The sequence below is a fragment of the Passer domesticus genome, chromosome 16 (genome assembly GCF_036417665.1).
Source record: "Passer domesticus isolate bPasDom1 chromosome 16, bPasDom1.hap1, whole genome shotgun sequence".
Lineage (NCBI taxonomy): Eukaryota > Metazoa > Chordata > Aves > Passeriformes > Passeridae > Passer > Passer domesticus.
In genome coordinates this window covers 6,354,521-6,492,503 of record NC_087489.1, presented here as the reverse complement: position 1 = coordinate 6,492,503, position 137,983 = coordinate 6,354,521, and the positions used below count along the sequence as shown (strand labels likewise).

At 47.9% G+C, this 137,983-nt stretch overlaps 6 protein-coding genes and 1 long non-coding RNA gene across 18 annotated transcripts; 4 read left to right on the top strand and 3 right to left on the bottom strand.

Moving 5' to 3' along the window:
- Window positions 1-29,632: 29,632 nt before the first annotated feature.
- LOC135282331 (uncharacterized) lies at window positions 29,633-31,545 on the bottom strand. Its single transcript, XR_010348557.1, has 2 exons — window positions 31,329-31,545; window positions 29,633-30,094 (listed from the first exon to the last, which is right to left on the bottom strand). It is a non-coding gene; the product is annotated as an uncharacterized LOC135282331 (long non-coding RNA).
- On the top strand, window positions 30,126-45,491 carry YWHAB (tyrosine 3-monooxygenase/tryptophan 5-monooxygenase activation protein beta). Of its 2 annotated transcripts, none has more exons than XM_064391976.1 (6): window positions 30,126-30,273; window positions 39,164-39,464; window positions 40,472-40,595; window positions 41,544-41,707; window positions 43,043-43,138; window positions 43,600-45,491. In XM_064391976.1, the coding sequence occupies exons 2-6, from the start codon at window positions 39,171-39,173 to the stop codon at window positions 43,654-43,656; spliced, it is 735 nt and encodes a 244-aa protein (XP_064248046.1). In that variant the 5' UTR covers window positions 30,126-30,273; window positions 39,164-39,170; the 3' UTR covers window positions 43,657-45,491. The 2 variants fall into 2 exon arrangements, with proteins under 2 accessions (XP_064248046.1, XP_064248045.1); XM_064391975.1 differs by lacking the exon at window positions 30,126-30,273 and adding an exon at window positions 31,676-31,832.
- A 1,269-nt stretch (window positions 45,492-46,760) lies between these two features.
- PABPC1L (poly(A) binding protein cytoplasmic 1 like) lies at window positions 46,761-59,990 on the top strand. 5 transcript variants are annotated; one of them, XM_064391973.1, is made up of 17 exons: window positions 46,761-47,063; window positions 47,732-47,769; window positions 48,449-48,678; window positions 49,358-49,551; window positions 50,023-50,138; window positions 50,882-51,021; window positions 51,804-51,898; window positions 52,144-52,281; window positions 52,744-52,839; window positions 53,658-53,924; window positions 54,410-54,500; window positions 54,789-54,917; window positions 55,900-56,039; window positions 56,332-56,425; window positions 57,196-57,326; window positions 58,141-58,230; window positions 58,793-59,990. In XM_064391973.1, the coding sequence occupies exons 3-16, from the start codon at window positions 48,486-48,488 to the stop codon at window positions 58,222-58,224; spliced, it is 1,908 nt and encodes a 635-aa protein (XP_064248043.1). In that variant the 5' UTR covers window positions 46,761-47,063; window positions 47,732-47,769; window positions 48,449-48,485; the 3' UTR covers window positions 58,225-58,230; window positions 58,793-59,990. The 5 variants fall into 5 exon arrangements, with proteins under 5 accessions (XP_064248043.1, XP_064248041.1, XP_064248040.1 ...); XM_064391971.1 differs by having other exon boundaries at window positions 46,762-47,063; window positions 48,467-48,678; XM_064391970.1 differs by lacking the exon at window positions 46,761-47,063 and adding an exon at window positions 47,379-47,418 and having other exon boundaries at window positions 48,467-48,678.
- Window positions 59,991-61,769: 1,779 nt separating this feature from the next.
- TOMM34 (translocase of outer mitochondrial membrane 34) lies at window positions 61,770-66,062 on the bottom strand. Its single transcript, XM_064391165.1, has 7 exons — window positions 65,931-66,062; window positions 65,759-65,858; window positions 65,493-65,645; window positions 64,766-64,926; window positions 64,355-64,499; window positions 63,601-63,727; window positions 61,770-62,824 (listed from the first exon to the last, which is right to left on the bottom strand). Exons 1-7 carry the CDS (start codon window positions 66,043-66,045, stop codon window positions 62,726-62,728), a joined length of 900 nt encoding a protein of 299 aa, XP_064247235.1. The 5' UTR covers window positions 66,046-66,062; the 3' UTR covers window positions 61,770-62,725.
- Window positions 66,056-112,955, top strand: STK4 (serine/threonine kinase 4). Of its 2 annotated transcripts, XM_064391162.1 has the most exons (12): window positions 66,056-66,205; window positions 68,671-68,751; window positions 69,595-69,723; window positions 71,772-71,886; window positions 72,405-72,569; window positions 72,955-73,122; window positions 73,687-73,824; window positions 74,500-74,628; window positions 75,055-75,108; window positions 76,885-77,071; window positions 89,571-89,728; window positions 109,883-112,955. In XM_064391162.1, exons 1-12 carry the CDS (start codon window positions 66,174-66,176, stop codon window positions 110,039-110,041), a joined length of 1,515 nt encoding a protein of 504 aa, XP_064247232.1. In that variant the 5' UTR covers window positions 66,056-66,173; the 3' UTR covers window positions 110,042-112,955. The 2 variants fall into 2 exon arrangements, with proteins under 2 accessions (XP_064247232.1, XP_064247234.1); XM_064391164.1 differs by lacking the exon at window positions 75,055-75,108.
- Window positions 112,956-116,519: 3,564 nt separating this feature from the next.
- On the bottom strand, window positions 116,520-130,354 carry KCNS1 (potassium voltage-gated channel modifier subfamily S member 1). Of its 6 annotated transcripts, none has more exons than XM_064391401.1 (3): window positions 129,482-130,354; window positions 123,619-124,611; window positions 116,520-118,829 (listed from the first exon to the last, which is right to left on the bottom strand). In XM_064391401.1, exons 2-3 carry the CDS (start codon window positions 124,582-124,584, stop codon window positions 118,374-118,376), a joined length of 1,422 nt encoding a protein of 473 aa, XP_064247471.1. In that variant the 5' UTR covers window positions 124,585-124,611; window positions 129,482-130,354; the 3' UTR covers window positions 116,520-118,373. The 6 variants fall into 6 exon arrangements, with proteins under 6 accessions (XP_064247471.1, XP_064247470.1, XP_064247469.1 ...); XM_064391400.1 differs by lacking the exon at window positions 129,482-130,354 and adding an exon at window positions 129,032-129,451; XM_064391399.1 differs by lacking the exon at window positions 129,482-130,354 and adding an exon at window positions 129,032-129,147 and having other exon boundaries at window positions 123,619-124,690.
- Window positions 128,642-129,473, top strand: LOC135282309 (skin secretory protein xP2-like). The gene is made up of 2 exons (XM_064391943.1): window positions 128,642-128,763; window positions 128,819-129,473. The coding sequence occupies exons 1-2, from the start codon at window positions 128,642-128,644 to the stop codon at window positions 129,471-129,473; spliced, it is 777 nt and encodes a 258-aa protein (XP_064248013.1).
- Window positions 130,355-137,983: the final 7,629 nt, after the last annotated feature.

The following is a 137,983-nucleotide window of genomic DNA, read 5'->3' as shown; positions in this document are numbered from 1 at the left end:
ACACCAGAGAAGGGCCCGTGGTGCCATGGCATGGCATCAGTGCAGGGTGATGCTCAGAGGTGCCCAACACACCAAATACCACAGCTTCACTGGGCTTGGTTGCTGTACACGTACATAACAATACACATTTTAACTTATTTAGTCTTTCTTGCTATGTTTGTAGAGGGAATACTGCAGGCTGATGCCTTGAAGAACCAGGCACAGTATAAATATAGAGGGAAAGCCTTTCTCTTCCCCAAGTGCTCACTGTCCAAGTAGCCAAGACAAAGAACAGAAGGAAGTATAATTTTTTTAATACAAGTTCAAGGTACAAAGCATGTGAGTTTTGGTTGGCTTGCCCAACACTGCATAAGGAAAGTCTCTGTTGGAGCTAAGAACTGACTAGATTTCCTGCCATAATCTCAAAACTACCTTCTGCTTTTCACTAATAGAAGCAATGTTCTAACCTTAGCAAAATTAAATTATAAACCAGACAGGTTTTTACAACATCCTTTGTTGGCTGGGATCCAGGCAAGCCAGGAGTGCTCTGGTTTGTGCACAGCTGAAGCACATAATGCCCTAAAGAGCGAGCCAGGCTGCTACCTGTGTGGAGCCTTTCACAATGCTCTGCACTTAGTTCAACCTGACACCCCATCTAAAAGCAGAGATCCTGTTGTTTTAGTCACATCTCTCTCATGCCCTCTCTAGCTATCAAAAACAAGCCCACAAAGGTGCTAAATGACTAGTGAGACAGAGCCCAGAGGATGAGTAATGAGAGGCTGAGCCGTCAGCCTTGGGTCCCTGCTGCTTCTCACATTTGTCTAGCCAGGGTTTTCCTGAGTCAAGAGAACTCAAGGCTTCACAGCACATGCTGTGCTCTGTTTTTACTGTTGGTGTCTTCTAAAACTGCATGGGTTCAGCCCATTCAGTGACTTCCAGCCCCTGACAGCAGGAGTGTGGATGGGCTGGACACTCCCATGGGGTATAACTCAGCTGACCATCTTCTGCTTCACTGCGTCCTTCTCAGTGCTGGGGTTTGGGTCGGGCTTTTTTTGGTTCAGCCAGCCGAGATGAGTAAAAGCATGTTAAATCAGGCTGATTCTCTTCTGATGACTAAAATGCAGACCCAGACTGATGAAGTGCAGGGTAGTGGTGATGTGCAGACACATTGTCTGTTGCAATATTCACTCACATGCGAAAGGCAAGAGGAAGCACCTGCATAAAGAAAGTGCTGTTAAGAGCAAGTATTGCTTATCCACTTCCCTGATTTATAATAAACAAACCATCTCCCCAGGGGCTGTGCTATTCCCCAGCTCTCCAGGCTGGGAAATGGCTAGGCACAGTGAGGAAGAGCTTGAGATCTGGGAAAAAGAGAATGGAAGATCAAAAGCAAGAAGGAGGCTGAAAATGCACAAGTGTGGGAGGCACAAGAGGAGAAGGAAAGGACTGGGGAGTTTAGCCAGTCCAAAATAGTTTTGCAGCCAGAGGCAAGTTCAAGAGATCTGAAGAAATGGACTTGGGCACTTCCCGTGGCTGGGAGAAAAAGAGACACTAAGTAGGAGCTCACATACACCAACAGCCCATCTAGCTCCTCCAAAAAGAGAGAAGCCCATGTGGAAACTCCATCAACAGTCATGAGCTTCAGTGTTTTAAAGCACCTGGCTGACTGACCACACATGAGAGAGGGGTGCAGCTCAGGCAGGAGGGTGTCTGTCCTGTATGGCTGTAAAAACACAGAGGCTGCTTTGGAAACCTGAACCATTCTATGAAGAATTCAACAGAGCAGATATTTTGTGGCAAATTTCCCAAGGGTTTGGGAGAGCAGTTTGGCAGATTGTGGCAGAATGAAAGGATGGGATTCTGCAGACTAACCATTTCCTTCAGTCCTTTCATTCATATCAGCTCGTGGTGTTGGCATTGCCACAGCAGAGGCAATGCTGGGAATGACAGGTGGAATTTAGTGCACTTGGATTTTAATCAGCAATTATTGTAAAACACAATGATGCCTCAACTGGTGGGTAATTTAGCTCCAATTCCAAAAATATAGACTCATCCACTCTAAGTGTCCAATCTCTTCCCTCCAAGCAAACCAGCACATAGAAATGTATGAATGATAACCAAGCAAAGTAATGATGGCTGGAGAATTGAGATGGCTCAGAACTAGCCAGCCAAATTACATATTAATAGAATGGCAGCCATCCCAGGCCAGGCTTAGAGAGACTCAGGCTTGCTTCTCTCACTGACTTTTGAAGGGCTGTGTCTCTATCTGATTCCCCTGTGCACTCACACAGGCACAGAGGAAAGGAGAGGAAATATTTAAATACTGTTGTAACAACAATATTCAGTGCCAAGACTGGGAAGTTCTGCTACCTGTGTAGCTACAGCATTTCTTGGAAGGAATACAGAAAATAGAATCACAACATCACAGACATTTCATCTTTCTGGTATTCTGAGTTTGTGAATTTAGCTTTTTAGCTAAGAATGCATTTGTGAGCTACTGCCACACCTGGCATTCAGAAACCCTCAGAGCTGAACACCTCCCAACCACTCTGGGAAGATTCCATAGCAGGGATCTGCCCCTGCCCCGGACAGTCCCTCCAGCACTAAACCAGCTCAGACCACCACTGGGAGAAACCCAGGAATGAGGGCACATGAGCTCTGTGCCCAATGTGCTGCTGGGGCTCGGGCAGTCTGGGAGCTGGTTTGTTTGGGTTTTATGAAATTACAGAATAGTTTGGGTTGGGAGGCAGCCTGGAGACCACCTAGTTCTAACCCCTGCTATGCACAAGAACACCTTCCAGTTGACCCGGCTTCTCAGGGCCCCATCCAACCTGGCCTTGGACATTTCCAGGGGTGGGGCAGCCACAGCTTCTTTGGGGAACTTGTGCCAAGGCCTCACCACTCTCACAGGTAAGACTTTCTTCCTAATATCTAGTCTGATCCTGCCCTCTGGCTGTTTGAAGCCATCTTGCCTTGTCCTGTCAATCCATGCAAATCCTTGTCCAAAGCCCCTCTCCTGCTCTGTAGCCCCTTTAGGCACTGGAAGGGGCTTAAGGGCTCCCAGAGCCTTCTCCCCTCCAGGCTGTCTCCAGAGCAAAGGGGCTCCAGCCCTTGGAGCATCTCTGGGACCTTCTCTGGTGTCACTCCAGCAGCTCCATGTCCTTGTGTTGTGGTCCCAGAGCTGGATGCTGTGGCAGCAGCTCTCTGGCCACAGGGAGAAACACAATTTTCCCAGGAATTGTGCTGGGAAAGGCTGTGAGAAGATCAGAGAAAAGAATGAGACACAATTCTTATCTTCACTCGCTGCACCTGGTATTGTGAACATGTAGAATGTGTTATGGAGATTGGTTTACCAAAGGGTGGCTTCTTAATTAGCCAGTGGTGATGATGTTTGGATTCAGGACCAATTAGGTCAACCTGTATTGTAATTGTCTATAAAAGAGCAATGGGTTTCTTAATAAAGATTATTATTGATCAGCCTTCTGTGAACCTGGATTTTATGCTAATTATTACCCGTTTGGGAATGCCTTGACATGATAGGGTGCAGCCCTGCAGGTGTGGTCTCAGCAGAGCAGAGGGAGAGAACCACCCCCAACCTGCTGATCTTGCTGCAATCCCTGCCATAAATGTCCCTTAGAGCAGAGACCTCTCAGCAGCCCAATGAATGGTAATTTAATTTAGTTTTAATGTTAGGATTTGGGTCCTTCAGTTGCCAGAACATATCATCATGTGGACAAAGTGTTCCTCACTGCCACCTGCCTCACCTCAGCATCTCTGCTCCCCTGCAGGAGAGGCCCACCAGGGCACGGATGCTGCTGGAGTCAGTGGCTTTTGGACTGCAGCCCCTTTGCACACAGCTCTCAGCCTGGGAGGAAACCAGTTTGTGAAACAGCCCTTTGAAATGAGTCTGCTGAGTCTCTAATACGAAGAGGACAGAAATAATCCTCTGTGAGGCTTCCTACAGATGGGCTTTAGTACCTGTAAAAGTTGTAACAAATGGATTTGCTCCAGGATTGAATGGACATTGGCAGATTTATGGAATGAGGTGATGCAGGTGCAGCACAGCTGGAACTTGTGGGGACAAATCCCTGCAAGCACTTGAGGGTATTTCAGATGTGTTTCCATCTTGTGCCTGCACCTGGGCTGGGAGTGGTCTCAGCCTAAAGGGTTTTTGTGCCCCACAGTGCTGGGCAAGGCACTAGGAGCCAATGGAGAAGGGAGAAAATGCCTTTTCTTCATCTGGAATGCTAACAACAGCTTGGTGAAATGTGTTTCCATGTTTATGGCTCTGCCACAGAAGCTGCTTTAACCCTTTCTCTTGTTTCCTTGCCTTTTTCCTCCCTCCTTCCTCCAGGCTGTGATAGCTGTGTCCCCAAAAGAAAGGAAGATTCACTTGTCTGCAGTTAGCAGAGGGGCTAAATTTGTTATACATTATGCACATTCTTCACGATGCAGCATTTTTTGCTGAACTTGAGAGCAATAATGTTACATAAGAAGCCCCTAACAGATTGTCTATAGAACACTACACAAGACAAATAGTTCAAAGCTGTGACTCAAACTGTGGAACTACAAACTGAAAGCAAGGCCAGTGCTGATCAACCAAGTGACAACACATGTTTGATCATAATACCCTAAAACATTGCATCTGCTTGAAAATAAACAGAGATCTTAATGACCTGTTGTAGTTATCACCAGCAAGCTTGCATTTAGCTTTACAACTCAGTTCTGTCTTCTGACAGTCCCCAAAATAAATTTTAAAAAAGTGAAAAAAGTACTCTACCTTTCAAAATGCCTTATCCATATATGCCATCAACAGACTGCTCCTTCAAGTGTTGTAACTCCTCTCTTAAATCTCTAAGTATAGAAAACTATAGAAGGAAATATAGAAGGAAATGTAGGGAATTCTGTACTGGGCAGAATGTGTATCTTCTGAAAGCTTAAAATTAAAGCAGCACACCATGAAATTCACTACAAGCATGTCTTGGAAATATATTTTTACATTGATTGTTTTAGTACTCTCAGAGTTATTATATTTCTTATCATCTGCCTATAAAGATACACTGGTAGTACCAGTGAAAATCCAGATAATGTTTTCATGTTTTTACAGACACTATATTTCACCCCAAGTACTGGAATATATCACTCCATTTCTTATCTCACCCGTCTTGTTTTTATTCCCCTCTTCACATTTAATTTCAACTCTTTTTTACATTTGCAGTCTTATCAAATCATTCACCTTTTTTTTTCCAGCCTGTTTGAGAGCATGGTTGCCAGCATTCCTAATGCAATTCAGGCTGCGTTTCTCACTTTTCACAAGGAAAAATTTTCAAGTTCATTCAGATTGCTTTCAATCTTCAAAATATTAGTCCTACTCATTCAAGCACTTAGTAAAAGTACTGTAAAACAGTTTACCATATTTTGCTTTTGCTGCCAAAAAGACTCCCTCACTTTAGAGTTCAGCTATTGAAGTGTTTATCATCATTGCCTGAAAAATCTGCCCTTTTTTACTTCAATTCTTATCATTAATGGTTTGATGTCCCCCATTTCACACAGATATTGTGCTGAGTTGCCTTGACTCTAGTGGAAAACATCTTCAGTTTGCCTCTGACAAAATGGAGTTGCAGCAGTGATTCAGAACTGCTGAAAAGCTGCTTCAATAAAACAGGACACTTGTCGTATGAAAGCAAATATGGTTTGAATGCATCCTAGAGGTCAATAAATCTGCTGCTGGCTGGCTGTAGAGATAACTACCTTGTCTTACAAGGTCTGAGATTGCTTTTAGTTTATATCAGTAAAACTGTGGGGGATGTAGAAATATGGGCAGGGGGGATTCACTGCTCATAATGCATCAGCACAGACTGTTCCAGCTCCTCGTTGGATCCCCAGTGGACTGGGGGGACAGCACAATCCATTCCCTGGAGGTCCAGGTTTAGTTTTGTTTTGTTTTCTTAATTTTGTAAACACCTTGTAAACACCTTGACAGTTTCTTTCCCTCCTATCTCTCTAAAATTCATATCATCAGAGGAGATGGGGATTTTGTTTATCCAGCAGCACCTGCCCAAACTCCTAATGGGCTGATGACACACTCCTCAGCATCAGTGCCAGCTCACTGGGGGGGTCCAGGGGCTTGAATCCACTTCAATTTTCCTTGAACAAAGGGCCAAATTCAACCTGTGTGTGCCAGCCCTTGCAGAGCTGTACCCTGGGTGTGTAACCCCAGGAGATGCCCTGTTCCCAGCACCCCAGCTCCACTGACTGCTCCACTTTTACCTTGAGCACAGATGTGCTCTTGCTCCAGCAGATGCATTGCTGCCCTGGGCAAATCACTTATTGGAGCAGATACTGATTTTTGTTTTTCAAGGCAAAATGCACGCAATGTGGAGCCCTGGGCAGACAGCAGGGAGTGCTCCCCCCCCTGTACACACTTTCCCATCTCCAGCTGATGGCTCTGCAGGCATCTGCCCAACTTCCCTGTGCCAGGGCTCTGCTTCCTAACAAGGCTGCTTTCCATAGTGCCAGCGAGTGTTAGAGGGGCCTACACATCCAAATATTTGAAGGGAATGTGAAATACTGACACAGGAATAGATGAGGTGTTTGGATAATTGAAAACCAGGGTTAAGCCAGAGCCCTGAATTCCATGCAAGCTCTCCCATAATGGATTTTTCAGCAGCAGCCTGAGCTGCACCCCAGCTCTGAAGGGTCTGCTCCCATCCCCTGGCTGCTGGGGGCTGCAGGGGGCTGCAGCACCAGCTCTGTTGTCCCCACCTGGCTGGCACAGGACTCAAACAGTGTGGGAACACTCCTGTCCCCACCTGTATTCTGTGGGTGTTTTGTGCATTGGTGCAATGGAAAATCCACTCAGTTCCTCCTCAGACAGAGGCAGGAGCAGGCTGAACACCTCTAGGACATCTGCTCACGTCACATCTTGAGTCCTCTTTGTCTCTCATCAGTGCACGACTTTATTCTGGTGGTTTGTCCTTGATGAGAGGAGGACAAGCTCCTCACCAATAGTATGGTTTCCCTGATTTTGCCTGGTTTTCCCAGGTTTTAGCCCTGGGTCACATCCCTGCTCTTCCCTGTCCCTTCCATGAACACCCAGAGAGCCAGAGGAGAGCAGGGCTGTACCAGCACCTGTGGGATGCCCAAGGGGCACTGCTCCTCTTGGCTGCCAGTTAGGGAAAAATCTGGAAATTGGATCCATCTCCAAGAGACTTTGATTTTCTAATTTGCTTTCTGCTTGATTTAGCTATTTTCTGAAACAATCTCAGCAGTGAAAAGCCTTTTCAGAATAGAACAGGAAGGTTTTCTTTCTCCTGAAAACACTGAAACAAGATGTTTTGATTCTGCCAGATTTTTTGTTTGTTTGTTTTGTTTCACAACAAAATTCCAGTGAATCGCAGTAAATTTTGTGAAGTACTTTGATTTTGATGGTTCTGTGTGTGCTGGCTTAAATATTTTTCTGGCTATCCCCACTCGGGAGAAGCAGGAGGGAAGGCAGAGCAGATGTCAGACCGCGTGCTGCAGAGCTGGAGATCTGGCACCCATCTGGCAAACAGCCTCAGGAAGAGTGGGAGCATGGTGTGGGTGCAGCTGGGGCACAGGAAGGGACAGCAGAGGAAGAGGGAGAGTCATGGAAACCTGGCTGATAACGGGGCCAGCAACCACGGATGGCCCAGCTCTGGCAGCAGCCTCTGCTACTGATTCCCAAGCAACCTTGAGCAAATGTCTGTGGCCCTGTGAGGAGGCAATAACCTCTTGGACCACTGTGTCCATTAAAGATTGAGGCTTTTTAGAGCTGTGGCATCTTTTAATTGAATCACAGAATCAGTCAGGTGGCAAGAGACCTGTAAAATCATTGAGCCCAGTTTAACCCAGCACTGCCCAGACCACCACTAACCCCAAGACACACCACATCTACATGTCTTTCAAATCCCCTCAGAGCTGGTCACTCAACGCAGCTTTTGTGTTGTTATTTTGAACACAGCCCTCCTCTAGACTGGACTAGCAAAGCAAGCAAGAGCAGGAATTGCCTGGACCTGTGAGTTTTTGTTAAGAAAGGCAGTGTCAGAAGAATTTAAATGCAGATCCCAGCATCCTGCCGACACAAAAAGAAATCCAGGCTTTGCAAAGTCAAAGAGAAGCAGTTTTGTCCTCATGGGAGCTACAAAATAGGTTGGGATGCCAAAAATAACCTGTTACTAGTTATAGATGCTCCAGCTCTTTTACCAAGACATGAAAACTTGAGCTGGGTTTAATACAAGACACTTGTTTAGTGTCACTGTGACCTTCTGCAGATTTGCCACCCCAACTTTAACCAAATTAAAGACTAATCCATCCTGTCATTCATTTCTTTATTCTTGCACGAAACTTCCTCAGTGAGATTCAATCCTTTTTGTAATGGCTCCGTTTCCTCTCTGAATTTATTTGCATGAAAACCTGGTTCCTGAGTAGTTGGTCCAAGTTGTCAGGAAATAGAGAGGAATTCAGGCTGCAGCTCTCGGAGCACACAAATGAAATGGGAGCTCTCCCAGGTGGTTTTGGGACTTGGGGTTGCTGGTCCCTTCAGTTTAGGGCCAGAGACCCAGCTGGCTTTGGATGTTTAACAGTTTCACACCTGCACTGACAGAGCAGCAAGCTGTGCCAGATTCCAGAGAGAAAACATTTGGCCCTTCTAAGAGAGTTATGGCCCAAGGATTTTTCTAAGTGAATTAATCTGAAATGCAAATCAAGCTGACAAATTCCTGCTCTAGAGACAATTCTGTGAGAACACAGGAAATCATCTGAGCTGGGCCACGAGGTGCCCTTGCTGCTGGCCCTTGGGGTGCTGCAGTGACACAGGCAGTGCCCACACAGGGTCCTTCTCCTCCCCACCTCTCTCCTCCCAGCTATTCCACATTTCAGGCACTCCTTTCCAGTCTCAGGAGTGCCAGGCCCTGCTGTGTGCTCTGGAGAAACCACGAACTGGACAAGAGGCAGAATTTTATCTGGAAATGGAGGTGGCTTAGAGGAAAGATCAGCAGCCTGGTACTCAGGGCTGGGAATGATCACATCTCCTGCTCCTTCTGCCCTCGCTGCTGCAACGCCCAAGCAGAGGGGAGGAGAGGCAGCAAAGGGGTCACTGGAACAGAGATAAACACAGGATAATCTTTCAGGCAACAATTCATCATTTAAAGCTAAAGCAGAGAAACAGTTTTGCAGCTAGCACAGCATTAAACAGATGGGCTAAACCACTTCAGCAGCAAGCAGGTGCCTCAGGGCTCTGAAAACCACCCATCCAAGGCCACAGGGTGATTATCCTGGGTGGCTCAGGTGTCTCCAAGACAAGAAGGCCAAATCCCTTCCTGTAGCCGCTGCTTTTATTGATTTATTTATCTGCACAACGTGCCAGTGGTGTCTCTGGAGGATCCTGCAATGGTACAGCCCCTGCCTGAGGAACAGATGCTCCTGGAGAATCATTTCCATTTCAAGACCTCACATCAAGAGAGCAAACATGAGCCATCCGCGCTGCCTTCGCCCCAGCCTCCCCCTCTGTCCCAGCTCTGCCCTGCTCTTGCCATGGCCAGAGATACTGCGTTTTTTTCAGTGCCAAAGCATGCAGAAACAGGTTTGGTCTCCATCTGGTGTGCCCGGTTTGATCAGGCAGAGCCCTGGTTTTGTCCAGGTCGTGTGGGAGGTGGCACAGAAGCAGGCCGGGAGAGGGGCAGGCCCAGGGTTAGTGTTACACTCTGGCGCTTGGCATGTTCGGGAGCTTTCTGAAGCCAGAGAAGGGGCTGTGGAGCACTTGGCTGGGTACAGCCCTGGGTGAGGTTTGGACGAGTGGGAAGGGTGTGGGAAGTGCAAGGCAGACCCTGTCCTGGCACAGTGCTGGGTGAGATCCCAGCTCCCCTTCCCACTCCCTTTCCAGGAGCAGCCTGAGCCGAGCCTGTCCCAGCCATGGAGGTCAGGGCTCGGGGAGAAGGAGGTGGCACTGGGCATTGCCCTGCCTGTGCCAGAACATCATTTTCTCAAACATCCGTGGGTCCAGAGCCATGCAGCATCCAGGGCGCATCTCCCATCCCTCCTCCACCTGGGAGCTCCACAGGCAGCAGACACACCAGTGCTGGGGCAGCCTGCTTGTCTGCTCCAAAATCGAGCCCAGGAGCAAAAGGAGGAGGAGGAGGAGGAGAGCTCAGAGCTACCCAGAGGAGCTGATGCTGTGTTGCCTGTGGCAAGTTGTGCCCTCCGATGCCTCGACACCTCGCTGTGCAGATCTGACGTCAGATGCCTCTGACAACTTTGCTGTCAGTCAAAAGCCTTTTCACAAACAGACACTGACAGTTTGCAGTGCAACCACCAATCCTGGCTGGCTCCTTTCCTTTCTGGTCTTTTTTAAGCACACAGATTTAAATTTTAAATTGCTGGTCCATTGCTGGCCTCTTGAGCAAATGAACGTTCCCGTGGTCCCTAGAGCTGAGTCCTTTCCTCTGCCTGCTCCCCACCCACTGCCACAGCCCTGGGACCAGCCCTGCCCCTGGGAGCCTCCCTGCAGCAAGCAAGAGCCTCAAGCCCTGGATTTACCAATACCATGAGGGTCTCAGGGTGATGGTGACTGGAACAAAATCCTGCATCTCCTGGGCTGGTCATGTTTAGCAGGTAGTTGTGACCCTACAGAGGCTCATTTTCCCCCTTCTCCTTCCATTTATCTTTCTTTCCTTTTCTCCTTTTCCTCCTTGCAGGAGGAACCAGGGCTGGCCCTGCTTTGGAGATCCTGGGTCCTCCAGCCTGAGGCTCTGAGGGAAGACAGAGATCACTGGGGTTTAAATGCTTGTGCAGGAAGGCAGCCAGCCAGTACCTTTTCCTCCTTTATCCTGAGCTGTGCTGGATCCCAGGAAGTGTAATATTTGCTCAAACATCTCGGTAAATCCCCCCTGTGCTACAGGAGGTCACCTTCTCTAATCTGTGATGTCCAATTGCGTAACTGAGATACTGAACAAATAGCTTAAATTTAATCTGTGTTTGCTCCCACCTCAGGCGTGACAAACCAATTCCTGGGCAAGCACAGTTTCAGCCTAGAGCTGGGAAAACACACTGGTCATGGAAACCTCGAAAAGAGCAGAAAAAAATTAGGGAAATAAACCAAGTAAGGTTGTTCTGCCTGTTGCAGCACCTCTGCCTGTCAAGCATCACTCCAAGGCTGGTATTTCGATGCCTTCAGCAGAGATCAAGACTTGCTGTGTCCAGGTGAGGTCTTGGCAGGAGACACTGCTGTGGATCTCAGCAGAAGGGTGCAGTTTTGAGGAGTTTTGTGTCAGTGTTGTGAGGCACCGACTCTCATCCTCCCTGAAACCCTCCCACCCCATCCAGCACCAAGGGGAGGGTGGCAGATTAAAGACAGCAGAGACTAAAAAAAGCAGAGAACAAGGGGCAGCAGGACTGCAGCAGGGCTTGGAAGATGTTCTGTTAACAACGTGGGTGATGGGAGGCAGAGAGGGATTTGGTTCTCTTGTTTCTCTCCACGCTCATTTTTCTTTGGATCATTAATGACCTTTCATTCAACAGCAGAGATATTAATAGGATGCTTCCATTCCAAATGTCCCCATCTCCCCTCTCTGCTCCCTCTCTCTTCACACTTTCTGGCATTCTAACAGTTTCCTTCTCATTAATTAAAACAAATAACAAGCTTATACATCTCATCAGGGTAATTCAGAAACTAAACACATCAGCCATCTATTGCCCCAGGCACTGTGGATGGAGCAAAACCAGCTCTTTCCCACCCTGCTGTGGTTTCTTCTCCTCCCTCTTGGAACAAGGATGTGCTTTAAGTGTCCATCCTCAGCCAGACACCACAGTGGGCAGGAAATATTGTGCCTTTAAGCACCCACTGGGTCCTGCCCTGCCCTGAGCTGCTCTGGCTGGTGCCAAGCCCATGTCACAAGCTGTCACTCCTTTCTGCATGGCACAGATGTCCCCGGGGCTCTGAACCCTGCTAAGCACTGCCCCACTCCCTGCAGCAGCTCGGGGCTGGGGCTGCCCCAGCTCTGCAGCCACTCCTTGCCTCTGCATCCACTTCCCAGGCTGAGGGATGGATAAACAGCCCTTGGCACGCTGTGGTTTGGATCTGGACCTTAAATGCAGCCTCCTGCTGAGCCCCTCTGCATGCAGGGATACAGCCCAGCCCTTCCCACAGCAAACACAGCACAGGGCTGCTGCTGCTGCTTATTTCAGGCACCAAAATTCAGAAGCAAATTCATGTTTTCCACTCCCTTAGCAGAAAGTCTTTGAGTGGGATCCCATCAGACAGTGAGAGGAGGCCAACACAGAAATGGCTGGGGGCTCACACCACTCCTGGGGATGGGAAATAATTCTGCACATGGATCCCAGGCAGCTGGAGCATGTGTGTGGCAGGAAAATGCCCCCATGGCTCCAAGCCTGGCACTGCCAGGAGGCAACAAGCATGGTTTCCAAAGGAAAGACAGCAGAAATAGAGTGAAAAAGAGCACATACTCTTTTTTTTCCAGGGCTGAAAAACAGCACCAAATTTCTGTCCCTGGACGTAGCCCACCTCACAGAGCATCTTCTGAACAAGAAAAGCCTTAGCTTCAAATCTCCTAATTTACCCTGAGTTTTTCTCTTTAATAGTATTCCTAGTGGGAGCCATCTGGAGTTGGTACTTTATTAGCTTAGAATAATTCAGCTGCTTTGTTAATCTCATCCCATTTCATGGGGTTCATTCCAGTTTGCTCATGGTGCATCACGGGACAGGGCAGTGCTGCTGCCCTCGCTCTCCCACCACCCATGCTGCCAGTCTGGAGCAGCCACTTCAGTGCAGGTCCTGTCCCTCCAAACACAGACTTCTTTAACATCTCTGACTCTCTCAGCAGGCAGTTGGAGGCTTCTAAATCCACTGGGCTTTCCTACTGGTAACTGGGGACTGCAGCGAGCCCCTGCAGCTCATCACAAAGCTTCCCCAGCCCCTGGCAGGGGCAGAACTTGGCAGTCCCCAAGGGCCCAGACTTCCAGTGTCACATCCCACACTGAGGGCCTTCCCCAGTCCCCCAGGAGCCCAGCAAGCCAGGCTGCTCCTCAGCCACAGGAGCCACTTGCTGCCCCAAATGCTGGCCTTGTTACAAAGCCGTAATTGAGCTCCTATCGCGCTAAATGATCAAATTGTTCTCTATTGAGAGAAACCAATTTGCCAGCAAATTTTCTTCTGCTCTGCCTGTAGCACTGTACCACTAAGTGGTCATCAAACTGGTGCTGGGCTTCCTGAGCTTGTACAGAGGGACAACTCGCACGGACATCATGTTCCTCTCCTTCTCCTCTCCTTCTCCTCTCCTCCTCCTCCTCTCCTCTCCTCTCCTCTCCTCTCCTCTCCTCTCCTCTCCTCTCCTCTCCTCTCCTCTCCTCTCCTCTCCTCTCCTCTCCTCTCCTCTCCTCTCCTCTCCTCTCCTCTCCTCTCCTCTCCTCTCCTCTCCTCTCCTCTCCTCTCCTCTCCTCTCCTCTCCTCTCCTCTCCCCCTTCTCTCCACTCTGCCAGAGAAATAGCAGGAACCACGTGAATGAGATCATCTGCTCCAAAATTACTCACAGTGAATTAATCACCCAGAATGGCAGCAACCGCAGTGGGAGTGAGCCAGGGTCACTGGGAAGGAGCTGGTGGCTTGGGGAGGAGGAAGCAGCCCTGCACCAGGGATGGTGCTGCTTGGGCAAAGGGGCTGGAAGGAAGGGCCCTGGTGTTCCCTTCCTGTTAGCTGCCTCCACAGAGCCAGGGCTTCACACCATGAGGGTTAGGGTAGGGCTGATAGGGCTGATAGAGAGATAGAGAACCAGCCTCCAGAAAACATCAAATTACTTCCCTCTGGCACCATAAATTAGAAGTGCTCATCCTGCTGAGAGAAGAGGGCTTCTCCCCAGTAGAAAGCCACCCTGAACCTGGTGAATATTTCCCTGCCCTTTGCCTCTCTGCTGCCTGCAGAAAAGCAGGCATGGGCAGGGAGAATGGTGCTGCCCTGGGAGGATGCTGCAGGCCAGGGACTGCAGCCAGCATTTGCACAGCTGTTGGACAGAAAGGGGCCTTTGCCTGGATCAGTCTGTGGTGGCAGGTGACCACAGCCATGGTGACAAGGACAATTTCACAGCAGTGTGTTACCACACTGTTCCTCAAATAACATTTAGTACCCACATCCATGTACCTGGGATGCTTTCAGAGGTGCATCTCCCTGGTACCCACCTCAGGTACCCTGGTGCACGATGCTGCCCCACTTGGCCTCATCCTCTCCAAATGAAAAGTGCAAAGGTGAAAAGGTCCTTGGGACCTGGCACAAACTGGAATTGCCCAGACTCAGACAATTTAGGACACCGTGTGAATCCCCACAGGAATAAAGCAGCTGAGCTGGGCTGGAAAGAGCAAAGCAGCACGGCAGCAGGAGGGGACAGGGAGCAGAGCAGGAGGGGACAGGGAGCAGAGTGTTCCTCCTCCTGCCAGGTCAGCTGTGACAGGGCCTGGCCCTGCAGGGTCACAGCAACCTGCACAGGACCCCTGCCTGTGGGGAGGTGGCACAGATCCACTGCAGAGACACAGCAGAGAGGATTTCTGGTGCCATGGATCTGACCTCCAAACACCTCAGTGTGTGTTTAGTATTTTGCTCCTGTCTCAGACTGCTCATTCCTTCTCCCAGCTCCTGGCCTCTGTGGTTCATTTAATGACATCTGGTCTATACCCATGTTCACCTGGCATGGACCTGCATTCCCTGTAGATAAAATGATGTTCACACACTCAGGTCTGGCAACAGGAGTGAGTTATTTCCCACAGAGGGCCTTAAAGCACATTGCATTTGTCACCCCGCCTGCAGAGATGCAGAGACAGGAGTGGGTTTGTTCAATACCACCTGGCAAGAAGAGCACTTGCTGCTGGGTGATGGCACCAAGGATGAGCTGCAGGGAGCTGCTGCACAGGGACCTCCAGGCCAGCATTGTCTGCGTCAGGCCAGAGACACTTGCTTTTTCTTTCCCAGGTATTTTTGCAGGCAGGGATGCTTTAATAGCATGACATTACCTGTCACAGAGCTGGAGAGGGATGCCACCCTGCAGCTGGGCACAGCCAGCTCCATTCAGCTCTGAGCTCAGCTCCCAGTCCCAGAGTTGGCTGCCAGCTGAATAAAATCACTTTGAATCAGAGACATCAATGGGGAAAAGCATTTGTCCCAGCTCCTGCCCTCTCTGCTGCAGCAATGATGCTCACTCAAAACCAACATTTGTCTTGCACAGATACATCCACTGCACACCAGGGCATGATATCTGTGTGCTTGGATTAATTTTTCAGGTGGAAGATGGAAATTTGTGGATACAGTCACAGGTGTGAGCCCCCACCAGTCCCCCACCACCATAAATCCACATCTGTAGCCACAGCTGTCTTCACAGAGAGCAAACAGGCACAATTTTTCCCAAGGACATTTTCTGGGAAAGGCAGCTTGAAACCTCAGAGAAGAGAAAACAATTCTTGTCTCTATTCTCTGCTCCTGTTGTTTTTGCACATGTGGAATGTGTTAGGAAGATTGTTTACCTGAAGTGATTTGTCAATTGGATTCTGCTGAGGATTGTTTTGTTTCCCTGGCCAGTTGGTCCAAGCTGTGTCCTGACTATCTGGAGACAGTCATGGGTTTTTCTTCAGTATCTTTTATGTAGTATAGTATCTCTTTAATATAGTATAGTTATAATATAGTATTAATGTAATATGATATAGTTGTAATAAAGCAATTGTTCAGTGTTCTGGATCAATGGAGTCAGATGCCAATCATTCCCAGACGCTGGGGTTGCCTGTATTTGATACACACCATGTGTCCAGCCAGGGCTGTGGCCATCCAGGCACTGACAGCCCTGTCTAGTGCATCAATCCCACCCAGCATCCCCCAGAGGAGCTGGGCTGTGCTGCCTGGAGCTCTAAGATAATCAGGAGGTTGCTCCCCAAGTGAATGTCTCTGTGGTGTGTCAGTGCTGGGATCCATTCAAAACAGGGATGCTCAGACAAGCACTTCCCAGCAGGAGTGGGCATGCAGAACAGCAGGGCTCCCAGCGAGGGATGTGTGTATGTGCTCAAGGCTTCTTTAGGGTTTTAGGAACACTAGGGAAATTAGATATTTTTTTAGACCTCTTTTTGCTTTCTGGAAAATTGCATGCCTTAATGAAATGCTTGTGTGTGGGCTCTAAATCGTCAGCAGCCCAGATAAAGTCCAAATCCATTTTGTTCATGTTTTGCTTGTTTCAGAGAATCCAAACTATTTCAGGGGGATTTATGCCCATCATAAAATCAAGCTCCTGTCCCAAAACAGCTGTAAGAAGGTACAGCTGAAAATATAAAGGTTTAATAAAAACTTGTGGAGTAATTTGACTCTTAATCCCAAACACAATCTCTCCCCTCAAATAACTGCAGTCCCTGCAAGATTAAATTCTCCCTACGTATTGTTTTTAAGTCTGATACCTTCCATTGAGCTTAGCTGGGTTTTAAGTTCTTAAATCATGGCTCTGTAATTGCACATCTTATTCAGTTTGTCATGCAAAGAGTTCCCAAGGAAGATTTTGTAAAGATTTCTCTGTATCTGGCAGTAGGGTGTGACACATGTCTGTATTTTGAAGCTGCACTGTGCAGGGAATGCAAGAGGTCAATACTTTTGAAAAGCAAGAGAAGGCTGTGGCTTGTGTTCTCATTTTACCTCTGAGCAGCAGGTCCCAGGAAAATCAGGACAACTGCAAACTGTTGTTGAACTGGGCGCTTCACAAGTGATGGGGAGTGTGTTCCTGAGGCAGAAAGGGTTTGGGGAAAGGCAGGACTAGTCACCCCCTTTGCCCTGAGCTTCCCTTTCTTCCAGTAATTAGCAAAATCCCAATTCACAATGGATAACTCAATAGAAGTTTTAAGCGTGGGCTACAAGGAGAAACAGGCAGTGATAAAAAGAGGCCTGAAACTCAGGAGACCTGGCGCAGCAGCAGACCCTCCCAGATGACCTCCAGCAAGTCCTTTGATCCTTGCATCCCCCTGGAAACGCTGCTGAGGAGATGTCCCTCTCCACTGCTCTCATCAGCCTGGACTGCAGCCCCTGGGGTGAGGCATGATGGTCCATGGAGCTGTGGAGCCAAGGTCTCTGAGCTTGTAGCTTGGGATGCCCACATCTCCTTTCTTTTTTTTTGTTTCCTCAGGCCAGGACTGCACAGTTCTCTCTTCCCAGGGCTTAGGAAATATCTCTCAGCTTTCTTGCAGTTTGCCTGGACAAAGACAAGACCCTGCAAAGGACTGGCTATGTTGGCTCTGTCCATTCAAGTCACCAAAATAGCTGCTTCATGAGCTCCCCTGGGGCTCAGTGGAGAAATGCTCTGGAAACGGTGCCACTGCAACAAGCAGGTCCTGTCTGCATCTCACACACTCAGCAAAACGTCACAACCTGGTTATATTTAAGACCTCAGCTTGAAAATCATTGTTGTAACCTCCCCTGTGATCTGCCTGGGCAGTGTCATAATTAATGGTGCCCTTGCTCAGAGTACAAGTGGAACATGTGATGGCTCAGTGAGCTATAAATCACGACAGAGTTTCCATCTGGTCCAGCATCTATTTATACCTCACCAGCCCCAATTAACTTTGAAACTTGGGGCTGGTGATTAAGGAGAAAAATGGTTCTTGAAAAGTGTGATGATGGGATATGTGCGATGTGGATGGGAAGGAAGGGATGGTGGAGGCTGACACTTCTCTACAGAGAGAACTGTGGACTGGTCTCTGCAAGCAGCACAGGCCTGTGACAGGGGTTTCCTGCCATCAGCTGAAGGCTGTGACTCCCTGCTCTGTCCCAAAGTGTTTTGTGGTGCATTGCTCCAACCCATCTGCATCTTCCTCACCAGACTCTGGGTCTGCTTTGGGCTGAAATGCTTATGTGCCATTCCAGGGGCACCCAGGTGTGGCTGCACCTTGGGCGTGGCACAGGGTGTAACATGCCCAGTGCAGAGTCCTGTGGAGCTGCTGAGGGCTCTGTGTGAGGGGCTGTGGCTGGGACACAGCAGTCAGGGATGCTACAAGGGGTACCAGGGCCCGAGCATCCCCTGGGCAGATCCCCAGCTCTGCAGGAAGGATGCAGCAGGCACACACATCTCTCTCTCCAGCCTTGCTGGATCAAAGCCCCAGCAATGGGCACAGTGCAGAGATGCTGCCTTCCTAAAGAGAGTAAAAACCTGTGCCTGGTTCTCTGGTACCCACCTCCCCCATCCGTCACTCCCTCACGTTTTTCATATTTTGCTCTGGCAGCTCTATGGTTCCTGGAATCCTGGCCAGCTCCCAGCTCAGGTAATTACACGCTGTCTTCCAGTATTTGAAGAGGATATTTGTTCTCCTTGGTTTCCTGTCCTACAGGCCCGTGCAGGGCTGCAGGCAGCCTGTCACCCTCAGCGAGTGTATTTCCCTGGCAAAGGCACTCATCCCAGTGTGTCCAGCTCCAGGACTACGTGGGCATTTTGTAAACATGGGATTATGTAGATGTTCTCCCCAGGGAGTCCAGGTGGGCTCTAGGTCCTCCTGGGCTGGACACAGTGACCTGAACAGGTGTGGAGCTATGGCACTTTCCATATTTCCATTTCAGTAGGACAACACTCAGCCTGGACCTGAAAACTCCCAGACACCCAGCTCCCTCTTTGGAGGCTGTTTGTGGCTCACTCCTTGTCACCTCTTTGGAAGGCTCTTTGTGGCTCATTCCTCGTCACCTCTTCTTGTTTGATATAAACTTTCCTTTGTGTTTACAGCAATCCTTTACAGATGCAATCTCCAGCACGTACAGCTAATACCTGACAGGAGGGTCAGAGAAACAGAGTCCATGTACATCTGCCCAACTTGGAAATCCCAGCAGGTGATCATGGACAGAGCAGCAGCAGGGAGCCCTTCGTCAGCACTCCAGGAGCTCTGCTGAGCCCGGGATCCACCACCTGCCTCTGGGCTTGTTCCTACCACACTCCCAGGTGCAGGTGGATCACCGTGTTGGAGCTTTCTCTGTGGCAATAGGAACAAGCTCTAGGGAGAAAAAAGTCCTACTTTCTAGCAAATCAGATCTATTCCTGTGCTTTATTGGACTCCTTGTAACGGAATCTTGAAGAAAGTTGGCAACAATTTACTTTTTTTTTCAGAATTTCTGGAGCGGGGAAGTCTCGTTAACTAAAGACTGCAGGGAGAAAAGAAAGTTCTTAGAGGAAAAAGTGGAGCATAGATCTGTTTCCTGAGGGAGGAGGGAAAATCCCCTGGATGGTGGAGCTCAACCCTACTCTCCAAGAAACAACTTTGTCAGTGCTAGCTGTCCACTGCACAGCCTGCTGAACTCACCCTGCCCTTGGGCAGGCAGGAATTGATTTTCCTGGCCAGGCTGGACTTGGTATTCCACCCTTTTGATGAAGAGTCCTGGGGGTCAATCCCTCCAGCTCTGTGATGTGCCCATGAAGCAGTGCAGCAGGTTATCAGCTCCATGCAGCTGCACCACAGCCCCAGTCTGCAGAAGGACAGGCAAGGGACAATCCTAAGGTGCCAGCTCTTTCTGTCCAGCCTCTGCTGACTGTGTCACAGATCTGGGCTTTGCTGGAGTCCTCACGGTGCTGTCAGGCTGCAGCTGATTACCATAAACCCCTGGAGAACAGGAGCTGCATTGAAAGCCACATTTTCCTTCTTGGGAGGGAACTCACTACTAAGCAGTTCAGAAGATTGGCGTTTTTTTCTTTGCAAAGTTTCTGGATTTGAGCTGGGTGGCAGACAGGTGCCAAGCAGCCTGGGAACCAAGAAAGATGCCTGGCACAGGTTTGCTCCATGTGCAGCAGTGATTACACAGAGCAGCTTCTCTCTGCCGCCGGTCCCAGCTCCCCAAGTGAAGGGAGTGCTCCAAGATGATGATTAGGCTGGGCCTGCTATTTTCTCACTCTGTTCCCATGAGGCTTCCTCACAAAGTCTACCAGCTCATAGCTTTCCTGTACTCAGGACTGCTTGGAGATATTATAATCCCAAGGGCTGAGCCCTGGGGCAGGCAGAGCAGATGGCTGTCTCCAACAGCAAGAAAATTAAGAGAGGAAAGGGAGAGGGTAGAGGACAGTAAAATCTGTGACACCCTAGTGCTCATCAATAATAGTTTCCACTTAAAAAGGCAAATTCTTCTAGTTCAGGGAGACTTTTACCAGTAAAGAAAGCAAAGGGCCACATGTGGGAGACAGGCCCTAGGGAAAGCAAACACCAGTTCAGCCTACCTTGTGCACCCATGGCAGGGACCAGTGTGCACTGCATGGCCTTCTGTGGATGGAAGGCAGACTCAGCCCTGCAGCACCTCATGGGGAAACCAGGGGTGTCTGAGCTGCAGAAGGAAAGGAGGAATGAGGTTGGCAGAGGAATCAGCAGTTTGATGGACTCTGTGCTGGCTGGGGAGTTGGGCTCTAAATCTACTCAAACAAACCAAGGTGCAAGGGGCTGCACATGCACATTTTCCACCACCCCAATACAGCACAGTCAGCCTGTCACTGTGAGCTGTCTCCTCTCTCTCTCTTTAGGGAAGTTCCTTCAGACTTTTGTGTGGAAGCCGCTGACAAGGAAGTTGTTTTGCCCCATGGACATGGTGGCTGTGTGAGCTGGGCAGACTGAGCAGCCCTTGGCTTCAGCCATGGGAGGCACTGGTGGCCAGGACACCGTGCAGTGCCCCCATATCACTTCAGAGCCCGCGTGGGGTGGCATTTGCTACCAGCCTCCTTCTCCCAGAGCTAATTTGCAGCCTTGCTTTGCAGAGCAGGCACACATTGAGGCTGTGCTTGGGGACGGCTGGTGGCAGATGGTGTGTGTGTGGTGGCGAAGCAGTGCCATGTCACAGGCTCTCTGAGACATTTGGCCGGGCTTCCTGACAGCCGCGTCCCACCACCCAGGAGTTCAGCTTCCTGGCAAAGCCACTCCTGCACTTCTGAGGAGCGCTCCTGTCCTTGTCACCGGGCCGAGCTGACACCAAACGCTTTCTCTTTGCTTCCTTGCAGGTGAGAGGCTCCCTGGTTGCCTCCTGCCCAGGGCCAGAGAGATTTGCCACACAGCCAAACAGGGAGCGATTGTCCCTGCCAGCCTCAAACACCCCCACCTGTTGCATCACATCCTAAGCTGCACTCTGTGTTCCCTCTGGTGAGGAATATCTTATTCCCATGCTTTTGGATAAAACCCAGCACAAACAAACCATAACTGATGGTAGATATGACAAATAATGATGATCATGGGAGTAGTGGCATCACTGCTGCTCCACTGTTTCTTCTGATTTCTTCCTTTATTTAGATATATGTGAAGAGAAGAGCACAGAGGCTTGGCCACAGAAAGAGAAGTGGGCAGATAAAGAGGCACTGGAGGGATGTGTTATGAAGGACCATAACACCAGTCCTCTGACAGCCAGAGGAGTGTAACAGCCTGGGCAGTCTGAGCTCACCTGCTCAGGAGCCCACTCTGTGCTTTGTCTTGCTGCTGCTGGTCACAAGCTCTGTGCAGCTGCACTGTGGACTTGTCATCCTGAGCTTTTGGGGTGCAGTTCCCCAGACATTGTCCTGATCCTTTACAAGGATTGCCTAGGTTAATGCCATTAACCACAGGGCCATACATGCCACAGGAGGTCCCTAGGCACTGTGACAGGGGTGTCACATCACGCATAGATCAAGGCTTGGCTGCCATCCTGCCCATCATGGGGCTTCCCCAGGCCCCAAGTGCAAAATGACAGCTTTGTCAGATGAATGTGATGTGATAATGCTGTAACAGGTCTTGATTGTGGCTCCTCTGGTCACAGACAGGCTCCAGAAGAGCAAGGCTGCCTGCAGCCTCTGCTGCTCCCTCCGTGCCGGCCTTTAGATGGCATTCACCATCAGCTGCCTGGCAGTCCTGGTGACTACAGCTCTTTCACCAGCACTGCTGCATCCTGGGGAAAGGTTTTAACCCTCTTGCCTGCAGCTTTGACTGCAGAAGTGAACTCTCGGAGCACTCCCATTAGACTGAAGGAGAGGATCATGTGAGAGCTGGGCTGGTGTGCAGCACAGGATCAGAACAGCCAGAGAGGTAGATGGCAGGATTTGACTGAGTCCAGGATGTGGTTGCCTGACAGGGATGTATATTTGCCTCTATTCTTACTCAAAGGTCATTAAATTAAGATTTCATGAGACCCCTCACTGCTATAAATGTTGCTGAGCTCATTTCCCGCACTGGGCAGTGATTTGTCTCACAGCCTTGATAAAATGACTAAGCTAAAAATGTCACCCAGTGTCACTGGGTTGAAAGTAAGGTAGAAGGAACAGGAGACTGACACAATGGATTTTCCTAGTAAGGGAAGCATTAATAAATGGTTTCTTTCTGATGTTCTCATTAGTTCTCTCTCACTCATCCTCAGGACCTGCCAAGCACAAATGACACCACCATTCTGCACCAGAATGGAGAGCAGATGCCCCCATGCAACCTTTCTGCATCCAAAACCCCATTTCTATCTCACCCTGCTTAGCAGTTGATGTGTCAAAGCGAAGCAAGCAAGATACCACAGTACCTCAAGAACCTTTTACTGTCACATCCAGCCTTGTCTCCTGAAATTTTTTACACTCTGGCAGGAATGGTTTAGAGGAGGCAAGTGGCAGCACCACAGTTCTCTGACACAATCCTTTCTCCCTCCTCATCCAGCAGTGCAGGGGGTCACTTACCAAAAAAAAAAAAAAAAAAAAGTCCTGGATTCATTTCCCTACCTTTTTTGCCTGTGAAGAGGTTGTAGACTCCTCTACTTAGAATCTAATCAAGAATATCTTTTTTTCCTTGACTATTTACTCTGAGGAATGAATGCCAAAGAATTAGTCCTGTCATGATTAGTCCTGATCATGAATCACATTAAATTGCTTCTGTTCCTTTATTGGACATGCTGGCTGGATCCTGGCGTGTGTTATTAAATTACTGCTCTGACAGAGAAGAAATAACAATTGTGTGGCAAGTGAGTGCCATAGGAAAGAGGCAAATTTGGGAGCATTGCAGGACCACAGTCTCTGTTTTCCCTGACAATGAGATAAAAATCATGTATAGGAGATGACTTCAAGCAGGAAGCAGAGCAGTGGGCTTTGAGGATTTTTCCCAGAGTTTCTGAACACCCCAAAACCCAACCATGTGTGAAGGGTGTGTTCAGAGCAGTGCCAGGGTATGCTGTGCATGTCAGGCAAAGCTATTCTTCTTGAGCTGTATCAGATGGATTGAGCAGCAAAGCAACACAGAGAAGAGAAACAGGGGAGCCCTAACACAACACTCCAATGCTGCAGAAGGCTTCATACAAGCAGAGCTATGGCTGATCATCATAAAGACTGTTCAGAGAGAAGAATTAGCCAAGAATTGGAGGTGAAGGGAGGTTAAACACAGGCTGAAGGAGGCCCTGTGGGCATCAGGATGTCAAAAAGGTGAATGTTTCTAAAACACTTCTGTGTGGAAGGAGCACAAGCCCTGCTTGAGCCATTTTCTGGATTTTTCCTCAGAGTGAGCTGTTCACAGCTTTCTCCTGGGTCAAATGCAGAATCACAACACTCTGAATATTACAGCAAAGCAATGAAATGAAGGGAGAAACGTGGGCACAGAACAGTGCATGTGTGTATAGAAACTTGCATCACTGCAGCTTGCTGAGCAAAGATGCTGAACCACAAATGAGGAACAGGAAAAGAAAAGCAACTTGACATTGCACCTTCATGTGCACGTGCAGATCCCAGTTACACCAGCTTGACAAGATCAGAAATATTTGCCTTCTGCTCTCCCATATTGCTGTTCTGAGGTGCTTATTAACACTGAAGTGTCAGCTTTCCCATCCCTCTTTGCTTTCCTGTACTGGTAGCAACGTTGCTGTACCCTTGTTTAAGGTGACAATAAACGAAGCAAGACCAGCTTTGGGATCTGGGAACTCTTCCTCAGATCCATGTGTTCAGATCCCTTATTTCTTTGCACCATCAGAGGTACAATACAAGCCCTAAAGAAGGATGTATATGTGCTGATTCCAGACAAATCAGTTAGTCTGTTAAATTATACCTTGTCTCCTGCACTGCCAAGTGTGCCCTCCCTCTGTCTGCAGCTGATGGGTGCAGTTTGAGTGCAGCTCTGGGACATCTAGTGGCTGGTAGCACTTGTGTTAAGGGCTTACAGCAGTTTTGTGGTGCTTCCTTCATTAAATCTGTCAGAAAACTGATTTAAACCTAAAAGACACACTCTGCCTCTACTCCTGGGGCTACAAAGACTTCATCCCTTGATATATTCATGGTTGCAAAATGTTTAGATGTGCATTTGCGATGATTCCTTTGCATCTCTGTCTCACCCAGCCTGGGGAGACACCTTCAGCTACTCTCATTTCATTGTTTCTTTACCACAGTTTTTTCTGTATTAAAGGCTTTCCATGTTCCAAGCAGCTGGCATTAGCATAGATAATTGGATAATGTTTTGGCAATCCAAGAGTGAACGTGTTAAAACATTTCCATGTACTGTCCTGGCCTTTGGCTGATCTGTGAGTATTTGATAAATGAATCAGGCCTGAAATAAAGATGACTTGCAAAAACCAGACAGTTCTGTAATATTAATAGGGAAGTGTCAATTGGGATTTTCAAGAAAGCCTCAGTCTGCTATGGGCCCAAATCCTTATTTCTTCAGGATTCAACTTGGGCTGGAACCTAAAGGAGTCAAAGAAGCAGCAAGAGGCCTGTTGCGTTTTTACAAGCCTGGATAGTCTCCAAGGAGCTGTAGTATCCTGACCAGAGCTCCAGTGACAGTTGATGGCTTTCTGGGGATTTGAGAAAAAAATTCAGCTATGCCTTCTCTTCAGTCTTCAATGCAGCCTGTACCTTTCCATCCCTGATGATACCTATTAGCCCTGGACAAAGCAAGGAGTGTATCTCATCCCAGGGCTACCAGGAAAAAAGGATGCAGTGCTGAAAAGAACTTTGTAACTGTGCAATCTTTTCTGATTCGTGTTTGTGTCTGCACTGCTCTGAAAAGGTGACTTGAGACTGAAAGTGCAGCAAATGGCTCAGGGCAGGCCCCCTGCTCTTCCCCTTGCCAAAGACTTTATCAGCCATTTGGGAATCTCCTGCAGTGGATTCAGGCCTGCAAGATCAAACTAATTTTGTTATAAACTCCTGGGTGTCACGTACTCCAGAGTACAATCTGTCATGGGTTAGATACTGAGTCAGCCGTACAAATGTTAAGAGCAGGATCAATTTTCCATGATTCTTTTCCAGGAATCCTGCTGAGGAAACTCAGGTGGCCCAGTATCAGCCTTCAGACTGTTTTCTTGCTCTGTTCCTGGAAAGCAGGAGAACAACGCTCATGATGTCCAGGGGTTCATTAAAAGGTGGATATCAAAAGTGACTCATTTGGAGAGTTACCCCTGGAGTCAAGGGACAGTTTAAACAGCTTCTTAAAAATACAAATGAATCTGCTAAATGCTGACCTGCTCAGGAACCCAAATTCTGGCCACCTCAACTGTCCCCCACTGCTCACATCAAGGTCAGCATGAAGGAACTTTTTGTTTACACTGTTGTTGATTTCTGCCTGGGATAAAATATGCTCTGTGCTTCGAAATCGCTGTGACTTCCAAAAGCTTGTCACTGGGTAAGTCTCAAAGCTAAAGTGAATCTTGGTTTTGGATTCTCTTTTTTGTTTTGCCAGATCAGACTGTCTTACAGTTCAGCAGGGAAATGACATTTTGTTTTGTAAATACTCACACAGAACTTGAGGTTTCCCTAAAGGCTTTAAGCTTTCTGGAAAAGTAGATCAAATCTAGTAACATATTGAATCTGGTTAGTGAAATTTCAGGAAGAGCAGTGTGATGAAATGTCCTTACTTCGCCCTTGGGAGAAATGGTACCTTCATTATAACCAAACAGCTTTTTCATATGGAAATAGCAGGTGGCAGGAGTAGAAACAGACTTTCATTTTCAGAGAAACAGACGGAACAATTCCAGTAAAAGTGGAATAGCAGAGCTAGGTTGAAATGGTTGGCAGTTTTATACTGCAAAAATATTCTACTTTTGCCTGAGAAGACGTGTCACTCCTTTCCTTCTCTGTTTTTCAGCCCCCTCAGTACAGCTCAAATACAAGTGTCTACTGTAAAGACCAGAGTTTAAATATAATTTAGGAAGAAATCTAGTTCAGTTTGTTTGGAAAAACTCTCAAATCTATCCCAGAGATAGATTGCACACAAACTTCCAGGGAGAAAAAGCAATTAAGAGCACTGAATGCACAAAATAATCCATAGAGCCAGTGTCAGACAAAACTGAACTCACAGCTCTCAGGGCTATGATTTATTAATCCTTTTATCAGGCCTGTGCCATTCTCTGAGTTATTTTCCAGCTCTGACTGCTGGCAAGCATTTCCTTGGAAGCTGTGGACTGTTAAACTATTAACGGTCTAGTGGCAGGTGCTTATTAAGAAAAAGACACCTTGAACCACAAGGCAGAATGAAGAATCCAGCTGAAGTCGTGCTGCTTCAGAACTCTTACCCTGACTCGTCTGAGAAAAATCAAGTTTTTGAGAGTCAATTGCATGGGGAGGTGGATGAACAGTCATCTCCTCCTCTGCAATTGATTCACTGCACTCTGGAATTTGAGATTTGGGGCAGAAATGGAAAGAAGGAAATTGCTGTCCTATTTAGGAGAGCAGATAAAACTCCACCCTGTGCTGTAAATTCTTTTTTAAAAGTCAGGGTTTTCACAGGATGAAGGTTAAATATTTAATGCATTTATACTAATTATAAAGAAACACTTTGGAGCTCCAGGCAGCTTGTATAGTTCTTTAAACTTCAGATTTTTAGCCCTTTGGACAGTTCCTGTTTAAAAGAAGAAAAGCAAACACCAAAAACCCAGGCTGGACTTTGAAGTATGGCCTGAAACAGATACATATTGCTGGGAGAGAAGCTGCCTTTCCCCAGAGACACCCAGAGAAAACGTCATGCCAGGCTCCCCTATGCATTATACCAAAGAAGGAGCTCCACCACTCTGTGAATTAAAGAGATTTTTCTCCCAGTTTTCCATAAGGGGCCTGGACTTCTCCAAGCTGATCTCATCAAATCCCAAAGGGACCATCCCTCTGCCAAGGGGAGCTTTCTTGTCTGGCTGCATCTCCCCACAAAGAATTCCAGCTGATCTGCACATGCTGAGGAGTGAAACATCAAAACCTTCGCAGACCTACCTGTCATTACCACAGGCAGGGTTATTTCTCCCATAGCTGCTTTTCTAGCAGAAATCCCACTTCAAAGGCACCTGGAAGATAGCTGGTTGTGAGGAAGCTGGAGCTCTGTGGGACCCAGGCAGCCAAGTCTTGGAAAAGACACTGGCTTGGAAGTTCTATACAGCAGACTGGTATTAAATACCAAGAGAGAAAAGAATGAGAAATCGGGAAATGGAATAATATTGGTATTTCCTAAAGATCAGAGTTTCCTATGAAAATGAACACATGCAATGCAATTTCAAAATATCAAGATATTTGCCTTTCTTTAGAGCTTGTCAGAAACAGCTAATAAATAAAGTTCAGGGTTTGGGAAGTCACCTCTTCAAACCTCTCTTCAAATGCTGCTTTGAAACTGGATTTCCTTAGGGTCACTGAGTTGGCAGCTTTGAAGGTTTGCTATGTGTTCCTTGGCTTGAATTTTTCTTAGGCATTACCTGGCATCAGAAGTACACGATGACTCTCCAGGTCCCAGCAGCTACAAAATTTACAGCAATATATTCCATTCCATTTCTGCTTGGTTTTTTGCACTGCCACTTTTTATGAGCAGAACATAAATTACCTGAGCTTAATTCATGACCCAGAGTTCAGTGCATTTCCCCAGAAATAGCATTCTCTGTTTGGGGCACTACTGCCAAAATTGCATTCCTGGAGCTGAATTCCTATCCCATCCAAGACATTTGTTCCAACCACATTTCCCATCATACTATTTTATACTATTTAGGTCATTTATATTTTCATGCTCCCACAGTTACTTCTTGTAAGTTGCTTTGCAATTATGCTCTTAACTGAGTTCTCTAAAGTCACCTTCAGACCTTTAAACACCTTCAAATTAAAACAGCCATTTGACTTTTGTCCAAATCACATTTAATAGAGAAGCTGCACTAAATCACTTGCATTCCTTGGACAGAAGGAAGGACTGAAAGATGCCCAAACAAAGTATTATTATTTAGTCTAGCATTTAGTTGGCAGGGACCATGAGGAAAACCTGCTGCTCTTTGCTTTAAATGTTGCTTTAATTAAACTTATTAATAGTTGTATCCTATGCAAGAAGTTTATGCCTGAGCCCAGTTTAGTTGTAATTTTAGTTCTAACTAATCTAATTCTAGTTTTATCTTCACAGTAGTCTCTAATGTCACAAGCAGCTTACGCACAGAGAAAATAGAAGACATTTTGCAGAGATTTTTCCCTCGGAGCTTTCTAAAATTTCCTATTGCAGAAATATTAATTTTAAAAATACTGTTTTGCTCTTTCATGTTCCTTGTTGCTTCTTTACAAGTCTCCTTTCTTAGGGCCATCATGTGCAATTCAAAATACACCACAACAAGCATTGACAAATGATGGAATTCTTAATATTCTGATGAGACTTCTGGTGGACATCCCAGCTGTCAGCTCCAGCAGGTCAGTTGTGAAGGCTGCCATAAACCACTACACCACTTCCACGTGGGATCCATCACCCAATCCACTATTTAGTGACCTGTGAGATCCAGCTCTAGAACAATTGAAACATTAGGCTACACTCTCATACACAGAGCAGAAGATTGGGAAAATGAGTACCAGAACAATCAAGAAATAAAATATACTTAATATGTGGCAATTGCATTTGTGAGTGTCTTTCCTACAGCACGGAAGTGAAACCCTCGTTTTTCTCTCAGTCAGGCTGCAGGAGACATCAGCTGCAGGGACAGCGATCATGCAGTGCCATCAACTGTTTGCTTCTGGTACCCACAGCAGCTGAGACGTACTACTTTCAATACAAATGACCGAAACAAAAAAAAAAATCACAAAAATGGAGCGACTCGTCAGCACGGCATTTCTGAACAAAGGATTATGCACTTATTTTAGTACAAATCTCAGGTTCATTTTTCCTGTAGCAGAAGCTGCACACCTGAGGGCAGGTACGGGCTGCCCAGAGCAGGGACCGGAGCAGCTCTTGTGCCACCTGCTGGGAACAGCTCCTGACACTGCTGCTGCACAGGAGCAGAGCCAGCCCTCCCTGTTTGGCAGCTGACATCCTTGTCAAAGAGCTTGTTCCACTCCTTTTACCTGCTCTTGATGCTAAGTACTAACTCAGCGCAGGAGAAGTGGTTTGGAGATGGAAATTCTGTAGTGAATCAGTTGCAAAAAGCAGGAACAAAGTGTCCTCACAGCCCCGGCTGCCTGCAGAGCCTCCTTTGAAGGGTGAAGCCTGAGGTGTCCAGGTTTCACCCTTCAAAGGGTCCTTGTAAGAACCACTTACAAGGTGGTCCTTGTAAAGAACCACTCCTCCAGCAAAGGGACTCCACCTGGGCCAGGAGCTGTCTCCTCTTTCAGAGCAAATGCCATGATTTCCTCCCTCCTGGTTTACTCTGTGAGGCTGTAGCTCAGTGTGAGCACTCCCTCAGGGCAGCTGCTCTGTGCTCCCCAGGGCAGTGACAGAGCTAATGCCGACCAGCTGCTAAAGCCAAATTCCATTTATTCCTCACACTTATCGACCTGAAATGTGGCTCTTTGGAAAAACACACAGCAAGACGTTTTCTGCTGGAGAGCCACGCAGGCTGGTCTCTCTGTTGTGCTTGCTTACTCATGGATCCAGCCTGTCCTTGAGGAAAGGCTGCACTTGCACAGTTTGGTATCTCCTGTCTCAGATCCTTTCAGTGATGTGCACTTCCTCCTCTGAAAGGTGACACATGGAACCACTTGCTGCTGGTGCAAGCTGTTCCAGAGTTGAGGTTTGGTGCTGGTTCCAGCCTTCACCATCCCTGGAGGAAGTGCAGGGTGCCCTGCTTATCTCTTGCAGCAGACCAGGCACAGGGCTGGGAAGCCCCAGGCAGGAAGAGCTCAGGGAGGAATGATCTGTACCATGAACGCAGATATGTCTCGGTGGCCTCTGGCCCAGCAGGGACCCAGCTGCAGGAGCCCTGTGAAAGCAGAGGGTGATGCTTCACCTCTGTGACTACACAGTGTGGAACTGTGCTGCCTGGATACTGTGCTGGAGCCGGCTGAGGAGGATTGCGAGCGCTTCGGCGGTGATGGTGAGAATTTTGTGTGGACAAAGTGGAGGAGCTGCATGAAAGGAGCTCAGTGCACCTCACTGGAAGTAAGAGGCTTGAGCGGTGACAACGCAGGCAGGAAGGGGAGGAGGGTGAGGGAGGCACAGCGGGAGTCGAAATGAGCAGGTGTCGACAGCACACCTCTGCAAACTGAGTATGGTAGACAGATATGCAGGCAAGGACTGCAAGGAGTGTCAAAACCAAGTAATTCTGCCATGAATCAGCACCCCCGAGGCCTCAGCAAGAACACTGGGAATGGCCCAAATAGGAACTGAGAAGATAAGGATTATGGTGGAGATCAGGGGGAAAAACAAGTTTTGCCTAGAAAAGAAAAAAGAGAGTGATGACAGCAACTAATGGAGCTGAATCAGTGTTTGCAGCTTAAGATAACTTGTGGGTGCCAAGTAATTTTCCTTCTGACTTTCCAAAGTAATTAACCTTTGGACTGAGACTAAGCAGGAAATTAATGAAGTCCTTCCATCACCAAAAAGGAATCTGACAGTGACTTTGATGGGCCCAGGACTGTAGCTGAAAGTAGAAGAGAAAATTGGACTCCAAGATGCTGTAATTGAACTGAGCCCAAATAATAACACTTTCACAAGTGCTGCTGCCATAAATTTGAGATCTGGGTGCAGTGCAATTGAGTTGTGTCCTGTCACTTCTTATCCAAAAGGATTATATGGATTACAAAACTGAATTCTTTTACTTGGATTCCTTTTTGGAGACCAAGCTAGACTTCTCCTCATGCTCCAAAAATGTTCCCTTTTGCCATTTCCCTAGAAAATGTAGTTTATTAGTTGCATAAAACTTATCTGGCCAGCAAGGATCTTGATTTTTCAGTGAAAACATGCAACTTAAGTTGTAAGGAAGAGCTGCTACTAAAACAGCATTTAAAGGCGATTTTGCATTTGTGAAATTTCAATTTGAGGGTGCACAGAATAACCGCACTGCCTGTTTTCCGAGGAATGGTGTGCTCAGGGCGGAGTGCAGCCACAGTGCCTGGTGGTGTTTGAGACCGGGTGCAGCACTCCGGCCGTGCTCCAGCTGCCATGGGATGCTCAGCCACGGGTCAAATTCGATCATTTTAGAGATATTTTCTAACCTAATCAATTCTGTCATTCTGTGACTACCGTGAGGCCCAGCCAAAGAACAGCGGTGCGAAATGGCGAGAAAACCAGAACCGGTTTCTTTTGTGCCGGAGACACTGCTGCACTTGCAGGCCGCGGCAGTTTCTCCGCTGGACTGCCACCCCGGCGCTTCCTGCGGCACCAGCGAGCGCCGCGGAGACAAAGAGCGTGAGGGGTGAGGTGCGAGCGCACCACGGGCCGTGTCTCGGAGGCTGTCCCCGCTCGGGGCGCGCTCAGCGCCGGGGCCGTGCCGTGCCGGCCGTGCCGTGCCGGGCCGGGCCGTGCCGGGCGGGCCGGGCCCCGTCGCCATGGCGACCGTCCCGCCGGGGCGGCGCGCGGGGCGGTGGCGCCCCCTGGCGCCGGAAGGGGCGTGCCGCGCGGCGGAAGCGGGGCCGAGCGCCGCAGGGTGTGTGCGCGTGTCCGTGCGAGCGGCCGCCGCTGCCGTCGCCTCCGCCCGTGGGATCCGCGCGCGCCGCCAGGTGAGGGCCCGCGGCGGGGCACCGCCATCGCGGGGGGCACCGGCACCGCGACCCGCGGGGCAGCCCGCCCCGGCCTGCCCCCGCCCGCCCCGCCCCGCCCCGCGCGGGGAGCCGCAGGCCGCGGCGGGCGCGCCGTGCGGGGGTCCCGGCGGGAGGGTCCCCGGTTCCGCCTCCCCGGTTCCGCCTCCCCGCTCCCGCGTCCCCCGGCCCCGGTAACGGTGTGACCCTCGCGCGGCGGGCCCCGGCGGGCGGCGCCGCCCCTCGCCGAGCGCCCGGCGCTGCCCCGCCCCGGTGAGTCACTCGGTGCCCGGGGCGCGGCCGCGCTCACCTGGGCCCGGAGCGGCGCTGCCCGGAGCTCGCCCGCACCGCGGCACGGCTGCGCCCGCCTCGGGCTGCCCGCAGCCGGGAGAGCGCGGCTGGCGTGCCCGTGAGCCGGCACACGTAGGTGGTCATGGCCGTGTGTGAGCGCTTTCGAACGGAACAAAATGCGTTTATTTTCCGATTTTGATCGTTCCGTGTCCATTTGGGAATAGGGATGCGTTTAGGGAGGACTCCACAGGGAAAGAAGGTTGGTTCCGGCTAGTCCGAGCCTACAAAAAGGCTGGGCAGTAGCCCAGGTCTAGCGGCTGTGGGTTTTGTTTCAGGTGGGTATAACCAGGTATTAATTGGGGTGTTGAAATAACAACATTAACACAATCACTGCATTGGCATAAATGCATCTCACACAAAGATCACAATGTAAATTGGTTGTTTTCAAATAGATTTCTTATTAATAGTTAAAATACATTTTCCAGTGATAGGAAAACAAAAAACACATCATGCAGCACCATAAAAGCTAAATTCCCATGGAAGAAAATCAGAGACTTTGGCAGCGCTTGTAATGCTCTGTATCTTCAGCAGCTGTAGGAATATTTGTGTTTTCACATGTTCACTAACACAGGACACCTCAGTCAGAAATTGTAATACTTTTATATGAAAAAAAGATGAGCTTACTTTTATTTTAAAGCCATAATGAGATACAATCTGGTCTAGAAAAGAAAAGGACACAAGTGCCTTTTTCTCCCTTCATATTAAAGGACTGCAAAAATATCCCCTGTATCATATTTTGTTTATTAAATGGGTACCAATAAAGTGATAGACTCGTTGCACAGATGGGCCTGGTGCAGTTTTCTCAACCTCATTATGTCAGTACCGCATGTTCTGATCTCTGCTATTTTGATGTTGAGTCGTTTTATTTTTTCCTGAGCAGGCCTGTGCCAGTATGCAGCTTTTTGTGATGCATGTGAATAAACTCGGATGAGGAGGAGCTCAGTAAATAATTATTTGGTTAATGAGGTAAAAGCTCCTGCTCTGATCCGTGTGGTATCCTAATACCAGGCATTACAGTAGTGTGTCTGTTATATGGCCACATTTCTTGCCCCACCCTGTAATATAAATACTGTCAGTTTATTATTAACAAAAGTGATTTACCTGTGATATGAATACATTAGTTTGGCATGAACTTTATGCCTGGGGGAAGATATTTTGGGTTTACTCACAATTTCCACCTGGATTCTAGCCAAAAACAATTCTGCTGGTTGGAATAAAAAGGTGTTGCCATGTGGGGATGTTGTGCTGTGGAAGTGCCAGCATGTCTCCACCTGCAGCTGCCCTGTGCTTTTCAGCCTGGCATTAGGAAGAACAAGGCTGCTCTCACTAAACGTAAGATGTCTGTACAATATCAGTGCCCCCACATGCTGTTGGTAGTGGTCATAGACATTTTGTAAATCTCTATGGAGACTGAAAACCATTGAGTGTAATTTTATTCAATTTTATGAAGCAACAAGTAATGATGGCAGCAGATGGCCAGAGCAGGGTGAGGCACAGCTTTATAGAATGTTAATTTTATCTCAACATTTGCATAGAGATTTGAGCCGAAGGCCAGGGTAGATGCAGAGGAGGTTGAAGCTATGTGCTGCACAAGGTCAGCAAGAATATCACAGCTGTGAAGTCATGTTCCTTTTTCCCCTCATTCTGTTTGCAGGATATTTTACTGAACTTGTTATACCCAGGCTTCTGTCAGGAAGATTTTGCTGTTCAGATCTTACCAGAGCCATTCATTTTCTAATCAGTTATTTAACAACCCATGGTAGCCTTTGAGGGAACCATCCAGAGAAACACAACTAATAAAATCAAATGCCAAATACTGCAGGAAAGCAAGAAAGGTTTCTTGAACTCACCTGAAAGAGTTGCACTCCATTTTCTGTAAGAAATAAATGTTGGAAGCACTGTCCAGTTGACAGGGAATGCCATCCCCATCATGCAGGTACTTGTGTCAGCATGTGTGTACCTGAATGGTGGAGAATGATTTTCTGTTTGTTTTAGAAGTGATGTCCCCAGAGCTCTTACTCTCTGTAGTTATAGAACTGTAATTTGAGATACCACTCATCTCAAGTCAATGTTTATTCTCAGAATGAATTGTCTGTCCAGAAATCAAATAAGGTGTGTTCACATATTGCTGGAATATTGAACTGCAAATTCTGTACCAGTCTGCTGCTTTTTCTGTTAGAATTTGAGTGGACTTACAGAGCTTGTGACTGGGAAGTGTAATTGCCTCCCATTTCACCCAACCTCACTTTGTATTCCTTTCTCACAGTGAAATATGCAGGTCTGTTAACCTGCAGCTCTGCTCAGCTCGTTAGGGACCAGTATGTCAAACCAAAACTACACTGCTTTCTCACCAGTTCTTTTCTACAAAGTGGAAGTGTTGGTCTGATAGATTCTCGTGCTTGCTGTAGAGAGAAAAACAGTACACAGAAATCGATGACTTAATTAGCATCAGAAGAACAGGTCATCAAGAGCAGCAGACTTCAGACCAACCAAAGCTTATTAGTATTGTCCTGTCAGTTCAATATGTTATATAAGCCAGATTATTTTCAGTGCCAGTTTTCATTTGATTTTTACAGACTTTAAGCACAGTTAGTTCTGATTTTGGCTTTGTCCTAAAGAGTCCATAGGAATGGGAACCAATAAAGGCTACAGAGCAGATGGAATAAGTGCTAAGGAGTAAGCTGTAGTTCTCAAAATCCTGCAGTCTTCTGAAGAACAGTAGCTGCATGTTTCACCCCTCAGCTGTTAACAGGATGTAAACCTCCAGTTCTGTATGTCCATCCACTCTTGAAAGATCCATGAGTGTACTGACTCCAGGTGCTGTTCCCAGGCTGGCCCCACTGTCCCCTTCTCACTGCATCTTCCACTGAAAGATGCAGGCAGCTACAAACTAAAGAGTTTTGCAGCTCCTGACCTTCACCTTTGGTGCTTTGTGATATGTTTCAGTCTTGTCCACACAGGTGTGAAAGCTTTTCTGGAGTGTGAGTAAGCACTTGTAACTTACAGTGCCCTGCATACATGCTCTTCTGCATTTGTAAGAGAGATTGAAAGAGCTCTAGGCTGTATGGAGATAGAGGGGAAAAATAGTGAAAAAAAAACCTTTTGAGTGTGGGACTTCAGGAGATTGAAGTTTCTGGCAGCTGGTGCTATTGGCTGTGACTGCTGGGCAGTGGTTGGCATTCCTTCTTGTGAATGTCCAGCCACCTCGTTTTTGAGGGCTGCTAAGTTGTGTTGGGCAGATTCTTAAGAAGACAGTGTCTTAAGAATTTGAACTGTGTTAATGCATCTAATGTCAGAATCTTCTGCTTAGAACAGGCAACTTTCAGGACTCCTCCGTGGCTGTGATCTGCACGTCTCTGCTCCTTTTTCCATCTTCCCTCTTTTCCCTTTGCCACCATGGCATGGCTTTATCAGTGCTAGAATAGCCCATTCCTGTCAGCCTCCTGTTCATCACCTCTGTGTGTTTTGCTCCTAGCTGCAGGTAACCTTTGGTAGATGGCTTCTGTGTGTGGCCTAGGTGTATTTTTAGCTCTAGGCTTTGCTTGTTTCAGACTGTGGCACACTGGTCCATTGTTAGAGTGTAGCTTTCATCTCCTCTCTGGGAGGGACCAGTTATAACTGATAGTTGCTTCTTTGCCTTTTCAAACATCACTCCTTTCCTTGTATCTTTTTTCCTTCTGGCAAACACTTCCCTCTTTTGGAGCTCAAGCCAGCATAGCTCTGCAAAGCTCTCTCCAAGCTTCTAACAAGGTAAGCAATGGAGAATCATATGAGGATTTTAAGTATTCCTTTACACAGCATCCTGGGAAGGAAGTAATGGTAGGCTTACTGTCATTGGCAGATATTTTGGTGTGGGCAATGATTTTCTTACTGCATTTAAGTTCTGTTAAATCCATGTTACTGAATGATACTTGTGTTTCATAGCAAGCCTACTAACAGTACAGATATTAACACAAATTAACTAAACTCAAGCCTCTGTATACTGAATTCTTGTGTCAAAATTAAGCCAGTGAAGTAGTCAGGAGCTCCATCTTTAGTGATGAGTTTGAGTTTCATATATGCATAAATGACTTTCATGTGCATAAATTAGTTACATTGCTGAGGAAAGTTGCTTGATGAGAAGCAACATTCTAATCTTTGTGCTGGTATTTTACTTGTATAATTGATATGCTAAACTGGTTTCTGGATCTCTTTTATCCATTAGGTCTTTGTGCCCCCGTGTTTTCCTTTATGTGCAAAATTCCCTTTGTGATTTCCTTCATGTGTCCTTATATGAACCGATTGACTCCTGTGAACTGTCTTGCATCTAAATATAAATATGTCAGTGAGCTTGATAAAACAAACTCTGCACCCTTTCAAAACTGAACTATATTGTTTGTAAACAGAATTCTGCACAGATGACTTGTCTACAGATTAGAACACTATTGGCAAAGTGCAGATCAAAGATAAAATTAAATGACTTTTCAATGACAAAATGTAAACTCAGTTGGAGCTACTTGCCTCTGCATTTCAGCAAGCAGGCTGCTTCCACATAACAATCACATTCCATGAGAAGAAGTGGAAAAGATAAGATGTTTGCAGTAGAAATACTTCTAGAAGCTGTGCAGACAATGAAGAAACTAAAAGTGCTCTGAAATGGTTTAGTTTCAATGTCCTGTTCTTTTAAGTTGGCTCTTGTAATGTAAAAAGCATTCTTCAGGTGTACTTTGCTCATGTTCAGATTTTAGTGAGTAACTAGAGAAATACCACTCACAAATTACTTCCTGCCTTGAGCACATAGTCTGCAAATAGTGCTGAGTTAAGGGAATGGTTTACAAGGTTTGATAGACTCAACAGGGAAAAGTGGGATAGGTTGTCTCAAGGGGAAATGGTCTGATGATTCCTTGGGCTTGTTCTGCATTGGTGCTGTGGTAGCCTTTAAAGTAGGAAGAAACAAAGCACATCACAAATCCCACTTAACCTTTTCCATCATCAGGAGCTAGCTGTTTGATAAGCCTGTGGAAACCAATGGTAATATCCCCAGGGTAAAAGCTTACTGGGGAAGAGAGAACCAAATGAATCATGCCTTACCACAAGTTGTCACACTGCTGCCCACAGTCACCCTGTCATGAAAACAAATTTGAGGGCTTTGATCTGAAGTCTGTGTGGCACCTTTCAGTAGGTCCCACAGCACTTGAAATGGAGCTGAACCAGAGCCAAACTTCACTTTGCCAGTAAAAGATCCCTTTCCAGGAGGCTGGTTGTAGTATTCCATGTCCTTTCTTTGAGTGCCTTACGAAGATGGATGTATTAGAATCTACAAAGGATCAAACACAAGCAGGAGTGTGACTTGCAGATACAGAGCAGGTACCTTTGGTTGCTGGGTTTACTTCAGGAAATTTTATGTGAAATAACGATGTTTGACTTGATAATCCTGGGTGATTTTTTTTTTTCTGAAGTGGAATATCTTCAGCTGGAGATACAGAATGTGCTCGTCTCAAAATAATTTTGTAGTTAGGACTCATCCCCGGCAGTGTGTGAATTTGGGAATGTATCACAATTGGAATTTGGGTCTGTGTCTCATTGTCCTGTTTGAGGATTTGGTACAGGGGACTGGTTTTCCTCTATAGTGGTATGGTAGGTGATCCTTGGAGTAAAATACAAGCTGAGCAGTGTGAGCAAGATGTTCTCCATCAGAAGCCTGTCAGACTGGAATCTTCAAAGGTGAGAGCCAGGAAAAAGGCTGCAGCAATCTCTTTCAGCATGTTGGTTCTTTCTAATAGGACTGTAGGTGCTTCTATAATGAACAGAGGTCTGTGAAATACAAATGTAAACTTACTGTTCTTGTTTGGTTTTTATTGTTCTTTTAGAAGTGGTTTTTAGGCTGTAAGTCTCAGCCTAACAACTTACCTAGACAGTGAGGACCCTGATTAGGATTTAGGAGTGGGAGAGGATAATTATTGCTCAGTACTGATGAGAATAGCATTTCTGGATGTGTCCAAAAGTGAATCTGCACACCTGGAAAAATCTTACGGCTTAATTTGGGTTGTCTGTAAGTTTGTGAAGTATTGAGGTCCATTTTGATAAAGGCAAAGAAACTTCTTTACTTTCTCCTGTGAGCGTGGCCCTGGGTGGTTTATTCGTTCTCCCTGGCATGAGCTTTTCAGTGACCCTGTGGCCGTGTAATGTGCTTTCACAGCTTTGGTTGCTAAACTGCATTATCAGAAATTATAAACAAGCTGATTGCATATAAGCAATTTGTTTTGTAGCAGTGACCATTGTGTGGGCCACATCCCATTCAGATTTTATGAATGTTAATGTTATTTAAAAGGTCTTGAAAACCTGAGACTGCAGCCAGCCGAGCTGTGTAGAGTCGTCCATTGTGTGTATGTTGATGCATATGTAAAATAACCCACGTTATTTTCTGGCAGAACATTACAAATTTTCTTTCCATAGTTGCCAACACTACAGCTTTCCTGGGTATGGTTTATATAAACCCACAGAAACATCTCCTCTAACTTGCCAGCAATCTTCAGTGTCAGAAGGAGCTGTCCAGTGCTTCAGTACTCCTAAGTAGTTGCTCTTGTACTGCAGTGGAGGGAAACAGGCAGCAACAAAAAAACCTGAAAAAGCCCCAGCAACCTGGTGGTTTCTTGGCTGATACCTCCCCAGCTGAGTGAGCTGTGGCTGGTAGAGGAAAGAGGAGAGCTTCACACAGGGCTGTGCTTAATGCCAATATGACTTTTGCTGCTTTTTGAAGAATGATGGTTTTGTATCTTCAGGATTGTCATTAGTCATTTACACATGAAAATGATACACATTTGGCAAAAGGTCAAGTACATTTTTTAAAAGAAACCCTTTGTATTACTTTATTACAGTTGATTTCCCTTTTATTACTGACTGTAAGATCTGCTTCTGCATGAACTTTCCCAGTGCAGACCATCGAGACATTTTTCTCTCTTTTTGTTCCTCACTAAATGCAGGACAGCCATGGATAAAAGTGAGTTGGTACAGAAAGCCAAGCTGGCTGAGCAGGCCGAGCGCTACGATGACATGGCTGCTGCTATGAAAGCTGTCACTGAGCAGGGACATGAACTGTCCAACGAAGAAAGGAATCTCCTCTCCGTGGCCTACAAGAACGTGGTCGGTGCCCGCCGCTCCTCCTGGCGTGTGATTTCCAGCATTGAACAGAAAACAGAGAGAAACGAGAAGAAACAGCAGATGGGAAAAGAATATCGTGAGAAAATTGAGGCTGAATTGCAGGATATCTGCAATGATGTTCTGGTAATAATCCAACAGCAAAAATAACAGTAGTTAGTACTGCAGCATTCTTCAGAGAGGCTTAAGGAATTTTAGTAGTGCCGTAGACACTGCAGCACCTTAGCAGGGGAATAATTTAGCATAGCTACATACTTGGGTCCAATTCTAGCTCCTAGAATGGAGCTAAGTCATTTGGCTTTCTTCTGAGGGAATTTTTTATAAAAGAGTATATTTTTTTTAGCAGCAAAAGGCAAACAAGGCCATGTGGAAGACCCCTGGCTGCTGGCTGGAGGGGGTTCACCAGGAAAACAAATTTAGATCTGGTGCACTGACATGAGTCCTGCTAAAAGGCCTGCTGTTTAAATTCCTTAATTTATGAATGCTGATGTCCTGAGTCTTGTTTAGTACATTTCTTTTCATGGAGAAGGTGTGTAGTTCTCCCAGACTGATTTTGCTCTTTCTTTCACTCAGACAAGAGGGATTCCTTTAATTGTTCCATTTGCTTAAGATCAGTCAGGAGCAGATGCTGTCAGTGCAGTCAATCTTTGCATCTCTTTCTGAGTGCACATGTGCTGCCTGTGCCACTGTCAAACTTTTCAGCTGAAGTTGGAGATAGAATCAGTTTATTGTGGACAATTTCACTGCTCTGCATAGAATTCAGATTTGTGGCAGCAAAAGTGACCAGATGTGCTAATTTCCAGCTGCTGCTTTTCATTCGTTTGGTCACGGATGTGGGTTTGCATCAGCAGGCTTAAGCCCTGATAGCCTTCAGATCCTGCAGGAGGGAATTGTGGGTAGGACCAACATAGCACATTTTCAGCTCTCCATAGATTAGGCTACAAGTAGTTTATCTTTTTTTCCCAGAGTTTAGACAGCAGTAGGCAAAGAGATTAAGACATGAGTCTACGTAAGTCATGACAAAAGTCATTGTTACTGTTTGAACATTTCATGCTCACCATTGTAACAAAGGCTCTGTTTCAGACATTATTTTTATGACTCAGGAAACACCACTTTTTTTTAATCTTTCTCAGGAACTCCTGGATAAATACCTTATTGTCAATGCCACACAGCCAGAAAGCAAGGTCTTCTATTTGAAAATGAAAGGTGATTACTACAGATACCTCTCAGAGGTGGCATCTGGAGACAACAAGCAAAGTAAGTAGAAATAAAATCTCTCTGTGTGCCAAGCAGAATCAAGTATAAAAGCCACTTGTATTCTCTTCCCCAACAGCATGTATTTATTTCTTTTCACTGCTGCTCTGTAGTTATGAAGATAGGTGCAGTGCAAGTCACTTTTGGAGAAAGACTTCACTGAAATTAATAAAAGTGTTTGACAGATGTTCATCAATGCAGTCAAACTCTGCTTGCAGCCCCTGACCACAGTAGCTAGTTTTCATGCATATGTGGCAATGTAAAATCATTTTCCTGGAGAATGTAGGTTTCTTTCTCATAGAAAGTGCTTAGTTTATTTGATCTCATGTTTAAACTATTAATTCAGCTCAAGTCTTCACTGTTGGCAAGCTTTCTCCATACAAATATGGGATATTAGGTTCCTGGGTTGTAAAGTAATAAATTCTAAAATGGGGAAGCAGTGCTGAACTGTCTGAATCCTGTGAGTGTCTGAGGTAGTCCATGTCTTACAGACTTAGCTTGATGTCAGTGTGGAGCTTATTGTTACTCATTAGCCAGGAAGGGACTGTTGGCTTTGCCCTGAAACCCCAGCCTGAAATACAAAGTTCATGACCTAAGTGCAGTTACCTCTTCTTTCCCATATGATTTATTATTGATAACTGTGACTTCTTCAGCTGGGCTGGAAATGAATGTTTGAAACCAGAACACTTAAGTAGAGTTTGTGTCCATTCAGATTGGTTGGAATTTGTTCAATAATTTTTATTTTAAGTTTCTATTAAAAAATCTATTTCAGCACTAATTGTTCAGCAAGTGGAAGGCTTTTGCATGTAAAAACATTGAAAGAAGTGTCTGTGCATAGGTAATTGTGTGAATTTCTGATGGCATGCTAGTCTAGGCTGAGAATCTAATTGCTTCCCTGGTGAAGTAGAGAGATGTACTGTGTATTTATGTGGTTGTAATTGCTTCTTGCAGCAACGGTAGCGAACTCCCAGCAAGCTTATCAGGAGGCATTTGAAATTAGCAAGAAAGAGATGCAGCCAACACACCCCATTCGACTCGGTTTGGCTCTAAATTTCTCTGTCTTCTACTATGAGATCCTAAATTCTCCTGAAAAAGCCTGTAATCTGGCAAAGACGGTAAGCAGACTCTTCATATCACCAATTTTTGTGGAGGCTGAGGAGGTAATTACATGGTTACAGTAGCACTTTGTAGATGAGATGCTTTCTCATATCAAATTCCTTAAAAATGCTGTCATAAAATGGTTGTCATTTTAGTATTATTTTCAGGTAAGTTGGTTTGCTGGACTAGCTTAGCTTTGGGTAAGGCTAATTTGCTACTGCAGCTGTTCAGTGACAGGGAAGACAAATTGCCTCTGTTTAATGTCCACCTAATTCTCTTAGAATGTGTTTGTGTCAAAATTGAAAACACTTGAATTAATTTAGCAATTCTAAAGTGAAATATTTATTTAAATTGAAGCACTTAGCCAGTACAGGAAGTGTTGTCTGTGTGCCAGTCTTTGTAGCCCTAAATGTCCTTGTTATCCATATGCATGTGTGCCTCTCTCTCCAGAGACCAAAAAGAGCTTTTGTGATGGTTTGTGGCAAACAAATAGCCAGTCGTTTTTTCCTTAGCCTTCTTCCTAAAATACGATTAGTCTTCTAAATGGAGCTTTTTGTGTCTGTGAAAATTGTCTGGTAGTAACTTGAATGGTAACTTGGTATTAGGTGAATCTTTGTGTTCTTAATATGCACTTCAGTAAGACTGTGTAGCAAGAAGTGATGCTGTTCTGTAAAATGTGCTGTTCTTGCTTTTTTTAGTTAAAATGCTTACATCTGTTTGAAACCTGAATGAAGAAATAGCAGTTACGGCTCTCAGACTCACAGTATTGATTTTCATGTGTAACAGATGGATGGGAAGAATGGCTTTGTTAATCTCTAGTGGAACATACCTGATTTCCTCTGCTGTTTTGAAAAGAAATTGGAAACCTTCCTCCCCACTGTCAAAAAATGTTGTGTTCCATTTTCTTGTCTACTGACTCATGTACAGTATATGTAAATATATACTCATTCAAGTAATGGTACCTTTGTCTTTCACTGCTTGTTTAGACCAGGGAGACCTTCCTTTTTAATGAAAGTCTCTTTTTTTTAAGTGTTGTCTTAAACCTGACTTCAAGCTATGTGAGCCATTTTTCAGCATGACACATAGAGTGCTCTTGCCTCTTCAGTATTTGGTATTGACATTTAGTAAAGTTTTTCTGGACTTGTGTCTGGACACCTCTGAAGACTTCTGTTTTTCCCTGGCTGTCTAGGATCTAGAGCTCACTTTGTTTTTCATTTCTTCTCATGGTGGAAAAGAAAAATACTAGAAGCTTTTTTATAGAATGTGGATAGTAATGTGGCAGATTTTGAGCTCTGTATAAGCAGAAGGACTTGAGAAGGCTTAGTGTGAAAGGGCTGTGTTTATGTTTTCAGGCATTTGATGAAGCGATAGCAGAGCTGGACACGCTGAATGAAGAGTCCTACAAAGACAGCACCCTGATCATGCAGCTGCTTAGGGACAACCTCACTGTGAGTACCATGGGGCAAACCACTGCACTCTAGGCTGCTGCACTCTGAAGTGGGACTCAGCATCTGAAAGCTGATGCGGTTCTGTGCCGTTAAAAGCTTTTTCTGAGGCGTTAACTGCATGTGTTAACTGCGATGCTTTTTGTAACCAGACCAGTTAGACTTGCTTGTTCAAACTACGAATCACTTGTTAACTGCTGTAACAAACTCAGATGCCTTTGTAACACAGAGTGGAGTTTGTTCTCAACAGTTTTATGTGGAACTTCCTGGCTTGTGCTAGCTTCTTGCTTATCTTTTATTCATGTTCTAGTTTATTAATCTTCAGCTTTACTATTAAGTTCAGTTCTGCATTGCTCTTAGCTGAGAAAATTGCACAGCTACTACTAATTACGCTGTCTTCCCTTCCCTGACAATTGTAATTGACTGTGCTTCCAGCATAAACACGTGTTTGTATTTCCTTACAGCTATGGACGTCGGAAAACCAGGGAGATGAAGGGGATGCTGGGGAGGGAGAGAACTAATGGCTGTCACGCTTCACTATATGTTCAATGTCACCCTGTATCCTACACATAATCCCTTTGTGCGACAAGCAAAAAGAATAGTACATTGACTTTCACAACCTCAACGTAGCAAAAACTGTCTGTGGGGTAAAACCGGTTGGTTGGTGTTTTGTGTACCTAGAGCGGAGGTCGGTTATTCCAATGGCATTCCGAACTTTCCTATTCTGAACATTTACAGCTCCGATTACCGTGTTTATATTTTTAACTGAACACTGTGATGATAATAATAATAAAGGGTTTTGTGATTGCAATTGACTTTACAAAACTCTTATTGGTAGAAAAGTAGACATCAATTATGTAACTCTGGCGAGCTTAATTTGGCACCAAAATAGTTGAAGTACAATTCTGTTGTAAAGTTGTACAGAAAGTTATAGAGATTCTATTGTGACACTGGGGCATGGAAGGAAAACAATCCAATGTATGGCATTCCAGTTAGGGACACTGCTATGAGGTAGTTGAACAGGCACACTCTGTAGACATTTGTAACCGAGTCTGAGGCACCACTTTCAGTCAAAAGCTCACTTTGTCAATCCTGTCTTTCTGGGGATGGGGTTTGTTTTGGGGAGGAGGGAAACAGGGGAGTTAGCAGCTTGATTTCCAAACTCTTTACACTGGCAGATAACTGGGGTTTGACTTCTCAAAGTGCTTTCATGCTCATACCACATGCATGACTAAGCCCCTTCCCACAGCAATAACTTTTACCTAGTTACAATTTAGATATTCTTCAGTAGTAAAAACTCTTGGTTCGCTGCCATGGACTTGCAATAGGAGAAGATTCAATTTTTTGAATGGCCTTATTAGTTTGAATGATACCATGAAGTGATCTGCCACTTTTGCATTACTTTACTCTTAGGTAAATCAAAATTTCCATGGTATTCCCATTCTCAATTTATCCTGAAAACCTCTTAAGTAATCCACTGAGCCATCTTTTAGTTCACTTTATTCTCCCACTGGACTCTGTTCATCCTTGACCCCCTTCACCTGTTTAAACTCCATTAAAGCAGTTTTGGACTCCCATATGCATCATCCTTTCTTTGGTTCCTGGTGATGTCAGGATGGTGGATGAGGCCTGCACCTCACCAAGGACAGGTTTCTTGGGTGTTTGAGAGCTGCCAGTGTTGTTGTATTCTTCAGCTCTTGTCTGCCATTCTTTGGTAGTACCAGGAAACTGGCTCAAATACTGGCTCAAATATTCAGGATTTCCCATCTTGTACTGGAATGCAGACCTACACATCTGTAATGCTTGTAATATTTGAGCTCCCATCGTCCTCACCTTGTCATGTTTCAAACATGTCCCATTAAACAAAACCTAGTAAGAGTTGCGTGAATAATGCAGTGGAAAAGATTAGGAATAGTCACCTATCAGTCCCGTGGTATCATCCCCTGCCTTCACATTCCACTTAGGTATAGGATCCATCTGTTTGTCCATCTGTCTGCTGAAGAGAATTTCATGCACTGATTTTAAAACTCCCCTCTACTAGCTGAACAAATTGTGCAGTTAATACTTGGCGCTTGATAAATGCAGTAGTGAATGTGGAACCGAGCCTGTCTGTATATCTGGTAGCTCTTTTCGCTTTGTTTTTACTGACCAGTATTCTGCCTAAAGTTTGCTTCTGTGACGGTTATATTGCCTAGCACACACGTGGTTGTCAGAATAGTATAGCAAAAAGAAATACCTGGTTATTGATGTACTAGATTTGTGTATGTCTTTTAAACAGTTCTAGTTTCACCTTACACAAAATAATCAGGAAAGTGTAAAAGAATTCAAAAGTGAATAATAAAAAAAAATTTTATCATTTGGTTGTCTGTTGTCTTTGCTGTAGTAGTGCCGAAACCTGTGGTAGTAAAATCACCACTTGTATTCGGTTTTCAGTTTGTGGATTGTGTGAGTTGATTCATGGTTTACAAATACTGAGTTACTCATTCCTTTAACGAGAGACTTTCCCACACATCCTCCCAGATTTGGAGGAGAAAACACTGTTTCTCTTCTTTTTCATCAAGGGCATACTTGTAATATATTGTCATTGCAGGGCTTAAATTCAACTCTAAATAACCATTTAACTTGCCATGAGTCATTGCATATTGTAGGGTCAAACACACCGTAAATGAGAAAAGCCTGTTGGTTACATTTACAGATTTTTCTTGGGAATCTTTTAAATCCCCACTCTGTACACAGGCCTCTCCTCTGCACACCCAGCTCTGCTTGTCTCACACTGGGCTGTGCTAAAGGAGCACCACGAGCGCAAAACAGCAGAGGTGCACTGGACATAGAAGCACTTGAAGGGATGGATGGCAGTAGCCAGGCAGCCTGAAAGCTTCAAGGAAGCTCGGTCCTGCTCCCAGAGTGTGGCAACACAGAAGTGTGCACAGTGGGAAATGTCACTTGGCTGCTCTTGATTCACCAGTGAAGGCATTAGGACAAAATCTAACCAGCTGTTGCTTGACCACTGCTCTGCCCTGTGCCACGGCTTTACCATTGGTCCCTCCATGTCTGTAATTATTGCTACTTGGTCATTTTCTTCAGCCTTTATGGACATACCTAAATGTATGCACATACCACACATCTTAAATTATTTTACAGTGTGCACCAATTCCCAGTCTGAGTCATGCTGATGGCATTGTCAGCTCTGAGAAGAAAAATCCCTGCATCTGCTAGCTGCTCCTGTTCAGAGACCACCTCCTGTCTTAGTCCTTTCACATAACATCTCTCATGCTTGTTGCCTCTTTTGGGGAAATCGTGAGCTGAGGAGGCTGGTCTGCAGCAGTGATGAGTTGAGGGGGTGTCTCCATTCTTTATTTAATTCTGTTTTTCTGGGAAAGGGCACTGCAGCTGGCCCAGCCACAGTAGGAGTCCAGGTGCACTCAACATGTTTGACTCATCCAACTGTTGCTGCTGCAGCTTCTCACTCTTGGTGCTGATGCTGATCTGACCTTCGGGTGAGGCCTCTTGGTGTGGGAAACCACCAGAAGGCTTTTGTGGAGGTGATGGTGCTCTGATTGCCTCACAGCTGACCCTTCCTAGGGTGCAGGATGGGGTGGAGCCAAATTCTGGGGAAGCTGCTTTGGAATTGCACTGCAGGCGGCTCGAGGTTCCCGTGTGCTTTCATCCAGCGTTTCAGCAGCCCAGTCACGTCCAGGACAGCTGGGGTGCGATCTCAGTGGGTGAAAGTGAGCTTACAGAGCTCCTGGGCCATACAGACATGAGGTGATGATGGCAGAGCCCATCTTCCCTGGCTCTCTGATGGGTCCTGAGGGAGATTGCAGTGGAGTTCAGAAATGCATGAGCGCCTGGCGATGAGGGATTTGTAACGGAGCTGTGTACGGCTCCTGCCTGTACTCATTACCTTGAGGGAATTACACGTCAGAAGGTGAATGTGATTTCCTAAAAGCGCGTGGGTGGGACACGCTGTCAGTGCTCCAGGGTGACACGCTGCGCAGTTCCCCGGCCCTTCCTTTGGGAAGGCACGAGATGCGCAGGAGCTGCGGTTCGCAAAGATGAGGAGCCGCACTGCACCTGCTGATCCCTGAGCCCTCGGTTCCGCGGGGCCCGGCCCTGCCCTGCCCTGCCCGGCCCTGTCCGCTCCGCTCGGGGCGGGGCAGGGCCGCAGCTGGCCGGGGTGGGGCGGGGGGCGGTGGGCGGGGGTCCCGTCCCGCCCCCGGGGCCGCCGCGGAAGAGGCGGCCGGTGCCGGCAGCCGCAGCGGGGCTGCCACGGCGGGCGCTCGGTGTGAGTGCGGGCCCGGCTCCCAGCCCAGCTCCGGCTGCCGGCAGGGTCTCTCCGGGGCGGGGGTCCCCGGCAGGGCGAGCAGCGCTCCTCCGCAGCCCCGGCGCTGTGCGCTGCCCCGGGCTCCCCGGCGGGGCGGTGCCGCCTCTGCTCGGCCGCTCCCCGCATCGCCGCTCCCTTCCCTCCGTGCCCCGCTGGGGCTGCTCTGTTACCCTGTGGTTGTTTTTTCGGGGGGCCGTGGGGACCTGCCCTGGGCGGGGGGGTTGGTCCATGCGCCTCTCCTATGTATGTGTATTAATTTTGGGTATCTATAGGTGTCTAAACAAGTGTCTCAGGACTTTTGAGCTTTAAGGTAAGAGCCCCAAGGATGGTTTTATAAGCTTTTGGGGCAGGACCTGCATTTCTGTGTTTCTAGGCAGTAGCCCGGGGGTCTCGAGTACTGACTGTTGTCTTCACACAGAGCTTTATACTCAACTGAAACCAGGCAGAGACTGAGAATTCATTTACCTGCTCTGGGAACAGTAGTCAACAAGCTGAGAAACTGGGAAGGGGTGGCAAAAACCCTGTGTCTGCCTTGTTAGGGATGGAGTTGTTTGTAGGGAGCACTTGGGCTGTAGTTCTGCTCCCAGGCCATCAGTGCAAACCCCCACTCCTTGGCTCTGCTCTGGCTGGAGGCAGCCATTAAGGAGTTAAAATGGAAGTCTCTGGTGGAGAAGGGCTGTTTGCCTTCTGAGACATTAAACTTTGTTTTATTTCTCTTGGGGTTTGCATGTTTTAAGGAGCAAATCTCTGTGTCCCTCTGCATCCTTCCAGGGTATGCATGGTTGTGAGGTGCAGATCACTCCAGCTCAACTTTTGCACCAAAATTGTTACGTTCTGGAAAGTTTTGGGATTGTAGTTTCCTTGGGGCATTCCTGATCCTAGTGTAATGGGAAGGGAAGAGCATTGCTTTGACTTGTGCTGCTGCAGTGGGGCCAGCCCCAGTGTGGGTCTGTGATTGCACATCTGAAACCTGTGCCCTGCTGCCTCAGGTCTGTCTCCCTCTGCAGCTGAGCTCAGTGTGTGACCATGAATGCCAGTGGCCCTGGCTATCCCTTAGCCTCTCTCTATGTGGGAGACCTGCACCCAGATGTGACTGAAGCCATGCTCTACGAGAAGTTCTCCCCTGCTGGGCCCATCATGTCCATCCGAGTGTGCCGGGACGTGGCCACGCGCCGCTCGCTGGGCTATGCCTACATCAACTTCCAGCAGCCTGTGGATGGTGGGTTCCTTGTACCAGCTCTGAGGGGCTGCCGTGGAAGCTTGGGTGGGCCATGGAAGAGGGGGGAGCAGCTGTCTGAAAGGCTGCATTGCTGCTTAGGCTTGGTTCTAGCTAATCCCAATCTGCTCTCTGATGGTGACCCATCGTGCTTCCATCTCCTCTCAGGGTCTGGGAAAGGATGTAGCTGCTGGGCTCTGGTGAGAGGTTGAAGGTGACTTGCAAGAGTTGCCTCCCTCCTTCTCCATCAGAGAAGGGCAACAAAACCCCTTCTGCCCTTCCCCTGGGGTACCCAGCTGCCTGCTGGCTCACAGTGTAAAGTGAGGCCACTCCGTGACACAGTACTGTACTTGGAAGGTGTTCCATGCTGAACTGAGGTTCAGTGATGGGAGGGTGTTGATTTAGTTGCCCTAGAGACCAAAATCCTTACTGGGTAAATTAGCTGGGCATCTGCCAGACTGGAGCTTGTTGTGAAATGGTTGATCCTTGGGAGTCAGACATGCTTTGGAGAGAAAGAAAACTAATTAAAGAGTGGTGTGGCTGGAGGGGTGGGGAGGCAGAGCTGCCTATCCCAGTTAGGTTAACAAGCCCTTGTCCCTGATTCCTGTGCCCGTCTCAGCTGCTGCAGAATGTGAAGGAGATCTGTCTCTGACCCTCCCCTCTCCTCCCCCTTGTTTGGCAGCTGAGCGAGCCCTGGACACCATGAACTTCGAGGTGATCAAAGGCCGGCCCATCCGCATCATGTGGTCCCAACGGGACCCCGGGCTCAGGAAATCAGGGGTTGGAAACGTCTTCATCAAGAACCTGGATGACTCCATTGACAACAAAGCCCTGTATGACACATTTTCTACCTTTGGAAACATCCTGTCATGCAAGGTAGGTGTGCCCAGGGCCCTGCAGGAGAGGACTTGCTGCAGAGCTGCCCTCACTCTTGGAAGCATGCTCCAGCTAGCTGGAATTCTCTTTCTCATTTCACTTCCCACAACATCTCCTTTAAATTCCCAGCTGCTTTGAAACCAAAAGGCCTTGCTATGTTTCCCCTCAGAATGGGGGCTTTTCCCTCAGTCCCTGCACAGGGATCTTATTTGCCATCCTGCCCAGCTCAGTGCACCAGTGGCATGTGAGTCTTGGGGAGCCATAAGTTCCTAGATATCATATAAAGCAGCATGGATCTGGTCCTGGGATTGCCCACACCCCAAAAGAGCTCAGCTGCAGTGGGAGCAGGATGTCAGGGAGGGAAAATGCCCCTGGAAAATGGGGCTGGGTTTTCCTGTGATATACTCGTGTACAAACATGGAGAAAAACAGTGTCTGTCTCTTTTCTTTGCCCCTCATGCTCTGTTTGTAGGTGGTTTGTGATGAAAATGGATCCCGTGGCTATGGCTTTGTCCACTTTGAGACACATGAGGCAGCAACTCGGGCCATTGAGACCATGAATGGGATGTTGCTCAATGACAGGAAGGTGTAAGTGCCAGGGAGAGAAGTCTGGGCTCTGCACTTGGCTCTGCTCCTCCCTTGCCTTGGCCCACTCTCGGCAGTAAAAGCATGCCCTGCTCAGGCATCCCCTTCCTGCTGCTCTGTGTTCTTCCCTTTTCCATCCCTGCTGGGCATGGCAGCTCTGCTGCTCTCTGGGGCAGTGAGTCACTTGTGGTGGGTGCTGGGGGAAGTGTGATAGTGGTTTGGAGCTGCTCCCAGATGGTGGGGAAGGAGTCCAGCCCAGGCTGGGTTTTATTGCTGAGACGATGTAATGAGTGCCCACAAAGTGGATCCTTGGTCTTGGCTGTTGCCATCAGATAATCTGGGCAGGGAGAGGTTTTGTTGTTCCTCTCTCTGTTTGCATTGCAGCACCTCACTCTACATCCCACAGAGGCAAGGATTGCCCAGAGTGTTTGAGAAGGCTTTGGAGGAAGAGAGCTGGCACTTGGTGGTATCCTTTGGGGTCTTTTGTGGTGGTGGCCTCCTCTGAAGTCTTTTGATGTCTCCTGGGGTGACAGATCCCTACTTTTGGCTGTGACAATGGGGAGTTTGGGTAAATGTACACCAGAGTGAGATGTGCTGAAGGTGCTGCATGTGGAACTCATGGTGAGTTTGTGGGTGAGCAAAGCACGGTCTGAGGTGATGGGATTTCTCTTGGCCTGTACTGAGACAGGTGTGCCTGAGTCCATCTTCCCTCTGCAGGGTTTGAGGCCTCTCCTTCCTTCCCCCAGGTTTGTTGGACACTTCAAATCCCGCAAAGAGCGTGAGGCAGAGGTTGGGGCTAGGGCAATAGAATTCACCAATGTCTACATCAAAAACTTTGGGGATGACATGGATGATGACAGACTGCGGGAATTATTCTCCAAGTTTGGTGAGTGCAGTTGTTGAATATCCTCGTGTCTGCTAAACTGGAGCTGGGGCAACCTGAAAGGAAGTGGGGAGAGTGCTTGGCTGAAATGGCAAGCCCCTTTTCTCAGTGAGATGTGACTTGCTTAAACATCCCCCACATAAAAGGACTGCAGTCATTTCATTTGTCAGGAAGTTACATGTGCTTTCCTGCTGTGACAGAGGATAACTTCTACTTGGTGCTCTCTTGAAAAATGTAAGTTTTTTATTTCTTGGATAGTTTGTCTTGTTACCAGCATGCTGTCTGGCTACAGGAATCCTGGGAATAAGAATTGTTGAGTCTGAATTTAAAGAAAACAGGCTTTTCAATTTAGTCCACTACTGGAGGATGCCTCTTGTGATGGGTTTTAGTGTTGTGCCAATCCATTCTGTCCACACTTGGTCAGTGCCACTCCAAGTAATTTGTGGTTATGCTTCATATGAACCCAGTCTGTGTTCATATGTAAAGGAGATGAGATTTTCTAGCCAAAGGAACTCCCTGCACTGGCTGGAGAGGCTGAAGAGGCCAGGGCAATGAGAGCAGCAGCCCAGGTTGGAGGGATCACCCTCACCAAACCCCACAGGCTCCTGTCCCTGCCTCATGGGGATCCAGTTGTCTGTCCTCCTGCTGGGCTCTTCCAGCTGCCCTGGCTGTCCAGTGCCCTCGCTGGGCTGGTCTCTCATGGTGGCTCCCCAGCACAGAGCTGCACACTGGCAGCACCCCCTTGCTGGGCACCCCTCAGACTGTATTTTCCTTCCCTGCTGCAGGAAAGACCTTGAGTGTCAAGGTCATGATGGACAGCAGTGGCCGCTCAAAGGGCTTTGGATTTGTCAACTTTGAGAAGCACGAAGAAGCCCAGAAGGCAAGAGGCTCCTCACTGCCCATCCCTCTCCTGAGACTGTCACCTGGTGGTGTCCCCACCTCTCCTCAGGGGGAGCCTCACCAGCTTTGTGCCTGTCTGGCAGCAGGCGCTGGGTACCTGGGTGGGCAGGACTGGCGAGGGGGAGCAGGCTCTGCTTGTGCTGGGGCTGCCCTGGGGAGGTGGGTGAGGAGCAGGGCTGTAGCCATGGGCTCCCTGCTGCGCTGAGAGCCCTTCCCTGCCCGCAGGCCGTGGCTGACATGAACGGGAAGGAGATCAACGGGCGGGTGCTGTACGTGGGGCGCGCCCAGAAGCGGCTGGAGCGCCAGAGCGAGCTCAAGAGGAAGTTTGAGCAGATGAAGCAAGAGAGGGTGAACAGGTACCAGGTAAGGGAGAGCAGGGTGCTCCATCCAACAGGGACTCTCTCATCCTGGACAGCACAGAGCTCTCCAGAGCAGGTCAGCACGGTGGGTGCCTCCTGCAATCAGGGGTCCGGTCACTGCCTGGAATGTCCTGGAAGCAGTATCAGGAAAGAGGAGAGAGATTTAAACCCAGGGTGATGTTGGGAGGTGAACAAACGGGCCTGCTAATTTCTAGAAATATTAGTCTGGAAATAACCAGCTTCATGAGGTTCTGTAGGTTCCCAGTGATGGTGTGGGTGCCCTCTTCGCTTGGGGTGTTTGTTTTTTGAGTGGAGTTTATGCACAGTCCTGGCCCCGCTCCATGTCTCTGCTCCTGCAGAGGGTATCCCACCCTCCAGAGGAGCTGCTGGTGAAATGTGCATCCAGTGTGACAAACTGCTCTCAACTTTGGGATCCCAAGCTACTTTTTTTTTCACCTGTGTGCAGGGGGTCAACCTATATGTGAAGAACTTGGATGATGGGATAGATGACGAGAGGCTGAGGAAGGAGTTCTCCCCCTATGGCACCATCACCAGTGCCAAGGTGAGGGACTGGAGCTCCTGGGGTCAGAAACTGGTGCACTCAGCCCTTGGGGATGGGTAGGGATTATCATCCTGTTGGATTGCACTTCCCTGTTGATGGCTTGTGTCTCAAGCCAGGTGTAAGGGACGTGCTGCTTCACCTCACACTCTCCTGAGGACCAGATATTTTGTAGCTTTGTTGAGTTACCCCAGCCCTGGTGAGGTGCCAGGTATGGGACCTTAAAGCTGCAACGTTCTGAATATTGCCCAGCTGCTGTGTGACACTAGTGAAATGAAAATGACCCACAAGCCACCTCTCTGGGGACAGTGGGGTGTCAGGCTGCTGTTTGGCCTTTTGGAGCACCCACACTGGCACTGATGTCAGGAATTCTCTGGAAGGCAACATGTAGGGGTGGTCTGGCTTTAAGGTCAGCCACCTGTAACCTGCCAGGGACAGATGCTGCCTGGCCCTTGTGGGGGCACAGAGTCCCACTGATCCCCATGCCTTGCTGGCTCCTGCAGCATTCAGCACCAGAGCATTTCTGGTCCATGGGCCCTGTGACACTGAGGCACAGATTCCCCCCAGATGATCACAGGCTCCTGATCTTGGGCTGGTCCAGACTCTGCCATCTTCATTTCCCAAACCTCCTGCCTGAGCAAATCCTGCCCGTCCCCAGAGAAACCTGTTTGTGGGAGAGGTGCAGTCCCATCCATCCCACCCTGGGTGTGGGGGCTGAAATGGGGTGCCTGTGGTTGGATCCCACATGCACACCCCATACTGTGTTTGTGGATGCTGCAGTGATCCGTGGACTGAGCTGTCTTGTTCTAATCCTGTTTCAGGTGATGACAGAGGGTGGCCGTAGCAAAGGGTTTGGGTTTGTATGTTTTTCCTCGCCAGAGGAGGCGACCAAGGCCGTGACAGAAATGAACGGGCGCATTGTCAGCACAAAGCCTCTCTACGTGGCACTGGCTCAGAGGAAAGAGGAGCGGAAAGCAATCCTCACCAACCAGTACATGCAGAGATTGGCCACCATGAGGGCCCTGCCTGGCCCTCTCCTGGGCTCTTTCCAGACCCCCACAGGGTACTTCCTACCCCCCATGCCTCAGGTGAGTCCTGCTCCCCAGTGGCAGCCTTGCACAGGGACCCAAGTCTGCCCCGGGGCAGGGAGGCAGTCGGGCTGAGGAGCAGAGCTTGGGTTGTGCAGATCTGGGCACACCCTGTGGAGCCAGTGGGATCTGCCTGGGCTCCCATGTGAGCAGCAGGGTGGGATGCAGGTGCTCCAGAAAATGGGCTGGGGATTTCATAGTTACTGCTCTGGAAGGAAGGCAGGAGGAATTTGGTGGGAGGGAAGCATGGAGAGCAAGGGAGAAGGGTTACAGAGGTGCAGAAGCTCTTGAGGGGCGCATGAAGTAGAGCTGCTGGAGGACCCCCTGACAGCAGGGCTGGAGGTTGGTCTTGAAAGTGCTCTGGCACCCTGCAGAGCATGGTTTTGGCTTGTCTGCTGTGTGCAGCAGTCACCAAGGGGCTCTGGGTTAGTTCTGGCTCAGCTCAGCTCCCCAGCCATGTTGGATAATGTGTTCTTCTTCCCCAGCCACAAACCAGAGCTGCCTTCTACGGCCCCAGCCCTGTTGTCCCAGTCCGCCCTGCCACTCGCTGGAGTGCGCAGCCCTCCCGGCCTCCCTGTGAGTCTGCCTGTCTCTCCCTGGGGGCTCTTGGCACGAGCTGGGCTCAGCCAGGGACTGAGGGTCTTTAAAAGCAGCAGGGAGTGTGTAACCATGGGGGTTTATCTTGGGAAAGTGTGCAGGGCTTTGGTGCAGGATCATGGTGATGGGCACCGGGAGGTGAGATGCTGGCAGTGCCACCAGAGGTGAGGTGCTCCTGAGCTGTCCCCAGCCACAGCCACTCTCCCCCCATCTCCTTCCACGCCTCTGCTACCAGGCAGCTCCACTCTGAATGTTCTCTCTCTGCAGCAGTGTATCCTGAAGCCACCCCCATCCTGAGGGCCGCTGTGCCGCCCCGGCGCCTGCTGTCCAACGTCAGCACCACCAGACAGGCCTCCACACAGGTGCCCCGAGTGCCCCCCCAGGCCCAGAGAGTGGGTGAGTGCCAGAAGGACACCCATGACGGCAAGCTGGGACAGTGCTGTGGTGGCCAGGGTGCTCACTGTGAGCTCAGGTCTCCAACAGGATGGGTTTGGTTTGTGGGGTTGCTCATGGAGTGGTATGATGGTGTGATGGGGTTGGAGCAGTGCCTGTAGGAGCTAAGTGTGTAACTTTTAGGGAAGGTTGGGATCTTTCAGGTAATGGGACAGATTTCTGATGTGCAGATTGGTCTTGTTGGTGGCTACACCTTGAATATGATCCTTGGAGCAGATGGTGCTGCAGCCCCAGCACCTGGGCTTAGTGCTCAGACAGAAGCAGAGGGGGGAAAGGATCTTTGGGGCACAGGAAGGGGATCTTACTGGCTCTGGCTGAACTGCTGCCAATGCCAAGCCTCATGTTAGAGGGGTTTGAAGCTGAGAACCAGACCTTTCTGGCATCAGGCTGTCCTGAGGCTGGTCCTGGATCTTGGGGTGTCCCCTCCACACGTGACCATCGGGGGCAGTGACTGCCTACAGCCTCCCATCTTCATGGGATTTTGCCCAAACTTCTTTGTCACTGCTGAAGTGAGCAGTGGGACCAGGAGGGCTGTCTGTGGCTTGTCCCATCTCCTTTTGTCATTGTCCTCCCATTTCTCTGCCTTCACCTCCCTTCAGGATGAGCTGGGAGACAAGGGTCTCACAGCCTGCCCTGCCTGGTGCTGCTCCCCTTCCCTGGCTGCTGATGCAGATGGGTTTCTGGAGGAGAGCTGGTGAGGTGTGAGTGCCTTTGCCAGCTCTCCTGCCCCCTGCACAGCACCAGACCACCCACCCCAAGGGCAGCAGTGCCTGCCTGTCATGGGGAAGCTGCCTTTGACCTGGGAGCTGCTTTGAGCCCTTTCCAGGCCCTCCAAACCAGCACACTGTCCTTGTGGCTTCAGCCTCCTTGACACAGGCATGCATTTAAGGACTCCTCCTCACAAATGTTGTTGTCCCCATTGCAGCCAACATCGGGACACAGACAGTCAGCACCCGGATGCCCTCCTCGACTGCCCTGCCACGGGGTGCCCAGCAGTACAAGTACTCCTCATCTGCCAGGAACATGCAGCCCATGGGGCACATGCCACCCGTGGTGGCCCCACAGGTAAGTGCTCTGCAGCCACCAAGATGTGACATTCCTGGTCCTGCTCTGGGGTAGTGACTGCTGACCCCAGGGATCCCCACACTCTGTGAGTGATGCTGTGGGGACCTTGTGGGGCTGTGGATGCAGTGGCCACACAGCTCTAAATCCTGACTCCAGCTTTTGTGGAAGCTGGTGTTTGAATACAAAGGCTAAAATGCCCCGTTGTGGTTGGTATTGAGCACCATTCCTGCAAGTCAGGTAACTCCCATCCCTTCCAGCCTTTGATTGCTGTTCTTCCCTGTTTTTCCTCCAGGTGGGAGAACCTGCTGTGCACGTCCAGGGGCAGGAGCCACTGACAGCATCCTTGCTTGCAGCAGCCCCTCCTCAGGAGCAGAAGCAAATGATTGGTGGGTGCAGGCTGCTCTGCTGGAGCAGTCTAGCTGCAGGCCCCTGGGGACATATGGGCTTGCATGCACCAGGGCAAAATTAACTGCTGGGAGAAGCTGTAAGGCTTTGTGGGATTGTTCTGATATTATGCTGTTTAAAAAACAATAATAAATTCAGTCTGTGTTGGAACTGGATGGGAGCAATAAAGCCACTCCCTGTCTGCATGGGCTGCTGACTGAGACAGTGTCTGGAGCAGCTTTGCAGGGAGGCAGAGCTCCATCCAGCCTGCCTGTGCTGCCAGGCCATGCCAGGGCATTTGCAATTCCCCTGAGCTCTGAACCATCCTGCACTGCTGCTCCTGGGCACTGATGGACAGCTTGGTGGCCGTGGGGGTTCAGGTCAGCTGTGCCACCCAGCCCTTGGCTTTCAGGTGTTGTGTGGTGGAGCAGGCAGTGCCCTGCTGTGGGCCAGCATCACTTGGCCTGGCCAAAGCACAGCAGGTACAGATCAGCTCTTTCTTCCCAGGAGGGAACTGCTCCTGCAGAAACTGTGCATGGGTGGGCAGATGTGCCCAGCTCCACTGCCCTGTGCCCACTGTAGGTGCCTGCTGCTGACTTCACCTAGCAGCTTCCTGTTGCTGAGACATGCTGGAGCAGCTTGGCCTGTGAGCAGTGGTTTTTCCACCACCATTTTGTGTCCCATTTCAGTTGAGTGGCAGGAGGGCTTGCAGTGGGTTTGAAAATGCTGGGGGCTTGCATGGTGCTGATGTCCTGGCTGGTGTTTGGAGCAGGTGAACGCCTCTACCCTCTGATCCACGTGATGCATCCCTCACTGGCTGGCAAGATCACTGGGATGCTGCTGGAGATTGATAACTCCGAGCTGCTGCTGCTCCTGGAGTCCCCAGAGTCCCTGCGCTCCAAGGTAGGACAGATCCCTGCCCAAACAAATCCCTTCCCAAAGGGCTGGTTGCCTGCTGCTGCAAGGGAAGGGAGCACAGCCCAGGACATTGGTCACTGTAGGAAGAGCAAGTAGCTGCTGGTTTTATTTTCGAGTGAGAAAGGAGCCCCAGGTTGATGTCACCACAGCCAGTGCCTGAATGTCTGCCTGCCTTCAGCAAAAGGAGAGGCTGAAGCAGCTCCCTGAAAGCACAGGCCAAGTTTGAGGGTGGTTTGGAGGTGGCTGGGAAGCAAAAGGGGAAAAGCAGGGTGGTATCTGTACATGGAAGCAGCCAGGAAGATGCTCTTTCCTCAGAAGAAAAGCCAGACAAACTGCTGCCTCTCTGCAGTATTTCTTCAGTTTTCTTGCTAATTCTGGTAAATGTTTAGCTTCGGTTCCCATCGAAGTAGTTGGAGTGAATTGACTGCATGTTTTTGTTGCTCCTTGGAGACAGGAGCTGCTTTTACCCTTCCACTAATGTTTTTTTGAGGAGCCTGGGCTCTGCTGGGTGGTGTCAGGTAGCTTTACCTGTGAAATCTGACTTCTGCCTAGCAAGTTCTGACTTGACAATAAAAGAGAGATGCCTCAGAATTTCCCTTGGTAAGAGACAGAAAAGGTCTTTGGGCTGATCAGTCTCGTGCAGAAGCAGCAGGCTTGGATTTTGTAATTATTTGAGCTCTTTACCTTTTGCAAGCGGGTCTGTGTGGAGGCCACACTGGGACCTGAAGTGCTGAGTCCCTGCTCAGTGCAGTTTGACACTGGAGCAACTCAACTCCTCCCCCTCGTGCTCTGTTGGCAGATCGAGGAAGCAGTCAGTGTTCTCCAGGCTCACCAGAGCACCGAGACACCCCACAAGGGCACTGCTGGGGCGTTCCTGCCCTGACCCCAGGTGGGTGTGGGGGCCCTGCTCTGCTCAAAGCCTCGGGTTCTTACTCTGGGATTGGGGATTGGGTTTCCATCTGGGCCCAGCAAGGCTTAGTGAGCAATATCAGTAACTGTAATATTCCATTTCTTAAACTGCATCCTCCATTTTCTGGACTTAGTTGTACCATAGAGACCTGTGTGGGCTCTTTGTATGTTGATGAGGGCCATGACTCTGCTACCAGAAAGGAATATAGGAAATGTCCTTGCTTTTCTGTAGGTCCAGTGGAGACCAGCACAATCTTTCCTGGGAATTCCCAGTGGTTTTTTTGCAGAACTTTGACAGTAGATACCCTATAAAATATCCTTTGTGTGCTTGATCAGGGAGCTAGCCCTGCTGCTGAGGCTGGGATAGACACACTAACAAAGCAATTCAGACTGTATGTACCCCTTTGAAGATATTTGATATCATAACTCAAGATATCTGAAAATAAGTGTTAATCCAAGTTCAGGTGAATTTCATGTTTTCTGGATGAAACTCTTCATTTAGCAGTTGAAAATTCCCTGTGTGGGTTCTCTGTTTCTTGCAGACTATGGGCTGAGAGCAAGCCCTGAGAATGTTGCTGCTGAAGAACGGGAGCAGGAACCCCACCATGCTGTTGGAATCTTGCCCATACAGTGACCCTGGCTTGTCTTCACATGCCCCATCCTATTGTTTGTGTGTATTGTAACCCCTGAGAATTGCTTCCTCCTGCACCTGTAAAAATCCTCACAATAAATCTCTTCTCACCACTGAAAGCACCTTGTGAAATGTAGTGTGGAATCCAGCCTGGGGCAGTTGCCCAGAAAATGATGAGTGCTGATGAATCATCATTTTACTGAATTTATTGGGTTCTGTAGTTTTATTTGTTCATGTAGCTGACACTAATAAAGAACTGTTCCACCCCCACAAATGGGTTCGTTCCCTTGGCAGGAAGACAGGCAAGACTTTGCTTCTCACAGGTGGAAGGATGGACTCAGGCTGCAGTAATTAGTGATTGAAGTTTGTGGTGCTGGTGGGGTGTCAGTCTGGAGAGCTGACAGAAGGGACATACAGCATTACATTAACAAATTGCCAACCAACAGGCTCCTCTAATCCTTTCTGATTCCCTAGGAGGATGGATTTAAGCAAAACAGGATGGATTGCTGCTGTTCTCCTCTAGTAATGAACCTTGTAGACCTGCAGTAATGGCCTCGAGTGTCTCCTGCTGCTCACCACAGGGTCTGTGTGTCTGAGGTGCACAAGATCAACCTTTTGAGGTGTTATGGAGCAGCTGTAAATCAAAAGCTGTGTTTCCAATGCGTGTCTCTGGCCAGAGGTTCCCAGGAGTCACTGAAGAGCCTGCAAGCATTCATGACTGCATTGTCCTGTGAGGTCACTTCTTGCTTGCAGGGGGACCTGCACCTGTCAACTGCTGTGTTGTGCTCCCTGTGTTGCTGTCGTCACCCTGGCCTTAATGCTCTGCTCTTCCCAGTTGGGAAAGGAATTTCAGTCCCTAGAGACTCCTCAGTGCTTGAGGCTGGTGATGCACTGACCTCACTTGACCTCCCTGGAGCACACCTCCACCAGCACCACCCACCACCTTTCTGTGCAGCTTCTGCTGGTTTTGCTGTCTCAATCTTCCTCCTGTGCTGTATCATACTCTCGCTTCAGCTCCCTGCTGAGTCACCCCTCCTACCTCTTGTTTTCCTTCCAGCATTTTAATAGAACCACTTACACATTTTCTCCTGCATGGTGTCTGCTCTGCTCCACTGGGATTCTTCACTGGGCCTTTTCATCATTCCTTTTTCTCACCTTCATTTCACCAGGTCTTCCTCTGACATCCTTAAATATTTATTTTCCTCTTAGTGGATGCCTCAGCCTGGACTGTTCACTGTTATATACCATCTCCTCAGTGAGATGCTTATAAAGGACTTTAATTCACTCAATATATAGGACCTTGACTTGTTATTTCTCTCAAAGTGTCACAGGCTGAAAGCTTTTCTGCTTGGTCTCTAGAGGCAAAACCTGTATTTGCAGGAGTGTAATGCACATAAGGAGAGCTGGAATGGAGCTGTACAGGTAAACTTCACCCTGCTGTTGTTTAGCTTGGCTGCAGCCTTTTCTCAGGTGTAACAGGGCAGCTCAGGTGTGCCTGTGACACCACCTACAGTGCCAGATGGCTGCTGGGTGAGCCCTCTTTAAAACCAGAGGGAATGCCAGGTGGGGCCCAGGAACACAAGGATATCAGAATAGCCTCTGAAAGGGTGTAAACAAGGAAAAGAGGTTTTAAAATTATGATCAGAAAAGGTGAAGCTGGCCCTTGGATCCCTGATGATGTTAGAAATGGTTCAGAGGAGCTCCCTGGCTGCAGCCCTTGGTGAAGTCTGAGGCTGCAGGGAGTTGAGGCAGCAATGCAAATGAGTCTGGAACAGCTGCTGTTTCTGAGTGGGGCAGATGAAGGTGTCTCCTGTCACAAACCCTCTGTTGCCCTGTGGCCAGCACTGCCTTTGCCCACCTGGCAAGTGTCCAGCACAGACAGCAGCACCTCAGCAGAAGTGACCCTGAGCTTGCAGGGATGTCTTTTTGCTGTGACCTTTGTCCACCTGGTACTGTTACTGGGGAAATCTTTGGTATCAGGCATAAAAAAACCCTTTTTTGAGGGGCAGGAGATGGTGACTGCTGCTGCCTAGGAGTGCTGTAATGAGCTGCTGTTGATCAGTGCAGCTGTTTGCCACTCAGGGAATGGCAGGGCTGCCAAAGGATAGCTCTTAGTCGAGTGAAACCAGTCCTTCTTCTGGACTCCTGGACTCCTAGGGCTTCTCTGCTGATCTGTGTACTGCTGTGTGCTTCCCCACCCTGGAATCCCCCACACCTGCCAAGAGCTTGGGCAAGGGCTGGCTGTGGGATCAATGGAGCTGCCATGCTTAGGAGCAGGAATGGAGTAAATGGAGCAATTTGTGCCCCTCAGGGAGGACTTGTTCCAAGCCCTGGCACATTACAGCTGATGGAGTACAGCCCTGGGACCTACAAAAAGCTGTTTGATGTCAGGCCAAGGTAAGAGGTCTTTGTCTTCAGTAGCATTAGAAGAATTGCTCTCTATTCAATTGCTCTCAGAATTCAATTCAGCAGGGTACCTGCCTGAAACACTGCTGGGAGAGGCAAGGTGGGAAACAAATACTTTTGAACCCTGACCAAGGGCTAGCTTCTTACTATCTTATTATTCTGTGTACTGAGTTGGATCAGGTCTAGCATTGCCCAGCATCTTACTAGCTGAGGCAGAGGGCAAGGCTGAGCAACGGTTGGAAACCAGGATGCAGTGCTGTGCTCTCCTTGGCATGCCTTTCCCAGCCCCAGTGTCCCTGGAGCTCCAAGCTTTCTGGTTCTCTGAACTCTGACTTTAATGGCCACTATGAGCTGAGGTCACTGTCTGAAAGAGCAAGCCCTGTACAGTGCCTGAAGCCCTCTGACAAACAGAGGGGACACTATGAAATGGTTAAACAAGTGCTTCCCTTCTCCTATCCCATCCATCACAAAAAACGCAGTCCTGGAGTGAAAATAAACATGGCTTTAATGAGAACGGGTTTTAACAGTTCACAAAGTAACTCCAAGTATCTCTTTATCTACTGTGTAAAATCAGTGCCATCAATACCAGCTCAGGAGAAATTTAAACATGCATTGAAGTAGTAAGCCAGACCTTAGTTGAGGTGCTACTGTGTATTTTCCTCCCTGTAACACCCCACAGCAACTGCTCCAAAAGGCACAGAGGAGCTAAAGTGGTTTTTTTTTTTGAAAAAAACACAAGACAAAAAACCTTTGCAAAACTCCCAAGCACCCAGAATTTGAAATAGTGCACAGTGTAAAGAGGCAGGCTGAACTTGCTGCTGTTTTCTTAAATGTGCAGAATAATTAAAGAAAGCTGCTACTGTAAACATCTGCCCAGCCACACTAAGCAGCAGAACCCAGCTGAGGGCCAGCAGGCATCAAGGGGGAGAGGGAACAAGCTTGGCCCTGTGCAAGTAACTGTGCCCCTGCCACAAGAAGGGTACGTGGTGCTCTGGCAACTACAGCAGCTCTTGCAGCAACTCTCTTTCAGAAATAGCAGCACAAATGCAGCAAAACTGTCACCTGAATGAGGACTAAAACCCCTCTGCCTGTAGCTCTTCAGACAGGAACAGCCACTTCTGTGCATCTTAGCCAACATGTAAAGAGTCCCTGAGGCCAATAGTTAGAGGCAAGTTGACTTCAACCAGGAAAATTAACCTAAATGCCTCTTGGAGAGGGGCACTAAAACTATGCACTATCATAGAGCCAGCCTAATAGAGTTTGATACAGACTATGTCTTAACAAGCATTGTGCTGGTACAGAACCTCTTAGATCTCAGCAGCACTGGAAGATAGATTCCAACACCAATGCTGCATTGACTGGTCCCTGTATCAACAACAGAAGGGAGAAAGCTTTTCTCTGCAGTGGAAAAGAAAGCTTTCCTTGTTGCTTGGTTACCCTAGGCTCTGTTCAGTTCTTGCAGTAATCTCAGTGCAGCTGTGTTCTTTGGTTCAGTTTTCAACAAGCTCTTGATGTCGGCAATACTTGATTTGTAATCCTAAAAAGAGAACATTTTTTAAGGGGCAGTGCATTAAAAGGACAGTCTAAGGCAGAACTACTACCCAGCAACAGAGGCTGACACAGCACAGTCAAGCCTGTGACTCCCTCTGTAACTGCTCAAGCACTGGCATTGATGTAGCTATTCTAAAACATGTTCAAACTAGGGCTGAGAAGATAATTTCATCACTCAGGTGTGTTCTGAGTCTAATATGTACTCCAGTACTGACTCCAGCATTCCTCATGAGACAAAGAGATACAGCTCAAGCCAGCACTGCTCTCTGTGGTGACCAGGGACAGGATCTGTGGGAATGCCTGAAGTTGTGGCAGGGGAGGTTTGGGTATTAGGAAGAGGTTCTGCACCCAGAGGGTGGGTGGGCAGTGGAACGAGCTCCCCAGGGACGTGGTCACAGCACCAAGCCTGGCAGAGCCCAAGAAGTGTTTGCACAACACTCTGGGGCCCAGTGTCATTGCTGGGGGTGGTGCTGTGCAGGGTGAGGAGCTGGACTCGAGGGTCCCTGTGGGCCCTTTCTAACTCAGCATAGTCTGTGATTCTGTGAAAAGCAGTCGCCTTCAGCATCTCTAGAAACAGGACCTAATGCTGAGAAACTCGTGAGATTCAAACAGCACAGTGTGATGTCTGACCCTTAGTCCTTAAAGGTCTGATGGCAGAGTTGTCTAGCACACAAACAAGCCCTAAAGGGTATCTCTGGCTCTGATCATGCATCAACAGCCACCTAGTCCTAGCCTGAAGCCCTTCAGAAACTCCTGACTTACCTTCAGTTCTTTAAGAGCTTGAGCACGCCTGTAGAGTGCCTTGACATTCTTAGGATCCAGCTTCAGAGCTTCAGTGCAGTCCTGTGCTGCTTCCTTGTATTGCTTCAGGGTCAGGTAACAGAGAGCTCTGCAACACACACACCTCTCAGAGACCTCAGGCTGAAAGCAGCATCCACTGCCACAACACAAGAGCAGCTGCCAGTGCAGCACAAAGCTGGGCTCCAGAACCATCCTCGTGTGCTCTGACATCTTATTCTTGAGCTCAAGTTGGTTTCATTTACAGGGAGGGGAAAAAAAAGGAAATGGTTTTTCAAAGAAACGAAAAGGAAGATGTTTAAAGCAACCTGCCCTAAAGCCAAAATGCATTTGCACTTGGAGGATGCAGGCTCCTGCCTCTGCCAGTGCAGCACCTGCTCTGCCTGCTGCATCTGCCTTAGAACTACTTGGAGTGTTTAAGAACAGCAGTCTGAGGTTTGTAGGAGAGCAGGGACCACTCAACATACCCTAGTCCTGTCAGACAAAGCAGTCATGGGAGAAATCCCCTGGCAGCCCAGAGGGGAGTGTCTCCAAGGGTTCTGTAGTACCTGATCAAAGAATGTTATACTACAGGGGAGGCTGCACTTGGGGTGAACCTGAGGGGCTGGTTCTGCTTTATTCATTAGTTTGGGAGCAAACATTAAACAGTTCTGCCAGAAAGTACCATGGTGGTTTTTATATAGGGCCAGAAATAGCTGGGCAAAGAGCTGAACAGTACCTGTTGGTGTAAGTTGCACATTCCTTGTTGAGCTTTAAACTCTCACTATACTTCTCAACTGCTTTTTTATGGTTTCCTTTCTTTACTAATTCATTTCCTTCTTCCTTAAGCATTCTTGCTCTCTCCATGCCAGCAGCAGTCTTGTCTGGAAATGGTGTGAAAGGATACAGAACTCTATAAAACCACCAGGAATACCACAGCCTCACAAAAAACAAATATCCCCATACCAGAGGCAAGACACAGAGACATCAAAGAAACCAGAATCAACCGAAAAGGCTGTGGCAGGGCTAGGCCTGGGTTTCTCCAGGCCTCAGCCCTGGATCAGACACACCAAGCAGGTGTGGCAGCTGTCTTGCTCATCACCCTGGGGAGCTACAGGGCTCTCTGTCCAGCCCAAGGGCACATTCCCACCTCCTTCTCCCTGTGGTGCAGTTGCAGGAGCAGTGCTTGCCCCAGGGGCCTGGGCAGAAGGAATGCTCCACCTCGTCTGGGCAGAAACAGGCACCGTGGGGATTGGTGGGAGCTTCTGACGCCAGTTCACGCCATCCTTCTCCAGCAGGGCTTTAGTCATCCTGGAAGAGACAGCTCCCAGTCACCCCGGCAGGCTGGATGGGCCACGCAGCAGCCAGCCAGGTCCCTTTCAACCTGGCTTGTGTGTTAAGTACAGCATTGCTCTGCTTGCTAATTTCTTTACGTGCATCTCAGCTAGGTTTATTCTACAGACAGGACATTTGCAAAAAGATGACCTTCACACCAGCAGGGCTAAAAACACAACAGGACATGGGCATGCTCAGGTGAGCAAGAGACATGCATCTCACTCCTTGGTCTGACAAGCAGAGGGCACCAGAAAGAGAACAGAACTATAGCAGCCTGTAAACACAGAGAGGCTTAAAGGAGAGGGTGCTGAACCTTAGTTCATTATCTCCTTTAAAGCAGGCACTGAGCAAAGCAAAACCAGTCCCACAGCGTTCATTCCCAGACCTCGGCCAGCACCCCGAAAGGAGCTATAGGCACAGGCAGGCAGAGGGAGCACGGCCAGGCCTCGCTCCACTCGCGTGCTGCCAGGGCAGCAGGGATGGAGGCAGCAGCACCCAGCGCCGCATCCCCGAGCCTTTGTGCAGCGGGCAGCGCTGCTCACCTGTTGACCCCGTCGTGCGCCGCCTGCACGGAGCAGTCCACCTGCAGCGCCGTCTTGTAGTCCACGTAGGCCAGCGCGTACCTCTCCAGAGCCTCGTACGCCGCTGCCCGCCGCAGGAGGGGCTTGATGCCGAACGGGACCAGCTCGAGGGCGCTGCGGCGGAGCGGAGAGCGCCGGGCGGCGTGAGCCGGGGCCGGCAGCGCTCCCCGAGCCGCGCAGGGCGGCCGAGCGCTCCCGCCGGTCCCCCCGGCCCCGCCGCCGCTCACCTGCTGCAGTCGGCCACGCAGAGGCTGCAGGCGCCGTCCTTGAGGTGGCAGGCGGCGCGGTTGGCCAGCAGCACGCTGCGCTCCTCGGCGCTGGCATCCCCTGCGCGGGGCACACGCGGTTCAGCCGCGGTCCAGAGGATGCCCCCGCCCGCCCGCCCCGGTCATGCCCTACCTGCGGCTTCCAGCTGCGCCAGCGCCCGGGAGTAGAGCTCGGCGGCCGGGCCGTACTGCCCGCGGCGGAACTCCTCGTTGCCGGCCCGGCGCAGCGCACCGGGGGACGCGGCCATCCCGCTGCCGCCGCGCCCGGGAAGCCGCGCCCCTGCCGGGCGGGCGCTCCCCGCTGGCATCCGGCGGCGGGCGGAAGCGGCGGCGGAGCGGGGCCATGGAGCAGTGAGCGACAGACCGACAGGCCGCCATGGAGACGGTGCAGCTGCGGAACCCGCGCCGGTAAGCGCGGGGGGTGTCCTGCCGGGACCGGGGATGCTCCGGTTGTTGTTGTTGTTGTCGGTGCGGGGCTGCGGGCGCGCCGAGCTCCGGCCCCTCGGTTCTCCGGGGCAGTGCCGCTGCCCGGGGCCGTGGGCAGCAGTCCGTGGCACGGGCAGCGCCCGCAGTCCCTGCTGGACAGCACCGCACTCAGGTGCGGGAAAGCGGCTGGAACCGGAGCGCTGGGGGGAAGCGCTGCTGCGGGAGCTCCGCCGGTACCGCGGTGTGCGAGGCGTGCCCCTGGGTGACACAGCCCCGGGCGCTTGTTCTCTGCTTGGGTCAGTTTTGTGCGGGTCTGTGCCCCCGGTGCCGTGTCCGGGAGCGGTGCCCGGCCCTGGCAGTGCCGCCGTGCCCGGGCACATTGAGCACACGGGGCACACCTGTCACACCGAGCGCACCGGGCACACCGAGCCCGGAGCCTCGGGGGTTTCGGGGCGAAAAGCCGTGAGCCCGGTATCTCGGGCTGCGGGCAGCGCTGCAGCCCCAGTGAAGTGCCGCTGTCACAATCCTATCAGTGGTTCGCAGCTGGGGCCCGGAACGCTTCGGCAGCGAACAAAGGAAGCTGCTGGCGCTGGTCCCCAGTGGCACTGGCCCCTTTGGTTAAACAGTCATGTATATTCTGTTAAAAAACAAAACGAGCTTGGTTTCATTCTGTAATTGCTTATGCCGGTGTTGACGGGGCAGGTGATTAAGATTAGATCTGAATAACAACAGAGGTGAGGTTGGGTTTGTGTTGGTGTTACATCTGTGGCATAAACATCCCGGAGAACACAGCACTGAGTGCACTCGATGGAGCAGCACAATGCAGAGTAACTGGGCTCCTGGTCTGTAGTGGAAATTGTGCTGTTTGCTGCAAGCACAGTGGTTGTCTGGTTATTGTGTTTGGGTATATGAGAAGTCTTTTTTTTTTTTTTCCCTTTTATGCTCGTAGAATTTAGGCCTCAAACAAGAAGGGTCTGCCTCTTGCATCACCACATTTTGGGCTCCTTGGAAATGGTGCCTTATGTGTTTTCTGGTGCATGTATTACTTGCTTTTCCCCTTTTCCCACACCTTCTTCCCTCTCCATTTTCACAGGGACAAGTAAATTCTGTTTAATGCTTATCTGAGCAGGGAAGCTGGCAGCTACTTTCAGTATTTCACCACTTCCTGAGTTTGCTTCTATATAATGTTTCCTCTGCTTCAGGAAGCCATTGTATGTGCTCCATGCGTGAGCTGCTCCTCCCGTGTGGCTTTTGTACATAAACATAATAGCCAGGGATCAATGAATGGTTTTTCATTCTATTTCTGAAGAAATTGGGTAAAAAAGTTTATTATTTAGTATAAAAATTACTATTCCTGTAACTGGAGTTCTGATCTTTAGCAACAGCTGTAAGAGCTTTCAGGAGTAATTCACAGTTGCAGGCAACCATGCGTGTTTTACTTTAAACACCAGTCAGTGCCAAAAACTCTGAGACTTTTTTAAGTTTCTGCTTTTAAAAAACTTGAATGAGCTGGTTTAGGGAGTTTGGAGGGGGTTTTGTTGGCTGGTTTTTGTTTTTGTTTATTGTTGTTTCAGTTTTTTTTTTAGTTCACATGAAAATGAAAGAGCACTTGTTTGTGGGCTGTTGGATACTCTTACCACTGACAATAAAATACTGTTTTCAGACCTTTTTGTTATGTAGTCCTTAGCTGTTTCAGGAGGTTTGGTGAACAGCTCTCCAGTGTGGACTTAAATAAATATGATTGTGCTTCTTGTTGCTTTGTGTACAGGATCTCCCTAAAAGCTGTACTGGGGAAAGGGGGGGCACATGAAGAATCACAGCACATGGCAGGTTTTTATTCCTAGAAATTATTTCAGCTGACTCTTACTAGCAGTACTTTAAGAGGGATAGCATTAGGATCCCAAGAGTCAGATACAGTTTCCTTTTTTCTGATAGAATTTTCCTAGTATATGTCCAAGCCCATGAAGTTAAGATCTGAAGTTTCGATGTTAAAAATGCACAGGCGAGAGCAGTATTGCCTCCTGCCTCCCAACAAATGTATTCCACATAAACTCTAAGCATCAGGGAAGATGATGTTCCCTTTTTTTGGTAGGTATCCTTCCATTCCAGATATTGAAATTCAGCAGATATGTGCAATGGCTTCAAGACTGTGCCACACTGAGATGTGACCACCAGCATATAGATCCTGAAACTGTTTTCTGCCAAGAGGAGCTGTAGATTTGTGTGCCTGCTCACATTCTACTCTTTGTAGTTTCCAGTCCTTTTTTGCTATTGGATGCTAATAATATTCAGTCTCCTCATCAGGTGAAATAAACGTATTTCATAATCAATTTACTTCATGCCAAGCCCTTTGTATGTTTAAGTGGTGCTATTTATTCTTCTGTTTGAGCACAGCCCAAACTGCCATAAAATTAAATGTAATAATTTCTCTCTTCTTACCTATACAGGCAGCTGAAGAAGTTAGATGAAGACAGTTTAACCAAACAGCCTGAAGAAGTATTTGATGTCCTGGAGAAGCTTGGAGAAGGGTATGTGTTGTGTTCCAGTGGCCCCAGTGTACATTTTTCTAGGAAAACACATCTGTGTAACAGAGGTGTGTTCAGTGGACTCTCATGTTTCACTTTTGTCATGGTCCTGTTTCTGAAAGGTAGCTACTGACATTGTGACATTGTTTGGTTAATAACAGAATAAAGGATTTGATTCCCAGGAGCTTAATCCAACTAGCAGGTTATGGGTCAGCAGTAGAGAGCTTAAAAGTTTGTGAAAAATCCCAGCCTGGAGTTGGTAGAATCTTGTGGGAACTCAAGAGATTTTGTGCTTCATCCCTGGTACCTCTTGAGGAAGATCTGCCTGGTGGAAGTGAACTTGTGATGCTGTGCCCTTTGGTGAGGCAGAGCAGCATGGGAACGCTCCTGGAGTGACATGTTCACTGCCTTGAGCAGTTTGAAAAGACTGAGTTGTAAATCTGCCTGGCTGCTGTAGGTAAAGAAGCTGGAAATAAGACTGATAATATCTGACAGGAACAAGCAAACCTCTCTGACCAGAGCTGTAATTCTTACTGGTGCTCAGCTTGTACTCTGTGCTGGAAAAAGAGAAGTTTTAGGTGTTGAATTTGTGTGAAAGGCCATTCCAAAGCTATGGTCAGTGCAATGATGGTGTGCTCTTTCCTCACTGTCTAAGTTTGCTGACTTATTTTTATTACAGTATTTAAAAGTTAGTGGGCTGATTATTTGTATTAAAATACAAAATATTTTTAATAAAAGGATAATTAATGTTTTACCTGATGGTTACACTCACAAAAAGCAAAACCATAATGTGCATTTTTTTAAACATTACTATATTCAGTATTTGTTTAATGTTTTGTTTTCTAGTTCTTATGGCAGTGTATTCAAAGCCATCCATAAAGAAACGGGTCAAGTTGTTGCAATTAAACAAGTTCCTGTGGAATCTGACCTGCAAGAAATCATCAAGGAAATATCCATAATGCAACAATGTGACAGGTAAGTGTGTGCTGCAAAACCCTTTATTGGCATGCAAGGGAAAGCATCACCAGCGACCTGGCATTTAATCAAATAAGAGCCTTGGTGTTGCCTTAAATGTTTTTTTTAAAAGGCTGGACTTGTACAGTCAAGTTACCTGGTATCAAGTGAGTCCCTTAGCTGACCACTTGGGTAGTGCAGAGGTGAGACAGCAGAGGTGTGGCTTGCAGCAGGAGAGGGCACTGAGCTGAGTAACCCTGCAGTGGCTGCAGCCCAGAGCCAGCCCTGCGAGCAGCCGCTGCCTCCTGCCCGGCCACCCTCACTCCTTGGACAGTGGGAGTGTCCAATAACAGGATTTTTACACCTGCCACAAAGAGAGAGACCAAAGAAGCACCTTTTTCCATCATCTTAACGTGATGCTCTGTCCCAAGAGCTGCACAAACCGTAGAAATCTAAACAGGATCACAATATAGTCCTGAGTACTGTGGTGCATTCAAATGTGTTTAAATCACATAGTCAATTTCTGGCATAATTCCTGGATTGTGTGCTGAGCAGAGCTGCCCTGCCCACAGGGGTGGCGGTGGCTTCCCAGCAAGGCCTAGAGAACTGTTAGAAGGAGGTTTTTTGTTTCCTTTTTAAAGGGCGCGTGGATGAGAGGCGCTAATGCATGGCTGCTCTTGCGTGTGCACAGCCTCCCTGCTGTCCCCTGCTCCTGTGGCAGGGCTGTCCTTCCTGCTGTCCTGCCTCTGCAGCTCTGCTGCAGTGCAAGCTGTCTGCTGGTCTGAGCATCCCCTGAAGAACCTGCTGGCAGCTCTGTGGCCTGATGGTTCTTGTTGCCCTTTGTGCATGTTTTTATAGGAAGAGATGCTGCAGTGACTTGGCCAGTGAAGAGCTGCTTGTGGGTGGGGGAGACCCTCTCAAAGTCCAAGGCTGAAGGTTTAAAATACACTCATTTCTTCTGGTGTTGTGAATTTGGCCGTAGGAAACACTACTTTGAAGGACTTCCTGCGTGGAAAGCCATTTAAAATAAATTACATGAGCAGTATAAAACTGTGGTCCCAGTCACTTACTCTATTGCATTACACTCTCAATGTAGTTAAATGAAGATGACTTAGGGGCAGGCAGCAGAGTGTATCTTGAAAAGAAATTGTTCCTGAAAAATCTTAGTGTGTAACTTGAAATGCATTACTACTTTCTCTTAAATTAAATATTAGTATTGTAAGGCCTAAAGTGAGACCTCAGAGTTGTGAACAGCAGAGGGAGTGAATCACTGGAGCATCACATTTTCTGTGCAAGCATTAAGGGACACTGTGCAGTGTGACTGACTCGCTAGTTTTAAAGCTTTTTCATTAGAAAATGCTCAGCAGAGAATAGATTAAACACACTTTTGTTCCTTAGCTCCATTCCCAGCAAATCAGAGACAGTCTTTCTGTTAGTTTCTGCTTTATCTTTTCCAGAGGACACATGGTTTTTCTGAGCAGTGTACTTTACTGGGTTGTTTGCTATTTGGGCAGCCAGATTGCTGACCGAGACAGAGTCTTAGGTTATGCTGAGATGCTAAAATATATCCTGGACTAAATCAAAGAGACAAGTAGGTTCATGTGGCAGTGGAGGAACATTTGTCTAAATGAGCATGATAGTTTTTTTCCAGCAAATTGTGGGCTTTATTTATTATTTCTGCTTGTTTGGAAATGTTCTGCAGCACCTTTACCAGGGGCTGCTGTGGCCTGTTTCCCATTCCTTGTCCTGCCCCAGCAGTGACCCTGCTGTAACCTGGTTCAGACTGAAGGCTAATCACCCCTTGTTTCCGTGGGATTTGCTGGACAGTTCAGCTCCCTGGAGTGACTTACTGGCAGGTCATGTGAGCCCTGCTGTGGGAACAGGCTTGGCAGGACTGGGGAGCCCTGTGCAGAATTCAGGGTGTTCTGGAATACTTCTGCTCTGGGTTTCAGTGGCACTTCAGCACTGAGTTTCTAAAGCATACTTAGGGTCTCTGCAGTGTACTGTGCTTATTCAGTGATGCTGGCTCCTGGTGTTTGACCCTTTGTTTTATCCTTCTTCTTTCCTAGTCCTCATGTGGTGAAATACTACGGCAGCTATTTTAAGAACACAGACCTGTGGATAGTGATGGAATACTGTGGTGCTGGATCTGTGTCTGACATTATTCGGTTACGAAATAAAACTGTACGTGTGTCCCTTCTCCTTTGAGTGCATGGGTGGGAGTGTGGGTGTCCAGCAGCTCAGGGAAGCTGAGTAGTTAGGGCAAAATTCTCAGTGTTCAGTGCCTGACACAACCATTGGCCATAATTTGAGATGCAGGTCCTTTGTTACTCTGAAAACAAGAAAACTGACTACACTGAGTTTTGGTTATCTGGACAATTTAATTGGTGTGTTGGTTTTCTTGAAAACCCAGACTGATTCCAAGTAAGACCCTACTTTGCCTTACTTTGATTATTGCAGGATAAGAATTACTAGTTGAGAAAAGGTTATGGCATATGAAATGAGGTGGTGTGTTTATGTTTGCTGCTTGTGATCTAATTCTGCTACGTAATTCTGTAAATCACTAATTCCCCATCGGTATGGCCACCTTTAGTGAAGGCAATTAAGTGGCAATTAGTGAATCTCAGTAAAACACAGACCAAAGCACAACAGAGCTGTGTCTCAGCCACTGGTATGTTGGCAGTAACTCTCCCTTTCTCCAGCTCACAGAGGAGGAAATTGCTACAATAGTGCAATCAACTCTGAAAGGACTCGAGTACCTGCATTTTATGAGGAAAATACACAGGGACATCAAAGCTGGAAATATATTGCTGAATACAGAGGGACATGCTAAACTTGCTGACTTTGGAGTGGCAGGACAACTTACAGTAAGTAAAAGCTAAAAACATTTCAGTTTATCTTTTTAACCTGTGTGTGTGATGGGACTGTGGAGCTGGACAAATTGTTCATAGCTGGTTTTCAGCACTTTGCATCAACATGAGATGCTAAACCAGCAGCAGATTAGAGCAGATCTTCCTCTGTGGAAGCTGTTACAACTAAGTAATGGTTTGCAATAGCATTTGCTGCTTTTTTTAGTATACTTTTAAGTTCAGTGATTTATCTTTGCAGACTTCTGTATTCTAGTCTTGCTGAGTCTAATAATCTGCATGCGTGCAAGATAATTAAGGTGATAATTAATGATGATTAATCATTAATGACTGTTTGTGGCTAATACAGTTGCCATTGTCTGGATCTTTATCCTTTTCTGCTCAGGACACCATGGCAAAGCGGAACACAGTCATAGGGACCCCGTTCTGGATGGCTCCAGAAGTGATTCAGGAAATTGGGTATAATTGTGTGGCAGACATCTGGTCCCTGGGAATCACTGCAATAGAAATGGCTGAAGGAAAGCCACCATATGCAGATATTCATCCCATGAGGGTAAGGACTGTGGCCTTAAATGTATTGCTTTATGGAAAGGTTTGATATCATAGCTGGCTGAATCATATATCAGCATGCAATCTTGTTTTTAATCTATAGAACAAGTTGTTTTCTGTCAGTTCTTTGTACTGTTGGTTAAATGAAAAACGGGTCTTTGTGAAGAAGAATCTGCATGGGAATAAAAAAAGCACAATTCTCTTCTGTTAAGACATAGCTGGTGCTCTGTGTTGGATGTGAAGGATATTTTCAGCTGGATTATCCAAAGTGGATTTTTTTTTCTTTGTTTTTAATGCAAGCACAAATTTTAGGGACTGAAAAATGTCAGATTCACACTTTTGGGGCACATAATGGCTCAGCCAGGTGAGCACCTAGTGTGAAAAGTCTGTTTTCCTGCTGCTTCATCCCTGTGAGCAGATTTGTGTGTAATATTGGCACAAACTCCTCAGAGGCAGCACCTGGAAAAGTCCACTGTTCTTTAGTACCAGTGTGTGTTTGGGTGTATTTATGTTGAATTGTTGGTTTTAAGCTGTGTTGTGGAAATCTGAAATATTCTTCTGCTTTCAGGCCATTTTCATGATTCCTACCAATCCACCTCCAACGTTCCGGAAACCGGAGCTGTGGTCGGACAATTTTACAGACTTTGTGAAGCAGTGTCTTGTGAAGAGCCCGGAGCAGAGGGCCACTGCCACACAGCTGCTGCAGGTCTGCTTTTCTTGGGAGAGCATAAGCTCTGGGGGAGGCCTGCCCAGGCTAGGCTGTGCTCTGTGCCTCTTGAGATGTTGGTTTCATTTCTTGATGCTCCTGCTCGCTGCAGATTTTACTTTTTAGTAACTCACTATGAAAAATTTCACACAACTTCAACTTCTCAGTTCTTCTCTAAGAACCAGTCTGACTTCAACTTCCTTTGTCTTCTCTGAGTTGTTTTTGTTGTTTTGGCTTTCAGAGTTTGTTGTTGGTTTGCTGGTTTTGTTTGGTTTGGATTTGTTGTTTTACTTTCAAATTCCCACTAGCACTGCCAAGAAAGTGTCTCTTAAAACACAAAACAGGGCAGGCTAAGTGTAAGTGGTTGCTCAGAATGTTCCAGGCATGGTAATGGTCTGTGTAATTGGTTCTTGACAGCTGAGCTAAGGAAAGAAGTGAGTAAAGCTGTGGGTAGTGAATGAGCCCAAGGTCTCACATCAGTTGTGCCCTTGGAGCTTGATCTTGTTTGGAGGGTGGAAGTTCTCCCTCCTGTGCCAAACAGAAGGACTGGATCTTTATTTTAGTAATGTTTCGAGTTAAACCTTAATTTGATTTGAAGTAGGCCATAGTAATAGTGTTTTACTGTTCTCTCCTGCTTTGGATGGAGTGCTTATTTGTTTTTAAAATATTCCTCAGCATCCATTTGTTAAAAGTGCCAAAGGAGTATCAATTCTGAGAGACCTGATTAATGAAGCAATGGACATCAAGCTGAAACGCCAAGAGGCACAGCAGCGTGAACTCGATCAAGAGGATGAAGAAAATTCAGTGAGTATTTAATAGCAGCAGTGGGCAAAGTCCAAACTCTCGCTCCTTTCATAAGGCTTAACTGCTTCAGGTTTTGGTTTTGCAATATTTTGTCCAATTGCCAGTGGATTTGACTTAGTTTTGGAGTTTTCTACTTTATGACTGTGTAACCTGATGCTTGGTCCCTGCTCAAGCTGTATTTGAGTGGGACAGGCAGCATGTGTGGGGTATTGTTCACCTTACAGTGTAGCTTGAGGCTGGGCTACAAAGTGCTGTATGCAAAAGACTTGATTCATTTTCCCAGTTGGATTATATTATTTATGCAGCAGTGAGAATGTTTTCATGGTAGATTCAGGTCTTAGACTTCTCTCCTTGTACAGAATAATAATATCATCTCTGATGCACTGTGATATAAGTCTGTTGTGTTGTTTTACTGTTGTGCTTTAGAACATCCCTTATAGAAACTTTCTTCTACACAAGAGCAACCGACAGAAGCCTGAGGTGAGGGCATGGGAAGTGTTCAGGGCTTGCTGTGAATTCCAGTTTGGCTCTTTGTTTCAGTGGTTACAGCATGTGGATTTGGGAAGCATGTTGAAAGCTGGTTTTTGAGCCTCTGCCTGCTTCAGCCTGAGTAAATGAAATGGGCAGCACAAGGCATTGTATGCCAGCCCTGCTCAGGGTGACACTCGGGCAGCATGGTCCACGGTGTCTGTGCTGAGCACATTGTGCATTGGTTTTGCAGTCTAGGACTGGGTATTTATTCAGTGTGGAAGTAACTTTATTGGTCACGTTGCCATGATGTCAATTCTACGAGTACTGTTCCTACCCTGAGTTTTGTCTTTGCCATCCCTTTTTCATTTCTGACTGATCTGGGGTCACAGTGCTGAGAGGTGGTGTCTGTGTGGTGGAGTTGAGTCCTCTCTGTTGGTGTGTGTGTTTTCCTGAAGCTTCTCTGCTCCGTGTCTGCTAGCAGAAAAGCTTCCCAAACACTTCCCAAGTGATGTGAAAACTTCTGATGCAGTCCTTTGTTAAATGATGTGTAGCTAACAAATTTATTACTTCCTCTCACCCACTCGACTCCACACAAAATTAATTCTCCTCTATTAGCATCTTGTGTAGTTTTCTTCTCTTTTGCTATTGGTTTTGAGGTTGGGGAGTAAATTTTATAGACACTCTTGACACAATAGGTAAAATGCTGCTGGGAGCACCAGCACATGGAGAGGTGACTTCTCTCTTTCCATGACATTGAAATGGAGTGTTACAGTTTGATGTGCAACACCTGTGTGCTTTCCTTCTAACACTAACACAGATCAGTAAGGCCATGGTCACATAAAGAATGTGAACTTCATCCTGAGAACAAAACAGGAGCATCTCATCTAAGGTGAGATGCCTAGAAACTCTTTTGTAAACCTAGAAAGGGACTTCTGATCCTGCAGCTGGATAGCTGGTCCACATTTTGAAGAAAACCAAATGGATTGTGGAAATCTTGACCCTGTTCCTCATGAAGTCCTAGTCACAATGCACACTTAGTGAAGCACACAGCACCTGATGGAACTGCCACCTTTGGCTAACATAACTCTGCCAAGAAGTTGCTCTGCCAGAATTGGTTTGAAGAGGTTGTGTTTTCCTATAGAATCAGTCTCCTAGCCTTGGCAGCAGTAATTCCAACTTTTGTTATTAGTCCCTTTAAGTAATTTTCATTTTAAAAAGTTACCCAACTTTGAGCATTTGTTTGAATCCTTTTTAAAGATTTGCAAATGTAGTTAATTTTTTTTCCAGTGCTCCTGAAGTTTATAATGAGTAAAACTACCTAAATGTTAGAAATAGAAAAAAAACAGGGTGAGGGGCTTTTCTTTCAATGTGCCACATACTCTCCAGACTTAGAGCTGGTGACTCCTCAGTGAGCTGCACCACTGGAGACTGGGTTAGGGTCAGCTCTCAGAAGTGCCTGCATGAATAGAAACACTAATGACTGATTGAGTGCTCTAATCTACTCTTACAGACACTTCACCAGCTCAGAAATGAGATACAACTTGCACTGAGAAGTTTCTGCTGATTATTTATCTGTTCTCTTATCGTGCTGGCAGAAAAGCATTCGTTAGTTTTCATTACCTGTTTGGAGATGACAGGGAGAGAACAAAGTGCATAAACCAAACGTTGCTTCTGTGTGTGTCTGTAAAAACCTCTGAATTAGTGTGACTTGCCAGTGTCCTTAAACACAGACATTCTTCATGGCACTTCATCACTAAAATCTGTATTTGTGGCATGTTTGAACAGGAGGAGGATGAGACGGATTCGGGCACCATGGTGAGGGCGAGTGGAGATGAAACTGGCACAATCAGAGCTGTGAACACCATGAGTGATGGAGCCAACACCATGATAGAGCACGATGGCACCCTGGAGTCCCAGCTGGGCACCATGGTCATCAACACCGAGGAGGAAGAGGAGGAGGGCACCATGAAAAGTAAGGAAACATCTCTGACTTCTAGAGTATTACTTAAAGCTTCCTGTGGGCTATGATATGTATTCCCAGCCTGCTTTGATATTTTTGGTCGATTATTGTGGTTTTTGGATTAGGGAGCCAAAACTCTTAGGTCAGTGCCCTCTGAGAAACCTTTCTAGGCCCAAGTTTCAAGCCATGCTTTGTAGTCTTGCACTTGGTATAGCTGAAGTGCACAATTTCCACAAGCTTTTGTGTTAATCAAATAAGATCTGATTCTGGCTGGTAGTTTGGGGTGGTTTTGTGTCACTTCTATTTTGCTGGTTTTGTATTTTTCACGGAATGTAGAGGGGAACTCTAACAAGGGGTTAATCACAAAAAGCGTGTTGCTTTAGGTGATGATCTGGCTGTAACCTGGCCTCTGAAAGCAGTAACTCCTCTGTTTTAGGAGTGATGCATTCAGTGAAGAGACAGATTTATGAAATGACAAGTACATTGCAGGCTTCCTCATGGCAGGACACGCCGTGGGAGGGGTTGGCATCTCTCTGGAGTGGTGTGCTGCTTTTTGCTGCTGCAGTCACTGAGCACAGCCCAGTGAGCTGTGCTGCTGTTTCAGACATTCAAGTTGAAATCCATGCTGCCCTAAAACAGGAGAGCTTACTAAAGCCACAAGCCTTGTCAGAGGATGCAAGATTTAAAATTATGTGACTGATAAGTCTTACAGCTTGAGCTGCAAAAGGGTTGAAAATGTTTCTTTGATTAAAAAAATGGCAGGGAGAGCCTTGCTAGAAAAGTGTGACTACAAGAAAAGGAATTTTTCTGGATTATGGGTTTTCATAGAAGTCCATTCCCACTGTTTAGTTAACCTCCCAGTCCTGAGGCAGAGGTAGTCAGGGATGACTCAGTGGCCAGCCTGGATGTTTGTGTGCTCAGGGACTGGAGAAAGTGCTGACTGAGGGCTTAGCAGCACTCAAGTATGATCATCACATGCAAGGCTTGTTCTTCTGGCACTGGCACTGCTTCCAAAGCCTTCCTTGGCCATCTGATATTGAACCTTTAGCTGTTCTTCACAGGAGTTTGGAAAAAGCCTTTCCTCAGGAATATCTGTGCTGAAAGCTTCTTCCCTGTCAGGGCCCTTTGAAGCTTGTGAAACAATGGTGGGTTTGAGAGGGAGATTTCAGCAAAATCCCTTTAAAGATTTTTCCAAACTTTGATAAACATGATTCAGCTCATTAAAACCCAGAGGTGTCAGTCCATGTAGCAGCTTGGGGCAGCAAAGCAATGGTGTGGTGGAACAAGGTTGGTCTAGCAAGGAGATGGATGGAGGCTTAGAGCAGCAAAAATGTCACCCAAAGAAAGGGACATTTTAACAGTCTTGTATTTGTGGGGTTCTCAGATGAAGGAAGATGCATCCGACTCCATGTTCTCAGAAGGCTAATTTATTATTTTATGATACTATATTATATTAACGAATACTAAACTAAACTATACTAAAGAATACAGAAAGGATACAGACAGAAGGCTAAAAGATACTAATAAAAAACTTGTGACTCTCCAGAGTCTGACACAGCTTGGCCCCAACTGGCCAATAAGTGAAAATAATTCACACCAGAAACCAATGAAACAATCACCTGCTGGATAAACAATCTCCAACCACATTCCAAGGCAGCAAAACACAGGAGAAGCAAACGAGATAATATTGTTTTCCTTTTTCTCTGAGGCTTCTCTGCTTCCAGGAGAAAAATCCTGGCAAGGGGGTTTTTCCAGAAAATATGATAGTGACACAACAGTAGTAAATAAACCTGGTGAAGCTGCAGGCTCTTCACTAACAGACAGCACTGGTAGTTTCTGATCCTCAGTGTGCATTGTTGCATTTCATGGCTCACAGTATCAGAGGTTTTGCTGTCTGGTGCTCCTGCACTGCCAGCACTGTGGAAGTAAAGCACCTCTTGAATTTATCTCTTGTGTTTGACATGTGCTTATCTTCTCACTATCTTTTTAAGGCTGCAGTGCTTGTAACTCAAAGCGCCTGGTGCTGTGTGTGAAGTGCTGTTCAGAGGCTTGAGGAGATGCCTTTGATAGTGTCTGCTCAGCAAGGACACGCTCAGGTTTTGAGCAGAGTGAGGTACAGGGAGCACAGGGCAGCTCTACCCTCAAGAGGGAGCTCCACAACAAGCTCTGGCACCTGACTGCAAAGTGGAGATTTTATTTTAAACCCTCCTCAGCCTGCAGGCTCCTTACAAACTGCCTGCTCCTCAGCTGCTGCTGGGCAAGGTGTTCACAGCCAGGTTGTGGCAGAGGTGCTGCAGCAGCTCTGGAGGTGTTTGGAGCCCTGGAGGGGGTGGCTGGCACTGGGACCACTCCATGCCCATGGGCTTCACACAGTGCTGCCCAGTGAGCCCACTCTGCAGTTATAATAATGCATTTTGCAGGTTATTCTGCATTTTGCCTGCTTGTAGCTTCATTCCAGCAAATCTGATGTTAATGAAAGTAACTTTATCTTAACACCCTGTTCTCCTCCTTTGGTGGTGTAACTCTGAAATGCTGGCTGCTGCACGGGGCACTTCTCAGTTTGTTTTGGGGATGCAAGGCAGTGTCTCTGAGCAGCTTGCCCTTTGTGAGAATTCCCTGCAGCTCCATTCTTTAGCTTGCCATTTACATATTCATAACATTCAGTTAAATGCATTTAGCCCTAAAGCTCATCACCCTGCTGCAGAACCCTCTGGAGAAAGTGCTTTTTTGTAATCTTACATATAAATATAATAATGCTGTTTGAGAACAACTGAGTTTTAAGGAGCTTCATTGAATCATTTTTAAAGACACCTATTTTTTTTTTTTGGGCAGTTTGTCTTATGACTCATAATAGAACCTATTTTTAAATCAATAAAAAACTTCTGGTTTGTTTTTCTACATGGCATTATAGCTTCCCTAGGTGTCCTGGGCTTTTTAACTGCAGGTTTCCGAAGTTGTATTCTAGCCCTTCTTTCTAATTAAAAAGAATAAATCTGTGTCTTAACGAGTTTTTTGTTTGGTTGTACTTCTTTTTAATGTAAAAAGTGTGTAAAGTGTTGTATTTCAGTGTTTTATAGATAGGATTGTCCTAGAAATCTCTAGCAAACAACTTCCAATAGCCTTGAAAGTGCAAATAACTTTCAGTAGACTTGAAAGTGATTCTTGCATAAATCAGTTTGTGACTTTTTAGGCTCAGAGGAATCTCAAATTCCAGTATTTTACATTGTAGGGGAAGTTTTGTTTTGCAGTCAATTGAGCTGTAATTGTGTTTGCTTAAATTCTTTCCTTTGCTTGGTTTTATTCTGGGCACTCAATATAAATAGTCAGGCATCATTAAAAATGTCACTGTGACATTCTGTTACACATTCTGAAGGCACTCAAGTGATTGCCTGAGACTGCAGATACTAAATTGTGCTGCGACACATTTTACTTCTAAATCGATTGCTGAAAGATTACTTATGGATTGAGTTAAACAATTCCAGGAAAACTTTAAATGGAGCTGGAGAACTACAGATGAGCAATGATTTGTGATAACAGACATTTCCATTGTGCTTGAGAGCAGGAATAACTTTTGAGCTGTTAATATGTCTGGAAATGTCCTTTTTAAATTTTACTATGAGAGAATATATAGTGATAGTAAACAGTGAAGCATGTTTTACTCTTTATGCTTTTACTCTTCCTTTTTCTGCTTTACTTGCTGTACTTGTTTAGATAGTGGAATCTTGGCATGAATTTGTCTCTTTGATTTAAAGAGTGGAACATAATTTTATAATAATGTTGCCTTCCTTGAACACTGCAATATGATCAGATCCAAGTGAAATTGGATCTAGTTTGTCTAGTACTATAGTCTGCCCTATTTTCTCTGTTAAAGTACATCTTGCTTGTTTAAGCATCAAATAATTGGTGAATGACATTGGGGAATGCAGAACTGGCAGCAGCAGTGTGAGTTGGGCTGGCTGGTGCTGGGGTTGAGATGAATGAGGAATCTGGAAGGAAGGATTGTGGCTGTGGGGTTCTTGTTCATGTGGCACACATTCAGTACAGGGTCTGGTGCAGAAAGAGACCAGAAGCTTTAATAACACTGTTGTCTCTGCCTTGATAATGTAATGTGCTGGTAAAAATTCTTTACAGTTTGTAAATGTTCAAAATTAAAAAAATCCAGGCTTCACTCTCACACAGTTTGAGGTGGCTTGGGTTTTGTTGTGCTTTTACTATGCCCACACTGCTAAGCATGGTTGTGTCATTTTAAAAAAGTATTTCCCCTTTTGAGGGGGAATTGGGCTTCATTAGCAAATTAAATGAGGTAAGATGCAAACTTGGCAATTTCCTATTTGAAAAATGATTCAGAGTCAGCTTGTCATCTCGGTGGCTGTGTGAGACATCCAGTGGGTGACACTTAAACCTGAGCCAGAGAAATGTTTCTGCCAAGACTCAGGAAACATTTTTTCCCCGTGAATTAACCTGAGATTTTTCACATAAAGCAACGTAAAAAACCTGCAGTGTGAGCAGCAGAATGAGAATGGCTGGCAGAAGGATTATGTGATTGCATTAATATTGTAATTGACTAAAGTATTACTGTGTACAGCTGAGGTAGCTATAATATCATTAGTTGTCCAGGAAAGTGCAGTGGCGCGTTATCCAAATTGCTCATGCAGCTGCTGTGGAGAATAACTCCACATCTTGTCAGGATTTACATCATGTATGCGTCAAAGATACTGACCAAAGTTCTTATTTTGCCTCTGGTTTTCTCCATGGACAACAACAGCTCTTTGCAGCAGCTTCCCACTACTTAGTGTTATTAATGTCCAGTGGTGCAGTCCTGTGTTTAAAGCAAATTGCTCCATTTAGTCATAATTGAACCATAAAACACTCCCAGCATTATAATGCATTTAAATAACATGCTGCTGATACAAACTCCTACATTGATTAAATTGTTCTCGAACTGTAGGAATCATCCTACTGCCACTCTTGGGGTGTGGAGAATACAGATCTGCACAGAGAAATGTTCTGTTGCTTTTTGACTTTTCATAGCAGCCTTGCTGGCAAGCTTGACATAAACAGTGGCCAGCAAAATTTGTTTAAGAGTGTGAAGGTGTGTGAACATGTAGAAAGCATTTCTGAGGGATGGGAGGTGTTGTGTGTGCTGTCATTTTGTTGTGGGGTTTTTGTTGTGTGTTTTGTTTTTCTTTTTGAGCACTGGCCCCAGTAATTGAAATACTGGCTCTGTGCAGGCTGGAGAATTAAGGGAAGTTAACCCAGGATCTAAGGGGGATGCTTGTCTGCCTTTGGTTGTCCTGTACATTTGACAAAGCTTCATTGCTAAGACAAAGTAGTTATCTGTTTATCTTGTCAGAGATACTGAAATTGGAAAGAGGATGTATGTGTTTAACAGAGCTATTTTTGCTGGTTTTAACAGTTTATTACTGAGCACTCCTGTATTTAGTTGGAAAGTAGGGGATTTTTTTTTTTTCTGGACAGAAGCAATTTTTTTGGAGAAGACGGGAGATGTCATTATCAGGGTCCTGAGCACGGTGCAGGGGGCAGTGTACTTCAGGAGACTCAGCCAAGAGACAGAGTAGTAGTAAATCACTTACTAAGTACATCTCTGTCCCATGCACATTCATACATTTGCACATACAGGCAATCTGGAGCCTACCTGTCTCTTCTAAGAATAAACTCACTCCCTACTGGATCAAAATAAATCCTGCAGAAAGCCTTACTCCTAAGCAGGAACTAAGAAAAATTGTAAACTCTTAAATTCCTTCATTGCAGAAGTTCAAAACCAAATTTGTTTCTAGCAGCAGATTTTCAAGCTTCAGGGGAAAAAAAAATGTTCATTGCAATGTTGTTTTCTGTTCTCTCTAGATAAGCAAATGAGTTTCTGGCTTATGAATAGAAAGGGAGTTAGGAAGTGCTTGCTTGGTTCTGTGCCATCTGGGGAGCCTGAGCTCTTACCCACAGGTGCTGGATGTGAAGACTACATCCCTGCTGATGAGGTTGTTTCTCATTAAGATTTATGAGGAGCTGAGCCAGAGGATGCAAAGTAGGAAATGTTCACTTCTTTCTGGATGCGCCTTCACATCTTGCTGCCTGTCACATGCAGTGGCTGCTGGACTAAATTAGCAATTCAGGCTAATGAGGGGAAAGACGTGAGGTGGCCACTGAAAATCTGTGATGGAGGAAGAAAGCTGCTCTGTATTTATAATCATGTCTGAGATTTAAAGCAGAGGAGATATAAAAGGAGGTAACCTGACCTTAAGCACCTCCAATTACTGTGAGGATTTCCTCCCCTATTTTTGGAAGGGTTCTCACTGTAGATGTTACAGCTTTGGGTAAGTGTTGGTGCTTTTCTCCTTAGATGTCTTTCACACCTTTTTCATTCATAGGTTGATTTTTATGTTCATTTAGGAGTTTCTTATTAATAGCAGAACCTGTTGGGAGTGTTTTGGTTTGATTTAATTTGAGATAGGCCATAATTATGGGGAGACTTGTCCTCATAAAGAGATAAAAAGTGTTACGTGTTCTGCTTTTAATGCAAGGAAATTTCAGCTCCTCTTGCCATGGGATGAACTTATTAACGATGGAGCAATTTTTGCTCTGGTTGAATAATTTGACATCTCTCTGCCCTGCTGCTTAAAATGACTCAGTCCTCTTCAGACTGTACAGATTATGCTGTCCAGCTGCTAAAGTTCATCTGTGATCTCTAAAAAATAGCCTAAAGCAAAGAAAACTGCAGTTCCATTTGAAATTTAATGTTAATGAAGTGTTGCTTACACATGACCATCAGGCACTTTTTTGTGCATCCTAAGTATGTATTTTCAGTCTTAAAGTTACATAATTGTATATAAAGCAGCAGCTTGCTGAGACTAGTCAGGACTAAGGCTTAGTAGAGGTTGCAGCCTCTGAATTTTTGACAAATGCACATATATATACCAAGGATCATGGTTTAGTTCAAAATCACTAATGTAGTAATTGATCACTTCATTGTTGCTGATTTATGTCAGCTTCATTGTAAATTAATTTGTAGCATTATCTCCTGACTGCGCCCGGCCATAACTCCAGCTCCAATTTTTGTGGTATAGGGAGGAAATCTAATCATTGTGACTTCAAGAACAGGTGTTTGAGTATTAATTGTATAAACTGCCTTGAGTAAAGTGCACACAAAATGTGTTCCTGAGGTTGTCTTACTCTCCCTCTCATGACAAGCTTTGTAACTCCAGAATATTCACCCCAGGTAGACCTTAGCAGTCCCTTTCAAGAGGAAAGAATAATAAAACAAGGATTCTTCTGATGTCAAGTTTGAGTAGAGAAGAACAATTTTAGAGAAAAGCAGAAATTTTAGTTTCATTGCTCAGCAAGCTTGTTCAGCTAGAGAGAAGGTCTTTGTAAATCTCTCTTTTTGAAAGCATCCTTTGAAGCTCGTAAGCTTCCGAAAATTTTCAATTGTGAGAGCTAATTTGGCAAAATCAACAAAATGAGTCTTTTGATTTCTGGGGCTAGATGATAGCAAGTGATCTGGTTTCATGGATATTCTTTACTGCTGGGTATGAAAAGTAAATCTCTTGCTGGTTTGATTGACTGGGCTGTTTCTTCTTTATCATTCTGCTTTCTCTGCAGCATCATATGGAAATGCAAATGACTTGGAGGCTCTCCACACTTCCTTTGTCATCTTTTGCTTCATGTGAGGTGGTTTGTGTGCTGCAGTCAGCCCCTAAGACTGACCTATTCCATTCCCTCAACTATTCAGACAGGTGACATTTCTGGAAAGGCGTGGGCTGTTGTTCAGATTTTTCCTTACAAGTTGCCCTTGCTGTTGCCTGGCAGAAGAGAGGAGCCAAGTGCTGGCTTCTTGCAGAGCCCTGCCTGTACCTGTCAGTTGTCTTTGGGCTGTTTGTGCTTGGAGAGGGATTGTTCCAGCCTGCACACTGCCATGTGCAGTTGGACATTGCTTTCCAGTGCTGAAGGGTAACACAGAAATTCAAGTTTACAGGGATATTTGTTCTGCACAACTTAGAGCATTCTCTACCTTTGGACCCACTAGTTTCACTCCTTTTTCTGTTCTCAGACACAATAGTACTGATGTTTCTATACTTTTTAAGCATGATTTTAAAACCAGCCAACATCTGTGAGTTTTCCATGGAGGGCTTCTGCTCTTCTCAGAATGCAGGCTGAGCTCTGAGCAGCCCTCCCTGCTCTGCACAGCCACTCTGAACCTGCAATTCTGCAGTCAGTTGGACCAGCCCCAGCAGAGCTGTGGTGTTCCATTTGTGTAATTAATATAGCTCCTAAAAGATGACTGCATATCTAAATGATAGACCTTTAATGGCTCCAGGGAGCTCTCATGGCTCATCCTTATAAGCAACTCTTTAGATTCCAAAATAGATGCAACAGTGAAGCCTTTCTTCTCACCACGGGGTGACCTTCTCATAAAAGGCTCTTCTCCACCACAGTTGTGATCTCACTTTCTGTCAAATGTTCATATTTTAGCCTAACCCTATAAAACTAGGAAGTTAAATGCTTTTTGGCACGGAGGCATTTGGTGCGGTGTCATCTTTCAGCAGCATCTGCTGCCGCAAATAGCAGGGATCGATTTTTGTCTTTGGCTGCCTGTTATCAAAATTTTAAACATATAGTGGTGTGACTCTTGGGTTGAATTAATAGGAGGTCATCTTTGGAAAGATGACACTGCTGTTAAGTGCTAAGATTGACGAAAAGAAGTTTGGTTGTGCTGGGATGATAATTGATTTGGTGTAATGTCTTTCTGTCTCCAGGAGCGTTTCTGTCCATCTTGCTGCATCCACACCCCTACAGAGATCATAGCAGCAACTAAAATTTCAGATATCTTAGATCTGCATCACAGCTTTCTCCTTTTGTATTGCCATCTCTTTTTTTCCCTGTTTTTTTTGGTCAGTTAGCTTTGCTTTATATCAGTTAAAAAGCAAAGCAGTGCTAAGATGCAGTGTTATATGTTGATGTGTGGAAATGTACTAAAATTGATGACTAAATGTACTTAAATTGGTGACTAAATGTATTTAAATTGGTGACTAAATGTTGTTTGTGTTTGCAAGGCCTGAGGTGGCTGCAGGGTGAGAGGTGTCTGATGGTGCCACAGAAGCACTTGGGTGGGCAGGGAGCTCTGGTGCTCATCAGGCTGATTCCCTGTGTGCAGTTGTCCCTGGAATGGGACAAGTGCAAAGTCAGATCTGGTTGCTCCAGGCCTTGCAAAATCACTCCAGCCCTCTTCTGTTTCACAACCATCCTTGCTGTGAAACTTCCTTCCTTTTGTTCAGCCTCTGCTGCAGTTCATTTCCCCCGTCCTCTCACTGGGAGAGTGAGGAGATCACACAGAAAGTTCATTGCCCTGCACTTCAGGAGAGCAGATTTTGGCCTCTTCAGGAATAAGCTTGGTAGAGTATCATGGGATAAAGTCGTGGAGGGAAAAGGGGCCCAAAAAACTGGTTCATATCCAAGGCTAACTTCCTCCAAGCTCAGGAGCAATGCATCCTGACCATGGGGAAGTCAGGCAAAAATGCCATGAGGGCTGCATGGATGAACAAGGATCTCCTGGACAAGCTCAGCTACAAAAAGGAAGCCTACGGAGGGTAAAAGGAAGGACGGGTAGCCTGGGAGAAATTCACAGAGATTGTCCTAGAAGCCAGGGATCAGGTTAGGAAAGCTGAAACCCTGTTAGAATTAAATATGGCCAGGGGCATCAAGGGCAGCAAGAAAATCCTCTATAGGTACATAATTTTCCCTGTTCTTCCTTTTGTCACCAACAGCCCTGAGCTGTGTGGTGCAGGTGGAATGCAGGAGGGAAGGGATGCCCTCCAGTGGGACCTGGGCACACTGGAGAGGTGGGACTCTGCAAATCTCTTCTGCCAAGTGCAAGTGCTGCAGTTCTTGCTAAACACAAGATGTGAGGAAATGAGCATGGCTCTTTTAACTGACACTCCGAATTAAGCTCTGTTTTGAGTGAACAGTTTTTTAGAAAGTAAATAGACAAGGACTGAATAAGCCAATGTCACTGGAGTGAAACATTTGCTTTCACAGTCTCTTCTGCTGCAAACAGTAATCTTCAAACCAAAATACAAACATGATTTAGATTTTCTCTTTTTCTCCCTCTAGGAAGTCTGAATTATTGAGACCCAGGCTGGCTGTCAGTGAGCTGTGTATAGATTAGCCTGGCTAGTTATGAATTCCTCTCTTTCTGCAAAATTAGTTGGTGTTAAACATTGCCATGATTGTCCATAATAACTTACCTCCTGCTTCAAGCAGGCTGAGCTGCAGCAGAGTACAAGGGGTGTGTTTACTTCATTCTAAATAAATGTTTTATCACTCAGCAGTAATTGGATTGTGATTGTATTTCAGTAATTATTCCCAACGGCAAAGCTGTTCTCCACTTCGCAGACGTGTTCTCTGCCTGACCTTCACGCTGCTGGTCTGAAGGTGTCTTTCTTGATCTAATTATGTATGATGAGTTTTTTAGTTTTGTTTTTTAAAGAAGGGGAACTACTGCCAGGGGTATAATAATTTGTCTTTGCTCCAGTTGTCATGGTGCAAAAGTATCAGCACTTCAGTTCATGCTTGAGCTTTTAGCTGGCCCTGGAGAGGCAGAAGGATGCAGGGCTTTTTCAAAATGCATCATGACATTTAGGGCTGTGCAGAACCACACTTCCCTCAGTATCACAACCCAAATATCCTGCCAAGATTTCTCATACTTTGTAGAAATTTGTTCCGTATTTAACGTGTCTGTAGACAAATAATTTCCTAGAGTATCTTGTAGCTGACCAAGGACTTCATCCACTTCTCTGAGGTTCAGACAGAGTCTGCCAGGGAAGTTCTGGATCACTGGGTGGCAATTTCATATGCAAGAATAATATTCTGTGATTAAATCTTAATGAGTTTCCAGAGCAGCTAATATTTTTCCAAGAAGAAAGTGCTGCTGAATGTCCTTAGAGAGGACTGTTTTGTGACAGCCTGCCTTCTGTACAGGCTCTTGTGGGAGAGTCTCTGCATTACACAGACCTTGCCAACCCATCACAGGACATCCCCTGTGTGCCTGTTTGAAGCTCTAAACTCTTGGTTGGTTGCCTGCCTGACAGATTATATTTATTTCAAACTTATGGCATTCAGCACTGAACTTATTTCCGCAGTCCAGACTTAGGCTGTTCTGATGCCATTTTCTGCTAACTCCAGTCCTGATCCTGCTTTCTGAAAATTATGGCTTCTGCACCACCTAAAACATATGTTTCAAGGATGAGTAACTTATTTTAGAGAACCTTGTGTTACAGAGCAGAACCATTTAGTGGTTACAGTGCTTGCCTCCATGCTGCTCACAGGTTTTGGTGATTTCATCACCAGGAGCAGGGCAGTGGCACTGAGCTGGGAGCAGCCTTCAGCTGTGCCTGCAGCTCTCATGCTCCTGTGCTGCAGCCCTGTTAAAGCACATTTGCTGTGCAAGCCTGCCTCTTAGTTTGGGCTGGGACTCCTAAGGAATTAGCTGTGCTGAAACTCAGGACAGCCCAGTTTAAGTGTGCACAGCCTGGGCAGCATCTGGTGCTGGACTGGTTGCACTACTGAAGAAATCTTCCCTTGGAGAAGCCTTGTAACCTTGACTTGCTGTGAAGTTTAATTTCATGTTTTCTTCATGTTTGGGCTTTTTTTGTTGCTGTGTTGGGAATTAGCATTTCCATCCTCTCACGTTTCATCACTTCCTTCCTTATTGTGCTGTCATCACCCTACAAATGAAGCCACCCTCCCACTTCTTATTACCCCAAGTTTCTTAATTACAGCCTAAAATTGAATGGTTAATCTGTATATCTGGCTTGTTTGAGTCTAAGTCTAAGCCTTTCTTCTACTAAGAAAGTTGGTTCAGAAGAGCTAATTTACAAAAGGAAAACCAGGGCAGTAAACTTGAACACCTACTGACTATTTATTAAAAGAATATTTTCCAAGCTAAATAAGCCTTTCTACCCAAACAATATAGAAAAGTTGACTGCTTCTACCCAAGGCAAATTCTGTGGTATTTATACGGTGTTTGTGGTCTTTGAAAGCCTCATTTTTGTCCTGTTCTGTTCACACACATAAAGGTGAGTTTCTTGTAGAGCAGCACTGTTTATTTTTGGAGCTTGCTTCTTTTGCAGTGCAGGGAGCCTGGCTGGGTGCAGAGCCCAGCCTGTCCCTCCAGCTGCTGCTCATTCAGTGCATGGGGTGGGTTACCTGGAGTGTGCTGGCAGGGATGGATTGCAGGTCTAGAGGCCAAGGCCTCCAGCACTGTAATCACCTCTGTGCTGGGCTTCCAGCTTTCCTTCTCCACTTTTCTCTCCCTGCCGTCAGTTTTATGATGGAAAAGCTGCTGAAAAAAATTGTATTTTAGGGAGTACTTTAGCAGTGCTGTGTGATTTAGTGTGTGCTAAAAAAATAAAATCACTTCTGGGTATGATGTAGGGCTGTAGAACCAAAATTGTATTTTTCAAAACAACTATTTTTTTCTTATTTTTAATATTTCCAGGGAGGGATGAAACAATGCAGCCAGCCAGACCATCATTCCTTGAATATTTTGAACAGAAGGAGAAGGAGAATCAAATCAATAGCTTTGGGAAGAATGTTTCTGGCCAGACAAAAAATTCATCTGATTGGAAAGTACCACAGGATGGAGACTACGAATTTGTAAGTCTATACTTTGAAATTCAATCAATGTGACAATCTTTAAGAATTTTAGTCAGCTGCCATGAAATTATTTCTTGTTTTGACAGACTAATGGAAACTTGAGGAGGTTCTAATTGCTAATGCATTTGGATGGGGCGTTTTGAGAAACTCGTTTTCTTTATGTATTTTTCAGTAATCATAGCCAGTCATTATCTGTAAACGTTCCTTGTTTAAAAGAAAACAAAGGAACAAAAAAACCTGAGGACATGAAGGTATAAGCTGTCTTGTTTTAGTTCTCCATTATGCATTTAAAATTTAAAAAAAAATAATTCCAGATGGCAGTTGGAAAATGCAAATCCTCAGTGTTTAGTGTTTGACAAAGAACAGTGTTAGAACTATTAAATTTCCTTGTTTTTCTCAAGCTTTGGCACTGGATTTTGTTTTATTATTCAAACATCAAGCTTGTCTTCATTTCTCATTTCAAATCCTTATTTTCATTCTTCCTTCTAAGGCTGATATGCTCAGAAGTTTCAAGAACTTTTCAGAAGTTCAAAGAAAGACCTATTATTCATAAATTTGATTTAAATTTTTTGTGTGTCTGTGAGGATGTAAAATTTCTTGTTTGATTTCAAAAAGTCAGAAGATGCTGAGCATTGTTCCCTCCTCATTTTTGTGCAGTGATCTTTCACTGTGAGCACTTTGTGCCCTTTCAGTGCCTGCCCGTGGCTCAGGCTGTCACTCTGGCAGTAGCTGGTGATATTCTCTCCCCAAACTGTGCAAAGCAAATTCCCTCTGCTCTTCACACCTCCAGGAGATGCCTCCCTCCAAGGCTGGAATAGCAGCTGGAGCTTTTCATTCTCTTTCTATAGATTGTATAGATTTACTGCTGTTATTTTGTTTTCTTTGCTCCTGCTTTTCTTATTTTCTTGCTCAGTCTGCAAAGAATGGCTGAGGGGACCTCCTGCACTCCCTCCCTCCTAGCCCTTTACACTGTTATCTTTGTTATCTTTGTTATCTTTGGTCTCAAGGCATAAAACCACTGCATAAATGTGTTTTGTGCAAAAATAACCCTCCAGCTGCCTGAGTCTCACAGGGCCTGGGCCCAGCACACGATTCCAGTCAAGTCAGATACTTCATTTATCTCATTCACCTCCTGCTGTACCTTAATTGAATGATAAACAATTGTTTTTTAATGAGTGGCATTTCCCAGGAGACACGGGCTGCTTCCGAGGATCTTCAGAGTCTTTTGTAGTCTGCAGAGGATGGCCCAGGGGGAAGCTTGCTGCAATTATTGCACTTTCTAATTTGGTTGATAACAAGTTTAGCAGTGTGCTTCCTCTGAGTGGGATGCACTCCCCTGGGCACCCTGGGAGCTGTAGGTGCAGGCACACCCAGCCAGCACAGGCAGCACCAGCAAAGCAGGACCCACAAATCTTTTTAGAGCATGAAAAGCAACTCCTGTGACACGTGTGACCCTGTTTACTGATTTCCATTAGCACTGCAGTATTGCCATGTGCACAGATTCCCACTGTGCTGGAAGCAATAAAAGTGAGCAATAAAGTGGCCTTTGGGTCACCTTTGTGAAGGAATTTGTAGAAATTTCACTTCCCAGCTCTGTGTGTTTCTCTAGTGCAGTTGTGTATGAATGTACCAGCCTGCCTTGCATATAAATTTTGGAATTTATATGCTTTTTTTTTCCCCTGTAGGATGAGAAAATGGCTTGAAAGCAGCCTTAATAAACAACGTGGGTGTTTTTATTGCCCTTATCTGAGGGTTAGTACAAGCTCACGTTGTATAATGTAGTCAAAGACTTAAAATCATGTATTTTTCCCATTTGGCTAAACGTTGATTGATTTGATGAATATCTATGGGTAAAAGTCATGCTTATTAATGATTTATTAATTGAAAGCATCAATGTAATAAGCACTGTGGAATAAGAAAAAAAAAAAGGCATTCATCAGTTGTATCCAGTACATCTGTCCTAGACCTTCCTGCAGCTATAATTTCTGCATTGCCAAAGTAGGCAGGTTTGAGCAGCCTTTTTCTACAGTTTGCAGCATTACTAGTAGAGATGAGATCAGTGAGATGCCAGGTAAATCTTTGTTCCTCTGGGCCTTAAGAAATGATTGAAATATTATTGCTTTCTGCTACTGCAGACTAGATAAATTTGCCTTCTCTTCTCTTCTGTATTCCTCTGCCTCCTGTGTGACTAGCACCTGGAGTCTCCTGTCTTCCAAAACAACAAAAAAAAGCAATATTAAATTACAAAATATTTTTGCTCTTTTTTTTGCCTGTGGCAAAACTATTTGACCTTTTCTTGACTAACACTGTTGTTCTGAAGCAGGCAAATAAGACACTATTTATATCACAATGGCAATGTCACATTAGATGAGGGTTGGATTGAGTCAACCCCATCCACTGCAGAGCTGAAAACCCAGAGATCCTCTTCTGAAAGGTGATGAACTCCATTCCTGCTAACTGGGATGCTCTGGTTGTGGTCAGAGATGGCATAAATCCAGAGTATTTCCAGAAAAGTATTTCCAGCCTTGGATTTCTGAGGTGGAAGTTGTCATTAAATGGTTAGTCAGTGCCTGATGCTGTTAATGTTTATCCCCTCTCATGTTTGAGCAAGGATCTTTTAAGCCCTGTTTGACTGTGCACAATATTTTCAACAACATTATGATTTATTTAACATGGGGAGAAAAATACTAATTATGGGCAAAAATTCTTGCTTTTAGGAAGAACACAATAAACTCTAGCAGAGATTGCTGCAGGGGTAGGCTGATAATAGGCAGGCTGCATTGTATGGATAATTCCTAATTGCCATAATCAGATCTCAGAATTTTTGTAGTTGCATTTCATTTTGCCAGTGAACATTAGTCACATGCTGTTGCACAGACTTAATAATGCTACAAGATTTGTTTAGACAATGTCCTACATTTTTTCACTTTAATCTTTCAGTAGTACTGTAACATATAGGAAAATTAGTTGTGTGGTGTTTCCTGCCCTTAGACACAACAAATCCTTTACTTATTCCTATTTTAAAAGCCTTTTAACTGCTCTGAGCACATCAGTATTCTAATATCACTTGTGGTTAAAGCAGAATCATTTGTTTTTATTCTGGCCCTGCTTGAAAATCCCTCACTGTTGCCAAACCTATTGTAGCACATATTTGTGGATCAGCCAGTCATGAATGTTTGGTATTACATCAGTAATCCTTTTATTGAAAGCCTGTTTTGTTAGCAAATTAGCAGGTGCCAGCCACTCCTGGCTTATGGGAGCTTTGACAACACTGAAACCTTTTCAATTTTATTTCATGAATGTGGTTCCACAGGCAGAAATCAGTGGAAGTTGGGCCCCAGTCAGTCTCAAATTTTGCCATCATGATGTGGCTGTGGGTTTTTGTAATACCTGTAGTGTTGAGCTTAGGTTTTGCTGTAATTCTAAGTCATATTTTTTTCATTTATCAGTGAATTTTTTTGCTATCCTGGGGGCTTGTTTTGGATGTGAAATCAAGTAGGACATGAACTTCTAACAGAGATTAGGGCAAGAGTACTGCAGGACATTCCATCAAGTCTTGGTGGAATTGGGGCTGTTTGCTCCAAGGCTTTCCTTGATTCCAGCCCCTGTGGATCTGCCAACCATTCCTTGCCCGTGGAGAGCTGAATTGGTGCAGACACTGCTGGGTCTGTGGCTGCTCCCTGTGCTGCCCTGCAGAGCAGCAGAGGGAGCTGGGCTGTCGGAGGGAGGCAGTGCCATTCCCCTGCAGGAACTCCTGCCTTTCTGCCCTGGCAGTCTCCATCCTGCTGGGAAGGAAGGTAACAGCCAAGGTTTATGTCTCCTTCCTAAGGAGTGTGCTGCTTCTTTTGGGAAAACTCTGATTTGCTTGCATCTGCAGGGTCTTGGTGAGTCAGACCTGTTCCCATTCCTGCAACATTCAACAGCCCTGATGTGGGTCCATCCTTCTCTCTCCTTGGCTTAATGGAGAGGATCTGCATTCACAGCTTCTCTCATTGAGTCAGAAACACTTCGGAGCAGAGCCTCTGTCCTTGGGAAAATAAAACCAACATGTACCCTGGAGAATGTCAGGCTTTGCAGAAGTGGAAGCAGTAGAGGTGGCCAGTTTGTCAGATTCCTGTGGCAGGTGGCAGTTGCCTTTGGTGACAGTGCCACCACCCTGCAGCCTGTGTTTCAGCCCTGTGCCCATGCTGTGAGTGCCATTCTCTGGGCTGCCTCATCCCTTTAGCTCCCTCTGAGCAGTGTCTGGCTGGCTGCTGATGGGAATTTCTTTGGACAGGAAAGATTGCTGTGATTTCCCTGCACTCCAAAGCAGCCTGCATCACCTCTCAGTGCAGTGTCATCTGTTTCTCTGCTGCTGGGGAGGGCTGTCCTGCAGGCAACAGAGCTGTGGCTTTGGGAGTTTTTCCGGGCTGAAATAAAGAAGGACGAGCAGGAGGTGTTAATTGCCTCTAATTGGGAGATAAAATGCCAGAGCTCATCAGCTGCCACTTCTTCCAGGGCTGCAGAGGCAGAGCCCCAGGTACAGGCAGCAGTTCTGGGCTCCACAACCTGCCTGCCAGAGAGCTGCAGGAGTTGTGGGATCACACCCAGCTCTTCCCCACCTATTGATCTCTTCCCAGTTGTTTCACCTGCTGCTTCCAAAGTCTCAGGCCACAATTTGCTGTCCATGTGTGGCTTCTCTGTGGAATTTGCTTCTTAAGATAGTCCAGTGTTGAAATGAGACATCTTCATTTCAGAAGTGTCTGTGCACCACTTACACCTCTGGTTCTGTTTGCTTGCCCTGAGTCCTGCCCAGGGCTCCTTGGAGCTGGCAGCTGTAGGAGTTGGATGATGGCTCACCAAGCCACTGGTCTGACAAGTGGTTGAAGCAAAGCATCAAGGAAACTCTTAAAATTTAATTAAGCCCAGTTTCTAAAAGTATATTTGCATCTTTTGGAGATCTTAAATTGCAGGAGTTGGTATCATAACTGCAGTCTCCTTCAAATAGCTGAATAATTGTATGCCCATTTATAATTATTTGATAGGAAACTGATATTTTCTCTTTCTGTAAGCAGCTTCTGGCCAGGGCTTTTAACAGCTACTGCTTAGGTTTGTTTTTTTTTTTTGCAAGTATAATGTAGATAAAAGCAACCTTCCTCTTCCCTGAGTGAAGATATAATTATTTTTCATGAAACAGTAAAGAAAAATAAAATTTCTGTTTACTGAAGACAGTGATTGATTAAGGTGATCTCACCTGGGATATTCTGTTATTATTCACATCCTCATGTCTGTGCTTTTACTTAGTAGTTCAAAATGTTACATTGGAAACATATTTTTAAAATAAATAAATAAGTAAACCCACTTCTTGTATGTTTACCAGCAAAAAAGGGAAGTGCATTGGTAATGGTGTCTTCAGCTTGTTTAGCCTGAGCAAGAGGCTGTTTGTTTGCAGTGAAAATGGAAATCTGTTTCCTTCTGGTTAGACAAGTTAGGTATTGGTGTGATAGCAAGAAACTGGAGTTGCTGAGAAGTGTATGGAAAGCTGAATTCTTTCAGAGCAAGGCTGCCAGAGCACTATATTGTCACTATAAGACAGGAAAAAACACAGCGTGAACACGCTGCTGTTCTCGAGGTAAAGAGGGAGGTTTATTTTCTGACTCCAACGTTTATAGATTTCCAAAGGTGACAGTGGATGGGAGGGTGACAGTGCCACCTCTCCAATGGACAAACCAACAGTCCATCGAATTTCTCCTCCTCCATAAAAGAATGCAAAACAATAAGTTATTTACAGAAGGTGTGCGAGAAAGTTTGCTACAAGAATGTGAACATCAGAAGGCTTAGAAAATCTTAAAAAATCAGGGCGACATACCACGGTATATTTTCAATATGTATTTTATTCTATATTTTATGGGTGGACAGCAGCCTGCAGATCAGCCTGCTTGTGTCAGGCGTGGTCCAGGCAGGCAGGACGCAGGGATGGCAGTGGGCTGGAGCCCAGGGAGGGGCACTGAGGATGCCCTGGAGCTGCTCAGGCTGGCAGCACCCGGGCACAGAGCCAGCTGGGAGCTCGGGGGCTGCAGCCCCTGGTGCCCTGTGGAGCTGCTGCAGTTCTCCTGGCCATGGCTCAGCACAGCTCAGCCTCTCCCAGCCCTGCTGAGCCATGGCTGCACGCTGGAACCATCTGCTTCTTTCACTGCAAGTGATTTATAGGGAGGAACTGTTGGAGGGCAGGTGATTTATTGCTTATCAATAACAGTAAACACACGCTGCTTTACAATGACCAGAGTCTCTAATTTATTGCATTCTGTCTGTGGAGGTGTCATTTGTCTTGTGAACAGCTCGTTGTCTGCCAGTACCTGGAACATTCAACGGCTTTGGTTTCTCTGAACATCCATTTGGATAGCATTTGTTAGCAATCTAATATTGATGCTTTATAGCTTTACTACCTTTTGTCCTTTTAAAAGTTCAATCGATTAAAAACTTGAGAGTATTTTCTGTGCAGTTGCCAGCTTTGAAAATGATGGCAGACTGAATAATTGGCTCTTATTTTGTTGGAATTGGTCTTTGGGTCTTTGCTAGCAGTAGGAAGGAGGCATGCTGAGGATGCAGAGTTAAGGCAGATGCTAGGAATATTGCATTGTATGGGAAAGCTGCTGGTGTGTGACTGTTTATAATTTATCACATTATAGTGTTTCCTGACTCTGCTGTGATCCTCTTAGGTTTATCTTCTTTTTACTTCTGTCTTTTAAGCAGCTTGGTAAAGGTGTCAGATGCAGGCCTCTGCACTAATCTTTCTGTTTCTCCTTTCTCCCAGGCAAATTACTCAAGAGAGTAATTTGAGTTGGTTACTGAGACACCAGAAAGTCTGTCTGCTTGGACAGCAGCAAAAAAAGCTGTGTTAGAGTGTGCATGTTTGTAGGTCATTTAAATGGCATCACTGAAAATCAAATAATCTTGGGACTTCTATTGAATTATTATGAAACTTAGATTATATTTTTTAGTTTCTAAGAGAGCAAGTTTCTCTGACCCTTGTGTGATGAATGAAGATTGATTGTTTAAAAAATTTGTCTGAATACGTATAGTTTTGTGTAGAAGAATAAAAAAGTTTGGTTAAAGTAGAGCATTTTTCAATAACATTTTTGGAGACTAAACCAAACACTTTGAGTGAATCTTCAGGGATTTCTCTGTCCAAGTGTTTCTTCCCTTCATCTATCATGAACTCTCCTTTTTCCCAGTGGTGACTGGAATAAAAATTACTTCTGAGGCACTGACTTCTTCCAATAGTCTTACTTTGAACATAAAGTGAACTTATTTGCTGGGGCATTCATCAGTTTGAGAGATAAAGCCAGATCTGGGATGGCTGATTGATATCTCTGTCCAGGCACTTGGAACTAGGGCAGGTTCCTGGTTGGGAAGCAAGAAAACTTGAGGTACTTGTTTCTGCTGTGCTGGATTTAAAATAAAGATTTCTTTCTGTGGGAGAGCATTAAGGCTACTCTTTTTTTCTTTTTTTTCTTTTTTTTGTGGAGGGAGGGAAACAAACTCAAATAAAAGGACTGTTTTGCTGACAACAGGAGGCAGTCCAGGATAAACAATTATTAACTTTCAAACCTGAATTGTACCCCCATGGTATCTCCTGCTTATTGAGGAGGATCTTGAAGTGCATTGCTTAGATGTAGCTCCACTGTGAAGTATGATTTATAAAAAGAGACAGGTTTTCCTGATGTTTTATTCATTGGTTTTAAATGTCACCTGTCTTGATTCATAACACTGACATTCCTTGAATGGATTTCCTTTTTTTTTTTTTCTTCAGCCATCTGCCAAGAATTTTTAAAGCTCTGTTAATTGTTTATTTCTCTTTTAAGCATTACCTTTCCAGTATATTTAGTATGTTCTTCCCAGCAAATACTTTTTAACTTGTGACATCTTTATTAAGGACAAATGGTTCATCCTGTCACCTTGTAGTCAAACAATCTTTTTAAAAATAAGCCCAGGAGCAGCTTGCTTCTCTCTTGTTTTGTTTAAGTAGTCTTGAATCTTCTGTAATATTTGCATGAGGAAGACACTCTGAACCTCACTGCAAACCTCATTGGGTTTGTGGCTGTGTCAAACCACCAGTGTGATTCACAGCGAGTTCTGTGCACGTGGGTTTGCTAAACCTTTCCAGATTCCCTTTGTAACAACAACAAAAGAATATACCACATTTGTTCTAAAAATTTGTTAGCAATATTTAAAATTGAAAAAGGTACTTCAGAGACATGACTCCTGTCTGTTCTGGGGGAGAGAATAGATTCCTGCTCTCTCCCATTTGGTAACAGGGTCATTGCTCACCACCTGCTTTCACTTTGGTGCAAACTGACATTGATTGCAAAGCACTTACTGCCACAACTTGCTGTCAGATTTTCATTTTTTGCTATATTTTTGTGTATGGCAGGCCTTCTGTGACATGAGGCTTTTAGATGAAACCTGCAGTGAGTGGGAAGTAAAATGAGTTGCTGTAGTTTGTTGCTTAGGTCATTGCCCTTAATGGAGACTGAAATAATGTAACCTGAAATCGACTTCATATCAGAGTGCTCAGACTTGTAAATTCAATGTCCTGGGCTATCTTGGAGGCCCTTTGCCTACTGTAGATTTAATCTGCTGAGACATTGACTGAAAGTTTTGCAGATGAGCTAAGTAACTAAAAGAATTTCATCCTGGGTCTGTGATTATTGGGTTTGTTCCACTGCTGCTGCATGGTTAAGGTCAGGCTGCAGCATGCATTTCTAGTTTTGGGAAAAGGAGAGAGGAATTGGTAGCTGAAGGTGTGATGCTGGAAAAATTCTCTCTGACCACTCTGAATTCTTTAGAAAACCTGTTTGAGCCTTGTTGTGCCTTGAGATCTGTTTTCAGGGCTGGATGTGTTCTTGGCACAGCATCTCTCTTAAAGAAAGAACACTGCTGCTGAAACAAGATCTGTGTGAAATGCTTCTGAAATCTCCTTCCAGCTCATCTGTCAGTGCAAATGTTTGCAAAGGGTAATGTAGCTTAAAAAGACAAGCTTGTCCAGGTTTTTCTCATCTGTACCAAAAAGGGCTCCTTTTGGAGACTCTTTGCATGGGGAGTCTGTTATAGCTGCTCTGGGTTGCCTTTGGGGGATGGAGTCTGGGCCATCTGGAAAAGTCAGGGGATGAAGCCTCCATCAGGCCTCTGTGAACACTTTCCAGTGGGCAGGGTCTCATCTGGACCAGTGCCTGACATGGTGAACTGAGAGGGGAGCACAGTTACCTCAGCTCTGACTGCTGGACCTGGTGCATCTGCCCTTGTGCAGCCTCTCTGGTGTCACTTGAAAACCTGCAGGAGCATCGAGGCGTTGCTTACTGCCAGAGTAACTGGGGTGTGTGTGCACCCTTGGGGTGTCTTAGGTCAGATACTGGGGTGAAATCCTTCCCTGTGAGGGTGGGCAGGCCCTGGCACAGGGTGCCCAGAGCAACTGTGGCTGCCCCTGGATCCCTGGAAGTATCCAGAGCCAGGCTGGACAGGGCTTGGAGCACCCTGGGGTGGTGGAAGGTGTCCCTGCCTTGGCAGGGGTGGCACTGGGTGAGCTTTGAGGTCCCTTCCCACCCAAAACATTTCATGATTTATAATCAAAGCTTTCACCTTCAGGAAGAAGGAGAAAAAGCAGCTTAATACATGTAGACTGATACAGTCTGAAAGGAATATTATTCAGGAATGAAGTGTTTAATTCCTTCTTGTTTTGTGTCCTGCCATCATGCAGGGTCATAAATGGATACCCAAGTAATAGTGAACAACTGGGGAAACCTTTCACAGTGAGTTGTGCAGGTTAATTCAAGACAGATTTTGTGGAGGTGGTTCACTTGCGGACTGTCCCAAAAAATATTTTTCTCTTAAACACATGCCCCTGGTTTTAAAGACAACTGCATGGACATGCAGCTATTCATTTTTCCAGAATGCCCTGGAAATCTCTGTAGTTCAGTCTTTCCTCAGAAAGCTTTTAATTCTCCTTCCTGTCTTCTTTGCCTTCAAGTTGCAGCTGTTTCCTCCTTTCCCTGAGTGAAACAGGGGAGGCAGAGCAGCATTGCGCCAGGGTTTTGTAATAAACCTCACTTTTGGGTAGATAATGTGGGGTCTTCCTGAAAACAAACCCCTTTCAGCAGCTCTCCTGGAGCTGGAACTAAAATGGAAGACTAAGACTCAAAAATATTTGTTGAATAAAGTTTAATACTCTTAAGATAAATAGGCCTAAGTTATTTAAAGCTATAATGGCTGCTTGCCATGGATGATGTATTCTGAAGCCTTTGAAACGGAAGCTCTGTGTTTTAAGCCTTCACTGTGCCTTGCAGATTTGAGTGTGTGAAGTCTTCAGATATGTTAATAATGCTTCTTACTCCACATCATTAATAAAGGCTGTATTCAAGTACTGATTTAGTGTTAATTAATTGGTTACCACTTCAGTTACATTTGTGTTTCATATTGAGAAATGTTGTATGAATTAATCACTCTGAGTTCAGGTATTCTCACTTCTTCAGTTGTTCTGCTTTATTCAGGATACGTGATCCTGAATGGAGAAAATAATTGTTAATCCTTCAGCAAGTAGGGCCCTTAGAGCCAGGGAGAGAGGGGTGAAGGGTACCTGGAATTGGAAGGGAGCTCCTTTATGGGTATATGTACCCTTCCTAGGAGAGCTTTGTTAAACTTTTCCGATTTGTGAAAAATTTTTGTTTGATTTAAAGGAATCAGCATTTTCTGACAGATTGCTCTTCTCAAAAAAAAAGGATAAAAACCCCATGTCTGTACTTTATCGCTGAGTTGTGCAGCTAGCCAGATCCTCGTGGCCTAATGACATGATTTATTTTAGCATGTTCAGAGGTATTTTTGTACTCTTACTTAAGAAAATTAAATCATAATCACTTAGAGAAGGAAAAAAACCCTGCTGTTTTTATTTAATCAAACCTCTGGCAAGCAAGTGCTTTTTAAAAGCAAACAGTGCTCCTTTTTTGGGTTTTTTTGGGTTTTTTTGGGTTTTTTTTGTTTTTTTTGTTTTTTTTTTTTTGCTTGCTTGTCCAGACAGGCTGACCTTTTAGCTGGGTTTGTAATTCAGTTACTGAAAAAAGAATAGCAGTGAGATAACTTATCTTTGTGGTTATAGGATTAGGCAGCCACTTTCTAAGTTCCTAAAGGATTTCAAGGTTTGGACTTCTTGAAGTTCAGTGCTGCAGAATACCACTGACACCATTTGTCATTCCCTTTGTTTACACTAATTGTGCACAGGACTTGGGATGATTTTGGAAGAGAATGGGGCTATTCACACTCATAATTGACACTAAGGCTAGAAAAGGGAATTTAATCATTGAGTTTAGAAGATTAAAATTAATTGCTCTTTTTTTAAAAAGCTTTATTTCGTTAGTGATCACTCAGCACTCATATCAGTGGGTAGACCTTTGGATGGGTTTTCTTCCTTAGTAGTTCAGGACGATGCTGAGGGTAGTAACAGCTTGCAGAAGTTCTGTGGTTGGGCTTCCAAAACTTCCCTGAGCCGTGTAAGGGTTACAGCAGGGATTAGTGAAGTTCAGTTCTTGGCTGGGAGCAGCCAGGGATGCCAGTGCTGTTGAGCCAGGCTTTGGTGTTCCACAGCTCTGTCAGGGTAGCCAGGGGGAACAGGATGTTTGCTGTGATCCCCTGGAATTGGGAATTTCCTGATACCTTGCTGTCTCAGTTTGGAAAGACAGTGTGTGCTGAGGAAGGCAGAAGCCTCCCCTGAAATGGAAAATGTAAACCCTTTCCCTCCAAATTGTTATAAATTTGAAATTAAGGGGTTCTCAGGCAAAAATATGGGAGCAGGAATAACAGTTCTTTATTAGGGAAGAAAATTTAAAAAAATAAAATAAACAATGCAGGAAACCAAAGCAACACTGACAGAGTCAGAACACAGCCTGACACGCTGTGGGTCAGGGTGTTGGCAGCAGTCCAATTGGAATTGTGGCTGCAGTCCTGGAGTGTCAGAGGTGGTTCTGCTGGAGCAGGGATTCTGTAGAAAGGTGGAGTCTTCCTCTGAAGATCCAGTGGAAGAGGCAGCTATTCCTCTGGGAATCCAGTGGAGAAGCTGCTCTGCTGTCCCAGAATATCAGATTGTATCCAGGTAGGAATGCTTGGCTCCTCCCCTGGGCAGAGCATCTCCCAATGGGATGATGGAATTTCATCAGCCATGCAGGGACACTCCCTGGCCATGGACAGAAGAGATGTGCTGGAGGGAGGATTGGTTTATGGAAGAGATAAGGAAAACTTCCCAATGAACAGCAGATAACTGCCCCACCTCTGACAGATGGCAAACAGAACACACACTGCCTTGCAATCCAGGACACTTGCCAGCAGCAAAGCTGCTCTCTGGTTCCTAAAGGCTTTCAGGGAATAGGGGAAAATGTCCAAAATGTGGAGGGTGGGAAGGCAGAGGTGCCTCTGAGCTGGTGAGGAGCAGTTGTGTGCCCAGGGCGTGTGTGTCTCTTCAGAGCAGCCACAGGAATGGGCTGCTCGAGGTGGGATTGAGAAAGGTCCTTGCAGAACCAGCAGGGTCAAACATTATGGGTGTGAATGCAGCCTGAAATAAGGCACAGTGGAGTGGCAAAGCTGTGACAATTCTTGCTAGAGAAGAGCAGTGGCCTCAGCAGGCACTGGTGAGACCCCAGCAGGGAAGCAGTGCTGGAAGAGAGGGGCAGCTGTCCCTGGAGCTGGGATCCTGTGCTGCTTGGGAGAAGCCTTGCTCAGGGTGCCAGGCTGGGGAGAGAGGTCCTGGCAGCTGTCATTCCTGCAGAGGCAGTTCCCAGTTTAGATATGATCCTCCCAGTGTGCCTGGCAAGGAGAAGAATGGCACACATGGCCCTCCAGGAATTCTGTAGGGGTAGTACAGAATTGTGGTTTTGTGAGCCTTTATTTTACATGTAGCAGAGCTACATGGAAAATTAACTGTGATCCTTATTGGCATTCATAACAATAAGGTGTTCAGTAGCTCCACATCTGTGCAAGTGAGGTAGAGCCATCCCAAACACTTCACTTGAGAGGGTCTCCTCTGATACAACTCTGTTAAAATGCACTTTTCCACTTCAGCTGGGGATCAAAAGCTGAGTGTGTGGTAGTGCCCATCTTTTCCTCCACAAAGGTGATGCTGTGATTGCACTTAAATAGTTAACTGGCTGAAGCTGACTTGACCTCTGGGTCATCTGATGATCTCGTTGAAAGTGTTTCTTTGTGGAAAGCCATCTGCTGTTCAGGTGAGGGCACATCATCTCCAGAGGTGCACTGATCACAGCTCCTGCTCTCTTTCTGTGGGCAGTTGTGGCTGCAGTGCTGTTTTGGCTGGTGCTGGTTGCTGCAGCCCATGATGTGTTTTGCCAGTATATTGCCTAAATAATTAAGGTGCTTTAAAAGCAGAAGCTTGTGCTGCTGAGACTTATTTTTCAAATCTTTTGAAAGATTAATATCTGTATTTTTAATCTTGCATGAAATCCCACAATGAGTGCATTTCATCCACTGCTTTCATAACAGTGAGAAACTCCACTGACATGCTGATGCTAAAAGGGAGGAAAAGCAAGATAATTAGTGCTTGTGTAGGCACAAGGGCTTGTTCTGATTTACTGCAGCCCCTCTGTAGCACGGCTGCTTGACAGATCTGTGCAGTTGTAGGGACCTGATGGATGAGGAGAAATGGTCAGAAAGTGCCAGTAGGTCCTTGTGTCCTTTGCATTTGACGACTTAAAGTGAATAAATAGTTAATGCCTGCTCATACATTACATCAAGGCTTTCTTGTGCTGGAAACGTAAACGAGAACGAGACACTTAATTTTTAGAGCAGTGATTGAAAGTATGCCAAGTGATATTGAGGCAGCATTTCAGGAAAAATGCTATGGGAAAAAATGGCATGCTATTCCAACACCAATTTATATCACCATCTTCAAGATCTAAAGTCTGGAGCACTGCTTAGCCTGAGAAATTACCTTACTACAATTTAATTTTGGCTGGAGAAATCGCGGACTTTTTTTTTTCTGGTTTAAAAAAAGTTCATAGTACTTTTGAGTAATCTGTGTCCTCAGAGTATATTTGATGTGAGCATTTAATGGATACCTCATTTAACCAGTCTTTCAAGTTACAGAGAGCTAATTCCAGGATAATCTCAGCTCTTACACTTGTCAGAGCTCCCACTGATGGATCCCTGAGCTCTGACTCCCCTCCCTGGCTCGTGCTCTTGTGGCACCACTGCAGCTGCAGGCTGAGCTCTGCCCCGAGCTGGCTGCTGCAAACAAGTGGCATCTGATGGGAGAGCCCCTCCCAAAAACAAAACTCTGCTTGAGGAGGTGATAGCAGAGACGTTCAGGAGTTGAGGTGGATGCACATCAAACTGATCTGCAGGGTTCTGGAGAAGGAAGTGGCAGTGTGCCCTTGGTTCTATCAGCAGGAAGCATCTTGATAGCCTTGGTGATAGCCAAGGTCAAGTGAAACAAGAGTTTAATTATTCTGTTCTGTGAAGAGCCTCCCTTGCTAAAGGACACCTGAACATTTAATTGAGCTTGTAGGAATTGTTTTATACCTGTCTCATATGTAGCCACCTCTGCTGTCGAGTGTGATCATCAGCAGCCTCCCCTGAGGGGTTTCCACACCACTGAAGTCCCAGTTGGTTGTGCTGGTTTTGTTTTTCCAAAGCAGACTGTTGCTGCTGTATTACTGTGGTAATGCTTTTCATTTTCTCTAACAGCAAATTCCTGTTTGGCATTTAATGTTTAGCATTGCTTGGGTAACTTGATTTGGGTAAAACCCCTTCTCAAGCCACGTTTAGAGTTTGCCTGTCTAAATACACACAAAAAATTGATGGGTTGTGCTCCCTGCTGATGGGATTGATGAGTTTGATGGGGGGCTTTGATCACTGAGTATGCAATCAAGAGCTGTTAGATTGCAGCATAAAACTAGGCTTAAAAGGAAACTATGACAATAAAGGCTGTGCTAAATAGACAATTAATTTGTTTTTCCTTGGCTCCCATCTAGCTTGTATCTCTTCTACTAAGAATTTATTTCCCTGTGTAGCGTGGGAAGCTGCAATTTTATTACTTCTGTATTTTAGTCTTCAAACTCCCACTGCCCCTTATGAAGTGATAATTGCCAAAGCCAGTTTTTCTAAAGGCTATATAAAACTTTAAAGTTTGACATCAAGTTATGTTGAGCAGTAAATGCCACCTGGAATCTCTGGGTGAAAGGCAGGCAGATACAGCTGGGTGTTTTCTTTCTAAAAAGCCACAGGCTCTGGGTAACAGTGGGAGGAAATTCGGAAAACACCCTGAGCATGTGGAAGACAAGTGTTCAAACTCACAGGAATTATGGCAGAGGAATATGTCTAGAGGACTAGGGAAGAAGAGAACAACTTCCTAATTTTATTTGTGGGATTGGTTCTAGTACCAAGACTTGAAAATATTCTCTTTCTGAAAAACTTCAAATGCTTTCACCAGGAGGAAAGTAACACCAGTGTCATAAATACTCCAATTTTAGTTCCAGAAGTCATGGTCCATCTGCATCTTTGGAAAGCAATGGTAGAAAAACTGCATTCCCCCCAGGGGATGGAGGGTTCCTGTTTGGCACAAGCCTCAGGATTTCAAAGACAGTATTTAAAAGCAAAGCCCAGGTAGCTTGAAACCTTGCAGACATGCAAAGGCTTTGTGCTAAATGCAGGGGTCAATTGCAGTGTCAGTGAGTAAAAGGAAAGTTTCAGGAGGAACATGTTTTCCACTTGCCCCAAGATAATATTTTTTGATTCCTGTGCAGTCAGTGAACTAGAGCTTGGCCAAAACTCTTTGTTGGGAGAGAAATGAGGAAAGCTGCTGGGAAAGAGCTCATTTCTGTTTGATGCTCGTAATTCATACAAGGAGGTTTGGCTGGCAGTGGTTTTGCCAGAGGAGCAGATCAGAATGATGGCTGGAGTGACTCAGGGGTCACTGGGTGACTGTATTTATGTCACTAGTGCAGGCTGGTCCAGGCAGGGGTGACCTTGTGCTGCTCAGGGGCTCTTGAGGGACCAGAGAATGTGCCAAGCCCAAACTGGGCAAGCTCCAGACCTTGCTGTGGGCAAACCAGCACGGCTGCTCCTTGCTGTGAAGGCTGTGGGTACTAAGAGGACTGTGGTAAATTATTTGCATCAGCTTCTAATTCAAAAAGTTTTCACCATTTGGGGTTTTTTGTTTGGGTTTCGTGAGGATGGGGCAGAGGCTGAGTTAATTCTCTAGGCTTTGTGTTTTAGTACAGATGTTTTTTATGTGAAACAGAAATCTGGCATGGTGGCAGGGTTTTGGGCTGTGTCCTGTTTAGGACAGAACAGCAGGGGTATAAAGTTCAAACCATGGTGCCCTTGAATACCAAACCTGTGGCTGTGTCTGCAGAGAGCTTATACTTATTCTCCCTTTGGTGCTTAGGCTCATTTGCATTCAGTAGAATATCATGTTGCTGTGACACTTTACCTGACTGTAGGAAATGCAAGTGGGGTTTTTTTCCCCCTGTTTTTAAAATGCTGATTTGAAAGAACTGCAACTCAGAAGCAGTTTGCTGAGTTGAACGTTATTCAGTGGGGTAGTTGTCTGCAAATCTGTCAGAAATGCTGACAAAGGAATGTCATCAATAGCTTACAAATCTCCTCCTTGAGGAAGAAACTGCATTTCAAATGATCTGTTCCTGGTTTGTCCATCACTACTGCATAGGCATGGAAAGGCTGTAGGTTTTGTGCTTCCAAAGGATATCATTATGTATGACCTTCTGAATTATACAGTAGAAATCATCAGCATGTTAAAACAAGATGTTGCTGTCAGTGGTGTCTGAAGAAAACAAACAGCATCCAGCAGCTGTGGGTGAGAGGCTTTCAGATGAACACTTCCACTCTGACATATGTCTTCAGTTGGGCATTTTTACAGAGTTAAGATCATTCTCAAAACCTCAAGTAAAAATGCAAATGTTAATCAAACAGTTAAAAATTAGCTTTCTCAACATACAGGCTTGCTGGAAGAGTTTCATGTGCTGCCTCCTCACCATTTTGATAGATTTGTTTGGCCAACCTTAGAACAAGTATTTTTTATCCAGCTTTACATTTGAAATGAGATTCCTTCCTTTAGAAGTTTGTCTTAGGTATTTGATCAGCATGGACAAAAATAGACAGCTTTTGCAGAGACAGTTAGACTTCTTAGAGCAGAGGAAATGCTGAGAAGTGAGGAGAGGAATGGGACTGAGCCCGTGGCTAAAACCAGCTCTAATTGCAGCTGCTCAGTGCTGAGACTTTACCCTGAGTAACCGTCTGTCATGAGATGCTGTCCTTGTCCTTCTTGTCTTATTTTGCTCCTGGCGTTTCTCTAAGAGAATAGTGTCAGTGTCCCAGGAGTGCAGAAACAGATATACTGGAGTCTCAAACTTCATTTCTGGGAGGAAGCCTGTCTGTGGCATTGCCTTACAGTGAAATGCCAGGCAGCAAAGTGAAATGGAGGCCATCACATTTTGAGCAGTTCAGTTGTTTTTTTTCCTTCTGAAGATGTGTGAGTGGAAAGACAGGCTGAGTAATTGCCCAGGCTCTTGCTGTCACAGCAGGAGCAGAGGGCTGGGTGTCCCCTGCTCTGCGTGGCTCTTGTGGCTCTCATCACCCACAGGGGACCTGCCAGTCTGCCATCAGCCCATCTGGGCTGAGCAGTCACCTCCTGGACCTTGCACCAGCGTTGCCCTTTGGCTTCTCCACCCCTTCCAGGAGCAGCGTGGCATTCACAGTGTGCCATTATTGCAGATGAAAGCTGTGAGTTGTTCCTGCTCACTGACACAGGGTGTTCCTGTGCTCCCGGGTTCCTGGGCACATGCACCTGCCTCCCTTCCCTCTGCCAGCCTCCCTGTGGTGTTTAAGCCATGATCAGCTCTGTGAGCAGCACTGTGCTCTGCATCGTGCAGGTAACCCACTTCCAGTTCGCTCATATTCACATAAATCTGTGGGCTTTGCCCACTCCAGACTTAGCTGTGCTCCAGCATCTTCCACTCTGTTCAGCCATCTGTCCTGGCAAACACAGTCCCTGGAATTGTCAAAGCTGTTGTGTCCCTTGGCAAGCAGCTCTTACACTGCAGGAGGGCTTGGTGTGTCGGTGTGCACGGAGGATGTCCCAGTGCTCCATCCTCTCCAAGGACAGCTGTCGGGCAGTGTTTTCTCACTGCCACATGTTCTGGGCAGCCCATCCCTGTACATCTGCTCTGCCAGCTCAGGCACTTTGTTTCTGGCTCCAAGCAGCACCCAGGCACTTCAGGAGGAAGGCAGAGAAGGCTCGAAGGGCATCCCTGGAAGATTGCAGCCTGAGGGCAATTTCTCACATCTAGTAGTTGGCTTACACCTTGAGCAAGGTGGTTTAGATTTGTTCCAATACTCTCTTTAAGCAGTCCAGCACTGGGAGAGGTGTAGCTGCTTAGTATATATATTCAGTACATGTATTAATATTTTCTTCTATTTTGCATTTTTATTTGACTTTTCAATTCCCTAGACTGTGAGGAAGTGGAATGTTGAATAATTACCTGCTCCTTAATAAATTAGTGTGAAAAGGCAACTGGTGCCATGCATCAACTTAAACTGCTGCCTGTTAAAGTTGCATTAATGTGTATAAATAATATATATCTTTGTGGAGGAAGTGCTTTGTCTTTCTAATGAACAGTTGCCTGATTGGAAAGGCTGAAGTACTGTATACCCTGTTTCATGTGTGCCTGGATTATTAAAATGGATTTGTGATCTTGAAACAGCAACTAGGAAAGATCTTGTTTAGCAGAGTATGCTAAAGAACTTCAAAAGACATTGTGAGAAATTAGGTAGCAGGTGACTTTGTGATTTAGGGAGTGGTATCTCTTCCACCTCAGGAAAAGGCATCAGGAGTTCCATATCTTAGTTTTAAGGAGTGGTGCAAACTGCCATTAAACATTCATTTGTTGCCTTATAGTAGGCAGCAAACATTTCACTCTGTGTTTTGGTTCAGAAATGGCTTGAAGAACAATCTTGACAGCTGATTAATTAACAGCTAAACTAGGACAGCTCCACTCGCTTGAAAATAAAGATAAGTCACTTAATTATGACATTTGTTGAAAGACAAAAAAAATTTGACAGTTCTTTGTGCACAAGAAAGAACCCAAATTATTTTGCATATTCTTAGCATCCACAGCAGGTGCTTAGTGGTAGCAGGTGCTGCACAGTCATTTCTGTCCTTCTGGAGTGCCTGTAAAACAGTCTCTCCTGTGGTCACTTGGTCTTGGATGGGGAAAGGACTGGTGCTTAAGTAAACATTTGAAGCACTTCCAGTGTCCATATTTTTAACATAATACTAAAATCCTGCCTGTTGCACCAGTTATAATATCATGACATTACATAAAGTCTGTAGCTGTGGACAAGCTAGACTGTCCCAGGCCACACTTGGCATCTGTAATCACAGAGAAAAACTTTGCTGTGCCAGTTCTCAGCAAATTGCTACAGACAAGAACAGCCAATTAAACAAAGGTCAGGCAGAGAGAGAGAATTCAGGGAGAGGGAGCTTGTCCAGATGAGCCTGACATCTTCACGTGTGCAGGCAAATACAAATTGGACTTGCATATTTTATCAGTACCAGGCTGACCCAAAGTGACCTGGTGTGTGTTTGTGCTCTGGGATTTCTGGTGTAGCAGAGTCTGAATTCCTCATCACGACTGAAATTCAGCCTGATTGTACATAATTGCCTTTTTTTATTTTCACATGCAGCTTTTGTCAATGATGTGATTTTCTTCCTGTTGCCTATGTCTTCTTTAGTCATTTAGCATAAGGAGGTTTAGTTGCAAAGAAAGGGGAGGAGAAGAGAGGTTTGCTTTCCTTCCATCTCAGCGCAGCATTTCTGTCCTAAGCCTGCAAAACGAAGCATTAGAAAAGCAACTCCATGGGGGAAACATTTCACTGGTTGGCTGTGTGCTCACACTGCCAGCAACCAGAGCGTGTAATGTACCTGTGAAATGAGCAGGAGCAGTGTCCTGAGGCTCACAGCACTCTCACTGAGGGCAGCAGCCTGGAGCAGAGCTCTGGGTGCCTTTCCCTGCTGAAGGCGCGCTGTGGCCGTCAGCAGCGGCATCCCTGCAGGTGTGCCCTGATGCAGTGTCTGTTCCTCTTTTGTCTCCCTGCCAGCTGAAGACTTGGAGCGTGGATGAGCTGCAGAGGAGGCTGTCTGCCCTGGACCCCATGATGGAGCAGGAGATCGAGGAGATTCGCCAGAAGTACCAGTCCAAGCGGCAGCCCATCCTCGACGCCATCGAAGCCAAGAAGCGGCGGCAGCAGAACTTCTGAGCCACGGGTAGAGCCACCCACCCTCCAACAATCAGCCCCTTGCTTTTATGACTACTGAACAGATTGATTTCTATTGAAATATGCTAGCAAAATAGAGGGCAATACTTCTGCTCGTTTATTTTTCCATAGCACCTTTGTGAACTCAGGAATGCCATCGTGTGGAAAATCCTGATTGTATGTTTTAATGTTAGACTTGTATTTAAAACATAATTCCAAAAGAGTTCTGTTACTGTTTTTAGGCGGGTTGTTTTTAAACCAGAGGAACCAGATAGAAATTGGCTAATGAAAGTTGGCTCACTCTCTTTCCAACTGAACTTTCAGGAGTCTATTTTGGTTTAAGTTAATACAGATGGTTGTCTGTAACAGCTGATTCTTTTATGGGTTTTTTGTTTTTGTTTTCCTTTGTGGATGCACAGACTCAATTTCAAGCTGTTAACTGTTTCTACTGTTAAGGTACTGATAAGTTTTAGGTCACTGAAGAGAGCAGGTGAGAAGATGTGCAAACTGTCCAAGCCTTTTGAAAGAAACTTAAATCTCAGTTTTTAAAAAGCCTGTAATAAGCCCCATGCCTTACACTGTGTGCTTTAAGCAAGTGTGATGTCTTCATGACCTCAGTTTTGTCCTCGTTTTGTGTACTTCATAAATTTATACGAGTAGATAAAGCATGTTGTGCCTCCATAAGAAATTACATTCTGTAATTTAAAATCCACACCCACTTAAAACCAAAAGCCAGTCAGTGATCTGATACCCCTTTGTCTGTCTGTTTGGAAATGTCCTTCAGGGAGACCCTGCTGAGAATGGAGTGCTGGGAAAAGGAAACAGTGTTTGAATGGGTGGAAGTTGTGTGAACCTCTCTCAGGATTTAGGTACTTCAGCTGTGTCCAAGAGGACTTAAAAATCTCCGCAACTTGTGAAATATTTTATAGGCTTCATTTCAAATTTACATCTTAGGATGCTTGAATAAAAACTTGATTTCACAATCCTTCACATTTCTGCAAGGTTTAGCACATCAAGAGAGTCAAACTGAAAGTAAAGACTGCTAAATTAACAAAGATGTGCATTTATGGTGGTGGAGCAAAGGCAGAGTTGATCTGCATGAGAAGACAATTACCAATGTCCTGCTGGAAGAGGGTCAGTCTCTTCCAGCTCCTCTGGATACTCTTGAGTTATTTTTTTTTAATTTCCCTGCCCAGCACAGCTCAATCAACACAATGCATGTACAATCTCTGTGAGGATGGTGCAATCAGCTCACATCAGGATGGAGAGTAAAGCAAAGCCTGTTTGCAGGGCAGAGACTGAGCAGTGCCTCTGCCCCTGGGCTCTAACAGCACAGCTGTGTAGTTCTAGGTGTGCCCAGCATATGATGGAATGTTTGGGCAGAGCAAGTTGTTTGTACCAATGTTTTTTTTTATTTTGCTCTGATAGAGGGAACAGTTTCCACGTCGTGCTTCTGAACTAGGCCTTGGTACATCACCTGGATGATTAAAGAGCAGTGTCTCCTGAATCAAATGCTGCTACAGAGGTGATGTGTTTGTTTTGTGTTTCTGTAGGGTCTTGTTTCCCCCCTGGAGCAGGCTCTTGGCTGCTGCTCACAGTTCTGCTCCACAGCTGTGAAAGGAACCAAGCCATCCTTACCCTCTGCAGGGCTCACTGCATGGCTTTGCCTCAGTTAGCTGATGCAGTGGGATCACAGCTGTCCTAAGGAAGGGAGGCAGTGAGCAGTGTATGCAGGGTGCTGCAGGAGGAGTACGTCCTGGCATAGCAATCTGACAGCCCCAGCTGCTGGGGACATCAGGGCTCATCTGTGCTCATCTGGAATCTGTGCAATAGGCTTTGCCCTCACCATGTCTCTATGATGAGCATTTTTCATGAGCATCCTTTGCATCAAAGAAACTCCAGCTTAGCAGGGAGTTCTGTGGTCAGTGTTGGATCTTGAATAAGTCACTTGGGTGGATCTGGCCCAGCAGCTCTGGTGTGACAGACACAGAGATCTGTGACGTGGTAAATTGTGCACTGCCTGTGTGGTGTGGGTCAGTCCTGTTCTGCTGGAAGGATTTTTTCCTCTGCACTGTATAGATAACTCTGTAGAGATCAGAGGGCATTAGAAACCCCAACTTTAAGGTGAAACACCACGGGGTGGTGTCTATTTACAGAATATGCAACCTGTGACTGCTGTAACTGAATGTAAGCACTCTTGAAATACTCTGCTTTGCTGACGTGATTGTCTTAAAATATAGCAAACAAACCAAAATAACTAAAACTGATCCAATGGCTTGACTGTCTTTGAACCTTTCTCAAATGCTTGCAGTGGGTGAGACTTAATGATGTTTCTTGCATTTGGAGCTGTAGTGCAGAGGAATTATTTTCTCCTTCACTGATTTTCAATTTGTTGGAGAAAATGTTTCCCTTTTTGGTCCCTTTGTAGAATGTCTGGGAGCACAGTACCTGTTCATTCCTCAGAGTCCTCCAAGCTATGATCAAGGCTGGTACCATAAGGGAAGGATGTTTTGACAAAGTTTTAAGGAAGAAACTTGTTTAATTGAGAAGCTGCATTCATGTGCTCCTTGGGTCCATCTGCATTTGGAAAGGGTTCTGGACAAACCATTCTCTTTGCTTCTGAAACCCAGAGATACTGATGGTGTCAGTCATGTGAGACTTACAAATGTGAAGTTTGTAGCTTTAACTTTTTTTGTAACAAAGAAATTAGCAACACTGGCATAAACTGCTGACTTGAAATGCTGTTTTGTAAGATCTGGCTGTTTGTATATAATAGTATTGGGTCTTTAGTTTGTATATGTATGGAACAGTAACTTTTATTGCATTCCTCTGTTTGATACAGGAGATTTTGTTTGATCTTTCTCAAATATCTTGCCTTATTTGTTCAAAGGGGCAAATAAACTGTCCCTACCTGAAAGCATCAGTGTTGTGTCTCATATTTGTGCATTGCAGTACTTGGGGGTGCTCCTGTTTACCAGGACAAGTTTTAACATGGTGCACCTCCACTCAGCCAACGTTATGCAACATTCTGGAGGAGACCACAAGCTTCCAGGAACACAGGCAGTGAACATGTCAGACACATGTTTTAAAACTTTACTAATTCTGCAGCCTGGGGTGAGATTGCTTGAGCAGAGGGGCAACTCCACGTGCTGGCAGCCCTGTGGGGTTCAGCAGGGGATGCTCAGCAGCCCTGTGGGGTTCAGCAGGGGATGCTCAGCAGCCCTGTGGGGTTCAGCAGGGGATGCTCAGCAGCCCTGTGGGGTTCAGCAGGGGATGCTCAGCAGCCCTGTGGGGTTCAGCAGGGGATGCTCAGCAGCCCTGTGGGGTTCAGCAGGTGATGGTCAGGCAGCCCTGTGGGGCTCAGCAGGGGATGCTCAGCAGCCCTGCCTGGAGCTCCAGCCCTGCAGAGGGATGATTGCCCCATGGGTGCTTTGGCAGATGGGGATGCTGAGCTCTGCTGTAGGTCCTTGCTGTCTCTGCAGCAGCTTCCCTGAGCCTGCAGGCACATTTGGGGCTAGGTGCATACCAATTTATCCACCTTCCTACACAACAGGTGAGGCTGGAGGCTCACTCCTAATTCTGGCTCACTTGCTGCACTTTGAGCTTTCTAGCTCAGGAAAAGATGAAGCTGACAGTGAGTGGGTGCTGCCTTCCAATGGTGAACTGTTGGCTTCGATGTGGTTTCCCTGAGCAGTTACTAAATCTGTCCTGGAGGGATGACTAACTGGAGCAGAGACAGAATTCATTCAGGAGTCAGCTTTGGTTAGCAATTCCGGAAGAAACAAAATAGATCTGAGCTTTTAAGTGTTGGGAAGGAGCTTGGAAATCAAAGGGAGGGAGGCTGCGGGCTTTTCTAGTAACTGGGGAAGCCTGGAGCTCTCACATCTTCTCAGCAACGTTACCAGGATATTGTGGAGCCCCAGAGCAAAGGGAGGGAGGGTTGTGCAGCCATACCAGGGGAGTGTTTGTGTGCACTGCACCTGCTGCACAAACTTCTGCCTGTGGCTAACAAACCCAGCAACAGGCACCCACGAGTTGAGGCTGATGGTTAGCCTTGGTTTTCTCCCCCATAAAGGGAAAAAACCAGCTCTCCACTAAGCCCATAGCACCAGCACTTTTAATAACTATTAGCACTAAGGTAAAGGAGCTGCTGTGCCAGTGTCCTTTTTGCCCAGCTACTCATTTCCTACACCTTCATTTTGTACCATTTCCTGCTGTCCACAGGCCAAAAGAGTCTGAGCTTGGATAAATGCTGGGTGTTGGCTGACAGCCCTGCCTCGAGAGTTGACAATTTTTCATTTCACTAATCATTTTGGCCAAATTTTGACGAGTCAAACCAGGAAATACCCATCAGCTCTTTCTAGACTGAAAGTTAATTGCTCTTTAATTTAAGAGCCCAGGAAGAAAGCCAATGTGCTTAAAATTTTTAAACAATTCAATTCCATCTATGAAAGACTGTCCTGCTCCCCTCTGGGGTGTTGCTGTCCAAATCAATACAGGGCTGGACGTGGAGGGAGCCCAGAGTCCCTGAGCCCCATCCTGAGTGTGACAGCAGCCTCTTGCAGCCCTGTCTGTGCACAGGCAGCAGACAGCTGAGCTGCAGGGTGCCTTTCCCTCAGCCCAAGGGGCTCACAAGCTCTGGACCAATATTCCTTCATACAGAGAGCACGATCTTGAAAGAAATGTGGGGCAGTTTCTCCCACTCTGCTCAAGGTCTGGATGTGAAGATGCATTGCTGGTGCTGTGCCTCCCTGCATGCCTGACCTGGGGGTTTTATTCCCTGAAATGGTGTGACCTGTCTAGGCACATTTGGTTAATTTAATTCCATGCCTTCAAGGCTGCTCATTTGGCTTCCTCAGATGGTTGGAAGTCTTGATTTTGTGTTTTTCCTACAACTAAGTTAGCAGCTTGGGTTCAGGTAAAGGCTAAAATGAACCTATAAGTGTATGCAGACCTCGGGGCTGTCTCACTACAAGGCAAAAGTGGTTTAGCATTATTTTGTAAAAAAAAAAAAGGAATTACTGTACTGTTTGTTTTTACTGATCTCCTTACATAGTTCAGCAAATAGAAGTAACACTGATTAAACGTGTCAAGCAGTGAGATCTGATTTTTGCTGAGGTTAGCAGGGTTGTAAAAATCTGTGAGCAGGGGAGATCCCAGAAATACTACCAGTGAGGAGTCTTTCCTTCTTATTGATGAAGCCCTTTAAAATCTCCTGGTTTTCTAATTACCAGCCAAGTGCACAGACCATGCTCAGGGTAGTCATGGATCTGAAAGTTGGCAAAGGAAAAGAAGTTTTAAACAAAGGTAATGAAGTTTACTTTGTCTCTTTGAGGAGAGCTGTCTAACTCTCAGCTGCATTAAATAGCTTAATAAGGTCACTCCTTAATCACCATTCCCTGGAGGCAAGAGAGTCATGCTTTAGTCAATCATTTGGTGAATGTGGAAAGCAGCTTTGTAGGAATAACCTGATAAAGTGTGTAATTGATTTACCCACTGTATCAAATGAAAATGCAGCCACTCAGGAAAACTGATTAGGGATTAGCAAAAGAACACGAGTTTTCTGCTTGCCTCAGAAATAGTAAGAGAGGCCTGTCCTTGCAGCCCCGTGCTGCACAGCCGTGCTCGGGGAGCGTGGGCTGTGCTCGCCCACCCTGCTGCTGGGCACCTTCCTGCTCTGCACAGCTCCAGCTCTGCCAGATCTGCCTGCACAGCAGTGGGAGGATTTTCCTGGTGCACTTACTCAGAGCCATACAAATCCTAACGTCTTCACAGAGAGCAGGAGGCTATAAAAAGAAAACATCTTTCGTGGCTTTCCCAAAGCCGAGCCTGGGGCTCTCGAGCACCAGCCCCCTCTGATGGGCCTTTGCCACGTGCCAGGGGGCTCACAGATCCTGCCTTGCTCGTAGCCCCCAAGGTAGGGCAGCTTTTGCCTTGGAATGATTGGCAGCATGTGCATTTTTAATTTTTTTTAATGGGAAATCTGTCAAAGGAATAAAGATTGAACTGTTTTTACCCCATCATGCCCAGACACAGGGAGAGCAGTGGTGCCCTCCCCAGCCAGCCCCTGCAGAGCAACAGACCAGAGGCACCCCCTCATTTCAGAGCATCAGAGAGCCACGGGCAGCACCAGGGTTTCCTCCCTCCCAGCTGTGATGCCTGCCTCCCCAAGTGGCTTTTCCCAGAGCCCACCAGCTCCAGCACATTCCCTCCCAGCCCATGGATGCCTCAGGAAGGTGGGTCACTCCAGCTGCTCCAGCCAGGATGACAGCAGTGGTCCGGGCACGAGGACTGGCTGTCAGCACACCATCCAGAGCAGGGCTGGGGTGGAATCTGCTGGGCTCCAAGGTGGGGCTGGAGCTGGCTGGCAGGGACCTGCAGCACTGTGGGAGCAGCTTGGCTGCTGCTGCTCACCTTGACCCAGCCCTGGCTCAGCCCATGAGCACATCCAGCTGCCACAAAACAGAAACCAGCATCCACAGCAGGTCATTGAGGTCTTTAATAAAATATACAGTATGCATCCCATGCATAGATAGAAAATTAATTTACATGCTCCTAATTATTTGCATAATGCTTTTTCATTAATAGATATAATTTACTCTTCACATTTTAATACATTTTGCTACTGGAATATTTATGTTGAGAAGGGGAAACTCCTTCCTGTATTCAAGTAACAGTGCAGCAGGAGCTGGTTGGAGCAGAGGGTGCTGCTCTCCAGTCCCAGCTCCCAGCAGGAATAAGCACAGAGCAGACCATGGAGTTGGTACTGGAAGACTTGATGATGCCAGAAGCGTGAGCAGCCTCCCGTCCCACACCACCAATCCCTGGGGACCCTCCCTGAGTCCCACTGGGCTTGGAAAGCTGGACCTGCACCAGTGTTGGCTTTCCTTACCTGTGACCAGCAGATTGCTACAGGCAGAGCCAGCAGCAGCAGCTACAGCTGTGCTGAAACCAGCCAGGAGAAGCAGCAGCAAAGCCATGATCCAGGGACCTGGGGTCATCCTGCAGCCTTTAATGAATGTTTGAGGTGGTTTGGGACTGTGGGATGCACATTTCTCCTGCTCTAAACAGGCATTGCTGGGTGCACTCCTCTGTGTGCACAATTTCCAAACAGAACAGGGGTGGGAGGGCGAGGAAAAGCTCTGTAGGGAATTGATGCTGTGCTGGGAGCAGCCCTGAAAGTGCTCAGGTGGGCTGGGGTGAGGGCAGGAAGGGGTTTGTGTTCCAGGCCGGCCTCCCTGCCTGGCTGAGGTGCTCAGAGGCTGTGGTGACAAAAGCAGTGCAAGGTCCCCTGTGCCCCAGCTCCCTCCCTGCAGGGGGAAGGTGAGTGCAGCAGCAGCTCAGCTCCCTGTGAGGACACTGGGGCAGTGTGACCCCTCCTTGCAGCCCTCCTGGCCCTGCCTGGCCCTGAGACAGGATAAATCCAGGCATGGGGCTGTGGCAAGGGACACTAGGGCTTGGGGGCAGCCCCACTGGGACTGGCTCCCCAGCTCCCCCAGCTTGACCCCTTTGCCTGCTGCTGCCTCAGAGCACAGGGCTCCTTCTGCCATCCTGGTCACCCCCCGTGTGTGGGCAGTGTCCCTCCCCATGGGTGGGCAGTGCTCCCAGCTGTGCCACACTCCCAGCACAGCCCCAGATCCCCGGGTCCCGGCAGTGGCAGTGCAGGAGAGCAGATAAATCCTAGCAAGAAAGAAGGTGGGGCTCGATCCCACTGCAGGGGCTGGGGACCACGGGGCTCACCCCGAGCTGGACACTACCTCTCCTCCCATCCAGGCTCATTCCTAGGCCCCTTTCCTTTATGGCTGGAGGGGCAGTTGAGCCTTTTGAGCCTGTTTCCTGCTGGGGTAGGACAAGGCTGGGGCTGGAGTTGTCAACATGGCACAGGATCTGTAAGGACTGCCAGCCTGGTTGAGGGCTGCCTCATCCTTGAGCTATTTAACCTCACCCTGGACAACACAAAACTTTAGGGCAGAGGAAAATCCCTCTCCATACACCTGGGGCAGTGCCTCATCAGGGGTCACTTGTATTTCTTATTTTCTGCCTCCCTTTCTGACAGGGGTATATCCAGCACCACAACCTCCCTTTGCAGCCACGGGTGAGCAAGGGTGAAGGCTGAGACACACCCAGGCAGGCACAGGGTCTGGAAGCAGCCAGCACCCTCCAACATCTCCTCCAACCCCTCCTGTCCTTCTCAGGGTGATGCTGGCCGTGGCTCCTCCACCGTGTCCCGGTGCCGTGCTCACCACGAGCAGGTCCCACGTGCCCAGGTGGGTCCCAGCAGGTCCCAGGTGGGTCCCAGCAGGTCCCACGTGCCCCAGGGCTGCAGAGCGAGGGCTCAGGGGCTGGGGTGGGCACCGGGGGTCAGACCACGGCGGTCAGGGCTGCCCCTGTCCAGGGAGGTGTCGCTCAGAGCCTCCGAGTCCCGCTCATGGCTGGGGCTGCTCCCCGCCTCCTCGGGCTCCTCCTTGCCGCTGTTCCTCACGGCCGCCTCCAGCGCCTTCTGCTTGCGGTAGAAGTGGGAGAACTTGTTGAAGATGATGGTGATGGGCAGCGCCACGACCAGGATGCCCCCCAGGATGCAGCCCGAGGCCGCCAGCTTCCCCGCCACGGTGACGGGCACCACGTCCCCGTAGCCCACGGTGGTCATGCTGACCGTGCCCCACCACCAGCACGCTGGGATGGTGTCGAAGCCGACGTCTTCCTCCTTCTCAGCAGTGTAGGCCACTCCAGAGAAGACAGAGACCCCCACAGCCAGGTAGAGCAGCAGGATCCCCACCTCCCTGTAGCTGTGCTGCAAGGAAAAGCAGAGCCTCGGTCAGTGGGGGCCACTGACCAGGACACAGAGATCCCACAGTGCAAAAACAGCCCTGCAGAGGCTCCCTGCACACCTCAGGACACAGAGATCCCTGCACAGACCCTGCACACCTCAGGACACAGAGATCCCTGCACAGACCCTGCACACCTCAGGACACAGAGATCCCACAGTGCAAACACGTCCCTGCACAGACCCTGCACACCTCAGGACACAGAGATCCCACAGTGCAAACACGTCCCTGCACAGACCCTGCACACCTCAGGACACAGAGATCCCTGCACACTCTCCCTGCACTCCTCCACCAGGGATCCCAGTGCCTCCATCCACCTCTGCTGTGGGATGTCCTGCTCCAGGGGTGGGGCAGGACTGACTCACATCTGGAGCAAGCAGGTACAGCCAGGAATTGCTCCTGGCACCCACAGCACCTCTCTGCACTCCACCAGCCTGTGAGTGCTGGGAGGGAAGACAGATCTGTGCTCCCCAGGCAGGGATCCCCAGCAGAGGCTGCTCCCCTGCCTCCAGCACTCGCTCTGGCCTGATCTCAGCTAACAATATTTAGCACATTTTCCTTTTATCTTGGCAGGTCCCCAGAAACCACCTAATAGGCAGCCACTAAAAGAAGCAATTTGTACCTTCCTGAGTGGCTGGCACTGCTCACAGGGGGGACGTGGTCTCTGCTGCAGGCTCAGCTCAGCTCAGCTCTTACCCAGGCCTCAGCCCAGGCTCCCTGGGGACCCCTGAGCCCCAGGGTCCCTCCTGTACCCCAACACCACTGAGCCTCGACATTCAGGAAACCCTTTGTTACACACATGAAACATCACATCAGAGCTGACAGGAAACAAACATCCCTGGTCATCAGGGCAGACCAGGGACCCATCCAGTGTCACCCACCCTGCAGGGTGCTGCAAGCCCCAGCTTGGTGGGATGCAGCCCAAGGGGTCTGGGAGCCTTGGTGGGAATGGAGCCATGGGACACCCAGCTCTGATGGCAGAGGTATGCAACACTCCTTGAATAAGACACCATTTCTCTGGTTTCAACCTAAAACCTTTGTGCTGCGATCTTTCTTTTTATATTCCTAACATTTGAACAAAGTATGAACCTGTGCCACAAAGCCCAGGGGGAACAGGCAGTGGGCAGCTGGAGGAGCAGGCAGCAAGTCATGCCGGGAGGGGACTGCCAGGGGACAGGCTGCCACCACCATCCTCCCAGCATGGCTTGTCCAATCACTTTTTGACTGCCAGAAGTGAATTTTTTGGATGTTTCTGCCCACTGACCTGCCAGCTTGTTCTTCATCTTTTGGGAAAAGGAAAGCAGAGCTTTGACTGAGGAGATTTTTTCCCAGTCTCCTAACAAGCAGAAAATGCTTTATTGGAGACCACATAATAGCTAAGGGAAACAACATTTGAGCAAAGCAAACAGCAGCAGATGTGGGAAAAGGCTTCTGTGGTCAGGATGAGACTTAAAAGGAGGTGGATTCATGGCAGGGAATGAGGAGACTTTGCTTAGACAGCTGGCAAAAGCTGCTCAGATAATGCCAGTAATACCAAATAACCTTCTCTTCCTCCTCCTTCTCCTCCCTTTCTCCTCCCTCACCTGTGGCTGCAAATGCCCAATGGCAGTGCCAAGGGAGCTCCTCGAGGAGGACAAAGAGCTCAGAGCCAAGGGTGATCACCTGGCCAAGAATGACCTGCTCCTGGCTGGGAGTTAACAGCAGGTCTGTACATCCCAGCTGGGGACCAGCAGCACCAAATAACCTCATGCATTTTTAAAGAGTATCAGTTCTGGCCCTGGGATGTGTTGGAGGGGGAAGGCAAAGGGGAAGTCAGGCAGCTCCATAGCTCCTGCTGCTTCAATTTACATGCAGGGGCAGGGTTTGCAGCACAGTAAAGGCTCCAGAAATCTCCCAACTGATCCTCAGGCACTGGCTGCCATCTATTTGCAGCCCTTTATCTGCAAAACTTCTGGATTTCTCATTGATTGAGGGTAAAGGCAGCTGCAGCTGGGTTTGGCTGGGATGCAGTTTTAGCCATGGTTTGAGTGGGATGCAGGCTTAGCCAGGCTTCAGATGGAATGCAGGTTTAGCCAAGGACTGGGTGGGATGCAGGCTTGGATAGGGTTTGGGTGGGATGCAGTTTTAACCAGGGTTTGGGTGGGTTGCAGGCTTAGCAAGCAGACAGCCTTGGGGGAGGCAATGCTAGGTAATAAAAGACTCCAGCAAAAAGCCTCCAAGCAGCAGTCTCTCCAGGTTCCTGCCAAATGCACATCTTTCCTCCAGTTCAGTAGAAGACAATCGGAATGCAAGAGCCCACTTTGAGTCTTGCCAGAAACAGCAGTGTGGAGACCAGCAGAGATGGGCTGTGGCAGTGACAGCAGGGTGACACGGGATGTGCTCAGTTCCAACCTCCTCATGTATTTAGGCCCCTGAGGGGACAGACAGCAACTCCTGAAGATCCCTGTATGTCCTGTAATTACCCAGGGACCAACATCTACCGACAGCCAGTGTGAGAGGGGATCCAAACCCACACCCACGGAGCTGCAGTAGCAGTAATGGATGTCAGGCATGGCGGGGAGGAAGAGCAGAGACGTGTAGGAAGCCTCTCCTCAAATTAAACATGCTGTGGATCAGGCCCCAAGCAATCTGAGGACTGCTCAGGGTTTACGATGCACAAATGGCAGAATTCCCTCTGCTAGCACTCTCGTGGCAGGGGAACAATCACTCAGCTTGCCAGAGCCCTCGCTCCCGCTCCCTGGCTGTTAACAGCCTCCACTGCTCTGCTCCTGCTTTCTGCTCTCGCAATAGGAAGTAAATTATGATTAACAAGACGTCGTAATTTATGTGCCCACTAAATCACAATGCCAAGCTGCTGCATCGGATTTGTGTCTTTGCTCATCCCCGTTTGGAGCTGGCCACGGAGTCCCCAGGAAGGGGCACCTTCCAGCACGTCACTGGGTGAATCAGCCGCTCGTCAGAGCCGGAGCCGCGGCGCTGCTGGCTCCCCACATCTCGTCTGCTGCTTAGTAATGTGCACACGAGTCCATCACTGCCTGCTCTGCTGAAAGGTGCTGCTCATGTTTGGATTGAGCACCAGCAGGACTCAGGGAGCCCTTTCCATGCGTGCAAGTTTGCTTAAATTTCACCAGCAGGTTTACCTGAGTCTGTCACTTGTCAGTGCCCTCTCAAGGTGAGTGTTCAGAAGCAAGTATGGTACAGGTAGGACTTCAGGCATCTTCAATGCAAGCAACCCACCCTGGACTCTGTTTTCAGCAGGTTTTGAGGATGCCAGGAATATTTTGATGCTCTGTGGGCTCTGCAAGATTAGCTCTGGGCAGGGCTGATCCTGCGTCACAGCAGAAGCTGGCACAAGACCTTTCCTGCTGCCCATCCTCACCCCCACTCACACTCAGTGGTTGCTTTCCTCCATGACTCAGCCACGGGAACGGGTCCAGCCCCAGCAGCCGAGACCTGCCGATGCCAGTACACCCCATGCCAGCCCTGTCCCTGCTGCAGCAGTGAAAACAGGGCGTCCCCAGCCACTCATCCCTGACACGGCCCTTCACAGGGAGCAGCACCAGCAGCTGCAGCTCCCTCCCATGCCAGGCACTGAGTGGGAGGAGAGTGGCCCTTTGGTTGAATTTCAGGCTGTGTTACAAAGATTGCTTCCTTGGCCATTCGTGCGGTACACCAGTTGTTTGAAGGGGGTAAAGCACAGGGATATTTGTGCAATTGCCCACAGAATAGACAATGTTTTCCCTGGTGGTCATCCCCCCATGCCCAGCACCAGCTCCATGTGTGGCAGGGCATTGGGAGTACACATCACTCTGAGCAGGCTCAAGGATCAGCTTTAGGATTCCTATTGATGCAATCACCAGGAAACATGGACAATTAAAGACTGAGTTTGTCTCTGCACCAGGCTCTATTTTCTATGTAAGCACAGGAGGTGAGTTTCCTCCTCCCCGGATTCAGGAACATGGCCCTCAGCAGAAGGAGGATGGAAGGGAGAGAGTGTGGGGGTGAGCAGAACCACACTGGGTATGGAAGGTGGTCCTGCTTCACTACTGAGCTGCAGTGATGGAGGTCTGGCTGCAGCACTGGGGTAGTGAGGATTGCACAACAGAATTCAAGTTGCCCTTGGTCTGTCTGAAGAGGCCAGGGGTGCTGTGGGTGGGGGTCTGGAGAAACACAGCCTTGGGGCATGTTATGGGGGATGTGGTCCCTCTCACCAGACCTGCAGGGATGCCACTTGTAGGAATACCTGAATCCTGGTCCTCCATTTGGTCAGCATTTCCTCCAGACATTCCTCCTGAGGCCCACATGGTCCTGGGACCAGCTTCCCCCAGCCCTGCATGCCAAGTTTTCTGTCACACTGAGGGGCAGCTGCTGGAAACCCAGGCTCTGCTGAGGGCATAGAACCTGCCTGGGGCTGGCTGTCTCAAGCCATGCAACTCACCCATTGCTTTTCTATTGCTGCTTTGTGCCAGCCTCATTGTGTCCTGAAGCATTCAAGTATCAACTCAGCTGCAGCAGGATTTCTGTTTCCCTAAACGGGCAGACACCAGGGGCTGGACACTGGCCTCTGGTCAGCTGGCAGCATGCCCTTAGGAGGGTTCCCCTTTTCCCAGAAAGGGGACAGGAGCAGCCCTGAGCCACACACACTGGTGCTGGCAGACCCAGCAGCTGCTGGCTGGCCTGCTACCTGCTCAGCAGCTCACTCTCAGCCCTACTAGGCACTAAAGGAGTAGGTAAGGAGACAGAGAGCCAGTTTACCTTCAAGGTGGCCCCCAGTGACCTCAGTCCAGTGGAGTGCCGAGCCAGCTTCAGCACCCGGAATATCCTCATGAGCCGAAACACCTGCACGACCTTGCCCAGGTTGCCCAGCTCCGAGTCACTGCCCATGGTCACGTCCACCAGCAGGGTGAAGTAGAAGGGCAACACTGAGACAATGTCAATCAGGTTCAGCGGGTGCTTGAAGAACTTCCTGGGGTTGGGTGAGAGCAGGAGGCGGGAGGATACTTCAAAGGTGAACCAGGAGATGCAGAAATACTCCAGCTTGTGCAGGATGGGTTCATCGAGCACGTTGCCACTCTCATCCACCTCCTGGTACTCGGGCATGCTGTGGATGCACATGGTGGCTATGGACACCAGCACCACGCTGATGGACACGAAGCTGAAGAGCTTGCTGGGGATGGAGTAGCCGGGGTTCTCCATGGTGAGCCAGAGGCGCTTGCGCAGGTTGCCGCAGCGCAGGGTGCTGTAGCGCAGCAGGTCGTGGTTGATGTCAGAGATCTCATCGGGGGACGTGTCCACGCTGCTCACCTCGCTCTCCTCATCCCAGTTGTGGTGCCGGCTCTCCAGCTTGCGCTCGTGGTAGCGGTAGCTGCAGCAGGAGTCCAGGAAGAATTCATTGATGCCCCAGTACTCGATCTCCTGGCAGAAGGAGAAGACGCACAGCTCCTCCATGACGTGCAGCTTGCCCGTCTGGTAGAAGTGCAGGACGTAGAGAAAGAACCCGGGGTTTCGGTCGAAGTAGAACTCCCTGGCGCTCACGTCGTAGTCATCGCAGAGCTGCAGGATGGACTCCTCCGAGTCGCAGGAGAGCAGCCGTCCCAGGCGCGTGTCGGGGAACTTGGAGAGCGCGCTGGAGCTGAGCCGCCTCCTCAGACCGCCCACGTTGATGTTGATAACGTCCTCCTCAAAGCCGGGACCCCAGTAGTTTAAGGTCTTGTTGACCATGATCAGCAGAGCAGGAGAGGGTTCCACCTGTGGGTGAGACAGCGGGGCTGGAGGGGACACAGGGCTCCCCCAGATCTGGGGGCTCCTGGCGGGGGGCAGAAGCACCCTGGGGAGTGAGGAGGGATGTTTGCATTTTGAGAAGGGAGGACCAAGGAGAGAGAAGGGGAGGAAAACAGCTTTAGACTGTTGTTCTCCTGTGGTATGGAAGCTAAAAGAAGAAAACCTAATGATTTTTCCATGTGAACTTTTCCATACTTTTTACCTCCTAAAGTTTCTCCCTTTGCAGGTTGTTAATGGCCTAAGGAATGCGGTTTAATTCACCTCCAGCTCCTCACCCATGGGGCTCTCCTTCTTCAAACAGGTAATTAGTCACTGAAGAGAGATTTATTCCCCAAAGAGTCTCCCGGAGGAAAAATTAGATCTTGTCAAATCACCACTGCTGTGATTCTGCCAAAGTGCTTTGTAGCCCCACTACCCACGCTACTAATTAGACCTGGTCAAAAAGTCCTTAGATGGTGCAATCTTTCCAGCAGCACAGGCAGTTTTGCCAAAATCAAAGTATTGTCACAGAAGGTGTCGATTTTAAGGAAAATTTGAGAGGAAGCAGTGTCAAAACAATTCATCTGCCTGTTTTGTTTCCTCTTGTGTGTTCTGCCATGTAAAATATTAAGATTATTTTGATTATGTTGAAACATAACAAAAACATGATTCAGAATCATTGATAACTAAATAAAATCTGTATGTTGATGGGGAAATAAAAACCCAGAGTTTTGATTTCTATCATATTTTAGGTATTTATAAGTTTCAGGGAGCTGGGCTTTTTTGTGCAGCAGAAATTCTATTTACTAATGAAAAACAGTTAAAGCATTCCTATATGCAGATGCATTTACCTGTCTTGACCAGAAATTTAGAGCAAAAAGGAAAATAAAAAGCGTTGTGATCTTTATGCACCACCCTGAAATCAGATTTTTCCACCTACCTTATTCATCAAAACAACCAGGGGACACATGGAGCAGCCCTGTACTCAGGGGATCTCCCTGCTCCTGGCACAGAGTGGTGGGGTTTGAGGGACACTGCTTTGCTCTCTTGGTGGAGGAATTACATTCTTTCCTCTCTTATGTCACCCACAGAATTTTCCAAGTTTTTAGGGACAACAGGGTCAGAGGGCACAAACAGGGAGCAGGAGCTGAGGGAGAAAAGGCTGCAGCCCCTGCAGTGATGCTGAGATGTTAGCAGACCCCACAGAGAACAGCCTGGTCCCACAGCAGCCACCAAGGACCAAGGCCAGGTCGGGGACACGAGGTGGGTCACTCCACCCAGGGGAGTCTGTGAGTTCTTCCTCACCAGCCATCTCACAGGATTCATGGGGCAAACACCAGGGCTCCACCTGCTTTCCAGTCTGAGAGCCTCGGTGTAAAAGGTCTGTCGGACTAGGAGGGACCTGGGGGACACGGTGACCTTTAAACCTGTAGGGCAGAGCAGAGCTGCAGAGGAACAGGTAATGGAGCCATGGTAAAGCCCCGGAGGTGTTTTTTAAGCTGAGCATGGCTGTGGGTGCAGGAAATGCCAGATTTGTGTGAAACAGCCTGGCAAAGGCATCTGTGAACTCCACTGCATCTCCCAGCCCGGGGCTCCTTAAAGACACAGCTTTGCACCACAACCAGCACTTCCATCACACCACGTCTGGAGGAGGCAACCAGCTGGTGATAAACCTCAGAGCTTAATGGACTCATGTCTTGCCTTTCAAACGGGAGGGAAGAAGGAGAAGGATCCATTTTTAATGCTTAAGCCAAAAGCAAGGGAGAAGAAGGGGTGTAAACCCTTCTTTCGGGGATAAATTGGAATTTCAGTGTCAGATTAGCTTTTCCAGAGAAGACATCACACAGCCCATCTGTGGGGTAGGGATGACTAATCCAGGTTCCTTCCAGAAGGATGCTCATGCATTCAGGCTATAAGCACACACACACAGATGGGGGGCCCTGGAGGTGCATCTGTGGGATCCAGCTTATCCCAAAACCAGCCTCAGACTCTCCCTGCACCCTCCCTGTAGAGCAGCTCTCTCAAAGGTCAGGCCACCAAAATCAAAGGCAAGGTGGTTTGGGGGCTGGGCTGGGGCACAGGGCAGCCCAGGATGGCAGGACAAGCCTGAAGCACTGCTCCAGCTCAGCCAGACCATCCCCAGTGCACAGCTGTGGCTCTGGGTGAGACATGCCAGACCCTGACAGCCAGAAGGGGATGGCTCCTGCCTCACTCCCCGCTCAAAATTAAAAGGTGGGTGTCGGGACCCTGCAGGCTTTGCACTCCAGGGAAATCCCTCCATCCCTGCTGCACTGGAAGCAGAGCGAGGAGAAGGGTCACGAACTGCCAGAGATGTTCCTTTATCATGTTCACTTATGAATAGACCAAATTATTTCTGCCCACATGCAGCTTTCATCTAGGAATCTAAAGCAGCAATTAATAGTTTTATAACTCTCTTGCCTATTTGTTTCACGAACAGCCAAGCTCAGCTTTGGAACAGAACTGGGCTTTGAACTGGGACCCGGTGTGATCTCCCCTGTTGGGCCATTAAAGTGTGCGCCCCATTCACATTTGCAGGGGTCTCAGCTGGGAAACAGAAGCTCACTTTGGAAGCTTGGGTGATTTTTATTTAAAAGCACGATGGACAGAGAATACAAATGTGTCTGTCTGGGAGAAAGTGAATTTGCAAAATTTTCCTTTAGTTGACCCAAAATTTCCATGAATGATTGGGAAAAAAGGAACAGATCAAGCCAGTCTCTTTCTGATAGATGTTGAAATATATTGTAAGCTATTTTGAGACAACCGTCAGAATTACACAAGCCCAGTGTGAGCTGGGTGTTGGGCGTTCAAATTAATATCTATCTTGTGGAGAAAAAAAATCCCTGGTATATGCATTTATGAGAATAAAAATAAAATATAAAACACATCAAGCATGTCTATAAGAAATGCTAGAAGAGTTTCCCTTGACAACATATTTTTTTTTCTCAAAGGCTTTCAAACGGAAGTTATGTATATTTATTCTACCTGACAGAGGGAACTCAGGGGAGTGGGAAGGAAGGTGCTAATAGACATTCAAGTGAGGATGCAGCAAGTGCAGGGAGCATTGCACACAGGGTCTTTTCCAGCCAGGTACAATGGATTTAGATTAACAGCCCAAATAAAAACCCCTGTACTTACAGCTCAGCGAGGCTTCCCAGCAGGGAGTCGTGTGGCTTGTCTCAAAGGAGCCATTAGAAATGCGTAGAGGAGGAGGAGGGACCTCTTATCCTTTGCCTGTAGCCTACCCTAAATGCCCTGTCACCCGGGGCTTGTGACCGTGCATGTCCCATGTGTGCAGGGGTGGTGGCTGCAGCCCACTGAGGAGATCCTGTGCAAGAGGTCCATGGAACTGGGATAGGACTGGGAGTCCCCTGCTCAGTACCTGGAGGGCCCGTGGGAGTGGGTGGCGTCCCAGCTCCTGCAGGATGGTGTCCCCATATGCTGGGACAGGACTGAGGAGACATCTGCTCTCTGGTCATCCGAAACCGCCCCTGCAGAGCCCCATCCCCATTGCTGAGCGGCTTCGTGCTCATCGGCTTGAAGATGCTCAGGAGCAAGCTGTGCCTTGGGCGGTGCGGGGTTCGCCAGGCAGGCAGTGGGGAGAATGGAAGGGGGATTCCCACTACTGGCTGCTCCCTGCAGGCAGAGCACAAGCTGCTGCTGCGTGCTCAGAGGCCACCAAAATGCTCAGGGCTGGAGATGGGGATGACGGGGGACTCCCTGCTAGCCTCGGGTGCAGGAGAGGGTGATTACCAACAGCCCAGCGCTGTGCCAGCCTCCACTCCCAGGGCTCACGCTGAGCGTGCACAGCTCTCCAGAGGGACCCCCGTGCTCCCTTCCCCGGGAGGAGGAATGCAGCCCCCGGGGAAGGCAGGCTCCGGGGCGAGGGACTCCCCTACACCCGCCCGCAGAGGGACAGGGAGGAGCGTCCCTGCGCCCCGGCACCCAGCAGCATCCCGGGGTGTGGATGCTGGCACGGCGGCTCCCCGCTTACCCCGGGATGTCGGTGCCTCGCTTCCCCTGCATGCCGCTGCTCCGGTTGCCCTCTCACCCCGGGCTGCCGATGCCGCGAGTCCCCGACGCACCCCAGGCTGCTGACCCCTGCGATGCCCGGGGGTTCCGGTACCCCGGGCACCCGGGTTGCTGGTGCCCCGGTCCCTGTGTTACCGATCTTAAGGTCCTCGCCGCGGGTCCCCGGGATGCCGGCGCCGCGGGTCCCCGGGATGCCGGTGCCTGCAGCTCCCCGGGATGCCGATGCCGCGGGTCCCCACCCCGCCCCGCGATGCCGCTGCCCTGGTCCCCGCCCGCCCCGGGTGCCGGTGCCGCGGTCCCCGCGCTGCCGGAGCCCGCAGCACCCCGCCGGCGAGCCCGGCCCCGCGCCGCCGCTCACCTGCCTCGGCGCCGCCCCCGCCGCAGCGAGCGCGCCCGGCGCGGAGCCGCGAGCCCTGCGGGGCCGGGCCGGCACCGGCTCCGCGGGCCGGGGCTCCCGCCCGCCGCCCTTCCCGGGGCCGCCCTCCGCCCGCCCGCCGGCGCCGCGGCGCGGGAGCGGGCGGGAGAGCCCGGCTCCCGATTCCCAGTTCCCAGTCCCCGGTTCCACACCGCCGGTGCCCGGTTCGCGGCTGCCTCCCGCCAGCCCTGCCGAGCTCTGTGCAGGGGACAGGGCTGAGGATGCCCGGGGAGAACCCGCCGGGCAAGCCCAAGACCCGAATTTGGCGAAAGCGGCTGGCAGGTGGACACAGCTCCGTGCGGGGCTGGCGGTGTCCCCTGCCAAGGCAACCGCCACAGCTGAGCCGGGAATCCGGACCAGGCGGGGGTACCCCCGGCTTTCCTGAAGTCTTACCTGCTGGGAGTGCCTTGGAAGGCGGGAGAGCTCGCAGGATGGCCGTGGCAGCCGTGCCCGTCTCACCCGGCCCCGGGCTGCCCCAGGTCTTTGCGGAGCTGCCCGGGGGCCAAGCGCTGCCCTCGGGGCCGAGCCCCCGCAGCCGGCAGCGCCGGGCGCTCCCGTGCCGTGCGCGGTCAGGCCGAGCAGGGCCCGGGCAGCCGTGCCGCCCTGCACCGGGCACACCGTGCACCCCTGCCCTCGCAGCCGCCCTCCGTGCCATCCATCTCCATCTTGCTCCTCGGAGCCGGGAACACCGGGGCAGCCCCGCGGGGAAGCGCTCCCCCGGCTTGCTGAGCTCCTCGGTGTCTCTTCAAAGGCTCACCGGGAGGTGGGTGAAGGCAGCGAGCCCCTGCATGGCACACGCTGGTTTCGGGTCAGCGAGCTGCCGCCGCCGCCCGGGGCCATGCCAGCCCGGGGGGCACCGCAAGCGCACCCACTGCCCCAGGTCAGCTGCTGGAGCAGGGGGATGGAGAGGAGAGGATGGCAAAGGGACCTTCCCAGGGTGACGGCCGGGGCTGCATGTCCCCGCAGCGATGGCCCACTGCTCCGGCAGCCGGCACAAAGCAGCTGTGTCACACAGGCACGGGGTGACACTTCACAGCACCCTCTGCGTCCCTTCCATCGGCTTGCTGGTTATAGTCCGAGGGGCTGGAGCCCGAGGGCTCTCAGCCTTCTCCAGGCTTGCACGAGGCGGACTGAGAGCTCTTTTTGGTGGCGAGCATCCTTCCCCCTGCCCGCACGCCCGCCTCCCGCGTGTGCTGCCAGTCCTGTCCCTGTGCCAGGGAGAGCTGGCCGCTGCAGGGCCATCAGCGTGTCTCCATGTGTGTGATGTGTCAGACTGTGTGTGCCTGGCCTTGTTTACATGGCAAGGAGGCAGCGGAGGGAGGGGGAAGGGATGACTTTGAGGGAGGCCTCAGAAAAGAGGAAAAAAAGAAAAAAGAAAAAAAAAAACTGAGGGAAATTCCTCTGTTCTGTGATATGAAGCAAAAAGCATTTATTTTTATGGCAATTAGAGATGGCTGAGCATCCCTGGAAGCTGCAAGATAAACATGCCCATCTTTGTGTGCTCCAGGCAGCTGCAAGCCTGGCTGATGGTGGGTGCTGAGCCCCGGCGGGGTGCAGCCCACAGGGGAGGAGGAGGGCTGGCTCCCACGTGGGGTTTTCTCTGCCTGTCACTGACATATGGTGATCAGGGTGAATTTTCTTTTCCCTTCTGAAAATAGTTCTCATCCAGCCATTTTTCAGGGAAGGAGCTGTGCCTGGCGCTGCAAGGGCGCCCACTCCATCTGGCACTTTGTGTCTGCACCAGAGCCCTGTTTATGCTCTGCTACAGAGTAGACCTCAGCCCTGGCCCCCCCAAAATCAGCTCTCCCAGTTCAAGGAGGTTCACTGAGTGTCCCCAGGCCGTGTGGAGGAGCTGAATCATGAGTGGGAAAGGAGTTGACAGGGCTCTGTCCTTATTGCTCCCAGACTGGAGGGATCACCCTGGGAAGGAGCTGGAGAGACACGGAGAGGAGATACCTCCATGTCTTCTGCTGCAGCTCAAGGCTCTGGCTGGAAGCAACTGCAGAGAAGAGAAGTTCAGATCCCAGGCTGCAGGGGCCCCGTGCAGGTTTGTGCTGGCATCACAGCATCCTTCAGAGGGGACTTGGCTGCTGCATCAATGGCACCTGAGGTGAATTCTCCCTTTACTGCACAAGTTCAGAGGCAAAAGAACTGACTCTGCCACGAGCCAGCCAGAGCCTGTTGGCCTGCCTTCGCACTGACACTGGCAAGCTGTGGCAGGAAAAGGAGACTCCCACTTTGAAGCTGTTTTCCAGCGAATTGAGGTGTAAGGGCTGTTCCTTGGCACAGCTGTGTTTGCGATGGCCCTGGTAAAGCACAGCTCCCCACGGCACGGGCCAGCCCCGTGCCCCTGCTGCCACTCCTGAGCTAACCAGCAGTGATGTGGAGATGGGAACAAGCAGAAAATCAGGTCAGCTGGAAATGCCTCGCCATCTCTTCCTTTCATGTCTCCCCCATCTTCCTCTCTTGAGGAAGGCAAGTCTCCACCGCTGAAGGCTGGGGTGGATTATGTCGATAACCACACAGCAAATCCTCCACACGGGCAAGGGGGGCAAAACCTCTTGCCATGGTCTCTTCTGCAGTCTGGAAGCAAATCGCAGAGGCAGGGTGAGTCTGAAGCCAGCAGCCATTTCAGTGATGCAGTGAGTCATCCCAAAAGGCGCTCAGCTTGTGGCAGCTCCCTTCCTTTCTTCTTTTTGCCTTTTTTTTTTTTTTTAATAGCTGATGTAGCAATAAATTAAAAAAATAGCAGGAAATACATATGAATATAGCATGTCTCCAGAGCTCCTCTAATTAAAAGAAAAATCTTCAAGCACTTTTGAGCCCCTTGGATATCTGCTGTGAAAGGCTGGAGCCGCTGGGTACCTGCCACGTGGGAGGGTGGGCTAGAGCAGCGCACCTGCGAGTGCAGGGGGAGCACGGAGCTGGCTGCTGACAGGGGCTGATTAATGCTGGGGACATGAGCACAAAGCATTTCACAAATAGTCCTTTCCAGAGGGAAAGAGCTAAATTAGGGCAGTCGCAAAAGCCTGGTCTTGTGTTTCTCAGTGGCAAAGACTTAATACCAAATACATGGGCTTTCCTTAGTGCTGTTGTTTCCTGGTGGCTGCTGTGCTCGCTGGTGCGTTTGTTCCCCGAGCTATGGGAGGGGGTTGCTCCAGCCTGAGGGGCTCGGGCTTTTCCTTCCCATGCCATTGGCTGTTCCCATTCTTGTGCTGTCAACTGTCCCAGTTTCCATGCCTCTCCCTGGAGCCAGTTCATGGGGGGGCAGGAGAGAAAGCGAGCTGTGATGGCAGCATCATCTGAGCAGGCGAGAAAAGTGGGGACACAAAATCCATGGGATTCCATCCCTACAACTCCCATCCTCCTCCCATAGCCACAGGATGTCTATAGATGCTGCTGACAGGTGGATATCAGCCTGCTCCCTGCTAGAAATTAATTAACCAGCTTCATTGAGTCTCTGGAGCCCTTGGATACAACTGCATATCCAGCCCCCTGCAGAAAGGTGATTTGTTGGAATCTATCTGCAGCAGGCCTGGGACAGGCTCTCAGTATGGCCTGCAATAGCCCATCCCTCTGACAGCCTGGAACTCTTCTGGGCTTGGGTTTTACTGAGCTGACGGGGTGCCTGAGCCAGGAAAGATTAATGGACATTCACTGAACTTGCTGGAGACCTTGACTTGCGTTTGGACTCTGAAACTCTAACAGGAAACTTGAGAAAACCTGGAGAGTTGTACCAATGCAGTGGCTGTTTTTTATAGAGATGGAGAGCCTCTGGTGAGGGAGCAGGGAGGTGCTGCAGTGTAAGGTCAGGCATTTCAGAGCACTGATTTCCTATCTGGTGAGTTCCCACACGCCTTGAGCATATGGATTGCCTCCATCTTACAGCAACCTGCAGTCTCCATGTGCTGCATCTCTGCTCCAGGTTGTCTCACCATCCTCCAACACCCAGGACACGCTACCAAAACTGAATTCATCAAAAACAAAGGCTATTCCCAGGCTCATCATTAACCTGGAGCATCTCAGGCCAAGGTTTCCCTCTCCAGACCATTCCCAGCAGGGCTAGAGCTGCCAGAGGTAGGGATGCTGGCAGAAGGGCTGCAGGGTGTCAGAGGAGAGGTTAAAGGCAGGACTTGCTCTGTTCCCTGACACCCATCTGTGGTGTCAGGGTCAGTCTGGTCACACTTCATTCACCAGTACAGAAAAACCACAAAACCCAGTGATCACAGCCATGCTTGCACAGGCAGCATGGGCTCACTTCCTGGGTTCTCTGCCAGGAGAGAGACAGGTGAGGATGGAAGCACAACTTTAACTGCAATTAAATCTTACAACAGTGCAGGTCAAATGGTGCAAGTAACCAAGAATTCAGCCCAGCTTTGACTGTCTGCAGGCTTGTGCAGTGAGGACACTTGCCCTGCATTTTGCTTTTGATAGCTGTGCACGGCCAAGGCCATGGAGGGAGCCAGAGTGGCCTCTGGTCCTGCCAGCAAGGCCAGGCTGGGTGGAGCAGGGGGGTCCCCACCTGCCCCTGTGCTGCACTGCACATGGAAATGCCTTGTAATTTAGCATTTAGGCAAACTGGAAATCAGTCTTTTCATGCAATAAGGGGGTCAATTAAAGGGTGATTTCTCTGAGATTTATCTGATTCTGTGGATAATTTCATCGCACAGCAAACCCAGGTGAGGGCTTTGCACTGGTGGAAGCAGGGGCAGCAAACCTGCCCTGAGGCTCTGCCTCTCCTCCAGAGCTGAGACAGAGAGTGGCCACTGGGTTTGGAGCCCTTCAGTCTCTGCCCAGCTGTGACGACACAGCTGAGACTCAAAACTATAAACTGCTGGTGAGTTCTCACTATGGTAGTTTTGCAGGTGGAAGTGCCCTGGTGGTTTGAGGCTCTGGGTCCCTGCTGCCATTCCAGCTCTGCCTCCAGCTGCCTCTGCACTGACAGGGATGAACACACAGGGACAACTACAGCTGGGGGTGACTGGGTGCAGGGAAGGGTGTGCTCTCCTGTCCCTGCAAGGATGTTGTCTTTTGGGCTCTCTGCAGAAGATTCAGGCAGTGCTGGGGGTTTGAGAGCTCTGCTGCCAGAGTGTCTTCAGGTCTTGAGGCTCTGAAGGATGCCAGGGGCTTGCTGGTTCCCTCCATCCCACCTCTGCCTCTCCCTCCTTTAGACATCACCCCAGCATGGGCGGGACCCTCAGTGCAAGGAGGAGGATGTGGGGCTGGAGATGCTGGAGCACTGGGGTGAGGTGACACCCGGGGCTGCAGGGTGCCTCTGGGGGGCCAGACTGGCAGGAGACCCCCTGAGCCCCCCAGGGACCCTCGGCAGTGGATCAGCCATGCCATGGTTCTGTGGATCAGGGCTGGTGACTCACTGCCAGCCCTGGGAAGGCTGCAGAGCCACGGCAGGGGGGAGCAGGGTGTCTGACAGCTCCTGAGTCTCCTGATAGATATTCCCTGCTGCTGCATGGAGAATCACTGCTGTCTCCATGTCACAGCCCAGCTTTGCTATGCTGGCTATGGATTTTTCCCTGCTGTACAGGATCCTGGCTGCTTGGCACTAGATTTTTGTAGTTTTGAGGGGTTTTTAGCAGGAATATTTCAGCAAGCAGCAGAGGAGAAACCAAGGAGGCAGGATGCAGGTGGATGAGAGCTTTCTGGCTGAGTCTGGATGGCTGGGGGAGACACAGACACTCCTGCAATATGTACATAGGATTCCACATTTCATTACCTTCTTCCACCAGCTGCAATGTTGAGAGCACCCCTCATTCTTTCATTGATCCTGACAGAGTTCAGGGCTAGCTTCTTTGGGCAGATTCAGGCACCAAGAGAGAACACATCTACCTTCTTTCCAAACTCTTGGAGCAGTGGAAGTAGCATTTGTGTCCCAAGAAGATGCCTGTTGGTTTGCTGGGATGCAGCATGGCATCCAGGCAGAAGCCCCTTTTGACTGAGCCCTGGAAAGAGCCTCCTGATGACATTTCAGGAAAGCATTTTTCTATTTTTAAAGGCCATCATGCACAGAGCCAGGGAGTCAGTACAGGATTCCCCAGCTCTTGCAGAAAGCAGTTGTGCATCTCGGGATGCTGGGAGCAGCAGCCCTGGGGCTCATTAGCACGATCCAGTCACAGGAGCTCCTGAAGCAGAAAGGTATTTGGGCATTTGGGCAGCAGTCTGCTGCCTCTTTCAGTGTCTGCTGGGTCGGGCTCTGATCATGCTGGGACCAGGCTGCTCCTCTGATTGGCACCACGTCTCTGATCTGTGCCTCGGAGGTCCAAAGCTTCCCGTTGGCCCGGCTGTGCAGGAACACGACAGGGCGGTCTGGATGCTCTGCTGCTTCTGCCCATCTCTCCCTGATTAATGTGAAATCCAGCCTCATGAATCATTCATGAAGCCTTATTTAGTATAATGATTTCTGACAGACACTGCCTGGAACAGCATTTTGGGACAGACCGTTTGCGACCAGCGAACTCCAGAAATAGGGAGCTGACGTTGATCCCGGCTGAACAGGGAATGTTCAGATGGGGAGGGAGAGAGGGAGGGGCTGAAGCAGCCCTGCCTCCTTCTCAGGGAATCACAGGTTGCTTCCTAATTAGCCAAATGTGTAAAAGCTAAATATTGACATCGCGTTGCGGTTCCCTGCGTCTTGCCATCACATTGCATGTTATTAACCTAGATAATGTCAGGGAAAGGAGCATCTGTGTGTGCCTTGGCACAGGCAGGCCTGAAGAGACAGGAATTCCCCCGTGCAGAGCTGCTGGTGGGACCTGAAGGAGCTGGGAAATGGATTCCCCTCTGTGGCTGGAGCTGGGGAGAGAGAGAAGCTCGTTGGGCTGCCATACAGCATAAACACCCTCCCTCTTCTTCCTGAACACTTGGCTGTAGGGAGGCACTGGTTTCAGCTGGGAAGGGCTCTCTGCAGGGGTCCAGCCCTGTTTGGGAGGGGGTGCAGGTGCCTTTGCTCCTGTGCTGGTGGGTTTGGGAGTGATGGTGAGTTTCTGACCGTGTGTGGGCCACAAGGAGAGATCTGTGCTGCAGTCTGATGCGTGAGCAGGGGCTGGTGCAGGGCTGGCATCTATGGGAGCTGCTTTCCTCCCTGCAAACTGCTTCCTGTCTCAGAGTGCCTCACCAGCCTTTGCCAGAGCTGTTATTTGTGGAACATCCCAGCTGCTTGGCTGAGCACAGACATCAGCCTCTCTGAGGGGCTGTGGAGGGAGTGCCCTGCTGAGAGATGGGGCTACAGAGAGGGCAGGGATGATGGAGCCCAGCTGCCCTGCCTGCCATGGGACACAAGTAGGCCCAGCTGCCCTGCCTGTGCCACTGCCAGCCTCCTCTGAGCTCTCACATGTGTCTTCATGCAGTGTGGCTTGCTGCAGAGGAAGGAGATGTCTCCTTTCCTCTCTTTCTGCATGGGGAAAAGGATTTCTGGCATGTAGGGATCTCCCTCAGCTACAGGATGCTGTCAGTGCCTCAGCTTTTCTCCCTTCCTTTTGGCTCCCCGGCTCAGGGAAGTCCTGCCAGCATCTGAAAGGCTTCCTGGGCATGCACAGCCTCGTGCAGCTGCAGCAAAGAGCAGCCTGCTGAGGATTCCTGGTGGGATGGAGCGGCGATGGAGCCAAGCAGCTCAGCACAGCTCTGCTGCCTCTTGGCTGGGGCAGGCCGAGCTGCTCCCTGCCAGACTGAAGGCCTTTGTCACAGGCAGCTTGTGAGCTTTGGCAGCACTTTGGGCAGGAGAGAAATCACACCGGGCTGCTCTGGCATCCCTCAGCCCTGGCTCCATCCCCTGCCAGCCCCCGCCCCTCTGGGGCTCCCCACCCTGCAGGCTGGGCACAGCTGGGCTGATGTGCCAGAGCCAGGCAGAAGGGACAGCTGCCACCCCTGCTCTCAAACGTGCCCTGGCAGCAGACACTGCCTCCCTCCACTACACAGTTCCAGGATTCCCCTCTGCCCTCCCAGCACGGTGGGAGCTGCTGTCCTGTGCTGCTGCTCGCTGGCCAGGGTGGGAGGGCACTGGGAAAGGTTACTGGTGTACCCTGGCCATGTAAGACAAAGCAGCCCTGTGCCTTCAGAAAGAAAACGCTGGAGGGCATCAGCTGGTGAGAGACAGCTCTGGCCCAGACCCCTCTCTCCCTGCCACTGGAGAGGGCCTAGGTCCAGGTGAGGAGCTGAGTTTGTACAAACCATCCCACAGACAAAAGCACAGAGTGAATTTGTATATTTGTTGACCCTTAGCTGTGAGGATAGTTTGTTTTTCTGCAGACGTGTGTATCTATTTATTTTATGGTGGGGAGCAGGATGCTATTGACTCCTTTTCCCTCCTGGAACTTTGCTGTCCCTCAGCAGGAATGATGAAGGCTGTGCACAGCTCCTGACCATGGGCAGAGCTGCTGCTGAGTGGATCTGCTCTGCCCAGGGTATTTTCTCCTCTGGAACTAATGTGATTGCTGAGATCCTGCTGGGACTACAGATTCCCACTCCTAGGCCAGGCTAGCTAAATAACCCTCCCCTTTCAAAGGCTGTCAAAGCTGTAGTAATTCTTATTAGGCCGGTTTGAATCATCTCTTGAAAAGGTCTCACATCACCAGTGAGCACCAAACTGTTCTGTATTCAGACCCCAGCCACCCAGACTTCTGAGCCAGACCATGACAAGTGCAGGGGGAGGCTCCAAGGAAATATTAAAGATGTTCTGCAGTGCTGTGGGTGAAACTTGACTTGTCCACCCTCTGTCCTGTGTTCATTTCAGAGTGGAACAAGGGACTTTGCGTGGAGCAAGGATGCTCTGTGGTGCTGGTGGATCCCTGGGGAGACACTCTGGATTCCATGCCCTGGGATGTTGGGGAGGGTTGGATGTTTCCTTTGGGAGCTGTCCAAAAGTGACTGGCCTGAAAACCTTTG

Excerpts from the sequence above, each read along its gene's own strand:
- YWHAB (XM_064391976.1), top strand. The coding sequence starts at position 39,171 with ATGGATAAAAGTGAGTTGGTACAGAAAGCCAAGCTGGCTGAGCAGGCC. Across the intron at positions 41,708-43,042 it reads CCTGTAATCTGGCAAAGACG|GCATTTGATGAAGCGATAGC; the intron begins GTAAGCAGACTC and ends TTATGTTTTCAG. Across the intron at positions 43,139-43,599 it reads TGCTTAGGGACAACCTCACT|CTATGGACGTCGGAAAACCA; the intron begins GTGAGTACCATG and ends ATTTCCTTACAG.
- PABPC1L (XM_064391973.1), top strand. The coding sequence starts at position 48,486 with ATGAATGCCAGTGGCCCTGGCTATCCCTTAGCCTCTCTCTATGTGGGA. Across the intron at positions 54,918-55,899 it reads CCCCCAGGCCCAGAGAGTGG|CCAACATCGGGACACAGACA; the intron begins GTGAGTGCCAGA and ends TCCCCATTGCAG. Across the intron at positions 56,040-56,331 it reads CACCCGTGGTGGCCCCACAG|GTGGGAGAACCTGCTGTGCA; the intron begins GTAAGTGCTCTG and ends TTTTTCCTCCAG.
- TOMM34 (XM_064391165.1), bottom strand. The coding sequence starts at position 66,045 with ATGGCCGCGTCCCCCGGTGCGCTGCGCCGGGCCGGCAACGAGGAGTTC. Across the intron at positions 65,859-65,930 it reads GGCGCAGCTGGAAGCCGCAG|GGGATGCCAGCGCCGAGGAG; the intron begins GTAGGGCATGAC and ends TGCCCCGCGCAG. Across the intron at positions 62,825-63,600 it reads AAGCTCTTAAAGAACTGAAG|GATTACAAATCAAGTATTGC; the intron begins GTAAGTCAGGAG and ends TTCTCTTTTTAG.
- STK4 (XM_064391162.1), top strand. The coding sequence starts at position 66,174 with ATGGAGACGGTGCAGCTGCGGAACCCGCGCCG. Across the intron at positions 74,629-75,054 it reads AAGAGGATGAAGAAAATTCA|AACATCCCTTATAGAAACTT; the intron begins GTGAGTATTTAA and ends GTTGTGCTTTAG. Across the intron at positions 89,729-109,882 it reads AGGATGGAGACTACGAATTT|CTGAAGACTTGGAGCGTGGA; the intron begins GTAAGTCTATAC and ends TCTCCCTGCCAG.
- KCNS1 (XM_064391401.1), bottom strand. The coding sequence starts at position 124,584 with ATGGTCAACAAGACCTTAAACTACTGGGGTCCCGGCTTTGAGGAGGAC. Across the intron at positions 118,830-123,618 it reads CACTGGGGGCCACCTTGAAG|CACAGCTACAGGGAGGTGGG; the intron begins GTAAACTGGCTC and ends TTTTCCTTGCAG.
- LOC135282309 (XM_064391943.1), top strand. The coding sequence starts at position 128,642 with ATGTCGGTGCCTCGCTTCCCCTGCATGCCGCTGCTCCGGTTGCCCTCT. Across the intron at positions 128,764-128,818 it reads TGCGATGCCCGGGGGTTCCG|GTCCTCGCCGCGGGTCCCCG; the intron begins GTACCCCGGGCA and ends ACCGATCTTAAG.